The sequence below is a fragment of the Agelaius phoeniceus genome, chromosome 2 (assembly GCF_051311805.1).
Source record: "Agelaius phoeniceus isolate bAgePho1 chromosome 2, bAgePho1.hap1, whole genome shotgun sequence".
In the NCBI taxonomy this organism is placed as follows: Eukaryota; Metazoa; Chordata; class Aves; order Passeriformes; family Icteridae; genus Agelaius; species Agelaius phoeniceus.
Window position 1 is genome coordinate 82,147,835 of NC_135266.1, and position 124,119 is coordinate 82,271,953.

Genomic DNA, 124,119 nt, shown 5'->3' on the forward strand with positions numbered 1-124,119 from the left:
TTGCCTTGCCTTTCTGATTTCTTTTTTCCTGCTCCACTAACTTTGTAGTAAAAGTGCAAACACCAGTTTGGCAGAACTAATGCAGAATAACGTGCTAGCCTCTCAGATCTGCAGTCTTGATGCTTTTAAATTTATATTCTTCCAAGGAAAAATGTTTTTTCTAAGAGTTGGGGAAGTATGAGTGTTTACTCAATGTTGATACTTATGATGTTTGCATAAGCAAGTTTTTGGATGTTGTGTTGTAGACTTTAAGAGTTTCTGTAAACTATGGTCTGTAAACTATGAGAGTTGTAGTTTGTACTATAATTGTTTAAATTTTTTCCAGTTAACTGAGACTGATGTTTTCTTGTTGAGTGCCCTGGAAAACTTGGATACTGCAGATTATTTGGCATTGACTTTAGTATCCTGGCACTGAATGATCCCCTCTGACATAATGTTAGCATGCACTACGTCACCTCGGGATGTGAGCTATGAGAAATGTTTTATTTCTTGTCTGAAGTTACTGCTGCATGCTCTTAACCAATTCTCCCTTTCCACCTGAGTTGTCACTGTGTTGATATGAAGCCTTTCTTGATCAGTTTTTTTCTTAGTTCATGGATTGTTCAAAGACTATTAATGATTCCACAAAACCTGTGGTCTCTCTTTGAGGGATTATCACCTTTTTTATTAAATACTGAAAATGGATTGATATTCAGTGGTAGTGTGCTAACGAAATTGCTCAGTGACTTTTTTTTCCACACCAGCTCTGTTCAACAACTTTTATTCATGGTCTGGAAGCATTAATAATATTCAGTTCAGTGCTGTAGTTAAAATAGCTAACACAGTAACGTTGCCAGTCTTCACCAACAGGTGCTCCAGACACACCATTGAAATCAAGGAAGACAAAGGCAGAGACTGGGAGGATGCAGAACCACCTGACTGTAGGAGACGATCAAGTTTAAGATCACCTGAGGAATATAAAGATGCACAAGTCCATGGGACAGGGTGAGATGCATCCACAGATCCTGAGACAACTGGTGAATGAAGTGGCTAAGCCTCTTTCCATCCTATTTGAGAAGTTGTGGCAGGCCAGTGAAGTTCCCACTGACTGGAAGAGGGGACACATAACCCCCATTTTTATAAAGGGAAATTAGGAAGACACAGGGAATTATAGGCCAGTCAGCAGCATCTCTGTTCCCACCAAGATCATGGAGCAGATCCCTCTGCAAACCATGCGAAGGTACATGGAAAACAAGGAAGTGATTGCTGACAGCCCTTGACTAAGGGCAAATTTTGGCTGACAAATCTGTTTGCCTTCTATGACAGGGTTAGAGTGTTGGTGCATAAGGGAAGAGCAACTCATGTCATCTGCCTGGACTTGCACAAAGCATTTGACACTGCCTCACATAACATCCTTGTTTCTAAACTGGGGAGACATGGATTTGATGGATGGACCACTTGGTGGATAAGGAATGGGATGGATGGTCCCACTCCAAGAGTTGCAATTAACAACTTAGTGACTTTTTTCAAAGAAATTCCAAACAGAGTTGAGTGGCCAAATACAGGAATAATTGGCTGAAAACCTTTTGAATGCCATCTTGAGGGACTTCAATGGCCTCTAAAATAAATGCAATATGCATTTTAATCCCTGTAGTATTCTCAGACCTGGTTCCCACAAAAAAAAAAAAAAAAAAAAAAAAAAAAAAAAAAAAACAAAAAAACAAAAAACACCAAAAAGGAAATGGCCCATAAATTCAGTGTAAGGTAGACAGGACCTAAAGGCTTTTACAAGGAACAAGTGTGTTAATGATCCATAGATCTGTGGTTCAATTTTGAAATAAGTATTCAAGAAAATTTTGCAAATAGTTGGAAAAATAAACATAACTGACATTTCTCTCAAATTGTCATGGAATGCACTCCAGCTGTATTTATTATACACATTTTCCCCATGTGCCATGTGCTTGCATTCTTTTGTGATGAATGATGTTGCCGTGTGTTGGAGTCTTCGTGCTATCTTTCTTTCAGTCAGGAATGTGGAGGAGGTTATTTGAGAACAAAATACTGAAGGACCTCCTCTCATATTTTTGAATTTGTAGAATGGAGCTGAGCAGTGGCTGAATGGCTTGGTTTAGGAGAGTTCACCAGAAGTAGAACACAGCCTGCTAATGCTACCAAAGGATTCACACCTTGCTGCCCATTTTGCCATGTCTACAAGAAATGAGGATCAGAACTCCAACTGTTGTTGTTTGGTTTTTCATTGGAAGCCTTTGGACATAAATGTTACCTTTCTGATAAGGCAAATTGTGGGCCTGAGCCAGGCCTAATACTCCCAGACACTACGGTAGCAGTAAGTAATGCATTACCATGAATCACTTCAGCTTCATGGAAATTGATAAACTTGGCCACCACCCAAACCTGGAGAAGAATTTCACCTTAGGGAGGCCTCCAAATCCATCACAGAGCATACTAGAAAGCAAGCTGATCTTGTGGTATGCAGCAAATGTAAAGATCCAGTTTCAAAAAGGGAAAGAAACGATACAACATGTAATGCCATAAAAGCCATATGCCATTGCACAGGATATTACTCACATGGCACAGATCCTCACAGTGACATGTACTTTGATTGCTATTTTACCCTTATGTTGTGACTGAGTGCTAGAGTTAAAGGAAAAATGATAAAGGTAAACAGCAAGCAGCATAAGTTAAAAGAGAAAGTTTCCAAGAAACACAAGTTCATTTGTGGAAAAAGCTTTCTATTTCTGGATTCTCTTCTGATTTCAGTTTTCTCATAAACATGTTGAATTTTGAAACTGGTTCTGCATTTTTTCTTCCAATGGAAAAAATAAATGAACTGGCATCCCAAGTCTCCTCTTCCTAGATGATCTTCTCTCTTCCTTAGTGTGCTGTTACCACTTGGCCAGCATCACTTTCTGATTTTCTCTCTGACCTCCTTCGCTTGCCTTCCTGGCAGCACAGTGGCTCACTTGGGGATTGTTTCCTTCTCTGACCCCAGTGAAAAGCAGTGGTTGGAAAACTTTCCTAGGATGTGAATGCAATGGCTTCAGCTCTTTGAGAAAGATCCAGCTCTCCCACTACTGGGCAAACACTGTAATCACTCAGCTGTTATGCAGAAGCTGCACTTGGTTCCTGTTCTCTGTAATAAAGTCAGTGCCAACATTTTCTTCTCCTCCCATGTTCTCAGTGCTAAGGGTAAATATTCTGAGAAGGTGTAGGGGACAAATGCCCTTAGGGATGCATGTAGAATTTAGGGCCTGTCTACCTAAATCCAGACTGCAAAAGAGCAGAAGATGAGGTGCCTGGATCGCTCCCCAGACCAGAAGGACAGAGTGTTGTGCTCATAACAACACATGCCATCCCTGCAGGCACTTGCAGGATGGTCACAACATGCTGACATGACATGAGACATAAGACATGCTGACATGACAGATGGAGACACCTAGGAGCTTAGGTGATTTGACTCTGGATCACTCTCAGTTACACAAGCAGAATTCCAGCACAAGAAAACTTACAAGCCATGTCTGTAACATTGACTACAACATTCAGCGAAGTGTTTGTTGTAAAGTACCCAAATATACTTCAGGAGAGTAGATTTGAGTGTAGAGGATGTTGATGGGAAGTAGGCCTGGAAGTTGACTTTGCTGATGCAGTAGAAGAAACATCATCAGAGACACTGTATGTTCAGTCTCTAGGATGGTGCAGTGGGTTGTCCTTGGCTGGATCCCAGGCACCCACCAAAGCCTCTCTATCATTCCTCTCTGCAGCTGCACAGGGGAGAGAAAATAAAACAAAGGGTTCATGGGTAGAGATAAGGACTGGGAGAGATCACTCACCATATACTGACATAGGCAAAACAGACTGGAATACGGATTATTAAATGAATTTATTACTAACAAAATCAGAGCACGATAATGAAAAGTAAAACAAGATTTAAAAAATATCTTCCCCTCATCCCTCCCTCCTTCCCAGCTTTATCTCCAGCGGCGCAGGGAGATGGGGAAAGTAGATTATGGTCATTATGTTTCTGCTCAGGGAGAGGAGTCCTTCACATGCTCCAGCATGGGGTCCCTCCCATGGCAGACAGCTCTCCATGAACTTTTCCAATGAGAGGCAACCATTCCATGAGCTGTTCTCCACGAACTGCTACAATGTGGGTCACTCTTTCATGTCGTGCACTCCTTCAAGGACAGGCTGCTCCAGCATGGGTCCCCCATGAAGTCACCAGCCCTACCAGGAAACCTGCTCCAGAATGGGCACCTCTCTCCATGGGTATGCCTCTCTCCCTGCCAGGAGCCTGCTCCACCATGGCTCTTCCATGGGGTCACAGCCTCTTCTCTGGCATCCACCTGCTCCAGCATGGGTCTCCTCCATGGGCTGCAGGGGCACAGCTGCCTCACCATGACCTGCACCAGGGGCTGCAGGGTAATCCCAGCTCTGGCACCTGGAGCACCTCCTCCACTCCTTCTGCACTGACCTCAGGGGCTGCAGGGCTGCTCCACTCACATATTCTCACCCTGCTCTTCTCTGGCCCCAGTTACATCTGCACAATAACTTTTTTTTTTTTCTTCTTCCTCAATATGTTATCACAGAGTTGTTACATCCATTTCTGACTGGCCTAGCCTTGGCCAGTGGTACATCTGTCTTGTAGCCTCTTGGGACATGAAGAAAGCTTCCAGCAGCTTCTCAGAGAAGACACCCCTGTAGGTCTCCTCCCTACCAACACCTGGCCACACAAACCCAATACAGAGGGCTGCCTACCTTGGCACTGCTCTGTCCAGTTGGTAGGACAAAGCACAGAGACCATCATAATCAGAGGATGAATGCCCACAAACAGAGATGAGCTCAAATGGTTTGAGAATCATAGTATAACTTCTCTAATTATTTGGATTATAACTACTGTCTGTGGTCATTTCTGAGTGCTCTTAAATTTAAAATACACACTCATATACATCTGGGATGGCTTAAAACTGAAAATGAACTCAGCCTTTTCTGTGGAGGAAGAACTTACATGTATTAGTGTGGCACTGGTCTTTGCCAGACTCTTTTTGGTTCAAAGCCCTTGGCTGTTTCCAGGGAGAAGGAAAATAGGGGTGTTTTCTACAAAAACACATTCCTTGCTCTGTACCTAGATATGATGTAGGATCCAATGTGGACGAGCATGAGTCATGTGCTCCACATGCCTTATGGCACTTTGTAAGTAGGCAGTGAAATGCTGCCTCATGAGTCATCAGCTTCAAGTGAGTGGGCAGTCAGATCCTGCATAAGCTGATTTTTCAGAGCCATTTCTAATGTGCAAATATAGCATGGGCAAATTATTTTGGTTTTGTGTTTGTCTCCTTGGCTTCTGTTTCGGCCAAGACCCCATGTTATTAGGCCTGACATATCCTTCAAGTTTTATTTTGTGGCATCCCATCTTTGACATGCTTGTCCAGAGAAGATTCATCATCTGCTTCTCTGTAAGCAGTTTCCATTCTCCTTAGCATTACAACAGAAGCAAAAAAAGTGAATGGAATTAGCAAAAAAGATAAATAAACCGTACTATTTCTTCTGCTGTTAGGGCTGCTTTGGCATCAAACTATGGTTCTGTTGAGTCTTAAATTCAAAATATGTATTTTTCCTTTCACTAGTTCTCCTTTTAGTGTCATTAGATGATATAAAATGGATGCAATCCTGCTACTTCAGAACTTCACCCAAAACTTCATACAGCCACAGAAATCCTGCCACTTGTTGAGACAGAGCTCCTGCTGCAGCAAAAACACTCTCAACTGAGTTTCAAAGGTGCCATGCCTGACTTGTACTCTTTATTGCCAGGACCACACAGGGGTCAGACATGCCCTCCACCTTGATACAAACTGCAGAAAGATGGCACTTTGCCCCCTTCCATTCTTCTGGACCCTTGGTGTGCGGCTCATAAGGAACTCAAAAAATGGCAACTTGCCAGATAATAAGAGAAAGACAGCCAGCTCAAACTGGACTGGACAAGACTGTTCAGCACCGTTCCTCGGACTTGGCATCTCCCAGAACACCATCCTTACTCTGTTGTCAGCTGCCACTGCTACTGCTATCTCAAGGGGCAACCTGTGCACCATAGTGCCTGGTGGAACTGTTCCGCTGTCTCACAAGGCTGTCCTGTTTGAAAGCTGCTAGCAACAAGCATTGTTTTCAAAAGCTTTTTCTTAATATAAAAATCAGTATCCGGTGCAACTTTCCTTCAAACCTCACCCTCCCCGAACCCAAAGGCCACCAGTAAAAGCAGACTGCCGGCAAAGCACAGCAACCCAGACTCTGGACACTGGATGTGGAATTGCCCATAGCCCCTTTTTCATGGCTGTCGTTCGACTATACACCCGCTGTGCCGGCACACAGGAGGCGGCCTCTTCCAGTGTCCTCCAGGGACACCTGATGGAGCAGATCAGACTTCAAATCAATAACACAGCCTGTCCCTTCCCGGCTTTCGAGGGCCTCACGTGCTGCCCGAACAGTAGTTTCTTGGACAGCCTCTTTGTTTCACCCGAACTGCAGAGCAGTTGCATGCACGGCTGCTCCCCCGCTCCCTCCTGCTTTCTGGATCACATTTCAGCCCGGTCGGGGATGGGGGGGTCGGGCAAGCGGGATCCCCACGGACGGGATTCTCTGCGGGGAAACGCTCTTCCTAAGGTGGGGGACGTGAGGAAGCGGCCGCACGGCACCGCAGCGCGGCCGAGTAGAGTAGGGCAGGGCAGGGCAGGGCAGGGCAGGGCAGGCTGCCCTCCGGAGAGCCCCGGCTGCGCTGCGGCTCCCGGGGCGCTGGGCCGCGCACAAAGGGGCAGCGCCGGCGGCACGGAGCCGGGGGCCGGCCAGCGGCGCGACGGGGCCGGAGCGCTACGCCCCGGCGGCCGGAAGACAGGGCGGGGGGTGAGGGGTGGGGAGAGGGGAGGGCGGCTCGGCCCGGCTGAAAAGGAGGGCTCGCCCGGCGCCCCCCACCCTCCGTCCTGCCCCGCGGGCGTCCCGCACCATGGCGCTCTCCTGGAGGAGCTGGCTGGCCAACGAGGGGAGCAAGCACCTCTTCCTGGTAGGGGCGGCCCCGGGGCTGCCCTCAGAGGGGCTGACCCGCGGGGGAGGCTCAGGAGGGGCCGGTGGGTGCTGGCAGGCGGCGGGGGCCGCCCCGGGGCTGCCCCGAGGGTCGGGGAGCCGGGGCACCGCGTCCTGCCGTGCGGGGCAGGGCTCCCGGCGTGCGGGGCAGGGCGCCGTGCGGGTGCCGAGGCTCGGACGGGTGGGCGGGATGTGCTCCGAGCGCGTCCCGGTGCGCGGCTGGCAGGGATGGATGCAGGCGGGTGCCATGGCCCGGGACAGTGCCCGCCTCCGTGCCCTGCCCGGCTGGCACACGCTGTGCGTGTGCTTGCTCTTTGTTAGGCTCTGTTTGGGAAAGTTTGGGGGGGAAGATGCAGCTTCTTGGAGGTCAAGTTCTTTACCTTCCTTTGTCTCTTTGTTGTTGTTTTTTATTCTTTGAGTCTCTTAAATGCAACGTCCAGCTAAAGGTTTGGGATAGCGTCTTGCATCGGAGTGCTTTGCCAGCTCTCGGTTGTCGGAAGACACAAAAAGTTTTGTGAAGTTCAATGAAAGTGAAAATTTCCCACATAGGGGCACTTCATTTTAATACTTTAAAGCATAATATGTGCATGAAGTTTGCTTTTCCATTCCATTTACGTATAAACATATGAAGCTACAGACCTACCTATGAGTTTTATGAATGAAATGAAATGATCACTGAAAAGTTTGCACATGTAACTTTCACTTACAATCTCTTGTTTCTGTTTCATTTCAGTTTTTCTGGCTCTCCCTCAATGTATGGCTCTTCGGGAAAACCTTCCTGCTTTATAATCAAGGGCTACAGTATTATTATTTGCATCAGATGTTAGGGGTGAGTGACCTGGACATTACTTTTGCCCTGGAAATTGGGATGTTTGAGGATGGGATAAGGGGCAGAATGAATTTGCTAACCAAAAATGGCACAAACTACCTGTTAACTTTTCAAAGTAGGGAAAGATGAGGTAAGAATTTACTGGGATACTTCTGACAGTCGTTTAGGAGTAGAAAGTGAGCACTGTTAAGAAGAAAAAGAGCCAGTCAAGTGTGGGACAGCTATGCTTTTCTCTCTTCTCTACCCTCCCAGTGTTCCCAGCAGCAGACAAGCTCACAGAAACACAGACATGCTCAACAAATGACTGGAGCTCCACTTTTCGTCATCAGCACATTTAGCAAGCTATGGACTCTTGTTGGCAAATTCTTTCCAATCCAGTTATTGTAATATACATGCTTGCTGAAGGACTTTTAATAAGTCTTAGTTCTTTTCAGTCTTTGTCATTCTCATGGATCCTCTGTTCTGTCTAAATTCACTGTAATACATGTAACTTCACTTTTGATTTCTAATAGTAAGTTCTTTGATTCTGGGTGGTTTAATGAAGATTCAGATGTTTTGGTTTAGCAAGGTCAACACCCACCACCAGCAGATGAACACAAAAAGATACTTTGGAGATGTGAGATACCAGCCTGCCTTGGGAAATTACCCATTGTAGTAATTTAAAAAAAAAAAAACTTATGTCTAAAAAGGCATAAAGTAAGGGTTAACGTCTTTCTGGAAAATGCCCATGGGTTGCTCAGAATTTGACAGTCTGGGAAAAAGTGTCTGAATAACATGATGCTTTGTAACACTATGTCATACTCAGGAATGCATTTCAATAGAAAATTGACATGAGATTAAACATAGATGATGCACATCCTAATCTGCTGTAGAGCCTCTGGGGTTTCTTTTTGGTAAATCCAGGGTATATAGTTTCACATGGCTGATATTGTCATAACTAGTCAGTACCATAAAGTTTTGTGATCTTGCTTAGAAATAAGTTGAGTTTATACATTTTTCTCCTTTTTTTTCCTTCTTATGGTTGATTCAGATGTGTTCAAGAGTGAATCTTAGCAAAGATAGTGCAAAAAAGAAGGGAATGACAATAATTAAATCCTTCATAGTGGTGACCTTCTTGACAGAGAAAGCATGAAAACGTGTTTAATTTTACCTTGATTTCTAGTGGCTTTGCATCCCAGTGTATCCATTTGAAAACTGTGTTTGTTCCTGGTGGAGCAAATGGGTTGTTTGTAAAGCAAATGTTTTTGGATAACATGTTGGACCAGGTTTTCAGCTGGTATCAATCAGCAAGTTTCTCTCAATTCAGATTATTCATATGCCTCATACCAGGTCATCATCTGGTTGGGATTTTTTTTTGTTTTCTTATACTTTAAAGTGGAAGTCACTTGCAAAGTAACTTAATGTGTGTTCAGAACCCGTAAGATGACTCAGGCAACAGATTGGTCAGGAGATGAGGACTAGGAGGTCATCCTTTTAAGTTTGTATAATTGTGTCTGCCACTGTGGGAAAAAGTACTACAGAATTTAAGGACTCCTAAAATAAGGTTAAAAATGAAGAGCTAAGCCTAAAAGATACTTTTGGTCAAAGTTATAAAACTAATTTTAACATTTTTCAAAATACTAAAGACTGTAAAATGTACTTGCAATTCACTTTTTACAGCTCATCTAAATATCTTCAGTAGATCCCAAAGTTAAGGTTTGGACCCTAAAATTTGTGTTGGACTTGATGACCTTTAAGGTCTCTTCCAACCTAGTCATTCTGTGAATTAAGCTTTTTTCCTTCTTTTCATTATATCTGTGTATGTGTATTAATCATAGAGATTGTTTTGCAAGGGCTGGGAAAACTGAACCCAATTTAGTTTCTTCAGGAGATGGCATAAGCAATACTACAGCTTCACAGGGATTTTTGCCCCTCTTCTTTTTCTCTATTAGTTTTGTATAGTCACTGACCCATGGTCCATCTGTATAACCAGTCTACTCTCTGTTCTATGCCTGTGTAAGTGGTTTACAGGACCTCTGTGCCATTTCTCGGTGTCTGAAGATTTTGAGATTTCAATTAAATTCTTCATTTTTAATTCAACAGTTGATATTTTTTGTGTGAACAGATTGAACTCTTTAATGGATACTTCCATGACAACTGGTTCCTTTTTCCAGAGAGCTAACAAAGTTGCCCAAAAGGAGTGTCACTTTTTGAATTAAAAAAAGTTTCTGATTTTTTTCAGTGAGGTTTCCTAAAGACTTGGCTTCTTTTCTTTCTTAGTATGCTACAATAGGCTATAATCGCCTTAAGAACTTCTGCACTTGCAGCATGGAAAAATTTACCACAGGTAATTTGGTTGTTTACCAAGTAACAGGGAACAAGAAGAGTTGCTGGAGGAAATCAGAGTGTGATATGAAATAAGATCTTGGACTGAATATTCTGAGTATATTCAACTGTGCCATGTTTTTATGCCATCTCTGAGGTGAAGAAATAGAAAGAATGGTGTTGGTCTTTTGTTCAGTGGTCCCTGAAGTGATTTACTTCCCTTCAGCTGCCTACAGAGAATAATGCTCATGTTTATTCTCTTCCAATTGCCTTTTCTGTGATGTTGAACAAGATACTTTAGGACAGGATTTCAAAGTTTTTTAGGTACTTAACTCTCACTCAGTCTTTCAATAACAATCTTCCTGATCCTTAATTCTACACCTGTGAAAAGGCGCCAAGAGCATGGTGGTGTCCTGGAAGTGCCAAGAGAACAGATAGGTAAGATAAGAAGGCAGTAACATGGTAGGAGGAGGTTGATCAATCTTTATGTACCAGGAAACTTAGTGTTATTTTGTGTCAAACATCTCTGCTTTGCTCAGTTTGACTTCTGTTGATGAGACCATGAACTCTTCACTGTGCAGTCTCTATCCCCGGGAGTTTTCAAAATGTAATTGGGCAAAAAACCCTGAGCAAACTTAATCTGAGTTTGGTGTTGAACATGCTTAGAACAGGGGGTTTGAGCAGAGACATCCTGAGGTCCCTTCCAACCAGAATAATTCTGTGATTACATAATACTTGCAGTGAAAGTTCACCGGAACCTGGTGGATGTAAATTCCTTTCCAATACTTTTGCTTTGATGAACCATCCCTTTGGATACTGAATTGTTTGTAACACTGAAGGTTATAGTCTTACTGTATGAATGCATTCATTCACACTGGTTTGAAAACACCAGTTTTCAGATAAATTTCAGATAAAGAACCTCATTTTTTAATTATTTCATAGGTGTTAACTTGTGGTCTTACATTGCTTAACGAAGAGAAGCCTGTGAACAAATCCCCAACAGACATGAATTTCTTATAAAAGAGTTTGGCAGAGAGGAAGGGAATATTCTCATCTTTGTGTTCATGATAGGTGCTATAATGTGTAGTAGGAATGAGTTACAGAAGGGGAGAGTCTTAAATTACTTGACTCCAAAATCTTTGATGGAGATTTTGGTCCACTCAGTCAGTGAAATTGTCCAGACGGATTTCTTCACAGACTTCAGGATTTCTCTCTTTAGTCTAGCTTGGCTGTATTTTTGTCTAACAAGTTTGATTGTGCCTGGTAAAAAAAAAAAAATCAGCCATAAATTTGGTACTGGCCTTATAGAACTCAAGTCTTGCTTTAACAGTATTGAATGAAATGCTTGTTTCCTGTTGCTTGAGTTCCCTGTGAGCAGAAAGAGCTTTGAGCTCATTTCGTCATGGCATGAAGGGTCTCTCTTTCCCCATTCCCTCTCTTGTCCCTGCTCAAATAGCTGTAATGTAGTGAAATGTTAATGCAAGAGATAAGCTTCTGGGTTTCAGACCAAAGTGAAGAAAATGCATTGTCAGAAGGATCTCTTTGGGAAAAGACTGAATAACTGAAAATGGGGCTGAAAAGTGCTGCCTTGCTTTTTTATCTGTACAGTTGCTGCCTTTTTATTGTGCAGTATTGTGCATAACATTTGTCACCTTTATTCACTGCTTGGAATATGTTCCAGTAACTTTTATGTCTCTCCTTGCTAGTTTATCGTAACGACAGAGGTTTCACTAATTGAGACCAAATTCCACTTTCATTGGTTGTTATGCAACCACACTGGAATCTGCTTACCCCCCATATTTTAGCATTGGGGAGAGTTGTGTGTCTTGACCCTTTGCTTGGAGATTATCAGAGAAGTTGGAAGCTCTTACTCAAGATTAAGTTAGTTGTTTTCTTCATTTTGAATGTCTGATTTAAGCAGAAGAAGGAGTACATCCTACACAAAGGCACTGCTTATAAAATGGGAACATGACCTAAACTGTAGACAAGAGGAGATGGAAAACCTTCAAAGAATGCCTGTGTGATGAGTTACAAGTGAACAGGGAGAATACTGATTCACAGCAGTGCAGGGAAGATACTCCATACATATTAAAAAATATTGCACCACTTAAAATAATTTTTAAAGAGTTGCAGTACATGAGATTGAGATTTACAGACTCCTTCTTTGAAACCTTCTTCAGGAGCAAAACCAAGTCAAACTTTTGTAGACGATTTCACATGTTCTAGTAGGTTTCCCCTACACTCACATTTTCCTTCTTTTCAGCTGCTTCATGTTTTTATTGCTAGATCTCCAGCCAGATTTGACAGGCCTAAGAGGAATAATTGCTGTACATACAGTTCAGTTCTGTCCTTCATCTTAGGTTATCAGTGCTCTGTTACTCGAGAGAAGGAGTACTCTATGAAGAAAAGGAATCTGGGTCAAAAGGAGTCATGTTGTGTAGCGCAGTTTGTTCCACCTAGGAAAATAACCAACTTTATCTGCTCTAGTACTGATCTGGGGAGTTGGTCTGTCACCTGTGTCTACAGAGCAGAATGTGGCTTGTGAGTCTTGCCAGAACCTTTCAAGGTGCCCTGAACCAAAGAAGATTGAAAAATTTTAAAGAAAGGCTGTAAGAGACAGCATCAAGTGTGGTGTCTCTATTGCACCATGACCTGTTCAGGGTGGTTGCTTGTAGGTGGTGAAGTCTTGAGAAACATAATCACATCACTCTCAGCTGTGGAAGGGTTTGCATTATTCTAACATTTTTTTGATAAAAGATTGACTAAAAAGGTGAAATAGGACAGTATTTGTTGAAATCTTAATTTTACAACCATGTATAAAATATCAGATTTCTGTGCACAGCAGTCGCAGGTAACATTAATCTCTGTATTTATAAATTACGAACTTTGGGCAGTTCTGGGGTACACAGTAAGGTACTTCAGCCCTCCATCTAATACTGAAATCATTTGCCTAACAGAAAAGGTCCTTTTCCTAGCAAAGGAAGCTCAATTTCTCATTTTCAGTCTTGCTGGCAGCAAGATACAATGAGAACTGACTCTTCACTTCTCTGACGTACTTTGTATGTTGTATGAGCACAGCCAGGAGTCCATCTGGATTTCTGTGGACTGTACATCAGACAGGGATAACTAGAGAATTTACATTCTGGAGGTCTTTTATGCTGCTTTGGAGAAGGTGGCAATTCATTATGCTTGTCTGGAGGAAAAATCTAACCTAGCTTTTAGGATTTGAGTTTGTGGATGGTCCAGTTCCCTACTATTTTTGCCACAGATTTAGTCTGTAAATTGGAGTAATCCTTTAGTTTCTTTATGATTCTTTGCCTCTCCATGAAATCAGATACCAGTATACCAGAGATTTTGTGTGGGGTTTTTTTTTCCTTTTTGATCCTGCAGAAATTTCACATGCTACTAACATGCAATAACATTTTTTTAAGACAGTAAAAACTTCAGGAAGAAAATAAGATTATATTTTTCTCATTTCTTAACTACTTAATAAGGGTATATATTCCCTTCTAGACCCAGTGAGTTGCCTTGGAGCAAAAAATCATCCTTTATTCTACTATTGTTTAAAAATCTAACAATGTACTGTGTTAATTTGTTACTATGCCTCCCAGGCAATGCAAAGGAAGTTAAGAAAGAGATCTCTTGGAAACCATTTGGAAAGAATTAGTTTCATGGTCATATTTTTAGCTTTTGGCTAGATATCAAGAGCAAACTTAAACTCTTTTTCTTCTTGCCTGAATTTTGATTTTAAGAATTTCTAAATGTATTTCCCATTGTTTGCAAATCAGTCATGGGCTTGTTGCAGGAAATATTGCTGAACTTTATTTCTTCAGAGTAAAACCTTACATGAACCATTGGTAACAGTATTTTAATATTTGAATCATACTTCTTGAAAATGCTGTAAGTAGTTGTTTGCTGGTCTCTTTTCTTATTTTCTTTCCTTTTTTTTCTTGTATGTACAGGTGTTGATAGCATTGAATTATAATGAATATAGGACATTCTTCCATAGTAATTGCATTATGAATGAATATTTGCTCTTTATTAAATAGTGGAGAAAAACAAAGGAGGGTTAATAGGATAGTCTTTTCTGCCCATCATTTGTGATTCAAACTTGTTAAATTGTTTGGCATTTTACTTATAATCCCAGACTATGCTGAGCTGGAAGGGACCCATCAGTGCAACTCCTGGCCCTGAGCAGGACATCTGAAGAATCACACCATGTGCCTGACAGTGTTGTCCAAATGCTTCTTGAACTCTGACAGGAGTTATTTCATTTATTTAACACTATTCAGTGTAGAATTGATTCTCTTCTAGACCAAGCTATTGTTTTGTTAAAGCTTTGTAAGAAACATTGTTGTGCTTGGTAAAGGAAGTCTTGGATAATTGATGTCATGCCTGGTTTATATTTAAACTCAAAGACAACATAAATTCTTGAGAAAGTAGTGATGTATCATATAGGCCATACAAGAGAAGTTATTAAAATTTTCAAACTGCTCATTAATGGTATTGCAACTTTTTCAGATTTTGTGTATTAATCAACAGCTACAAAAATGATTCAGTTTGCTTCTGAAGTTTGCATTACATTATTTCTAACATAATTCTTGAGTTTTTCAAGTCATGCCCATTTAATCACTGCAATACTGTAGCACATCAGTAAGCCCCAATAAAAATTCTTATATGTTTTAATGACCATGTTTCTGAAGTTATTGCTTCAATGAGGTGTATGGCTCATTTTTAGCTTCACTTTAGAGGATTTAATGAAAATAGAGACAGTGTTGTATATGCAAACAGTGCATTATAGAGACATTTTTCTTTTCATTAAGTCCAGTCTGTTCAAGGGTTATTTCCAGTTGGGAGAGTCTAGAGTGGGGAGGAGAGGATGGCCTAAATTCTGAAGAACATGGCTTATGAGGAAGGAGTAGCAAGAAAAAATCTCGTTGTGCAAGTGATCAGAGAGTGAAGCAACAGACAAAATTGAAGCAAGGGAGGTTTTATGTAAGGAAAAAGAGGACTAACAGTACATTGGAAGAAATAGTGGAGGACATCTGGAGAGTGGGAAAGAACTAACTGACATGGCTCTTTTTAGTCTTATTTCTTATCATTCAGTAGGTTGGAGATGATCTGTTCCTGGGATTTTTTTTCTGGAAATCCCACATTTACGTGGTAGAGAACAAGGTAGAGCACATTTTGTGGGGTAATTGCTCCTACTTCTCATGGACAGCTTTTGAGAGAGGGTGCCCTTGTGACTGCTCTGTTCTCTGGGAGCTGGTAGGGTCTGGTGAGGAGGTCCCTAGCATTCAGGTCTAACTAAATAATGTAAAGTAGCTGGAAGAGAAAAAAGATTTAGGTGCAGAGCTTTGCTCTTCAGGTATATTGAACATCTTTACCTTCTCTTTGCTTCCTGGTGCTGTGCCCAGGTGTGCTGCAGAGCAGGTGAGGTACATGGATGTTGCTAACTGGGAGAGCAGGAAGTTGTAATGCTTTATAGTACTGGTGTTTAGAAACCCTTTCATGCTGTTGTGCTTCAGATCCTGCAAGATATTCTGAAATGCAGTTATTCTTTTTGTTTTTACTAGCTTATATATTCATCCATTTCTGTGACACAAACATAAGGCTGTAAATTTTGTTTCTTCTTGATAACAGAGATAAGAATATAATCAATGTTGCACAGATTAATTTTTTTGTCAGAGAAAGTAAAACATGCTCATTTTTTAACGTAGTTTAATTTTGAAAAAGGTATAAACCTTAAGTAATTTTTGTTAGATAATTTGTACCTGTTTACCTCATTCACATGCTCCTGCAGCATTTGAGTTATCGTTAATATTATATTTTTTTACTAAGTTATTCAGGAGTTGAAATACTTGGGGTTTTGAGAACAGTATAAGAAATATCCTTCCAGAAATCTGTTGACAGTCTAAAAGCATCTTTTATATAAGCTAGTAAAAAGGTAATTCAATCTAGTAACTAGGAGAACAATGGCATTTTGCTAACTTTTTAAAATCATAAATGAATGAGATAATATAATAAGATTAAAAATACAGGTTTATGACATGAATGTGTGCTTTGTTCATTTATTTGACAAGTGTTTTTGTTCTAATTATGTAAGTTCCAAATATATCAGTGAAAGCATTAGTGCAATTAGATTTCATTACAGTTCCCAGCTATTGAGCAGTTAAACTGAAGAAAACCTATTTTCTTAATGTCCAAATATGGCATTGCATAATGTGAATGGATGAGGAGTTTCGTGGCAATTCTACAACAGTCTTTGAAACATTATGACCATTTCAGTTTGATTGGATAAATATTTTTTTACGTCTTTTTGTGGCTTAACAGAAAAATCATTACACTCGAGTCGCTGTCTAGTGTCATCATAGTATTTATCACTCTTTTTGTTTAGTTATGTCTGTTGAAGCTTTCAGGTTGTTTCTCAGTGGACACTCTTGTGTCAAATGTTTTGTTCCATGTGACTTTGAGCACTGATGAGGATATTGGATCTTCCAGTAGAAAATTGTAATTTATTATTGACAAAGTTAATTTTTAATAACTTCTTGATGCAAAGATGAGAGCTGTTGCCTTCCCTGTGAGGACAGGATAGCATGCTGTGTGTGCCGTGGTTTCTCCAGCACATCATGAAACTTCACTATTTTGATGAGTCAGAGAGCAGGGGAACCATTTGGTTTCACAGCAGAGTAAAAGAGAGACAAGACTGACGCACATACCATTCCTTTTCTCCCCATAATCTAACTCTTACAATGTTTGTTCAGCTAGGATTGTGTATTAGCAGAGCTTCGGCATCTGTCCTCAATCTCAACTGCTGCCTGGTCCTGCTCCCCATGTGCCGTGTTCTCTTGGCCTTCCTGCGGGGATCCCAGAAGGTGAGTGCTGTCCTTGGAATGCAGAGCTTGAGAAGAGGGCCCTGGTCTCTGTTTGGTATAAAAACAACAGAAAAAGAATCTGTTACATCCCTGTTTGTTCTACGCTATGTGCTTGCACGGTGCAAGGATCAGACATCATGACTCCTTTGAAGACAGGCTTTGTCTGGTTTGATTTGACCTGTTTAGAGGCTGGTTTCTTCAGTGCATTTTTGAAGGATGGGGAGTTGCTGTGGAGCTGTAACCATATAAATTCCCCTCTGTCTTTCCAAACCCTTATATTAGAGATATATGTGTCCTCTCAAGTGCTTCCTGATAGAATTCAATGGAGTAAACCCAACTTTGTCTCTGCATGACCACAAGTGTCCTACTGGAGGTGATAGAATGTTCTACAAAAATACCCAACTTGATACATTTGTTATCATGGGAGAGACAATGTTTAGCTTCTTTGTGATTCGCTAATTGTTTTTACAGAAATACAAATAATGCTTTTGAGGAACATTTGTGTTTGCTAGATGGTTGCAAATTGAACCCGTCACTTCTGTTAACCATGTGACAATATCTATAAGATTTGATGCCTGTAGATGTATGTATGTATGCAAATAGACCATTCCTTTTGATCTTGCTTATAAAAGAGTCAGTGATGCCTTCACAAGTAATGCTAGAATTTCTAAATATTAAGGCCAGGAGGTACATTATGTACTCTTGATATCTGTGTGATTTCGTCATTAAGTCCTCAAAACTGTCTCCTTGGCATAATCCAGTAGTTTTTAAATTTAGGTACTAAGCTTGCAAAGTGTTAAAACTAATGAAGTTGCTATTATGTCACCACAGTTGCTGTTAGTATTTTTTTCTTTGCCTTGTTTTGGAAGAGAGTACTTGAATTCTTCTCTTACTAGGTTGCCAGCAAGAAAACCAGAAGGCTGCTAGATAAAAGCAAAACTTTCCATGTGACATGTGGTGTCACGATATGCATCTTTTCAGGTGAGATCTCACTGTGCTGAGCAGCAGCATCTTTTGGAAGCACGTTGATGCAGCACTTTGTGGTTTTTCTGCTGCAGTACATTTGGGGGTAGTCTTGCTCTGTGCTTGCTCGTCTTAAATTGTAAATGCTTTCTCGAATGTGTGTGGGTTTTGGTTCATTTTTTGCTTTAAACACATGGGCATACATTATAATGTCAAGCCTTTCCTTAAAATGCCAGTTTTTTAGAAGATAGGTATGTGAGACCAGGTCAAAATCTGCCCTTGCAAGTGAACCCTCATTGTACCTAAGGAATTTGAAAAAATCAGGGTACTACAGACTTACCTGCAGAGGAGGGAGCAGTGGAGGCAGCTACCCTATTTTCTCTTTGGTGAAGAAGAAATATTCTTGGCTGGACACCTTTGAATGCTGTGTCTCAGCTGAAGCATTGCAGTACAGAAATCACCACTATAGTATTAAAAAAAAAAAATCCTAAAACACGTACAACCTTCTGTCATTAATATTTATAAGCTGATTTACTCTTGAAGAATAATTAAGAATTCCTGAGTCCCCAGTATATCTCATGCAGATGATGTGATTATATCTTGGCATCTGGGTGGCCACAGGGAACACCCAGCACTTGTTTACAGATTTACTCAGTTTTTTGTTTTTTTTAGTCTTACATGTTGCTGCTCATCTGGTGAATGCTCTTAACTTCTCTGAGAATTACAATGAAGAATTTGTGACCCTAAATGCAGCAAACTATCGTGGTGAGGTGAGCCAGCTTTCCTTTCATATTTTGGTTTTAAGCATATAATTTAAATATATGAATATTTGCATGTTTAATGCCATTGTGTGATCTGTACAGTGCTCCTGTTTCATGCACTGAAAACTCACCCTTGTGTAGATTCCTGTGGATTTTATTTCTTTGTTTGGACAAAGCATGTATTAAAGCCAGCAAGGTTCTGTCCTGTTTGATTATTAGATGAAGAATGCAATCATCTAAATTTTCACCTTCCACCTTGTTCTCTTGCTGCTCTTTTGCTTCTCTCTGTTCCTTGGGTGGGCCTGGTTAAGACATTTCTGCTGCTTTTTGGGCAAATTTGTTCTGTATTTCCATTGGTTAGAATACAGTGAGATTTGAAATTGATTTTACATTTTTCAGCTGCAGTGAATGCATGTAAGAGTATATATGCTAAGCATGGAGTTAGTTATCTACATGAACTGATTTCTGCTTGCAAAATACTTGATTTGTGTGCCTTGTCTGACTGAGGTGCAGATGTCTAGCAGGAATATCAGATTTGTAGTCCCTTGGTCAGGTATATTGTATATGCTTGTGTATTTGGCAATGGAGAGATATTTGCTGATTTTAGAAGCAAGACCAGAGTCCAGCACCCTTTCTTCTTGGGCTACAGTCAAGTTCTCTCTTGTTTGTGTTCATTCTAGTCTCTGGTCTGCATTTCTTTTTATCCAGTTTCATTAGGAAATACTTAGAATGACCCTATCCCAGCTGCATCATTTCCTGGAAAAACAGAGCTTGACTCAATCCAGGCTCCTAAGGACCAGCAACCAAGGTCTTCCATTCCCTGGGTGAATGATCTAATCACCCAGCTATTCAATGGCAGACAGACATGCCAACACCAACTATTCTGCTGAGCTTCTGGGTTGACTGTGTGTCTGCTTGTGTTAGGAGTGGTCTGATAGACTTCCCTTCATCAGAAAGATCAGCAGGAGCTTACCTCAGGCAAGAAGATGCCAGGGTTCTAAGCCTCTACTAAGCAGCCCTAGGAATTTTGCAATAGAAAATGGAGACAATAGCAAGTTTTTTAGGAACTCTAGGATCAAAACTCCTGAATTCTAGGTACTTTAGTATCTCTTGCACCTTTGTATTTGAATCTCATTTATATCCCTTTTTAAACCATGGTGGACAGTCTAGATGCTGCTCTTGTCCTCTCTACCTTGGTATACACATCTGGATTCAGACCAGGTCAGAAAGAGGGTCACTTCATTTTTCCTGTCCTGTATGAAAACTTCTCATCTCCCCTCACTACATTTATCTGCAAGTTTAAATAAAAGTCTTCCAAGCAGTGAAGACAAAACCTCTTGAAGTAGAGGTTTTGTCTTCACTGCTTTTATCAGGGGAAGTGAGGCAGTTTCCCTGATGTTGAAATATTCCCTCTTCACATATGGTGAAGGACACAGGAACATCTGTCAGATCCTTTGTGTTCAGTCTTGCTTCACTAGGGTCCACTGCAAATGTCTTGGTGATGTAGCTGGCAATAAAATGCTTGCCTCTTGTCTTACATTTAGATTCAAAACATTTGCCTCTTCTGCTTCACTCTGTTCTCCCAAAGTTCTAAAAACAATTATCTGTAAAATTATCTGAATCCAGATTATAGATCTGAATTATCTTTGCTGGGGGAATGCAGAGGCTGAAGGTTTAGCTTTGTTGAATTGCAGTCAATTTAAACTGTTACCAAATCCATTCCTGCTTCCAGATTTAGGGACTGCATATATCTTAAAATGTGTGAGCTTTATAGGCTACTTATTATTGTAAAATTATTTGTATAATAGATATAAAATACCATACATTGATTTTATTTGGTTTTACTTGTCTGTTTTTCAGGACCCGAGGAAACTACTTTTTGCAACTGGTAAGTCCTGCAAAACTGAGTGAGAAAACTTTGTCACTCTGCAGACAACACTTCTTTTGGTCCGGTACTGGCATGCTCCATTTGTTGTATCTCAGCTGTATGGGGTTGTGTGGTTTGTGTTAGTATAACCTGGATTTGCTTATCCACTAGTCAGGAAGCAGGAGTTACATAAGCCCGGTAGTAGGATGAGCAGCATTTTCAAATCTGTTGTTGTACAGATGAGTCAGCAGAAATCCATTAGTTTCAAACAGAGATTCTCCCTAATATTGAAACCAAATTCCTAAATGATCCAATTTCTAGAAAAAGAAACATAATGGAAAACCAGTCTTTTATGCTTCAGCTGGTTTATTTAAGACCTGGTTGGGTTTCTGAGCAATCTGAACTGTTACATGGGAATCAGGCTTCAGCACTCATACAGAATAAATAGATGAAGACATTTTTGGTGCAGGAATTTAGAAGTGAGCAATGTTTGGGTATGGAGGGGCAGGCACCAGACTGAGCTGTAGCGCTTCATAAGCAGATAAAGTTCCTTCCTGATGCCGTTGCACTCTCTCCCTTATTTGGATCAAACACAAAATCCTGACTTGGTAGCATTTAGGGCATAGTCAAATCAAATCTATGAACAGACAGCAGTTGTTCTAGGTTTGTCAATCCCAATCGGTGTGCTGGAATTAGTGTCTGGTGTGCCAGTGCTTCCCAAAAACCCTAGGAAAGGTTTAGATCAGTCGAGAGAAGAGGAAGGGAGAATGTGAACTGACAGAAACTGAGGTCAGAGTTATCCTAAATTTAAAATTACTCTGTTCACTCCCTGTCCTAATGACTGCTAATGATCACGTACTATTTGTGCTGAAGGAGTGCTCAAGAATTTGCTGCACTGGGAGCTGTGCAAATAAGCAAAAAACCCTTGGTTTCTTCCCAGACAGTTCAGAACAGCAAACAGAAGGAATAAGGAATCAGAAGGATTTATACAGTGATGATGGCTTTTCAGATTAGCCCAGGAAAGAACCTCCTTGTATAAGGGTGTGAGGCAGACTGTGGGAGGAACAAGTATTAAAGATTATACTTAGTAGAGGAAAGGAGAGTCAGGGACAGGGCAGAAATGAAACACTAAAAATGAACTGATAAATTGGGGCAAGACTGAGTGATTTCAGTCTGATGGAGAAGATAATTGAAAAACTGGACATAAAAGGTGACCTCTGGCTCGTGTGACAGTGTAGGAAGCTAAATCAGTGCTGTACTGCAATTGCATTGGCGGTATTAGTTCAGAGTTGAGATTCATTGCACGCTACACATCAAATCAGATTGAGAAAAAAAATTAAGAAGGAGGCAGTGGACAGAATGCATATTTTTTTATTGCAGCTGCTTTTAACTGCAATCTTTCCATGAAGGAGGGAAATCAAGTTTTTTTCATGAAGTCCATGACAAAGCTTCCATTGAATGTAGGTCTGTAAAAACTGAGGAGTGAGTTGTGGTGTGTCAGATTTTGGGTATCAGACTTTTCAATGAATGAGTATTGAGAAGTTTATAAAAAGGTAAGATTTGAGATTATCCTCAGGTCTTTTTTAAGTAAAAGGAGAGATAAACTAGTTCTCATAGAAGTCTTCACTTGAGCAGATGAGTCAAATCATTAATATTTTTAACCTTTCTTTCCCAAGTTCTGGCTGCAGATGACTCTCACAGACCTTGCTCTATGGGCAACAATTTCAAGCATGATACAATGCCATGGAGAGTAATTTCAGGCTGTTCCCCATTCCAGAATGAAATGGCCTGGCAAAAAATTGTAGTGACAGCTTGCATAGAAATTGATTTGCTTGAAATTCTGTCCCTGAACAGGTTTTTAATTGTCATGATCAACAGAGTGTAGTGTTTGGAATAAAAAAGAGACAGAAGCTTGTACAGTCAGTCTTGCATGTAAACAGTGTTTGTTCTTAGTTACCTGCTTAGACACAGATGTCACAAGCAAAAGATGACAGGAGCAAAGACAAATAGGAAATTGTGATGCATGGTGAAAGGCAAGGAAAAGGGATATTTTTCTTTTGGAAGGTGGGAAATTAGACAAGAACTCTTCTTTCCTGTCTGGTTTGTACATGAGTTGTGCTCAAGAGATAAGTTTATTCAAGAGTTTGAATGAATCATGATTTGTATGTCTAATTCCACTTAAAAGGTCATTGTAGACAAGTATACCTCTTCACAGTTCAAATATAAGTTATGTCCCTTTTAGTTCCAGGTCTGACTGGAGTCATTATGGTGTTAGTATTATTCCTAATGTGTACAGCTTCCACATATGCCATCAGGTAAGATGTAATATAATTGTTATGCTAAAAAATGCCATTTCTGTAATCATATTCTCCTACTGACTAGAGTGTTAAAAATACCAGTTTTCTTGTCCATTTTTCCCTAGCTTGCAGTAAAATTAGCACAGTGAATTTTGTATGAAAACAATTACAAGACCTGATTGAATTGCCTTCTGAAAAAGTACTGTTTAATGAGTGTGCAGAGTTAAAAATGTGGACCTTTAAAAATTTAAATAGTTCTTTTATTCCTGGTTGTAGGGGAGGCAGTAAACTCAGCAAATTGGAAGTTCTGTGCAGTGCATAAATTAAGTCCAGTGGAAGAAAAATAAGATGTTATTGTTATCTTAATTATTTTCACCAATTAATTATAACAATAAATTGTAACAAAAAAAACCCCAAAAAAACCAAACCAAAATAAAAACCCCAAAATCCCAAACTATCAGCAATGAAATAAACTGACACAAAACTATGCTACTGAAGTTGAGCATTGCTTTTAAGAGCTCTGCTTCTGGTTGTCAGATATATTCTTTTTAATGTGAATTATAATATGCCAAGCAGCAATGCAGCATTGGCTCGGAGCAGCTGCTGGGTTTTCTAGTGGTCTGATCCTCTGGTGGGTTAACATTCTGTACAAATGTTAATGAGCACATATGATAGTACCTGTGAGTGACTGATACCTGGGGGGGCATCTAGCCCAATGTCGTAGTCATTTTAAGTATTGGATTCTGCAATTGAACGTGTAAAAATAACCCCTTCATTTTTACAGAGGTTGAATTCCCTATGTAAGTGCATCACCTCAATTCAGCAAACATGGAAGGATGTATTAATTATGTATCTTCAAACATTAATGGTGCTCCAGTGATGTGAGTTAGATATGTGGTTATGAACTTTGTTGAACTAATCTGTCTTTCCTGAGTAGCTGTGTTACCTGGCAGTGTTATCCTGTGATTTGAGAAAGTAGTTCAGCAAATATTTGTGCATTTTCAGTAGACAAGGCTTCTTCCAGGGCTGAGACTTTTGTGAGGCACTGCAGGCTACTGAGTGCAGGATTGGGCTGCACATTACATGGTCCACACAGATAGCTCTCTTACAAAAGAAAGACAGTTTTGGGAAGATGGAAAAATAAAACTATTACTTTATTCTGCAACATTGAGCCAGAACAAAGTCCTGGCTGTCTTCTTCAAAGCCAAATTAAATTAGAAAAACATCATGTATTAGTGATTGGGAAACTTAGAAAAATATATGTAGTTGTAAATATTCTTGGAAATAATTTTGGGGGTCATGCAGCATCTTCTGAAGTTACATGCTTTTTAGTTCCTTCCACAATTACTGTAAGTGCAAATATTTTCCCAGCTTTCTGCCATCTAGCCAGCAGAATCAAAGCCCCAAAAGAGATAATCTGTATCTCCTCTTGCCCTAGCAATAATTTTTACTTGGAAATTTTATCCTGGCTTCTCCCTCAGGCATAGAGCTCAAGCTTGTCTTTATTATGGTGTTTTCTCCTAAGGAAACAAGTTGCTGCATGCATTTCTATGTCCCTTTTCAATCTCTTTCCCTGTGGATTCTCATGTGCCTTATGATGGCTGAGCATACAGTACAGTTTTAGGAAAGCTAATTGTAAATGTTCACTGTCTATCAGAAACTGAGCGTTTTAAAAAGTATTTCAGAGGCTGTTATAGTCTTGGATTTCAGCCCTAATCTGCTCTTGCACACTGGTCTGCTTAGTGATTTCTTCCTTTGTATGTTCTTCCTGAAATTGTTCTGTGTATGAGTATGCCTCTATTTTCCTGCCTTTTCAGTAAACTGTGAAAATAAGTATTAGAAGGACTGAATTAGCTGCTAATATTTTAACAGAATAAAGTGATTATTAGTTGAAAAATTTTCTAATTTTTTTGCAATGTTATACCTGAGAATTAGAGCAACATTTTTTGTTCAGTAGTTGTTTTCAGTAGGGTTATGAAGTTATCAGAAAACACAATAAATCCTCTCAATAAATGTTGACATTCCTGACAACTTTAAAATTAATGATATTTACTATTTGGAAGTTCGGTATTTAAAATAACAATAAAAAAAAAGGTGCTGCAGTGCCATCTATTTTTGTAACCAAATATTCTAGTCTTCAATTTCATCTTCAAAACCACTGCATATATCTTCCTTTTCAAAACTGTCTGTAACAGGATTAAAAATATTTTTCTAGAACCGTGCTACTTAGTGTGTCCCTTTAAAGCATGATAAATTCCTAGTACATTTCTCAGTAAACTAACTCTTTCAGGTCTTCATCTGCAAAATTCTAAAGTAGGTTAACCAAAATTAAATATTCAGTTTACCTCAAATCTTCAGGACTTTGCATTCCTAAGAAATGCATCCGTTCTGTGAATAATGTCTATTTTAAGCCCTAGGAAGGTAAAAAAAGTAAATATTCTGAAGAGCTGTGAAAATTCATGTGTATCAATAGGAAGATTATTGACTATATTAGAATACTAATGTATGTATCTGTAGTTTAAGGATACAAGTAAGAAATACATAATTATTACAGTGTTGGAAAATACGCTTCATGGTAAGAGGTTCAAGGATTTACATACTCGTAAGGAGGTGAAGTTCAGAGGGCCTGCTCACATTAGGGCAACTTGATACATGTGTGGAAGCAGGATTTTATAGTAGAGATATCTGTAGGAGTGCTGAAAGAAGAATAAAATTATCAACAAGCTGGAAGCTGACATTTAGACATATTCAGGAAAGAAGTGTACAGTAATTTTAATCAATAGCAATAATTAACTGTTGAAAGCAACATGTCAGAAGCAGGCCGGGGATTGACTTTTCATCACTGAAATTTTGAAAAATTGGTACATTCTGAAAAAGATGCTGAAGAGCCAATAAAACATTCAATGTGCAGCTTTTGGCATTATAGCATGGAAACAAATTAAACCAGAGCTCCAAGGCCTGTCCTTGTCCCTTCTTATAGTGTGGGGGTTTAACCTAGACCATCTTTAAGGTCCCATTCTAGGATTCTATGACCTGTTTTGAGATAGAAGGTCTGTTTTACCATCTTTGTGCTTTCCAATTGTGCTTCCACTCTGCACACCATTCTTCTTTTTTTCCTCTTACTGATGATTACTCCCACAACTCCTCACAGATACTGATGAGTGACTGCATGAAAATACCTCCCAGGGTGTGGGGAGTTAGAAAAGGCTTGAGCTGCTTCAAGGAGGAAAAAAGTGTTAACACTGAGCTGACTGGGGGAAGAATGGCAGGGTGGAGGGGGGATTTCAGAGCCCCTTGCTGTTGCTGTATTCCTTCTTTTGCCTCCTTTTTTTCCCTCCTTTGCTTCCTTCCTTGTTATTTTGCTGGCTTGGATTTTATTTTGGTAGCTCTTGGACTGTCAAGGTTATTTTTCCTCTCTTGTGAAAGAAAACAAATAATTCCTGGAACAACAGAACTAATGCAGCATATGTTTCAGTTGTATTGAAGGAAGAGCAGTTAGCTGGTTGTGTAGAATACCATAGGAGGGAAAAAGCTCTGGAAAAAAAAGAAGTTAGCTGTGTCAGAGGAATAGCTTCTTAAACCATGTTCTCAGAGCTAAAAATATTTTTTATTTAATAATTGTTTCAGTTTATGAATGGGGGTAGGTTCTTTGGTTTTAGAAGGAACTCTCCTACCATGCTGTGTAGTATGAGAGGTGTGTTTGTGTGCTGTGAAGTAGTGTATTTTCTTAGTCATTTGATTGTTTTTTGTTGGTAACTATTTTACTCAAAAAACCACGCAAACAAGCTTAACAGAAAACAGTTCCAGATGGGTATTTGCTTTGGTCTGGATTCTTTTTATATTTCCTAACAAATTACTGATAAAAGGAAGTCACCTTCACCTCTCCTGATCTCACAACGTTCTTCTTGTTCCTCCCAAGACCAACAGTCCTGGTGCAGTAATGTATTGTGGCTTCCTGCCCTGAAAATTTTCCTATGTGCTCTTATTGTCTCCTTGCTCTAGGTCCTATTCTTCCTGTACCTTCCTCCACTCCATACCCTCACAAAGTTTTTACCTTTCCCACTGGCCCTTCTGCTGCTGTCCATGCTACCTGTTTGTGTGCTGCAGCCTTAGTGACATGTTAAACTGCACTGGGGCCCGGAGAATGTAAGGTGACTCTCGCTGTAAGGAGGTTGAGTTTTGAGACTGCAGCTGTAAGGATCTCATGGGGACTAACTAGGACCTGTGAAAGCAGTCAAGTCTCCCAGTTTCAGAAGAGTTCTCCATCTGGCTCTGTACTTCTACACCCTTACCTCTCCTTCTCAGCTTGTTACTTCTGTGCCAGTCACTTGTTCTTCTCAACACTTAATTGTGTGCAAGTACAGTGTGCCTATGGGAAAACATTCTGGGCTTTGACTATTTTGCATAACTGTGCAGTGTATAATGATGTCCTGTGTGCACAGGTCTGCTTTTAATTAGCAGTGATTCCATCTGAGTTGAAACAGCATTGAACTATGGTTTATTCTTTTCAGGGTTTCAAACTATGACATCTTCTGGTATACACACAACCTTTTCTTTGTCTTCTATATGCTGCTGATGCTGCATGTTTCTGGGTAAGTAAATACTCTTCCTTTTCCTGAAGCACAACCAGAAAGAGCAGTTTCCTTGATTACTGCCTTTCCTGAGCTTGCTTGAGCAGAGTGGGCCAACTTTGGTACAAGATGTTGTCCTCTGGTGTGTGTTTAAATAAAGATCAGGCTGTAGCTTGGAGATTTGTGTATGCTATAGCCAACTAGCACAAACTTTTTCACTTTCAAGATTATTCCTTTTCCATTCAGTGTCTACTGAGAAATCAAGAAAACATAGTTTCTTTTTCTGCCCTCTCTTACCTGTTTGCTGAGACAAGAATATAAAGGAAAGTTGCTCATTCCTTGCATTTTCCTTTCTGCCTTCCTTTTTGACTCCAAAGGAGAGGGAAGGAATGGCATCTCCCTAATTACCTCTTTCTCTTTGCTTACAAAATTTCCTAGTTTTTCTTTTTTTCACAAACATCAGACCAGTGTTTATGTGCCATGAAGCTGATGGTCAGGTCTGTATCAGGCACAAACAAACTGAGCTCTGTTGCAAGGTAAAACATCTTCCAGAAGTTACGACATATGTCTGCGTGGGTTCGGGGTTGGACTAAGTGACCTTTAAAGGTTCCTTCCAACTCAAACTATTCTATGATTCTGTGAAAATCTGTTCCATTAACATCTCTGAAGTTTTCTTTGTGGATGTAGATGCAGAGTGTAGAGAAGGGGAGGTGTATTTGAATGACATTTATTTCTTCATGTCATCAAATATCTACTGAAACACAGGGTGCTTGAGTGTGTGACAGTACCTCCCTTCTGCTCAAAGTAAACTTGGAGAGGCAATTGGCCTAGCAAGATCATTGTAGGAATAAGTTGTTGAATAAAATGTGCTGTTAAAGAAATCATGAGTTCAAAGCAATTGAAACTTCTCGACACAATTCCAGTTCTCTGAGTTTGTTGGGTTTTTTGAGTTATTGTTTGTTTTGGGGGGTTGTTTGGGTTTTTTGGTTTTGTTGGTTTTTTGTTGTTTTTTTTTTTTTTTCAAAGGCATAGAGCTTGTTTATGGCTAGGGAAAATGGATCTAACCTGTTCTCCCCATCTGAGGCCAGGATGAATTTTTTCAAAATTATTCTTGACAGGTGTTTGTCAAATTCTTTAAAACATCTGGTGACTGAGATCCTGTAACCTCCCTAGGCAGTCTGTTCCAGTGATTGCCTTAGGGGTATTTTTCTTGTCCAGTTTAATTAATTTCCTTCACAGTGTTATCATTTGCCCATTGTTTTCCTAACCATGTTCCATTTACCAAGTTTGCAAACCAAGGCTGCAGTAATACAGCAAGTATTGAACAGGCATATTTCTGGTACACAGCCTCCTTAGTACTAAATTACAAAGGTATTCAGTGCAAATCTGAAAGAACTGAGTGTCAGAAGTGGGAGAAGAATGAGTCATAGAGAGTGGGAGTCAGTTCAACTTTAAGATGCCTAAATGTAGGTCTCTACATGTTTTCTCAGTGTCTTTCCCATTATGGTCTAATGAGTTCTGATAAATACAGCCAATGGAGCCTGAAGGATGCTTCATGTAATTTGCTGTTTCAGAGATCTACATTCAGGTGAGCTGGACTGATTCCTGGCTCCATTAGTGATATTGATAAGATCAATAGGATGTGGCCAAAAGTTGCATGAGGAGTGATTTAGATTTTACATTAGGAAAAATTTCTTCACCAAAGGGTTGCCAGGCACTGGAACAAGCTGTCCAGGGAAGCAATAAAGTCACCATCCCTGGGGGTATTGAAGAGATGTGTAGATGTGGTGCTTAGGGGCATAGTTTAGTGGTGAACATGGTAGTGCTGGGTTAATGGTTGAACTTCAGGATCTTCGAGGTCTTTTCCAACCTAAACAATTCTGTAATCTCTTTTGAGAATAAAGGAAGCTTAGATATCCATGCTTAGGTTCCCAGCTTACTCCTGTGTGGGATGTCTTTGTGATTTGCAAATGCATAGCCATTACTGTACAGAGCAAGGCATATTCCATGGCTGAACTGCACAGGCAGGTTGATTGAGGTTTTGCCTCTTAGGAGTAAAGTATTTCCACAGTATTGCTGGATTCTTGTTTTGTTTCAAACTGTTGCAGGTATGTTCTTACAGTATCCTTCAGGCAGCCAACCACTTCTCAGCAATGTATAAAGTGATGTGATTCATCTGTCATGTTTGTTCAGTGCAGAACTCAACCTTTCTGGGCACTGATCTTGGGTGTGTAAGACTTACTTTTCCTTGGCAGCTTCAGAATTGTGAGTTATTGAGCTGCTGTTAACAGGCAGCTTTGTGATCCCTGTCTGCCTCTCAGTTAGCATGTTTATAATAGGTTAAATAAACTAGAGATCACTGGAGGGGATGCTCATGTTTGCAGCTACTCTCAAGGCAATCATCTTTGGGGGTGTGCTGAGAAGAGAGAAGCTGTGGGAGTTGCTGGCAGGTATGCACACAAGGTTCACTGGAAAAATACTGCACGGGCTTTCACTTCTAGCTAAATCCATGAAGCACCATAATATTTATGGAGCAGGGAACTAGCATAATGCTGGGGGTATCTGTCACTTTGCCAATATGTGGTGACCAGCAGTGATACCAGATGCGAGTGATAGGCATGATTGAGCAATAAATGCAGGCAGAAGCATGGGTGTAGGTGCAAGGACACTTCCCAAATGATTCTCCCAGGGTCAGATGGAATTTAAGAGTGAGCAGGCTTAACTTCCAAGCTGACATGATGCACTAGACCATGTAGGAAGCTTGTTACTAGCTGTCAGGGCTGCATTTTTGTAGGGAAGATTGCCAGTAGCCTGTCAGAGCCCATTTAGGTTGGGAATATTGCAGATGTCCTAGTTCTCTTTCTTCTGAGTTAAACTCTGTTGCTGCTGCTGCTGTGTGTATATTGAGGAGAGGAGGGGGGAGCACCTGTCCTTATGTTTGATTGTATGCTTGAGCTGAGCCTTCATAACAAGGCTTAGCACTCAGAGAGCATTGTCTCAGTATGCCTCATTTCCCACCCAGCACCATTCTCTACAGGTGTCATTTAGCTTTTTTTTTTTCAATATATTCTTCCTTGTGGTTTTACTGTAACCAAATCTAGATTTGGACACAAGTAGTACTTCTGAGGAATTTTATTACTATTATCTGTTCTTCCCTGTTTTCAGTGATTTGTTCATGTACTGGCAGAGTGTCTGAGGTTCCCAATTTTTTCTTCAAGGTTTTTAACTGCAACTTCAAAGTTCTCACTTCATTTTACTGTAAATTTAACTTAGCTTGAGAAAAACTAAAATAAGGATGGACCTCATTAAATAATTTGCAAGGAAGGTTCCTTGGCTACCATGCAGGACTTTCTTTTTTCCTTCTATTTGTATGTAAACATGATAAACACCAAGTAGTGGGAACATTCCTGCAGTTTATGATTTGGCAACTTGGGCTACTTCTGCTACAAGACTGCCTTAAAAGCAGGGCTTGCTGACTGCAGGGAGGATGAGTGAAAACAGCCTGTGTGTGATTGAATTGGAAATGCGATTATTTAATTTTTTTTTTCAAGGCCCCCACAATATTTTCTCCATTTCAAGTAGTATTAAGCTTGAGGCTGTTCAGTGGGGGAGTGCCAAGTGAGCTGAAAAAGTTAAACCTTGACTCAAGTGACAGAAGGCTCTATTGTTGTGAAGTTTAAATCCCATAGAAAGTCCTGAAGGCAAACAGAATAAAATTTCTAACAGAAGATGAGGCTTGTGACTGCTTTCTGAAGTCCTCTCTGAATGAAGATAAGTTGTTTGTTATTTTCTGTTACTTCAGAGTCTTTACTTTTTTTTATTTTCCTGTAGGGGAGTGCTCAAGTACCAGACCAACTTAGAGGAACACCCTCCTGGTTGCTTTAATCCTAACAAAACACTCCGACAGAATCTGACTGTGCCAAAGGCTTTTGAAGAGCTGTTTCCAGACTATACTACTGAGCCTTTCCCAGAGGACCCACCAGTACCAGAACCCTTTGTACAAAATAGCTTTATGAGAGTTTGTTCCGAGGAACCCAAGTTCCAGTCGCACTTCCCAGAGGTCTGTATGATCCGACATTTCAGGTATTAAAAGCCATGCCAAGCCTTTCAGTCAGCCATAACCACTAATTATTGCTTTTCCAGACCAGATGTTTTAATACTGGAAAATATTATTAAAACCTTTTGAGGCATTCAAAGATTTGGTGGGGAAAAAACAATCTGTATTTAACCCTGAAGTACATTACAATGTGGTGCATGGAACAGGGAGGGTGGAAAAATGTCAAGAGATTGGCTGTAATGTTCTTTTTTGAACAACACCATAACGGATGCATTGATCCTGCTAAAAATGTGATTTTACAGCATAGCATTTCAGAGCAAACATTTATATAACATTTTGTAAGGTCCTTTTGTAAGCATTGTGTGGCAGTAGTTAATTGAAATAATCAAGCTCCATTTGTTCTCTTTTTTACCATGCGGATGCAAGTCCTAATATGCATTTCTGGGTTGCAGTTGGTTGTGGTTTGGCTTTTATAGTCTGTTATTTGCAGACAGGCTTGTTTTATGTGTGGCATGGACAAATAAGTATGATGAGAGTGGAGACAGAAAAGCCTTTTCTTTTTTCAGTTTTCCATTTTCCTTTTGTTTCTTTATGTTTTGTGGCAGCTTTTTCTTTATAGAATTTTTTTCTTTTCTTTTGAGAAAAGATGAGCTGGGTTGTATTGGCAAGTAGCCTGAGGAAGCTTGCAAATATGGAGTTCATGAGTCCAAGGCCCACCATTCAAAATGGTCCCATAACAGACCCCACAGGAGTTTCTCTTTGTTATTATCATTGTTGTTTTCTGTTGAACATGTGTCCCCCTTACTAGCTACACTGGGAACTCATTTTTCTATGGAGTATGTAATCCTATTGAGAAGCAGTTAATTCTACATTGAATTCCTCCAACAAAGCTCTTTGGATTGGTATTTTGTTGTGGTAATATTCCTGAATTATAACCATCAGTGTATATCTGGCTCCATATGACCCACAGGGCAGCAAGGAGTCTTCTTAGGGGCTTAAGATGCTTGCTTTAGAGCCATTAATGGGAAAGGAGTCATGGAAAAAATGGCCACTCAATATTCTCCTGACAGCTTTGAAACACTATTTAGGACTTTTTTGAATTTGGAAATATTGTGATACCGAGTTGAAAAAAAACCCCAAAACTATGAACTACAGAAACTTGTAAGGCTTTTTATTGTTGAAAATAAATGCTCTGCTAGTTGCAAGAGATGTTGATGTGTAACGTCAGAAATTGGGAAGGGAGGGAAGATGGATGAGGCTTGAGGGGCACTTCAGTGCCACAGCTTGAATGACTGAGCAGATGTGGAATTAGTAGATAAGTCTGCCATAAGCTATTGGTAATTGACTCTTAGGATGGGGTTTAGTTGAGCAGCTGCAAATGTCTCCATCTGGAGCATTCACCCAGGACTCCCCATATAATCAGTGCAGAGAAATGGGTATTTCCAGGGCATTTTCTGTCTAGCATACACATCTTTCATGGGAGCAAATGGATTGTGATTCAGAAGTGCCCATTCTCTGTTGTCTATGATTTTGCACTAGTTTAATATCAACATGATTTCTATAGCACAAGAATGAAGTTTTCTTAGGTTTTTACTTGAATCTGAGATGGCTATAAGAAGGTAATAGTTCAATAACACTGGAAGTCAGACAGTGTTTTTCCAGAAATGTTAACCAATTGTATAGTACTCTGGTCTGTGTAGGTACTGTTTCTTTCTTTGCTGAAACCAGCTGCAATCTAACTACATCAAACCAGAATAGCAAACGAGGTCATTAGCATTTTTTTCCTGATGAGTTTTATGATTGAAATTGCTGGTGCTTGTGGGTGATGCTGCTGGTTAGACTGATTAAGGCTTTGGAACATTCTTGGGTTTCTGCATGTAGAGGGAGACATGGATGTTAGATGTGAAGTGAGATCTTGAAAGAGCTCATGTAGTTGTGAAAATCAAAGACAGAAAGTTAAAATTCTATGAGATAAGATATTTTTGTTCTGCCTTAGACCTGGTTCTGGATTTCCGGGCCACTGTGCCTGTACTGTGTGGAGCGGCTGTACCGCTACATCCGCAGCAACAAGCCAGTCACAATCACCTCCGTGATAAGCCACCCCTCCAACGTCCTTGAAGTCAGGATGGTGAAAGATGACTTTGAAGCAAGGCCTGGTCAGGTGAGCTAATGTGGCCCTAAAGAACCACTTTGCTTTCATGTAACATTATCTGTAGGGATGAGTATCACTTTATAAGTGCTAGCCCATCGCTGAATGTTTTGAATGTATCCTTTCTACCATTTTATTTCAGTATGTTATTCTCCACTGTCCGAGAGTGTCTGCCCTGGAAAGCCATCCGTTCACTCTTACAATGGTAAGAAATAGTGTTCTTTTCTGTACTTTCTCTTTTATTTGTATTTGGTAAGCAAATGGTCTTTGTTTCTCTCAAGGTGACAATTCTCTCCAGAATAGCTCATGTTTCATTTATGAGGGTACCAGTGAATATGAAATGGCATGATTATTATGTGTGACAGTATTCAATACATATTTAATTTTCTCCACTGTTGAGAAAAAGATAATGGGAACTTTTTTCAAAGTCTTCCGTAAGTGAAAACCAATAATAAATAAATCCATAAAAAATCCATAAATAAATCAATAAAATCCATGTGATTTTGGAAATTCTTTTATAAAAGAAGTTTCAGCCATATTTCTAGACCTTAATACAAAGGGGCACAAATTGTAATGAGCTTTTGCCACCTCTCTTTTTCAATGAGAACACATTTCTGTGACTGCCTTTTCAAAGGTAGAAAAAATCAAGTTAAAAAAAAAAGTTTCTAAAATTGTCTTGTGGTTTTGTTTTTTTTTTAATATTAGGAGATGTGTTGATGACTTGATGTGATATACCAGTGAGGTGGTACAATGTTAGGATTGCTACTTAAGTTGGTCTAGAATGGGAACTGAAATCTGTAGAGGCAGACTGGAATAACATACAGTTGGGTTCTCTGGGAGTACATAGTGCAGATTCTGCTAAAAATCACTGTACTGGCTGGCTATATTGTTACAAAAGCAGAATATGAGGTTGAATCTTGTTGCAGCCTTTTTCTTCCAATGGGAGTCAATGCTTTTGGATTGCCTGAATTGGACATTCTTCTTCAAGAAGACTGTGGAGATAAATGTTCATGTGTGATTGCTTTCTTTGGGCTGATAACTGATACTTTATTCCTTCTGAGTTAGAGTGAGTGCTGTGGAGCAATTGAGTTGTTTTTATGCCAGCTGATATTCTGAGGGCACAGTCAGGTCTAGTTCTTTAGGTTTGTGGGGTGTTTTATTTTGGTTTTTTAATTTATCTATGCTGAGCTAGGATTCACAGGGGAACCGACATTAAATTACTTCCAAAATCAATTTTGTGCTGTAAATCTAGGAATTAATCTCACTTAAAGGAAGCTACCTCTGTATAGCTTGGTGAAGCATTCATTGCACTTTTGCAAAGTTTTCATGGGCATTCACTTTACCAGTACAAACCAGAGAAATGTGTTATGTGTTATTTATAACACATTATTTATATATAATGTGTTAATGGAAGTAGTACTTTTAAGACTGTCCTCTATATAGTGCACAAAGATAACTTGATGTGGAATGCTGAAAAATTACATGCATATATGAATTTATGCAGAATGTTTTAGTCAGAACATATTTACATTTTCTTATGACATTAGTAATCAGACCATAAATTTCAAGAACTATTTTAAGTCTTGGGTAGCTCTTTCCACTCCTTTTGCCCTAGTATAGCTATAAAGCTGGTCTGTACCAGTGGGCATATCTTATTTAAACATTAATCTTAAAACATCATGTTCCTAATTTCTCACTGCACATCTCAGTCAAAATTAATATGATGGTAATAATTTGATCATTATTAGTAAATGCACAGTTTGGAAACTGGAACTCTTATTCTAAAGATTTAGTCTTCTTGTGTTAGGACACTGCTAAAACAATGAATTTTGTGGTTTTAATTTTTAGAAATAATGTCATCAAAAAATATTTGGCCTGGTTCAGATGAGAGTTTTTGTCAGAGAAGAGACTGCTGACACAGACCTACTGGGTGAGGTCATAAGATGAAGTTGAATTGGATGTCAGATTTCTTGCATGAATTGAGAATTTCATCCAGTATTTAAAATGGCATATTATGACAATACATGTTATGTAAAATTATTTTTGCAGATGAACTTCTAGAGCCAGGAACTATGGAAAATCTCTTGTTGTGAATTTGAGTTTTCTTAGTGAACATAAATAAGTGATAATATGCAGTATATTTTCAATATGTAATTGTAGTTGATAAATTACAGTTTGTGTAAGTTTTACAGCCACGTATTAAATATCTAACATTAAAATTAGCAATTTCCACTCATGCAGAGTGCATAGTATTTTAGATAAGTAATACTAGACCAGGAAATTCCTGTTCATGCTCAATGTTTTCTACTTTTAAGTATGGTGATATCCTTCAGCACAACAGCTTATCCTTCAAGGTTACATATATATTTTATTACAAGATATGAAGTTATCACTGAGTTGATACACAAGGGTATTTTGCTACAACATTAACTCTACTGGAGAAGGGCTGTCATCGGGTAAATGACTTTTACAGAATAACGAGGGTTCTAAGTGTCTAGATCTATGACAATCTTTTTACCCAGCCTAAGCCAGGGGCACATTTCCACATGTCCTTCTAGGTCAGAGAATATGGTGTGGGCTGATGTCCTGCCTAGAAAGCTTTTTTGTTGTTTAATATGATGCTAGCCATAGGACAATGCTTGTAGAATGTGCATGCAAAAGCTTAACTCAGTCGTTTTAGACAATTACTCTAAATTGCCTAAATCAGTCGTTTTTCCACTCCCATCTGACTTACTCGTCCAAGCAAGCTGGAATGCTACTGCTGCTTCTTTTGTGGAATGATCATAATCTTTCCACAAAAGTTATTTTTCTAGGTTGGTGATGGGGCGAATGGCTTAGATCCACAGTAAGAAATTCATGAGAGGTTTGTGTGGCTTCAGGTACTGGAAGTGCACTGCCACAATGACTTCAGCAATGACTGCAGCAGAGCTGTGGGGGGAGACTGCAGTCTTCTTCCTGGCACTGTTGTCCTGCTTATAGTCGTAGAATACTTTGGTTGGAAGGGACCTCTAAAGGCCACCTAGTTCAACCTCCCTCTGCAGTAGGCAGAGACATTTCCAACTAGATCAGATCCCCATCCAGCTCAGGGAATGTTTCCTGGAATAGGGCATCTGCCAGCTCTCTGGGCAACTTGTTCCAGTGTGTCACCATCCTCATTGTAAAACATTTCTTCTTTATCTCTAGACGAAATCTACTCTCTTTCAGTTTAAAACTATTACCCTATGTCCTATTTCAACAGGTATACTAAAAAGTCTTGTCTCCAGGCCCTATGTGATGTTCTGTTCACACTGGTGAAATATCTCGCTGTGCCTAGAACATGCTTAAAAGACAAGAAATTACCATTGCAGACATTGTACTCCTAAATGTGGGTAATAACCTTAAGTGGAAAGGAAGGGGTGAGTCAGCATGAAGGAGTCGTGGACATATTTTACTAGTCCCTTCCCATTTTGAGGTTGTGTAATATTTACAGTTTAGCTCAGTTTCTTACATAACACCAGGGTGGAGGAACACACAGGGTGGCTGTGTAAAGACACTGAACTCCCATTCCACTCTGGCAAATCTCCCATGTGTTTTGCTCAGAGCCAGAGGGAGCTCTGAACTGTAACCAAGTGAGCATAAAGAGGCTTTATTCTTCTTGCACCCTGCCTTTGGGTGCTTTGTATTGATAAGGTCCCCTCCAGAAGTGAGAGCTGAACAGTCACAGCTCTCTCAAACTTTCTTTGTGGGAGATATGTTCTAGTCCCATCATTATCTTCATGGCCTTTGTCTGGACTCTCTGCAGTATGTTCTTGTCTTTCTTGTAGTGAAGAACCCAGCACTGGACACAGGTCTCAAAGTGTGGCTGAATAAAGGAGGATCACCTACCTCAACCCTCTGGTAGTGTCACTTGTACATTCTGAAATTTGAACACTTAAAAACACCAGTTTTCTCTCATGAGCAGCGTGATTTCCATTTCTGAAGTGTATTTCTACTGCTTTTTGTTCACTAGTGACTTTGTACTCTCTAGCGCGACTCCTTGTCTTTGGGAAATCTGGGAAAGGTAATGAAGAGCTGGCCCAACATTTGGGATTCCTGCAAGTGACCTGCTGGACAGTTCTAGGTAGTGCTTAGTAGGCCATTCACTTCATAGTGTCTTCATTGCTCCATTTTTCTGATTTCCACAAAAAAGCTTTCTTTTTATCATGTTTTATGATGCTTTTTTCACTGATTTTTACACAACTGTACGTATCTGTTACTGTGATGTGTAAGACAGTGTGAGTCACATTCTCAGTCCTATACACCCTCATGTCCAATTTAATTATTTTAGGTAGGATATTATTGCATCTTAGAATTGAATTTGAGCAGAACACAGTCAGTTCCAAGATATTTTCATCTGTAGTGACTAGAATTACATTCTGTTTATAATTACTTTGAGTGTTTGTAAAATGGACAAATTATTTTTGTGTGTTTTCCCCTTGATGAATTCTTTTAAAGAGATTTGTCTTTCAGATCAAGTGCAAGATATGGTCTGGAGATCAGACCATCCAGAGAAACCATGCTCTGCTTCCTGAGACTGCAATTTCTTTACCCTTTTTGGAGGAAAGTGTGGAACTTGTCTGCTGTGGAATGCAATTTAAATGTAATTGTCTAAATCAATCTTTAGAGACCTTGAAGTCTTTTTTTTTTGTCTTTTCTTTACGTTTTGGAGAGTGTTCATTTCCTTCAATAGCGTTCTGGTTGCTCTTTGTTTTAACCTGTAGGAAGAAAAAGAGACTAAGGCTTGCAGTTTACATTGTTTTTTTTTCCATCTTTATCACACATTTCCCCCTTGCCGTTGAGTTCCCTCAATTTGCAGCACCATGAATACATGACTGCATGCTTCCTTTATTATTTTTTTTTTTAACTAATGAATGGCATTGGAAGCAGATTCCTATTTAGACTATATAAGTTAGTGTCCTAAGTCGATTTTTCTACTGTGTTTCTGGAATTTCTTGCATTAGCAAGCAGTAAGTTTCATGGAAACAGCCTTATGTTTTGCAGATTTTAAGTGCTTCAGAAGATGTCCTAAGTTCTCTCATGAGGTCTCTGTTGAATCCACTACAGCACTACAGAGTCAAAGCACAAACTCTCATAAGCTCTGGTTTAGACCACTTGGCTATCAAAAGACCAGTGTCTACTCCCAGCAGCTCATAAAGCTTGGTGACCTTGTTATTTCAGTAGTGTTGATTTTCTTGTCCCAAAGGAAGGTAGGAAACAACTACATCACTTCATTTAGAATTTAGACTGTAACAGACCTTGAAATAAGGACAAGAATAAGACATGAATCCTTCTAAATTTGGAGATGGCTCAGATCTGAGGTTTCGTTTGGGAAAATTCTGTTTTGCAACAAACATCCATAATTGCAGCATCAAATAATCTGTTATTCCAAAGTTTTGATATTTTTGGCTGTCACTGGCAGTTGTCATGCCCCTGCTTCTTCCTTGGAGCTAAAGTCTGAATATCCTGAAACTTCCTTTGTTGCCTTTTCTTTTCTTCAGTTGACATATACATGTATCTTTATATTTAAGCATAGGTAGCTTGCATAAACACTTGCTGAGCTTTCCCTGTGTCTGTATAAGACATTCTCTGCATATCCACTGATTAGTAGCTTTATGAGATAGAGTTAAAAGAGACAGGTGGCTCAGAAATGGCACATAAAAAGCAAAAAATCAAAACAAGCCAAACCAAAGTTCCTAGCCTTGAGACTCCAGGGCTTTACAAAATATGTACTTTATTAATAAGGTAGGAGATTGCTTCTTCAGACCCTCTAAAGAGTTTTGGCTCCTCCTTCAGTGTCTAGATCCTAGTTCTGGTAACAGCTAAGCAGCGATCAACTACTGGCAACAAGAGGTTTGAAACATTCTTTGAAACTAGAAATTTTGTACCGTGTCAGAGTGTGCTCTGACCTCCCCTAATTTAGTGCTGCATTTAATCTGCTTTTAAATCCCATTGAAATAACTGAAAACTGGAAGAGTCTGGTAATAAAAGCTCCAAGAAGTTCTGCCCTTTTTCTGGTTCTCCATACTTTTGAGCAGATGGTTAATTTGAAATAGATCACATCAGGAGGATTTGTAGTGCAACATCTTCCTTTCTTTCCTTCCACATACATACAGGTCTGTATAAGTAAGAAAACTCCAGAGGGAGGATGGGATGTGTGCATTTTTAACAAGTCAAAACTGAGTTTTTAGGAGAGGATAAGTTTGCATATGCAGATACTCAGATCCAAATGTATATTATTGAAGAAGAATACTTGATTAATATCCAAATAGTAGAGTAATATTATCACAGACAGAGAAAATTTTAAATCCATTAACCATCTCAAGGTAAATAGAAGAATTACCTGGGAGGTTTCTGAATGTACATGACAAGTTATATACTGTACCTAAAATCTCAGAGCTATTACTTAATCATAGATTCTGTACCTTTAAGGGTTTTGTTTTGGTTTGATTTGTAAATTTCTTTTGGTAGATTGAGTTTTCCTTGTTACTTCTGCATCTCTGTTAAAGTCCATTTGGTATCTGGATTTAGATATGATGGGATTACAAGGTGGTGGTCCTGATCTGTACATTTTCTGGTTTTGGGCCTGATTCCTTGTCAGAAAAATCTTAGCAAATATTACACTCAGTATAAACAGCATCAAAAGTAGCACATTTGCTTTTGTAAAATAAAACCAGTGTTTTGTAAACCCGGAGTTGTCTTTATCCTTGGATAATCCAAGGTTCATTTAAAATTAGTGAAGTTCTTAAAAGTCTAGCAGTGGAGTTTTAGCTCTAAGCTTCTTTAAGCCAGAAATTGTGTACTGCATAAGGAGATGATGGAGAAACATGTGCCCTGCACTGTAAACTTAAGAAATAAACTATCCACAACAGGAAAAGCCTAGGGGCCAAATTCTGAAATACTTCATAAAAAAAATGGAAAAATTGTTGGAACGTTGCCTGAGTAAAAAGTACGTAAGGACATCAAGAGCTAAGTTCATACTGTCAGATAAATACAATAAAAACAAAATCTAACATGATGACATTCTAATAAGATTTGTTAAATATCTTGTGCAAATAGTTATGAAACTTGTCTTTATGAGATGATTTGCAGAGTGTTTAGGGAAATTGTGAAGTATCTTGCTGGCAAGCTAAAGAAATCCCTAGAGCTTGTCTGCACTTCATAGAAGTAGAATATCTAGCAGCTGTTTGATGAAGAATTTAAGTAAAACAAAAATAGAATAGATAATTATTGCAGATGTCTTTAGTACTTCCTTAGACTTGTTTGTTTGGTTTGGGGATTAATAGTTGTGAGGTCTGTATAAAAACCCTATGTAAACCCTGACTTTTATTTAAAGTTTCAAATCTGACTCTTTCAGTGAGAAGGGAACACAGAAATTGTTACACTCAAGTTCACTAAAGCCCAAGTTGTCCTTCAGCAGATACTTTAAAGAGAAGGTGGCAGATCCCTCTAATCAGCAGGGTTTGGGTTTTTTTGATTCAGTGAAAGTAAACTTACAATACATAATAAGCATGTACTGACTTCAACAGAGAAATGTGTTTTCTCCCATCAGAGATAGTGCTTTTAGTTTGACTGCTAAGTCAGGTGAGAGCAAGGTCTAGGAAGTGCAGGAGAATATCAAAATAAAACAAACAAAGAAGACCAATGACCTTCCCCCCCAACAAACAAACAAGAAAAACAAAACCTGAGCGCAAGCTTTAAGCATGAATACAGTTAACATGTGGACAAAATATTAGAGGAAATTAAGTGCCTTGTCTCTTGCTGTCCTAAAATTAAGACCATCTGGCTGGTGGGGCTCTCTGCTTTAGCCTGGCAAAATACAGTGTGTGCTGGTAGGGGGGTTCAGAGGGACACAGCAGTTCCTCAAGGTGGTGGTGATCTGACTGGAAAACCTGTTGATCGTTTGGTTGTTCTTTCCATGAGTGTCTCACACCACTGAAAGCCAGTTATAATGAGCTTGGAGGTGGCCCATTGTTTTGCTTGGGGATGATTGGACCTTCTTGTGCTGTTGAGTTTCCTTGTCCTGTGTTTGTTAGCTCCGTGCATTGTTACTTGGCAATGTGTCCGTGTACCCTTGGAGGACTTGGAGAAGCAGCCATGGGCAGAAGCATTGTTCTTCTGCTTTTTGTTCCTTCAGGGACAAAGGCTTGTATCCTGAGCATCTTGAAATGTTGTGATTTGGTTTCTTTTCCCCCGAGCGAGCAACTTGAGAGGCATAAATTATATAGGCTGAATACTGCTAGGGTTGAAACACTTTTATTTTCTCTCTTATAGAGAGTTGGACTTGATGATCCCTATGGGTTCCTTCCAGCTTGAGCATTCTATGAGTCTGTGATGTGTAGCGTGTCTGCAGGGATGAAAGGGTAGTCAGCAAGTTTTTTGCATTGGTTGAGCTGCAGAGGCAAAGAAATGCTGATTAGTGTCTAAAAGTGTACCTTTGTAGTGAGTGCATCCATAGCAGCAATAGAGTAGCAGTTGCACTGTTACAGACCTGCAAGAAAACAAATGAAGAAATTTCATATTATATATTCAAAATTTTATTTTATGCCATTTTGTGAGTATTTTACAAGTATTGGTCTATTTACCATCCTAAGACAACACTACATTAAAAATTTGCATATTCTTGTAGTGCAAGAGTAAAATCCAGGAACAAGTAGATTTTATAGATAGGAATCTCATAGACTGAGACCTAAAGAAAACAAAGATAATTTCTAACACTGAGAGTAATTTAACAACTGAGATTGCACGGAGTGAATTAGCAAATGCTGAGCTACAGACTCACGGGAATTAGTGGGTGTGGGTTTGTGGTTTGTGTTACAGAGGAATCTAGACCCCAGATGACCAGAATGATCCTTCTTGGAGCTGCAGCTGCCCAGTGATGCATCCTGCAGTTTGTTATGGTGTGTTTTTTCCACTAGCTTAACTGCAGGTGTCTGAGGTTGTGCAGCAAGGAGTATATGGCAATGGAAAGTGAAAAATATTTGGGATATGTTGCTGCAGCTGCTTGCTGGGCTGCTTGCTGGGAGTTGGTTCTACCATGGCAGGGCTCTGGCTGAAGCCATGGTGTTTGAGGCATGGTGGTCTTGCCTTGGTCATCCTGGCACTGCTGATACTTAAATCACGCTCCATGGTTAGGATTTCCTCACATTCAAGATGTTATGATGTCTGCCAGTTCAGTTAGGGTAGCTGTAAGGCCAAGTCTCTAAAAGGAAAAGCTTTTAACCAAAATCCAATCTGTGAAATAACATGATGGAAAAATAAATAGAGACATTTTAAAAAATCTCCAAGTGTTTGAGGAAGAGATGTGTTTAAAAGAATACCTCCACGTAGTAACTTTTTTTTCCTCTGAAATTTGCTTCTCACAGGATTAATTAGTTAAAGGAGGGGTAGCCCAGTGTTACAGAGTTCACCTCTTATGAGTCAGACTGAAGTCTAGCTACTATTTCTTGGCTACCTTTATATAGCATGCCTGTGTTTGTCATCACTCCTCTCCATTTTCTAATGTCAGAATGAATCATTTTAGGAATGTTTGTATCAGTTATGTATGAAACCAGACAAGCTGCAGCTTACTGAGCTTCCAAGGTTCATATTTTCTTGTCAGTTGGCAAAGTTGAAAACTTTTTATTTATTTTTTTTCTCTTTTTTATTTTTTCCCTTTTACAGAAGGAAAAATACATTGGTCGTGTTTGGTTCTTCTTTTTTTCTCCTCATTTCTGCCTCTTTTCAAAACCTGTCAAGTCTCTAATGTGTTTCTCTTGGTCTGGGTAAGGGTTCATGGAGTCTGCAGCAAGGATGTACTGATGCATCAGGGTTTGCAGTGCAGCTGGCTCACCCTGGCAGGCAGGAGCATGGAAACAGGGTCTCTGCACTGTTTGCAGTCCCTGCCAGGATATCTGCAAATCCATATTAGGATCATATAATGGGTTTTTACTCAAAGTGAAAGACTTCTTTGAAGGAGTTTCCTTTTATGTAAACAAATCCCACAACAAGCTTTTTGATTCCCCCAATCAGACACTTTGTTCTTCCAGCTGTAGCACAGATCTTCTTTGTAATTTTGGTCACTGTTCAGGCCACCTACTGCAGTGCCAAATGCAGAGATGGTGTTTACTTGTGGTGCAGTTTACTTGAGAGCAGTATCTCCACTGAACTTGTAAGGAGCTTTATTTGCAGTGCCACTGGGGGTGTGTAACTTGGGCATCCCTTTCATCTCCTTTCTTCTGATAACAGATATTCCTTGGTGTTATCCTGGTGCATGCATTAGCATTTCTGTGATAGTCAGTAATTAGAACTTAGCACCTCTCTAAAGAGACTTCACAGTTCTTATGGTAGAGGTGCACAGAAGAACTGGAAACATTCAGGAATTAACTTTCTATTTTCTTGCTAGTTTGCTGCTGTCTCACCCCATTCCCTGCACCCTAACACCTAAAAAGACTGTTTTAAAATACTGAATAGCATTTAGTAACATTAAAATAACTACAGTAAGATTTGTCTCATTTCTTGTTCTGGGCAGTAGATAAGCTGTGGTGTTAAATATTCAGGGTTCTCTGAGCTAGAAGCACAGATGTTCATAACACAGTTTTCAGTTGCTTTTGCTGGGCTCTCATGCACAGATTTCTCCAGTGCTCATCGCCATGAGCAGGTTTTTGTACTGGTCTAGAATCACAGAGTCACACAGGTTGGAAAAGATCATTAACCCAGCCTGCCATGTCCACCCCTAACCCATGTCCCTAAGCACCACATCTGCATGTCCTTTGAGCATTTCCAGGGATGATGACTCTGTCACTTCCTCAGACAGCCTGTTCCCATGCTCGACCACTGTTTGGGAAAGAAATTTTCCTAATACCCCATCTAAATCTCTCCTGGGGCAACCTGGAGTTGTTATACAGTGGGTGTAAAGTAGAACTGCTATGATCTAACAGTAATTAGTTTGCTCACTTTACATTAATATAAAAGCAAGGTAGAGGACAACAGAGAACTGTGATCACAATATAAAATTGTTAAATAAAATGTATTTCAAATATGTGATAATCTAGTAGTGTATTATAAATTAGTTAAATTATCCAGTTTATCTTGGCATGGAGATAGATAGTAGAGCTTAGGTTACTGGTGAATGTAATTAATTTAGTGGTTTATAAGAATAAAGTTCTCCAGGGATTGTTGTACAATCCCTGTGTGATAACTGGCATTTGTGTTCCAAGTTAGCTTGAAGAAAAAAAGGAAAAAAATATATGGAAAGTTGTTTTTTTTATCAAGATGTAGAACAACCTGTATTCTCTAAATTTTGTTTACATGTAAGATTCCTGTAATTTTGTTGAATGTGAAAATATATACAAAAATAGGCATTGTAAACTGAGGGAAGTATTCCATCTTAATGCTAAGAACATAGTTTGGTTTCTCTGAGGGTGTAAATCTTCACATCTGTATTAAATTTACTAGAATTTCTTTGGCTTCCAGTTGGTTTTCTAGAAGGGCCAAATGCTGGAAGATAACCTGATGAATGTAGACATTCATACCTGTAAAATCTTAGACTTTTTAAAGGTATAGATCACCTGAGGTTAGAATAAGATGAACATTACTTCATGTTATTACAGTATCTGCAAGAGTTAATTTGTGTATCATAGCATTTTAATCAAATGAGTGCAGCAAACAAGTTCAAAAAGTGGAAAGGATTACTGAAAAGCTTTAAGTTTAATATTGTCTACTCTCCCTTCTCATTGCAGGCTATTCAAGTTAGTGATTTCCCTTTTTGGAAAACTAGGTTGATTTAAGGAAAAGGACCTAAGATAAAGTATTTTTTTTTTTTTTTATTTTAAGATTGACTAATCTTTATAATTTTCCACTGGACAGTGTACTGGGTGATAAAGGAAGAGTAGGGAGCTTCAACATAGTACAGTGTTTCTTAGGGTTCCCAGGTTAAAAGCAGCAGGGGGAAATCGAAATGTTATTTGCCAAAACACAGTTTCAAAATAATTTTAATTGGTTTTGTTCACAGCTTCAGAGAGGGCATGATGCATTTCTGAGGCTGCTTTGGCACACCTTCATTTACCCAAGGCAATAACCCCAGGTACTAGTACGTGATGGGAATTGTCTGGCTGGAAAGGACTCAGCACAGAGTGGCTATGGGGTCATGGTGAACACCAAGTTGACCCTGAACCCACAATGTGCCCTTGCAGCAGAGAAAGCCAAGAGCTTCCTGAGATGTATTAGGCAGGGTTGCCAGCAGATGGAGAGAGGTGACCCTTCTCCCATCAGCCATATATCTAGAGCTCTGTGCCCAGTTCTGGACTTCCCAGCACAAGAGAGACATGGATGTATTGAAGCACAAAGAGTCGTGAGGATGAGTAAGGGACTGGAGGATCTCTGGGTATGAGGAGACCTGAGAAAGCTGAACTGAGTGACAAGAGAAGAAAATAGAATTAGTCTCCTCAGAGGCACCCAGTCACAGGACAGCTCAAACTGGTAAACAGGAGGTTTCATCTGGACCTAAGAGAAACCCCTCTTTGTCTCTGAGGGTGGCACAGGTTGCCTGGACTGTGGAGTCTCCATCATTAGAGACCTTCAAAGCACAATGGGACGCTCTCCTGGGCCACCTGCTCTTGCAGACCCTGCTCTCACAAGGGGATCGAAGTAGCCAATCTGCACAGGTGCATTTCAGTCTCAGCTATTGTACAATTCTGTGATTTCATGAAGGTTAAATATATAAGAGAATATTTTCATTGCACTTCAGTGCGCATTCCCAGTGGTCTGTTAATAAATAACATGGGAAAATCTGCCCATTTTCATGATCAAATTTCTGAAAAACTGTCTTTGAATATTTTTTAGCTGCTGGAATGTATTCTCCAACAGTCTGGAAAAAGTCACTGTTTAGCCATTGTGAAAAAAAGCCATTGTGAAAAAGCCATTGTGTTTACAGAGATGAAATGGATAAAATAAATGTTCTGTGCAGTAAAAATATGTAAATACAAATTTCAGAGTTAAAATTAGAGGCATGTAGGAAAGTCTAAAAGTCAGAAGAGGCCTGTGGAGATCATATGGTTTGACCTTCTGGTGCAAGGACTGTGGATGATATTATTTAGTGTTGTGTGAATTAGCTGAATTAGCAGGAGAAATTGTACCATTTCCCTGGCTGCCTGTTCCATGATGCAGAACATTTTTCTTATACCCAAATGAAATTTTCTCTGAAACAACTTGTACTCCTGGTCTGGTGTCTTGTTGCCATGCATGGTTCTGAAGAGAGTGAGCACCTTCATCTTCTCTTTAGCTGGTTTCTTAGTTATTCGTAGACAGACATCTCCCCAAGGCTTTTCTTCTATGGGTTACCCAAGCACATTCCCTTACTGACCCCTCTTTGAATGTCAGGTTATCCAGTCCTTTCATTGCTTTGGTGGTCCTTTGCTGGATCACCTACATTCTTTCTCTCTTTTAAATTGGAGGAAATTCACTCCATGTAGCCCAGATAGGCATGTTTCTTCTGGTAAGATTTAGCAGCACAAGGAGATTTTTCCAGAACTCTATGAGGATGTCTCATAGCTAGTTATAAGTATCAAAATAGGTTTCCTAAAGTCTAAAGAGAAATAAATCTCACTTTTATTGGATAATTTTTCAGGGTAGTGCAGAAAAGAGTTAGTCATAAGAGTGATGTAAAGTATAACAGATTTGAACCTATTCTGGCAGGAGACAAGGGGTATTCTGCCATTAACTTTGTGGAAGCAGGGAATAACAATTTTGTAAAAGATGTGCTGAACTGGGACTGTGGATAGTTGGACCAAGAAATTCAGTCCACCTCCTGTGAAACAGAGAGCCCTGGGGTAGCCCACAGTGCAAAACCCTACAGAAGCCTCCAGAACACTTTTTTGCTGCCAGTATACACCTTCCCACCTAAGAGACTGCTTGCTTGCTTTTATATGGAGAACTAGTCTTGATATTTTTGTTGAAAGATGCTGCAATGAGACATAGCAAACACTGGCCTCATTGTGTGTTTGTCTGCATCCCTCCCTTGATGCTGTTTTTCTTTGGAGACTAAGACTTGCTAAAATAATTGGGACTCTGGGTTTCTGTACCTCATTTTTGTAGGAAAACTTGGAATATAATAAGGAGTTACATAAAAGTGTATCTAGTAATCATTCGTTGTAAAAGGAGTGCTCTTCCCCCTCAGGAAAAAGGAGTGATGAGCTGGGACTTTGTATTCCCTGTTTAGTTTTTCCAAGATATGTAGATAATACTAACCTTTTGCCTGTGTCTGCTGCTAAATACAGAGCTGACAGGAACTGATTGTCAGCTCTGGGGTCAGTGGCTTCACAGTACACAAAAAATATTATCTTGGGAACACTGATGGCAAAGGTCCAGAACAGAGCCAGGAAATATCTTCATAAGCATGGTGCATGAGTATTTGGTGCATGGATTCTCTTCCTGCCCCTTCTTATTTATAATATGGATGTGTTCTTTGCATTTAAGCCCCCTCTCAAAACTGCTGTTTGTTCTTAGTAGTGGAAAAAAAAAACAAAAACAAAAGGGACAGAACATCATCTGTTGGGTATTGGTTTTGTGATAGAGCTTGGAATGATCATTAACAGGTTCTAAGAAAGTCATCAAAACTCAGGAATATCTCTTATCAAAAAGAAACCGATGGTATTGGTTTATAGAAGGAAAGTGAAGTTTTCTTGATGTTGCTTGTCCTGTTTATGTGTGCATCATTTGAGTTACCTGCAAAAGCTGTCCAAACAGTGCATTTGAAATGTCCCTCTAGCAAGGAATGGAAAGTCAGGGGGGTTCCTTAGCCCTTGACTGGAGGTTTTCAAATAACATGGTGCAGATAAGATTTTAAGTGTTAACATTCCTGTGCTGATAGTCACAATCAATAGCCTTGAAGTGAGGGCACATGTGTGGAGTGAGACAATGGTGGCTGCAATGTGATTTTTATGACATGCTATGGAATGTGGTGCTTTTCCTTTGCAAACTGTAAGGTCTTGTGAATTGCTTACAGTTTCCATTTAGAAGAAAGCATCAGTTGTATGAGAATGGTCAGCTTGAAAACATGGGCCTTGACATTGAAGAATCAGAAGTCCCTTAAATGCCTTAAGAATGGTGGGGCAGTTCCTGATTCTGAATGATGTGTCAATAGTAGAGGAATACTTCCATTCTGTTTTTGGTATCCTTGCTGAGTACTGCTTAGTGAAGTGTCTGTTCCAAATCACATCAGGAAGCAAGCATCCAGACTCCTCTGTGACCAGAAGAAAGGGTTAAGTCTGAAGGGATACTCAGCATTCTTGGCTTCCCCAGCTGTGTTGATGATACTTCTTTAAGGGTACAGCTGCTGGTGTGGCTGTTTAGGAACAACCTATTAACACTAGGTTCTGTCTTAACAACTGTACTTTGAATGCATTTTTTTTTTTTCTGTTTCTCAGAAGTGGTGCTTAATATATTTAATATTTTTAGTGCCCTACAGATACCAAAGCAACGTTTGGGGTCCACCTAAAAGTAGTAGGAGACTGGACAGGTATGTAGAAAACCAATTCCTTTTCAGAGACAAATGCCTTTACTTGAACTGTTATCCATTTCTGGCTTCTGCACAATTGTTCCTTGACTGTGGTGCATTCTCACTAGAGATTGTTCATACTTGTTTTCCCAAAGTTGTTTTTATTACATTCTTGATGCAATCCCTGCTTTATTCAGATGTACTATTTCTTCAAATAACATGTTTTTTCCACTACTAACTGATCTTCTGATTGCCCTGTAATAATTTTCAGCATTCCTCCATTTCTGCCTCTTTTTTTTGTTTTTGGGTAGCCTGCTACCCCTGTGCAGTGCAGTGCCTCTGTACATAGTGGTGTCTGCAGAAATGCTGAAATGTGCAACTCCCAGATAAGCGGATTTTGGTTCCAGCAGTTTGGATGGCAGCCAGGTTAATTAATGCCTGTGGTACACTGAGATTACAGGTTTGCTTTCATGTTCTTCCATGCTCTTCCATTGCTCTTTGAATGTCCTCCATACCAGGGGTGTAAGCCAGGATTCCCTGCAGAGGGGTAGGGCAATTTGGTGCTCTCTGTGACAGTTGTATACTCAAGTGATAGTTGTCCTTATTCCGTAGTGTCTGACTTTGTTCTTGCTCAGCATAGCATTTCCTTGTAAGGAAGACAGATACACAGCAGGGTCTGGTTCATTTCTTATGAAGAAATGTTCTCCATGTTAATTTGTATCAGCTTGTGTGTTTGTGGAATTGAGTCAAATGAGCTTGTCACCCTAAAAGGGATTAGACCAATGCAGAGATAATAAGTCTGTGCATATTTGTTGAACTTTCTAGTCTGGCTACATACTTGCCTCTGCAAGACTTCAACAGGCAAAGGCTGGGAGGGCAATGCCATATGCACATGTATTCCATAGACCCCCTGATTTTCTCACCTTGCTTGAAGTGTTGGCCAGACAGGGGCAGATTAGCCTCTGGTCTGCCTTAGAATGATGGCTCTTTTCTTGGTAAGTATAATTCCTACATGGGAGGTGACAGTAGGCTGTTTGGAAAAGTGGGATGGAGAAGTACTAGCTAAATGATTTTTCCAAAATTAGTGGCATCTTTACAGTTTTCTGATTACCTCTGTGGTGTGAATTGCTCTCTTTAAGCATTTATGTATTATTCTCCCAAGTCAGCATCTATAGTCTCCACTGAAAGGAAGATCTGTCTAGGTTGGACTGTGTGATATTCAGGAACTGTCACATTACAGAGACCATTTCTTGTAGCAGTTTTGCTAAACAGAGATATCTCTCCCAGTGTCAGATGTGCTGTCAAGAAGCAGACAGTTTACCCAGCCCTTGGTGCTGCATCAGTACCATGGAGCCCTGTTCTCACTCATTCCCTTAAGCCCTGTGACAATTAATAGTCTCTAATCTGCTGACTGTTTGAGGAAGGATTATTATATTTGCCACGTTCCTTATTATCTTTCTTAAGCATGCTCTAAAGGCTGCTACTGCAGACAGGATATTAGACTGGAGGAGTTTTTATGAGACATACTGTCATTTGAGCTCTTTTCATGACCTATTCTCTCAGACTTTATCCTATTTATTAAAATTTTCTTTTGTATCACCATCTCCCATCCCTGACAGTTTATACCTGACACCAAAGAGTCTTGACAGTTTATTTCAGAGAACTCAATTACAAGCCTAAATTAAAAGAATGCAAGAGAGGTGCAGATATGCCATGAAATGCAGAGAAGAACTGATTAGTTGAGGTATTTCTCCTCTGGATAACTTTAGCTTCTTTAGCTGCCTGCACCTGGGAGATGTGGTGAAGGAACACTTCCTGCCACTAGCTGTAAGGACAGGAGAGGGAGTACAGATTACTGGCAAACCAATTCTGCAAGTTGTTTCGGGTCAAGTCTCTTAACAATGTCCCTGACTGATACCTTGAAAATGTAATAGAATACCTTGTGCTGTAGGTTGGGAAAGCAACTCTATGTCAAGAGAAAAGGGGCAATAGTATTTGCAATTCTGGATGAGAAGTTGCTGTTGATATTTCCCATATCCCAGTGTGTATATTTTAGATTTCAAATAAAATAAGCTGAAAGAAGCAGCTTTAGGAAAAGCCAGTCATTCCAGAAACAATGCTTTGCATAAGAGCCAAGAGTTAGTAGATTTTCAGGTAGTACTGTTATTTGCTTTTTGAAATCAATTATTTAAACAGTGGAAAGTGTAGGACAGAAAAAGTAGGTAAGAGAGGAAGAAGCTACAAAACCAGTAGCTCTGAGACCTTTGCAAACCAACTGGTAATCTACACCCCCTGTTTCATGCTCCATTCAAACAGTGGTGCTGTCGGAGCTTAGAACAGCTGAGAATCTGCCCCCCTCAGAAGCTGATTTGGATAAAACCATAAATTTCTTTTCCATTATATAAGCACCTATATCCTTTTCCAGTACAAATCTGAGATCTCCTATTTCTCACTCATGTTGTGGTGGTATTAATAACTGTATAGTGCTTAACTTTCATGTTCATCACAGAAAACAAACACACGATCACTGGTATTGCTGTAATGTGCCCTCAGATGCCTTTGGAGCACATATTTTCACCTGAAATGATTCCCCTAGCTCCCTTTGTAGACCTCTGACCTGTTTATGTGTCTAGTTTAGGATAAGACAAGCCAGGCTCCAAGCATGCCTTTTTCTATTCCTTCATTGTAAAGAGTATGTCTATATATCTACATCTATCTCACTGCTGCAGAGGTAGGTAGTTTGGTTCATTGGCATTTAGTTCAATGGTTGTGATTTTTCCCATGTAAACATTTCTAATTTGATTTATCATTCCATATTTTACCATGGCTATTGTGAACAGGGGAACAGCTATCATAGACCTTCCTAAAAATGGGTTTGTGATTATGCAATTGCTGTCCTTGTGCTGACTTGCGAGCTGCTTAAGTCACCACCTGATGTATTAACAGAATGGCACTGTGAAACCTGTGGCTGTGGAACATGGCTTAGTTGGACAGTCAGGACTTGGGTGCCCAAGTTAGGATGTGTTTACAGTGGCTGATCTGTGGTGATTGCACACATGCAGGTTGGTTTAACCTGTCTTCCTCTGTGGCTTCCTCAAGCTGAGCTGGTTGGGTGTTTATACCCTGCAGTAACGTTGAAGGTCCTGCAGTGTCTCGTTCATGGGTCAGAGCTGTGAGATGCATGGATGAGCCAAAAACCTGATCTTGTTACTGGCTATCCCCTCTAAATACCTATTTTGTTCTGTTTCTCTTGGTACCTGTGGCCATCTATTTTTCCTTTAGCTTTGAAGTAATCGTTGGCTTAGTATTTACAACACAATTTTTTTCAAGGTTTTTCTTGTCCCACTTATTGTCTAGTTTGTCCTCAGCATTGTCATCTATCAGCCTTATGTCTCTTCTGTCCTTGCTGCTGCCTCAAGTACTACTGCTTGTTTAGTTTTAAAAGTTGACATTTCATCTGGCAACTCTGGAGGGAAAAAGAGAGGCCATGGGCCATGCCTTGCATCCAACAATTTGACAGCAGTGAAAAAAGACATGGCAGTGTATCAAGACAATGTGTCTCATTCACTAGACAAACCTGAGGGTGTGAGACAGAAAGTGATATTGATGATGCAGGAATAACAGGCTTCAGAAGCCATGCAGCGTGTTTTTGTGGAAAACAAATACACAGCACTCAGAGGTGTTGAGGTGAGCTGCATGCCTTAAGGCAGTGAAATATTGCTGTTATGTTGCAGTGTGTTTCTGGAACAAATTGATGTGGCACCATGTTTAGAGCAATGATGCTGTTCTGTGCTCCACAGTAATTTGTATAATTTTTACCTAGTAGTGACACCATCCTGCTGTGCAGTTGTGTATGTTCCTGGAGACATTTTCAAGGCTTGTTCTGAGCACTGTGATATTTATTGTGGGTATGCCATAAGAACACTTGAGTACCACCCATTAAATCTGAGAGTTCTGTCCCATAGGCTACTACATGTTGTGGCAGCAGGAGGTGGTGATGTGTGCAGGAACTGTCCAGATAGAGCCAGAACAAACAGATTATGGAGTACTGATGTGCTTCACCCTCATAAACTCCAGATCTCATCTGAAAATATTTATCTTTGCTTCATTTTTTTTTGTTACAGATGAGGTTATGCCTGGTAACTGGCTCATTCAGGTACAGGTGACCTTATTTTACAGGGGACATGGCATAATGGGAATTTTTGTCACGTATTGTCACAGTCCTTTTTCTGGAAGGTCCAGCTTTGGAGCAGGCAGTTTCATGAGGGAAGAACAAACAAACCATTTTTCAGTTAAAAACAACAATTTTTCAGAGCATGGCAAGTGTATGAAAGCATCTTGTTTAATTCCCTGTGAATTAAAAAAAGAATCTTGTTTAATTCCCTATGGAGTAACACCTGAGACAGCAAACAGTACACACCCCAAATTACTTGTTTTTAAGCAGAAAAACAAACAAAAAAGTAGGACAGTTCTTTGGGATTTTGGAGTCTGATTAAGGATTTTTCTCACATTGACCAGAAGAAGAAAATGACATACCTTTTAAGTGTCTCTGAAGGAAGAATGATCTGAACATTCTGGTCTGGGAGAGTTTGTCAGGAGTATCTGCATGACCATGTTAGGCTCTTGCAGCTCCTGATTTATGGGATGCCTGAAGCATCCCAAGGCTATGCATTCCTGTGCTTACCTGGAACATCTCATCAAATGTAGGATCTAGCAAAGAGGCAATATTTTAGGTTCAGTAACCCTGAGAACAGTTTGAGATGTATTGAAGCAGTGGCTCACTCAGCATCTCCTGCATTGTTAGTGGATCTTGATTCTGACTGAAGTCATGTGTGGAACAGAAGATGACAAGAAGGAATAATCAGACTATAAAGTCTGTCCACAGGAAATGACAAGGTTGTGCCAGGTTCACTGCTACTGAGTTTCCTTAAAAAATATCTACTCACTGGTAATGAACATTTGGTCAACTCTTTTGCTATTACCTCAAGCTCTGTTTGATTTGGGCCTTTTCCACTCCATAGTAACATTTTTTTGTGTTTAGTTATTCCATCAGATTCCTGGCAGGCTGTAAAGGTGTTAATGATGTGGTGCTGTCAGCTGTTCCAGCAAAATCTGTGTGTGGTTTTGGAAGAACAGGACAGAGATGAGATAGGTGCTATTTTCCACTGATAGATTTTTATGACTAACAATTTTTGTATTGTCAAGGAATCTTACACTTCCAAGGAGGATAGCAGAATTGAGTGATAAAAAGGTTTAATTGTGTTTCCTTTTAATATAATTTGACATTAGTAATAAAATAATACAGCTACATTATTAGGAAGTTAATATGCCTTAACAATATGATTAGCCGTAGTGTACTGTAAGGAATACTAATGTTATTGTTCATTGCCAATAATGTTCATTATTTATTTTATTTATTCCTTTAAAAAGCTTAATAAAAGGCAGAATTAAGAGACTGAAGAAAAAGGAGAACAGATTTGGTTTACTGACTAAAGGGGTTGAAAGCCCTTTTCCTCTGATTAAACAACTAATGCTGAAGGTGAACACATCTGAATTTTTGGCTCCAGACCTGGATTGTTTTACATTAGTTGAACTCCAGCTGACTTAGTACCAAAAACAGTGTAACTTGAGTCAAATCCAATTTGAACAGTTAATGAGTTTTTTGTCTAGAGGGGGAAAAAGATATTTGGGTGAGAAAGTTACATTGAAGGAAATTTTCTCCTACACAGAAGTCTTTTCTTGGTGCATCCTGTTATTTGTAAACTTCCACCCTTTTGCATATCCCAGGCACTTTTTAATCATGTAATGAGTTTCGAAAATGACATGACTCAATGATGTACATTTCTTTTTATCCTTGGATACATTATGCACTGGATGTGTGGATGTTGCTGTAGTTAATAACTGATTTAAGAACACAACATTGCAGGATTTCTTGTCATACCTCAGACATTTTCAGCACTGTTAGGAGCTAGAGGAGTGAAGCCTGTGGAGCACATTAGCATGTACCAGCTGATAGAATCAGAATGAATGTAGGGGGAAAAAAGCAAAAAGCTCTCTACTTTGAAAATAGCATTATTAGAGTGAAAAGCTGTAGGACATGTATTTGAGTGGAGTGCCAGGCATATTTCTGGTTTTGTAATCACTGTGTGCTGTGTTTGCCTACTTAAGGAGACAAAGTTGCTGTTCTGGAGTTGCCTTTGTTTCACCATTTTTCTGTTAATGTCAGCTTAGGGAAGACTCATTCTTATATAGTTTCTGTGCAGAGGTACACAGTTGCTTCAAGCACTGAATATACGAAGTTTTGCTGGATTTTCAGGGTCCTTTGTGTAAGCATGGTTTCTAGAGAAATACAAGAGTTCACATCAAAATACCAGCTCTTCATGCATATCTGCACTTCCCTGGGGCAATAGATTCTCTTAGATGCCATCCAAATTCTGCTGAAGAACCCCTGCCAAATGTCTAGCTTTGTTCCCAGTTTATTGTTACTTCTCCCTTGGGGACAGAAGAAAAAAATAGACACTTTTCAGATTTGGAATTTTGAGTTACTACATTTTAACTAAAAATTGTTGGTTAAAATACTTAAAAGTAGACTTGAAATGGTCCTTTTTGGGATCCTTTTCTAACAGATTGTAAAAATTGCCATAGTTAATGAGGAAAAATCTATTTCAGCTTTAGAACATTATAAAAATGGAAAAACTTGTGTAGGAACTGTAGATATTTATAAATTTTATGATCAGAATGAACATTTATCTTTACATGCTCCCAACTCCTGCATGATGCTTGATAATTTCTCTGAATAATTTCTATACAGAAGTTATATTACAATCTTGGGGTGTAATATTCTGCAGAGTTTTCAGCTTCAACCTTTCATGGGCTCTTTTTGTACTCTTTGTGAAAATGAAGCTCAACTTTGTGATGATTACATAAGTTAGTAGGTTTTGTCCCATATTTTTAATTTTTTCCTTTTCTCTGTTTTGCTTTTTTCCTCATTTCAGCCACTGCTAGGAAATGCGTGTTCATTTTTGTTGTTGCCCGTTTTTGTGCAAATATGTACAGAAAATGAACATGGCACCTTTGAAACTTCTATTTGGCTGCCGGTTGTATTAAATCTGAGTTTTGAGACCTTGTATTTGTCTGGTTCTTTGCTTCCTGCACCCTTTCCACTTCTGGCATTCCCTTGAGATACAGAAGCGGGGTTGCTTTTCAATGGCAGTCTTGTTGGTTTGGGCTCTGGTGTGATTTCAAGTGTAGCTCTCTTTTGCATGAAGACCACCAGTAATGGTAATAGTTGAATTGTCACTGTATTGCACTTTATTGCTTGGTCTCTTCTACCTGTCTGCTTATCTCTACTGGTGCTTGGATTGGAGGGGAGAGAAGGGCCATCACTCGCTCAGAATTTGTGCTGTGTTCAACACTTAATTCTGTGGGAGTTGATTAAAACTCCCACAACCTTGCAAATGTCATTGTGATCAAATAACATGGTCAAATGAGGTTTCCTATTTTCACAACAAACATTATATAACTGCTTGTTGGCATAATATTAGCTTTGAAGTTCTATTTAGGATATCCCATCTCCTTTATTGCAGTATTTTTTTCTTTAAGTATATTTACTCCACTTTTTGCCAGCTGCATGTCCTTACCCTGAATTTCAGTCATCCTTGAAACAGCAGTTAGGTGTTCCAAAATGCCTTTCCATTCCAAAATGCATTAAAATCAATGTTGGTCTTGTATGTGGGAGGCAAATACTACACCCCAAGTTTTATCATCTGTTCCCTACAGTCCCTTGCAACTCAGCTTTTCATGTGCCACCCCATCCTGTTGCTCAATCCTGTCCTTTTGTATATGCATAATTTCTCAGATGCATCAAATACAAGCTGAAAAATTTGTGTTTCACCATAAGGAAATAGTTTGTGATCCAAGAATTTTTAAGGGCATCTTGAAACCACAGCTCTCTTTTGTCCCAGTCCTCCCCTGGAAAATGATCCCTTTAAATCATAAATATTAATAATAAAAATCTGCCACCAACCACTTGTATCAAGTGCAAAAATAGGATTCAGGTGTATGTGGTGGCCTCAAAAAAGTTGACTTCCTTAAAAGAAAGAAGTCAACCCAAACCTCAGAACTTGCACTGAAAGCATCGTGTCATGAGAACTGGCAAGCAGCAAGTTTCCACAGCTTCTCCTATCAGATATTTTGGTATGTGCTGTGAACAGAAGAGCTTGGTTTAAAATATTTATGGCTACTCGATTTATATAAACCACACACAAAAATACATGCTAATTCCAGCTCTAAACTCAACTTTGAACCTCGTGGTCTTATGTCTCAAAGTTTGGATACTCCAGTGCAGAACACAGAGGTGGAGGCAAGTTCCTAGTGGGAATGGAGTCAGACTGCCAGTGCAGTCCATGTTTTAATATAAAGGCATCTTTTATGAGTGTCAATCCACTAAATTAATTTGTAATTAATTTAGTGGATTGACACTCATAAAAGATGCCTTTTTATTAATTAAAACCCAATTTTTTTCCTTTCATCAGGTCCTTAAATTGCAAAAGGCAGTGAGGCAGAAATGTTTTAAATATAATATACTATAAAGTTTAAGATAGGGCCAAGCAAATTAATTACTAGTGCATCCCAGTTTTGAGGGAGACTTGAAATGGTGGCTGCTACATGCTGAATGTGGCATTTCTTTGAGACAAAGGACTCAATTATCTCAGTATTAACTAAAGTGCTGTGAGGAGAAACTGTAGGGGGGAATTTATAGCCTGGAAATCACTTTCCAAAATGCAAAGGAGATTGCATAGTGGTACAGGGAGTAGACTCTGCTGTGACAGCAATAAATAGCCCTTTGGCATGTAGTGCAGCAGCTGATGGGCAGGGTGCACTGTGTATTTTGTTTCACTGATATTATAACCCACATTTCTGCAGCCCTGGCATGTTCCTGTTCTTCCTCTTTCTCCTTCTTTAAAGCTTTTTTTCCTCAAAGTGGGGACAAAGTGTCAGAGCTTGTTTCAAAAAGGATACCGTGACCCCGGTTAATATAGTTTGTAACATTTGTAGCAGATAAAACCAAAGTAGGTTACAATGATATAATCTTTCATGAGAGGGAGGTATTCTAGGAAGAAGTAAAATCTTTCATTAGATCAGCTGAAACAGCTGGAAAAAACCAGATTGTCTTCCAGGCATGCAGAGCCTTCAGCAGGTTTGACAAGGAAGCAGGGAAGTCAAAGCAAAGAGAAGAAATAACATTCCTGGCTACTTTTTAAATCAAGCTTTCCCTTCAGAAATGTGAACAATAAAATTGCTTAGTAAATGAATAAAATATAAAATGTAACACCTATTTTTTTTAATAAAAATAACTTTTTAATAGAAAAATACTAATTGATTTTCAAAGAATTCATATGGTCAAGAATACTGTCCAAAAGCCAAAAATATCACTTGTAAATGCTCTCCCAACCTCTTCTTAGGATTTGTATGAATCCAGCTTTCTTTATCTACTCTTGGCTGTGTTCCCAGCTTAGGGTATATTTGCTGTAACATGCCATGGTCTCACTCTGTCCTGTGGAGACAAACACTCACATCTTAGAAGAGTGCAGTTTCTGGCAGGGAAACTGGGAAAAGAGTTGGGCATGTGAGAAAAATTAACTATGACTTGCCTGAAGTATTGCATTTGATTTATATATACATGCCCACACATATCCCTAAACTTTCAGCATTTGGGTGTGGTTTTTAAATTTTTAATTTTGAATTTTTTCTCTTATAATCTCATTATCCTTGATAAACCACAGTTTGATTGGAAATGTTTGACCATCTACAGAGAGTAAAATTTGGACAATGGTTTACATCACTGTGTTCTTAGTAATTTGAAGGTAAATTCTTCTATTCTGCATATAGAAGCTGATAATGAGTGGATGACTGCTTAGCATTGTGACTTACCTGGGATCAGAATTTTTTAAAGAAAAAATATTAATAAAACCTAAAATTCTGTAGTGAACACCATGATCATGAATAAGAGAAAATGCTTCTCTGCTGGGAAGAGAGCCTGGAAAGTCTGTGGATCCAAATAAAAATATTAGTGTTTTTATATGCATTGGAGAAATAGGCACTCGATGGAGGTGACAACAACTTCTTTCAGTGTTGAAGGAGGATTTGGGGGAGAGGAGGAATTTCAGAGCTTAGTCGATATTTTGGGTATTGCTCAAGTGTCTTCTGTGAGGATTTTACTGTACTGTCAGTTATAACAAGTACACCTACATCCTCCAGAAAGCCTCCTCATGTTATATGAAATTAAAATAAATCAGTGGGCAGTTTGTGCTCTTCACTGCAACAAGCAGCTTTAAGGACTATCTCCTGTCATAAATTTAACATATTCCCTTATTCATTAAACACGCTGTAAGTGCCATTTCCTCAAAGAAAATGCCACAGACACCCATGCACATTTCAGAGTCAAAGCTGTGGTGCTTTGCTGTGCTTTGCCAAGTGACTGGTGCCAGCCTGACAGCACAGGGCTTTCCCTCAAGGATTTCACTTACACTGTGTCAGCTGAGTGTCTCCTCAGCTTAGCTGTGACTGGTTTGAAAAAAGCAAAATATTTAATTAAAGACATTTTTATAATTTCTGTTATTTGATGTTTTCCTTTTTTAATGGGTTGAGGTGATTATGCTAATTGTGCCCTGTTATTAACAAGCATGGCAAATGAAACTTTCTCAGTGCAATTTCCAAAAAAAACAGCAATTCCTTAATCCAAAAATTTGTTAAGAAAGAGTATTTCTTTAAAAGTGTCCCATACTTCCCAGCACATATGCACCAGCATGTGCCATGTCTGCTTGAAGAGGATTCTATCATTTCTGTGCTGTTATGTACTGCTGAGTTTGTGATGGTGCATTGATGTGCTGTTATATGCCAGGTTGTGACTGGTAACTGATATCTAGTGATAGTTTTTACTTACAGGAATTGGCAAAATCACTTTTTCAAATAAAGATGTGCCAAGTCATTTCCTTACGGTGATGTGACGAACTGTTTGATCCAAATCATGTTAAACCACTTGTTCTCTGTTCTAGGGAATAGTTATCAGTTTTAGTATTGCATAGTAAAATTTTTCAGCTTTACTCTCCTGTTCAAGGCTGGGAATACTTCTTCTGTTGACTTGAGTAATAACAGACTTTCTGTCATGTAAAAACATTTCTATTTAATATTTCATTATCTTCATAACATTATTACTGGAAAGATGGTGGTTACAACCTTGTAGAAAATCCCACAACATATTTTAACAAAAGTCAACACAAGAGCTAGTGCTAAGTCAATAAATATAGGTATTTGTAAGAAATTATGAATTAAGAATAAATGAAAACTACCCAGACTAGGTTGTATGTAATAATTTATATTCAGGCAGCTGTCTGGCTTAAGTTCTCAACAAGGACTTGTCTAATTCAAATGTAAGAAGAAATAGCAGAATTGCTCACATCAGGGTGAAATGAAACCATGTTTTGGATACATTTTCTGATACACTTGTGTGCATTACATTTTATCACCTATCAAAAAAAAAAATGAGATAAACAGTATCTAATGGCTCATTTAATTTGTCAGTCATTCAAATGATTTCCTGCTAAGATTTTGATATTGCCCTTTGAGAGATGTTATAAGAAATGGAGCCTCAGATGTGATTAGATCTTCAGAAAAAATGTACATTTTTTCCCAGTGGTTCATCCCCAGCTGACTAGCAAAATTTATATAGGAAATAAGATCCAGCTGAGCTCTGCTCACGTTATCCTATGTAATGCTTCAGTGTAACTGGTGCTTTCAGAGAAGAATTTGTGTGTGTTCTCTGAAAGAGACAGGCAGCTGAAAACACAGGGGAAATGATTTTTAGATATCAATGGAGTCCCTTAGCACCCTGTTTCTGCTTTTGTTTCTTACTTGCAGCCCCACTGTTATTTCTAGCTGTTCAGTTCAGCTAAGTGTTTGGCTGGACAGACACTTCCCACACAGGGTGCCTGTCAGTGCTGCTCACTCCCAATGCTGTATCCAGCACAGTGCAGCTTCTCCTCTGGGAACACCTTAGCACCTTCCATGCAGGTATTCACACAGCCTGGCTGTGAGCAAGGCCAGGTTAGGCCTGATGATCCCTCTAAGGTCAGCTAAGCCTTGGTGATTAGCAGCATCACAGGGCTCAAGGCTGCTCTTGGAGGGAGGAGGGTTGGGCCATCTCTACTTCATATTCCAAGGCTATGAGTGAGGGTGAATTAGCAAGGAATCTCCCATTCTCTTTCGCCAACTCCTTTTTTCTTTGGCATTCCCCTTCTCCTCTCATCCCTGCCCCAGCTAAGAGAAGCCAGTATTTAACCTGCCCAGCCAGTCTGAAGCTTATTGCAGGGCAGTGTCTTGCCCCTCATGTCTATCAGCTGTGCAGGCAGTTGGCTCCTAACCGGCTGTGTCCCTCTTGTCAAACTGACATGGGTTTGCAGTTTTGTCCAAAGGTGGCAATGAATGGGAACAGCACAAAATATTGCTGTTTATATTTTTTTCACAAGCAGACCTCCTGATTATATCCTAGAGTCATGGAATGGTTTGGGCTGGAAGGGATCTTAAAGATGATCCAGTTCCAGCCTTGGAGACGCATAAAACCCAACTGAACATGGCTATGAGCCGCCTGCTCTTTCTAGCCATGCTTAGACCAGGATTAGATTATCTCCTGAGATTTCTTCTGCCCTCAACAATTCTGATCCTCTACAGCTATTACACAGTAATTTATTTGCATATTTGAGAGTAATGATGAAGTTGTGTCTGTATTAGTCAGAGGGTTAAATGATCCCATGCTTAAGTTTAAATTGTCACCAAATAGGAATAGGCAAAAGCCCAAGAATGTGTTCACAGCGACTGGTAGTGGTTTTGTTATGGTACAAAATTTCGATCTTGGATAGAAATTAGTTCCATTATTTTTTGACTGCCATATTAATCTGTCTATTGAAAAGTTCTTGTCACTTGTTCAAATGTGTAAAATATATGACACTTGCAAACATATTTTTAGACCTGGCTAAAAATACCGGTGGATGTATGTATGTGGGTATGTGCTGGTGTTTAATATATTTGGTGACAAGCTAATACACATGGCTGGCAATGATGAGACCATGGCAGCCCAAGAATAACACTTTGGAGTCACAATAACTATTTCCATGAAGACATCAGCTTAGTGCTCAGCAGCAATAAAGAGAAAAATTATTAGGAGCCAAGTAGAGAATAAAGCCAAGGAGAGGCCTGTGCAGCTGGTGGGTACTTCTGTGGTGCTACCAGGACTTCAATCCTGTGTGCAGGTCTGGTCTTCATCACTCAGACATGACACTGGCCAGGGCGCAGGAAGGAATGGCAAAGATGACCAAAAGCATGGAGAGGCTTCCAAACATGGGATAACTGACTATGCAGGGACTCTTTAGACTGAAAAAGATCTAATTCAGGGGAATATAGCTATAGTCTGCAAAATCATGCATAATGCTGAAAGAGTGAGTGGGTGGAGCCTGACTGTTCACAGTTTCTGCCAGTATCAGAGTTTTTGGACATCAAATACAGTCAGTAAGATTTCAGAGCAAACATAACGTGATGAATCTTCATGTAATAGGTGAGAAACACCTGGAACTCCTTGTCAAACAGTGTGGAATGCACATGGGGACTAGGCAAGTACATTAAAAAGGAATCTAAGAATTGCTTATTAGACAAACCACGTTAGACTCAGGAGACACACTGTCACAGAAAAGCTCGAAAGCAGAGGGGTCTTACCCTGTGATCATTCTTCCATAGATGTGTCCACAAATGAATCCAGATATTAGAGTAGGGGGGCCTTGGTGTGAATCAGTACAGCCTGATTAATTGTGCCTTTGCTCGGCCTTTTAGAGGCAAACCCTCTGGAGATGTGCAGAGCTGGATAGTATTGCAATAATTGCACATCTGGATAGTAGCTCCATTTCAGTGTTAAAAAGTTCCATGTAGCTTTTGGAAGGTTTGGCTTTCTCCAGTTTCTGTATCAGATTACAAGTTACAAAGAGAGAACCAATTAAATCCTCCTGCTTTGTGTAGTTTGAGTGTATTTTTTTTCCTTTTTCTATGAAATAAGGACTTTTTAGAACAAGTGTCACTACATTATCTTAAAGTCCAAAAGGCTATACTGGTGCCTAATCATTTCATCTGGCTTGTTGTGAAAGAGAAAACTACAGCACTAGTGAAGGAAATAGTAGTTGATCCTCCCTGCATTTGCTCATGGGGAATTAAAAAAGCAAAGTATAGCCCTTCATGGCTACAGGCAGCAACTGTAGAATGCAGTGCTATAAAAAAATCTGCATAAATAAGTTTTCCTTCAGAGCATATATTTATAAAGTATTTTTTAAAGTTGAGATTCTGTGTTGTTTAGAAACTGTGTTTTACTGTGGTACTTTGTAAGAGCTTAGCTGTGGAATGAGCTTTACTGTCATGACAGAAATAGTCTTCAAATACGGTAAGTATCTATCTCTAAGGCCAAAAATGTTCCTTGACTAAAGTTTCTTGATTATTTTGAACTCCAGCACTCAGCTATTTACCACCTCCACTAGGGAGTTGCTGTGTAACCTTCAGAAGGATTTCTAACTCAGTAGTGAGCATCAAAACTGCTTGACTTTGGTGTTGTGTTCTCTTCTTTTCCTTGGCTGTCTGGGAAACCCAGGTCTTGCAGTGCAGCTAACAGGCAGTCTGGGTCACTCAGTGATGTCTTGTCAGGTCAGTTGTACAAAATGCAGTCTAAATATGGTCCTCCACATCTCTCCTCCCTGTTTTGAAACAAAACAAGTGATGCTTTTTCCTTGCCATCATTCATCTTCTAACCTTTTAAGGTTCCTGGGACAAGAACTGCCTTTTGCTCTTTTTCTTCATTGGCTGATACATGGCCATATATACCTAAATCATGCAAGATGTGTGATTATAGTGTAAATGAGGGAGATCTAGTTAGAAATAAATCCATCCAAGCAAATTTTGATGTAGCAGTTGTGACAAATTTAAGGACATAAAAAACCACCTAGAATTCCATCAGGGAAAGGATTTGCCAATTCTGGAATCAGGGAGGGAGAATGATTTTGAACTGGTAGGCACACAGCTAGAGAAAAGAGAAGGAGCTTTTTAGGGTGCAAAGGCAGGTTAGGAGGGAAAGCAGGGCATACAGAGACTTTCTGTAGAGAAAGGAGGACTATTCCACAGGTCCAGAGAGACTGGGAGTTCACTGCAGATCTATGTAATGATTAGTTAAATTCATATTTCCCCCTCCCACTCTGCTTATAAACTAAAGTCCTGTAAAAGAAAATGTTGAAAGGAAGGATGATCACTTTAGTCATCTACCTTAGAAAATGAAGAGACCACTTACCTTTCTGTAAAGGCTTCTCTGTTTCCCTTAAATAAATAAAAGAGCAAAGTGTTTAAACATAGTTTTCAACTTCTTGAGTTTTCACTAGTTTTCAGGGTTTTTCAGTAACTCTGTAAATAATGACGCTAATTAGTCTTTCAGACAACTGATCAGGAAGGAAGGAAATGGTGATGAAAAATAGGAGAATTAAACTCTTTGAGGCTTAATGGACTGAGAATCATGGAAGTTCAATCTGGTCAAAAAGCCTGTCTCTATCAGCAAAATATGTATGTTTCAGGGAAATTCCGAGGTTGATGATGTAATCATTTTGGAACCTTTTGATCATCAGCATTAACTCATCATCTTTTTTTTCCTCACCTTTTAATCTGATGGAAGATATTTGTAGCACTGACTCTTCAAGAGGAGAGAAGTGATAACTCCTTAACTTGAGGAACTTCAGCCATTAATAAGCCACAGGTCAAACTAAAATATCTTGTTGCTCATCATTGTTTTATAGCCCCTAACTGGAAAAGACTTCTTCCTAATTGCCTTTTATTTTTACAAGGCACTGTAGAACTACTTATGACAGCTTTTCCAAATTTACGGAACTTGAAAACAAGTCATATTAGTGGATTTCAAATCCTATTAGTTATCATCAGCAGTTTTAAGAAAGCTGACTTCTTTTTAAATTTATTTTGTTTTAATTACTGCAAGTTGGTATTTGTGACATCGAAGTTGTTCAAGCCACTGTAAACTTTGCATTAAACTAGGCAGTTTTTTTAGTTTGAAATTGCAGGACTTACAAGTGTCCTTGTGGTGAAAGGTGGAACTGATATTTGTTGCTCAGAATGCAGAAGAGGTAATTACAGAAACATGACTACAAAATATCCAAATGTAGAAGAGTGTCACTATAGATAGACCATTTGGTGGTCTGATGAAGCTGTTCTGTTCTCCCACTCTCTGGTTGCTTTCTCATCACATTTCTTTTTATCCTTATTAACTTCATTTAAAAAAATCCATAAAACTGGTATTAATGAAATCCTTATCCTGTTAAGCCAATTGCCATTGGTGTTACAGTGTTCTTAACTGAGTTGATTGTATGAAATTTGACCTTTTTTTATTAGTGGTTCAGAAAATGGTCCAAAGGTGTTGGGTAAAGGTAGTTGGGATAAACATACCAGTAATGTCTCAGACTTCAGGTATATAGTGCAGTGACCTCATAGCTTCGTACCCATCAAACTCTGAAGGAGCAGGGATTTGATTTTTCAAGACCCTTGGAATTCAGCAGAGTGAAATTACAGTGAAAGTGATTTTGCTGTTATTTTCCGTAAGATATTTTGTAAAAAGAAGGAGTGAGAAAAGACAACCGCAAGACCTGACTTTTAAAGTCAAACCTTACACAACTGCAGTGCGTGACTTTTGGCATAATTTTTGAAGTGCTAAAGCAATAAGACCTTCAGGGACGTGACAGCTCTGAAAAACAAGGCCAGTGCTCATTGTGCCACTGTGTGTTTCTGTCTACAGAATGTGAATAATAATGTGTTTTAACTCACAGGGACCTTCTATAGAAATTATTTTTCTCCACTGTGAGAAGCCCCAAATATTAAAATACTGCAGAAATTTCCTTTGTTTCTCTTTCCACTTCTGTAATAGTGTATCCTGGCAGGACGAAACTTGACTGTGTAACCAGTTTGAGTGACCTTCAGACCATATGCCCATTCTTGCTCTTATTTTTCTGACATTACTGTCAACTCACCATACTGAGCACAACCCCATTCTGTTTGAGAACAAATATGGCATTAATCTAAATATTTTAAAGGGAAAATTTCTCTTGAAATGCATCCTTCTGTCCTTGTAGATTAACTGGCTTGGCGTTAATATGTATTACCATAAAGATGGTAAGGGTATTTATAACTGAGGTTCCAGTAGCTGACTTGTGAATATGTTATGCTGGGAGGGAGAGGAGGAGCAAAAGGTAGAACAGAGAGAAGAAAACTTAGATAAAAGACAGGGAAGAAATAAATATATAGGATAGGTTAAATCCATAAAGATTTCAATGGCAAACTTTCTTTTCTTTAAAGTCTGCAGTCTTCCTGATTTAGGAGGACAGGGCATAAGACTGTGTTATTGCAACCAGTCTGCAGTCATCACAGGTAACTAATTATACTATATGTTTAGCTAGACATGTATAGTCTCAATGAGACTGCCTAAATTTAACTGAGGACTTCTCAGTGATGAAGAATTTGGAAAGAACTGTACACTCAAAATAAAAGCCAGGAGGAAGTTGAGGCACTCATCATATTGAAAACATAACATAAATTTGAGCATAAGATGTGACTGTGCAACCTTTCTTGATGTCTTTGAGAACTTTGTCCTATAGGCAGACTTATGGGAGCATCAGTGAGACAGGCTGCAGTGTCACACACAGCAGATCAACAAAACAGTCAGTGGTATAGCTCATCTCAGAACAATGTGAACAATACTGTCACTAGTACAGACTTTAACTCATGCAAATTGCATGAATAGAATGAGGAACAGAAAAGGTAATTGCCAGTTTTCAGAAGTAAGCAACCTTGGCTAAGTAAATGTTATTCTTTTTTATTTTAATGAATCAGACCAACACCTAGACAAAAGCATCACAGGAAAAAGGACTCAATTATGGAAGATACCGCTCTAAAATTATCCAAGTAATGAAAAGACTGTGACTTGTTTTAGTTCTATTGGTCAACTACTGATTGCAACTCAAAATAATGTAAAAATGTTCTAATTATTGGTTTCATTAGTTCTCAAGTCTTTCATTTGTTGTTGCAGTATGAATTAGAACAATGTCTTAGGTTTCTTTAAAAATTCTTCCCCCTTTGGGAAGCTATTGTTGTGGCTTTTTTTCTTGTGAATTGAAATGCCTTCTCTTGTAAAGCATCAGTCTTCAGATATTTCCTTTTGTAAGAGCACCAAAAGTACCTGTGCTGTCAGTAGCTACCATGTCACCTCCCTCATCACCTTGTTGGATGGTCTTAAAGGCAATAGTGTCATTTGTCTAGAGTGACTTTGGTACTAGGCACATATTGGTGTAATAGGAGCATGTCATAGAGCTGAAAAGTGACATGTGTACACAATGGTCCCATGGGACAATTCAGTCCTAAAGACTCCTGCATGCACAGGACATGGAGGTTAATGTGCTGGGAGAAGCTGTATAATAGATTTGAGATGAGGTGCAACATTACCATGTAGTGTAAGTGTTTCTGTGGTGTTCTGGTTTCAGCTTGAACAGAGTAAATTTTCATACTAATAGTTAGTACAGTGCTGTGTTTTGGATTTAGGATGAGAATAATGTTGATCACACATTGGTATTTTAGTTGTTGCCAAGCAGTCTTTATGCTAAGACAGGGACTTTTCATCTTTACATGCCCTGCCAGTGAGAAAGTTGGAAGGCATAAGGAGTTGGGAGGGACACAGCCAGATCAGCTGACCCCAGCTGATCATAGGGATATTCTGTAAAATATGGCATCGTGTTCAGTGCATAAACTGTGAGGAAAGCTGGCCAAGAGCCACTGCTCAGGAACTGGCTGGGCATTGGTTGGCAAGTGTGAGCCAATTGCATTGTACATCACTTGTTTTGTATATTCTAATTATTTTTATTATTATCACCATGATTATAATTTCTTCCCTTGTCTGTCCTAATAAACTGTCTTTGTCTCAACCTATGAGTTTTCTTCCTTTTACTCCTCTCATTCTCTCCCCCATCCCACCATGGTGGGGAGTGAGCAAGCAGCTGTGTGAGGCTTGGTTGCTGTCTGAGGTTAAACCACGCCACATGGAAAAATGAGTAAAGTCATATGGTGAAAAGAAAATACATCTGCCTGGGAAATTTGCCATAGCGTGGGGGGAATAAAAAAGTTGACTTTAGCTAAAACAAGATCTAGTAGGAATACTGTTCAGGCCAATTTCAGATGCCGTAACTTGGCTGCTTTTGCTCCAGTACTGGCCAGCCCTGTCACATTACTATTCAAAATATTTTCAAGATCGCTGCTTGCTGAATTGAGTCCTGGAGTGCAGCCAGGTGGCCTTGATCAATGTGAAAGGGCAGCAGCACAAGAATAAGTCACAGAGTAGGAGATAGAGATGTAATATGGCACAGAGTAGGAGATACAGATGGAATATGGCACTCTGCCTGGATGATATCCATCTCAGACAGAACAATGGGTGCGACACATCTGCACACTCACTGAGATGTGTTTTGTCTCTCACTGAGAGTCACAGATCCTTACCAAGATCTGTCAAATCAGCTTCACTCACCTACCTGTAATGTGGTGTTGTGCAGCATTGAACTGAGTAAGAGCATGTCTCTCTGTGTTTGACATTGCTGTCACACCTGGTTACAGGCCCTCAGAAGTAAATCAGCCATGCCACCGCAAAGACAGATCCTTAATCGTGGTGTCTCGCACCGCATTCTAGAGATCAAAATCCTCAAGTCATGGAAAGAAGTGCTGTCACTCAGTGTTTGCCATGGTAAACTTCCTCCCATTCCTCCATCAGGCACACACAAAGGCTGTTGTTTGAATGGAGGCTTTTGTAAAGGACACCTGGAAATGCATCGGTAGCTTGGGTTGTGTGGGGAGATTACTGAAGCAGGGGTGGAAGTTAATGTGCTGGCTCTGAAATATGAGGGGATATTTTGCATTGGTGAAAACTTTCTGTAGCCTTTCAGTTCTTGTCCATTGGCTTTTGAAGATGGTAATGTATCATCTTTAAGGATGATAGGGCATGTGTGTGTACATCCTATTGCCATGTACCAGAAGACTGAAAGAAAAGCAAATTTCTCCATCTTCCTAAAATTTCAAGCAGAGGTCAAGAAGTAGTGTAGTGGCAAGCTTTTCCTCAATACAGTGAGCAGTCTGTTTCCTGAAAGGTACTCATTGGAGTTAACTTTCATCTTTTCAGTATTGCATTTATTGAATTTGTTTTGTTGGCCACATCTGCTCTTTGTTCCAGTTAGGTACAGGAAGTCTAATTTACATTTTGAAGATTTGAGAAGAATTTTGGAGGTAGGAGTGCTTATTTCTTTCAGAATTGAATATGAAGAGGTGTACAAATAAAGGAACAAAGATAAGCCCTTCTTTCTTCACTGGCAGATCCTGGTATCTTATCCAAAATGTTTGCAATACATCTTAGCCAGCTGAGAAAAGACTCAGGTGTGAGATAGCTGACCTTTAAAACTGAGGCCTTAGCAAGAGAGTTTTCCTTCTGAATTAACTGTGCTTTTTTCAAGGTATTACAACTTTATGAAGTATGGTTCGGATGGGTTTTTTTCCACTTTAGAGGCTACATAGCAGAATTGTATCCAAATTAATGGAGCTTACTTTTGATGCAGAATATTGCATACAACTAAATGGTTTTTTGTCTTGTAACTTTCTTATTCATAAACTTGGTGTTAGAGAATATTTTAAGATACATAGGAATCTGAGAGGAGGAGGAGGACTACACTTACCTCAGGTTCAGTTTCCAGAATGAAAACTTTCATGGAAGAGAGTTAGTTTGGAGAAATCCATGGTACAGCTGCCACACACACCAAAGGCTACAAACTGTGGTTTAGCAAAGGAAGCATAATACCTGTAGCTGAAGACCTTCAGCCACAGTTATAGAGTATTGAAGGAAGGGTAGGAGGTGGAAAGGGCATCAGTTCTGTGCCACTGTAGGACAGATTAAACTTGCAGGTGATGGAAGGAAAGAAGGAAACAGAGCACATCCCATGCTATGGAGAGCTACTAAAGGAATTTGATCTGGGTGGGAAATCCCATTCTATCCCTGAATCTTAATATCATGTGAATTTTAAGGAGGTTTCTATCTTTCATGACTGAGAAATCTGGACTGATAGAAGGTCCTTCAGATCCCACTTGACTTACTGTGTCTAACCACCTCGAGAGAAAAGCATAAGAGAAAGGCTAACTACAACCACCCCTTCATTTGGTGGTCAGTGAAATTAAGTTACAAAAGCTTTAGCTCCTGCAGAAAACCCAATCATGCAGTTTTTGAAATAGATAATTATGACAAAAAAGAAATCCAGTCTTCCAACCATCCTTAAAACATTGAGCCTGTTACCGAAGGATTTGTACTGCAGTTTAATTTATATGAATTAATTAATCTGTGTCTTGACTACTGTGTTCCTTGAGTGTGAATTCTTAGGGGCTCCTCCTTTCTGTTTAGACTAGGCTCTTCAAGGCAGGGACTTTTTATGGCTGGCTGTGCGTGATACTCAGAAGACCTCTGTGCAGACCTTAGAAGCTTATAGGCACTACTAGAATTCAGTATTGAATGAAAAAAAAAAGGCATTTTAAAATATTAGGTTTTACAGGAAAACAGTGGTTTTTAGTCCCTCCATGCTTAGTTTTGTCCTCTGCTAAATATTTCTGGAGAAGAGAATTCACTGATATTACTGCTTGCTTACTTGTGGCCTGAACATATAATGCAGAGTCACAGTCTGGGTTTGTTTTTTTTTCTTTTCTTCTTTTTGTTTTCTTTGTCCTGACAGAAAGATTTCGGGATTTACTGCTTCTGCATTCAAATCAAGATACAGAGATTCTGCCCATCTTTCAGCAGAGACGCTATCCCAAGTAAGTAAGATTGTCTTCTTGGGAGAAATAAAATCTTTATCTATTTTCAGCGAGGGAGAGTAAAGCATTTATAGCACTGTACATGCTTTTGGTGCAGAATCCTTAGACAGAGCTGTCAGGGAGCCACACTAGCACTGATCTCTGCAGTCTTTTGACTGGTGTTGAGGAGAAGCAGACACGCATTGCAAGCACGCTCAGCTGTCAGTGGTGGAGGTGGTGATGGTGGTGGTGGTGGTGGTGGTGGAGCACAGATGTTGAGTTGCCTGGATCAGTGTCTGATGGAGCTTGTTTCTCTGTTGACACAGGTAGATGTTTTATCAGGCTAATCCCCATTCTTGTCTTCTGGGATTCCATCATTAATGGTGACAGAATCCCTTGAATTTCAACAGGCTTTCCTCTGAAAGGCTGCAAACACTAGGAAACATTTTTTTCTGCCTTTTTTAACGGTATATGTTTGCCTATATCCCTAAAGGGATTTAAAGAGTAGTGTTGAGTGTAAAAGAGGTCTTGAATGTATTGTGTATCCTGGACAATACCTCTTCTTTTTCCAAGTGACATACCTGAGTGAAGCAATAAAAGCTCTTTGCTGTTTTATCTACTAGAAGAAACAGTCACTTTCAGCTTGAACTGAGGCAGTGAAGGGGAAAGAAGAAGAAATAGTGCTCACATTAACCCTGACCAGAATGAGCAATGAAAGAATGCTAGTGAAGAATGCTAGTGCAGGGTGGACAGAGGGTGGATATGGAAGAAAGAATGTATTTAGACAGTCCTTCAATGGTGAAAACAAGCACAGTTATTTATTTTAGTTATTATTGTTAGGAGGTTTCTGAAATAGACAAGAAGTCAGTGAAGCTAGGTGTCAAATCTCTTTAAATCTGATAAGATTTTTAAGAACAGACAATTAAGGAGGCTGAGTGCTGAAAGCCAGTCACCTCCTCGCTGTGAGTACTTGAAAATAAACCACTCAAGGATGAAATCCTGATTCTGAAAATGACAAAGTTTTGCTTTGACTTCAAGGGAGACACAGTTTTATCACCCTAAATTTCTTGTTTGCATTGTCCATTGTCACTATATTACTGGATACTGTGGAGGTACTATATATGAAATAGTGGAAGGCACCATATGTGTACGGATTGATTTGCTTGTTTTGCTTGTTTTGTTAGGACTTCCATGAATTATTACTTTTCTCCTTATCCTTTGGAACCCTGGCAGTATTATGCTTTGCTTGGCTTAGATTATTTCATTTTTGATATGGACACTGTCAGACTGGTCTGAGAAACCAGTTTGTTGTCCTTCCTCAAAGAACAGACTTATCTTTATATAAATCATTCCTAAGATGTTTGACTTTCCATTTCATTACATTCAATTTATTGCTAGCATTCTTGGCAAAAAGTCTACTAACAATATTACACACTGTCAGATTCATGGGCAAATGAGTTGTCTGTTGTCTTCTGACAGAAGATGTGTTCAACTCTTCAAAGATCACGGAGCAAATATCTTGTATGGAGCTCTGCTGCTCTTTGAAATTACAGTGGCCTTGCATCTCAAAAAGGACACATGTTTTCAGCCATGTTACTTGGGAAGATTGAGTGCTTGCTCTAACATGCAAAAGTTGGCCAAATTTTGGCACCTAAGCAAAAAGAAGTTTGCATACGTTCTTCAAAACACTAGATTCTTGTTTATAGCATCATTGATTGGTGCAAATTTGCTCACTTGTTACAGAAATTTATCATATATTACAACCTGTTTAGAAACTGGTTGAACACTATTGACTTATCCAAATTTCCCCAGGGATTGTCTTTTGAGCAAGGTACTTGAGTTTAGCGAAGTAGAAAACCTGTTTATCTTCATAATATATTTTGTCTTATTCCCATATGATTTTTTCACCTTTCCTATTCTCATTTTCTCCAAAGGGTTGGTTAACAGAAATTAAGGTAATGAAGAGACAAATCTCCTAAATCAGTGTCCCTTCATGACTTCAACTGAGCAGTGGCTGGTTGTACTACATTAGGATCTGAGTAGAAAAACCACTTTAATGAGATGTTGTCACAAGGCACAAACTCAAGCTTGTAATGATTAAAGAAATCTGAAGAATATTGAAGGTTAAAAATAGAAGAGAATTTTTAGTAGTGACTTAGCTGAATAGCTTGACTAAGCAGGGCTTAGTAGGTAGAAAGGATAAAAGTTTTCACATATTAAAGAGACAAATGTCGAAAGGAAGGAGATTGGATAGGAGGATGTTCAGCAGCACTCAGGATATTCAGAATCATTGCAATAAATATTAAAGGCTAAATGTGCAAACTATAATCCATCAACTTTTGGAAGAAATAGAAACCTTGGTGTTCTTACTTGAATTATGTTCTTGTTCATTTACTACATTAGGACCTGAACTCCTTCCCAGGTAACAGCCAGATAATTTTGGGTGCATCTTGTTCTCAGAGATGTCCATGCACTGGAATGTCTGGAAGAAGTTTTCTAGAATATGCTGAATTTTCTGTAGTAGATGTGTCAAAGAAACTTGCTTTTCCCTCCTAGTTGATGGAGAAATGTGTGATATTTTTATTGTCCTTGTGTTTTCCTGAGTTTATTTGGACAGCTTTGGCTTAGCGAAGGAGCCAATACCTGCTCTGGCAAGCAGCAGATCTTACAAAGATCAAGTCTTATAAAGTTACACAGCACATCAGCTTGACTTCTTGATGTACCACTGTGTGCCCACATGGCATCATGAGCACCTGTTCTCACCGTGGCCTCTGGGCTGGGACACAGCGCTCTGCCAGTTTGTGGGACAGCACCCACCCAGCCAGCCCGGCCTGCAGTATTTGTCCTCTCACTTTTCTTCACGGGGTTGCAGAGCAGAAGGGGCTTGGCTCTATCTTATGCTTCACTCCCATGCCTAGAGTTTTTAAGAGTTTTTAATGAAAACACACTGCACTGCATGTAGTTACATGTAACAGGACTAGCAAGAACAATCTAATCCGGGCAAGTCATTTTGATACCTCAAGTGACTAACGTGGTTCAGGAATCAGTTGTGACCACATACCCTTATCCACTTAATCTGGAAACTGACCTGTCCACAAAGAGAACTATTTTGAGGGGAAAACCTGTCTCCTTGCTGACACGAAGCCATTACCATGTCCACAAGGTTTCACATTCCTGAAACTAAGAATAAACCTGCAGCTGTGGGCAACCAAATGGATTGGGGTGCACAGCTGCCTGAGAAAACCCTCCACATGCAAAACAAATGACAGACATATCTGCAGCTCTGTCCTGCTCTCCCTCACTCCACAAGCCTGCTGAAGTCACTGAGGGGAGTTAGGCCAACACAATCAGGTCTGTCAGCAAACCAAACTTTTTCCAACAAATCTTATCCCGACTCCTTACTTTTCAAATGAGCATTACGGCCCCTGTATCTCATAAAAAACCATTGAGGGTTTCACATTTAGCACATTTCTGCAGGAGCTTTTCTCATGTTGGTATCTGCTTCATGCTTTCCTTGCTTGTCCACTTTGCTGATTTTATTCCTACATGTTTTTTCCACAGTTTCACTCATAAAATGCAGGAACTGCTAGAGTGCAGCAAAGACTGCACAGGATTGCTCCTGAAGAAGGCACTCTGCTCATTAATTTGGCTGCAGGGTCCAGCATGTGATAGGGTGCTTGGTGGTAGCAGGGGCTTAGGTTGCTCCATCCCTGCTGACTCCACTCTGCTCCTGACTGCCTGTGCTTTGTGCACAGGGAAAGGATATGCAATTGCCTTGAAGTGCCAGGGAGAAGTGCCACTTGTAGCTGGGCCTGATAGTGTCAAAAGAAAAAAGCAAACCCTAAAGAACAGAATGATAAGGAAAGTGATAAAAGAAGTGCAAGAGTGAGAAATTAGGTTGATGGGTGAATAAGGCAGGAGAGAGGCTGACATGGCACAAAGCAGCACTTAAAGAGGGATGTGCCAGAAATGCTACTGGCATTACAGGTTTTTAGCAGTTTTTTTTTCTGTCTAGAAGTAACTTGACAGTTCAGCCATACTTTATATTTTCAAGTTAGTGCTGAAATCCTCATATAAATATGTGGGGTTTTTTAGAGGGATTATTTGCTTCTTTTTTTTCCCCCTTCAGAAATATTTGCAGTCTTCACTCTTATCTTCTGTGGGTTTGATAAAAAAGTTTTTGGGTGATTCACAGATTTTAAGAACAGAAGGAGTGGTTATGTTCCAGCTAATTTGAGTCCCTTCTTAACATAAGCCATAGAGAATTACTGATAATCCCTGCAGCAAGTTTTTCACTCAGCCAGAGCAGGAATTTAGAATCAAATTGAGATGTTAAAATCTGGAAAACTCACAAGCCTTTAGATCAGCTTGTTTCACTTGTCAGTTTCTTCACCTGTGATAAATTTTTTAACTTCAGTTTCCAGTTTCTGCCATCTCACTGTACCATTTTCTCCTGAAGAAGAAAGTCCTGTACCATCTGAAATGTCACCTCCATACGAAAGGGTGGAGATCAGTTTAAAACTTGCCCTTATCTTGAACAAAATAAATAATAACTTCTTGCAGGGTAAGGCTTGCTAAAGAGGTCTCTCTCCCAAAATCTTAAAACCTTTCAAAAGTTTTCCCACTTACTTTTAAAATAAAGTGAAATAAACAAAAACAAAAACAAAAGGAAAAAAAAAAGGCAGAAATGAAGAAAAACAACATTTTGGTGACTGTTTCCATAATGTGTACCAAGAGAAGTAACAGCACTTCTTCATAGAATAGGGAGACAATCTAAACTCGTAAATTTGGCTGTATAAGAAATAAATCTTTATTATTTAAATGGAATGGCAAAGTCTTGAATTTTGGAGAAAAAAATGAACTTAAACCTATCAGGTATGATGAAATAATATTCCAAATGCATTTACTTTTATTCAGTCATAAAGTTACAAACCATTCTTTTGCATATGTTCACAGTAAATTAAAGTAGTCTTCTTGTGTATGCACAAAAATGCTGGTAATTTTCACATCATGAAAAATCCCAGAAAATACAGCTTCTTGATATATATGTATGTATCTTCAAATACATATTTCTGAAGGTCATCTTTGAAAAGCTGTGGTGAAATTTCAGCTCAAAAAAGCTAAATGATGTTATTCAATTCTCATCATGGAGAAGTCTAGACAAATAGACGGCAGAAAGTTAGTGCCCTCCCTAAACCATTGTGTCTTCTGGTTCCCAATTATTTATTTTAATGATAATGGATCTGTGGCAATTTCCTACAGCTTGAGATCTGAGCCAAGAAACAGATAAAATTTCATAAATAATACCCCAGGAATATATCTTATGTCTTATTTGCAGCTGTCTTGAGAACATTTTTCTTTTTAGAGGAAAATAATTTGTGTCTAACACAAGAAAGTAGTGAGATATGGCTGCTGGAAGTGATGCTTCTCAGGCAGTGCATCCACTGAGATTCCTTTGAATCACAGATTGAAATGAGCATGAGAGCAGCTAGCAGAGCATGGCCTAGAAACCCAGTTCAGTTTGCATTAGAAACAAAGGCAACAACTTCCCTGATGTTCTTCAAGGGGGAAAATTGTGACCTATGTGTTCATCACTGAGTCTTCATTGCAAAGGCAAAGAGATTTTTAATTTTAAAAAGAGGTGGAGAACTTTCAAGGAGTGGTTTTCTATTAAAGGCTCCCTGTGAAGTGCTTTACAAAAGATGTCTTATTATAGAGGAAAAACTGAGGCATGGAACTCTGATGTGAGGTACCAGCATCATCCAGGAACAATTCTCCTTGGGATGAGACCAGAAATAGAAATCAGGTCTTCCACAGTCCTCTCAGTTGTGTGCAGTTGGCTCTCTCATCTGAAATAACATCTATCCTCTTTTCCACTGCAAAAACATGTGGCCTGCCCATATTGCTGAAATCAGATGGGAAGGTGCCAAATGAAGGAGCCTTTCAGAAGTGCCCACACAAGCACTTTAAATGCTTTGTGTGGCATTGTACATGAAGCATGAAAATTACTGGTTTTGAAATGCTCCAAGATTTATTTCAAAATGCAGGCTAGAAGCAAACTATCTCATCATCAGTCTGTGTCCTCAGAAACCTGACTTTCAGAGAATTTTGATGACTTGATTAAAAAAGAGACCTGCTTAAGGAGGAATGACCTTTAAAAGAAATTCAAGCTGTTTGAGAACAATACTTTTATGAGGTTAGGGTTTTGTCTCTTTTTTTTTTTTTTTATTTTTTTAGTGTGGCTTTTTGCAGCGTTAACACCTTATTCTGTAGAGTTTACAAACCAGTGCAAGGCTGAGCTCCATGATAATAAAATCTTCATTCTAATTAAAGTCCATTTTCCTGTCATTAGAGGTTTCTACAAAATGGAAAGAACAATATCAATGGGGTAGCTGGTAGCTATTCATTAAAAAGAGCAATCGTATTACAGGAGTAAAAATGCAACTATTGGATCTAAATTTTTTTGAAACTGAAATGAAAACAGAAAGAAAGAGGACAGTAATTCATACTGTACATTACATATTTGAGCTCAGATTCTGCAAAGAGCACATGTGGACCCATCCAGATAATATCAAATGGGACCAAATCAGTATCTTGAAATATTAGGACTACACATTAAACTAAGAAATGGCTCATAAATTTCTCAAGACATAGGCTATATTTGTTTAGAGTACCAGTACAGTACTGCAGTAACTTGCAAAATAAAGACACTTTTGTTCTGTTTCCAGTAGCCTCAAGTTCATGTAACAACAGCACAGAGTGAACCAGTTCCCTTGATGTCAAGAGGAATTTTGCTGCTAATTTCAATAGGGCTCAGACCTGAAATCTAAAGCACAAGTATAAATCTTTCTAGGTAGAAAGATGTGGGGAAAAAAAAAGAGATTTGTGCAGCAACATACATGCAAAACTGAAGCTCCATGTGCATATGTATTCTCTTTTAGATGCTGCTTGAACTTACCTGTTTATCATAGCATAGTTGTGGCTCATTATGGCTCATAGCAGGCATGAACTGTTCCATACAAAACATTGTGGTGATCCTAGTTGAAAATGGGAAATGGCTGACTGAGAATAAAAGATGATTAAACCTCTCACAACTTTTGGGAGATGAAATCATTGCTTTGTTCAAAGTGAAGGGGGTAAGACAAATCATTAGAGATGGTTTTCATTTGGCTGTCTGGGAGTATGAGCATGGTTTTTGATAAAGCTTGCCAATTAATTGATACATACATGTCTACTACTCAACAGCATCATGAGACTGTGAGGGGTTATCTGCCACCAAATATCTTGAGGGATGTTTTCTTTAAAACAACTCAAACACAAGTTATAGTAGTTTGATGCTGAAAGTATTAGTGAGGTTCTTTGATTCATTATGTAAGAGAGTTAAAATGATCTCTTCTGCCCTTATATCCAATTTTATCATAGTTTTAAAAATAATGACTTATATTAGTTTAAAAAAAGTAGTTTCACAATTACCATAGTTACAGCACTCCAAGCACCAGGCTCTGGAAAAGAAGAGAAACAAGTGCTAAGGAGTTTTAGTTGTTGACAGTATTAATTTCCTCCTGGAGTCAGCAGTCCTGTGCAACCTACTCCATGCAGGGGTTGAACTTGATCACCTCCAGAGGTCCCTTCCAACTCCAACCACTTTTTGGTTCCATGTGACTCTGGGTAAAAGGGGACAGCATCATTCATTCTGTCCTATACGCCTACCTGCACATTAGCATTTTTATTTTTGGCCCCATTCTTTCAGTGAGGGACCCCAAGGCTGTTAAAGGAGGCAACATCTTTGATTGGTGTTTTGTTAGTAAGTCTTGGTGGAAAAAGGAGAAAAGAAAGATTCCAGCTATAATAAGGGGCAAAATGGACTATGTTATGCCCCTAAACATTTGGAGGAAAAAGAAGAATCTGCCTGCCATGTTGTCCTTTGTGTTTCATGTTAGACATGAGCCATAAATGTACTTCCTGGTCTTTAACAATGGTAGTAATTTATCAACACTCTTTGCAGTTCTGGCCATTTGCCAAATAGGTTTGAAGGTGCAGGTAAAGTGTGAGATAAGCATTTCATGTGTATCACAAGTGTCTCTTCATGCTTTAATACTGCAGAGGAGAGGAAAGCACAAACATCCAAGACAAAGGAGACTGTTAGTATTCTAGTTTTGCATAAAATGAGCAAAGATGGTTTGTTCTTTTCGGGACATGAGCCTGGGTTTAAGTTTTGCAGCCTTTTGGTGCGTGGTACTGGTGGAGTGGTTTAATTCTGAGTGCCAGGCTCTTTAAGGTATATGTAAGGGAGACACTCACATTTCTTTTTCATGAAACTTGTTGGCCTATAAACTCTTGGTGACAATCAGAGGCAGCAACAGGCCCATGTTGATCTAACAGCCATTTCCCGTCTCTTCAGAGAAATATATAGGAGACCTGCGCTGTGGGATGCCAAGAGGACCACCCTGAATTGAGCATCCCCAAATATACACGTCAGCCCCATTCCATGGAGGAAGTTGTCTCAACATCTGGGCTAGAGCTTAGCTCAGAACTATGAAGTTGTAAAAATTGGCAGTGGTGGAAAAGCTGTCTCATCCTATAGTATGTTATTGTAGATGTTAATTATCCTCACTCATGAGGATAGGAGTTGGCTGCTGGTTGATAGTGCCCAGTGGGCCAAGCCTAGCCCCAAGGAAACTTCTTCTGTGACCTTGTCAAGTGGTTTGAAAGAATTACAAGTGCTTTTGAATGGCCAGACAGCTAGCAGCTGGAAAACATTGCTAGCAGCTGCAGGACTGCAACAGTCATGATATTAGCTGCCAAATCCTTTCTGATTGTTGCCTAATCGGCTGGCTGAGGCTGCTCACAAACAGAGTTGGAGACTAAAGTAGATAAGTCCAAACACAAAAGCTGTTTGAATAGAGGATATGTACTGATTTGTTGGATGTTGAAGATAAATTTGGTGTTATTCAGAGTTTCTGGCTGTTGTTTTTTAATAGAAGAATCTTGTGGGTTACACATTTGCAGAAAATTATTAGTCTAAGCATCTGCTCCTAACGTGAGGCATCAGGTGTGTCAAGTGAGGTGATTAATGATGCGTTTCTGTTGTATCAAGAATGTGGTGACATTTTTTCTTCCATTAAAGCAGTGAGAGAAGGTGTATTGTAGGCACCAACCAGAAAGAAAAGATATGAAAATAATTTGCTTTGAAGCCTAATAACTTTGATATAATACTTTGCTTTATGTCTTAATTATCCATTGCTGTCAAGGTATCTTTATAAAACAAGGTTTTAATTAAATTTTTGTGGGGTTGAAAGTCATGTAGAATCAAACTCTCATTTAAAATCAAACATTTAAAACTTTTTCATTTCTCTGGGAGCTTCTATAAAGCAAAATTGCTGCCTACTCCAAAAACCCCCACAGCATCAGGGTCAGTCCTCTTACCTCAGGTCTGCTTCACCAGTATGGAAGTGATAACCTATATTACAAATGTTCTCTGTATTCTCTCTAGTTTCAAAAAATACTCAAAAGTGTCTTATGAAAGCAAAATGCCTGAGAGTTTCCAAGGTCTTGTTCTCCCTCTGCATGGTGCATCATGATGTTACATAAGGATATTATAACTTTGTATTTCCACTCAGTGTATACTGTGTCTTCAAGATTAAAATAGGTTTTCTAGGTACATTAGTGTTGGTGATTTCTAATATTCTTCACGTCTAATTAGTTCCTCTTTTAGACAAATCACCTAAACAGATTGAATATTTTTATTATATTGAACCAGTTCTGAAACTCTTACAATATATTAAATTTTTCTTTTACTTGCATGGATAGCTGAGGTTTCCTAAATAATATTTGAAATGCAGACATGCATTTACAGTGGTTTCTTCAAAATGAAGGTATTTGCATCCCTTCTCAAAAGACTTTTGAAAACTATTTTTACTTTTTTTTTTTTTTCTGGTGCCTTATTTCCTAATGTTGTTGGGGAAAATACAGCAATGGAAGTGGCTGTTAGCAATTTTCTATCATGTGGTGCTCTTTTACCACAACAAGCAAAGAAATGGTGGCAGAACTGAGCCATCTATTTTCCTGTGCTTCAACTTGGACAAGGCAAATCATGTAGGTGTAATGTTATCTTGTGAAGGAGTCACAAACCTGATGTTCTGGCTGTGTGGGCATCATGAAGATGAAACTCTTTGATCTTAATAATACACCAAGAGTATCTCCTGCCACTGCAGTTTTCAAGGGAACCATCCCTAGGATTTCAGCACGTCACTCCATGAGTAAGAGTTTGAAGTGCGTTGGAGAGATCCCACTCACTTTCCTCAAATCTAGGAAACTGGCACTTCATTCAAGCTGGTATAAGGTAAACTCTGGAGTTGTGAACTGAACCCAGGCTTTCCATAATTTTTTTTAGTATAAGCTGAAAGAACGACTAGAAAGTATCAAAATATATTTATTAAGCTGATGCAGTGAGCAATTCAGAGTCAGAAGTTCAGTGCCAGTGTTTCTGAGTGCTGCTGTCCTGAAGGATCACTGCTGGTCTGTAAACAGCAGTGTAATAGTCATTGGTTACATATTTAAGTTATGCCAGAGTGAAACGCTGTGCTGCTTTCCCTCCAGAAAGAGCAGACTTTATGTGAAGGGCAGTTGTTACATGCCAGCCCCTCTGTCACCCCTGTTTTGTTGCAAGGAGACAACATGAAATTCTCCATCAATTCACATATGTCAGACATGGCTGCTGAACTGAAGCAAAAGGAAAAAAACTGTACTATAATTTGTTTTCTGAATAGTGGGAAGGGAAGGGAAGGGAAGGGAAGGGAAGGGAAGGGAAGGGAAGATGTAACTTTCTATTTTGTGCACAGCCCATACATTACATGGAGAAAGATTCCTTAGTTCAAAAGAGTACCCTGTTGATCAGCAGAGCAAAATGTAATGAGCTTGTTCAGTGACACAGGCTGTAATGAGAGTCTCTGGGTACTGCTCTTCTGTGACAGGCAAGCCATGTTGGTATTGATGGACAGCCTCATCTCCCTCTGCTTTGTCCTAGGAAGGAGGGTTGAAGGAATGTCTTGTTCATTTATTTGTGAATTGCTGTGTCCTGATGTGAGAACAGGCTAAGTTTAGCATCTGCAAATCTTCTTTCACACATGGTTCCATTTGAACATCTTAATTCCAAGGTCTAAGTGCAGCAGAATGGCTGTCCCTGGAGCTCAGCCCCTGCTTCCCTCTTTTCAGAGTCAGCAGAAGCTGAGATGGGGAACTTTCCTAGCTTTTACTGCTCCATCTGTAGCCGTGCCTTGCTCTCTGAGAGCATAGTTAGTGTGCATCTGTATACATTTTGTCTGTCTGTTGTTAGATGGCAGTAACTGGATATGTAATAGTTGATGGTTAACTTTTTTAATTGGTGCATATTTGCACAACAGTGAAGGAATCCACTTTAAAGAAGCCATGCAAAGAGGAGCTATCAAAATTTGATCTGTCTCTCTCAAGTAATTTGATAACAAAATAGAGCAGGTTGGTTGCAGGCAGCTCTTAAGAGTATCACTTGATTTAGGAAATCCATTTATGTCTGCATTTGCTATTCCAGCTATTTGTGGTCAGAGGCACCCCCCTCACCAATTTAACTTTGTTTTTAGTTATTTGGCCCTGCACTCAGATTCTGGCACCAGTGAATAGCGTGTGCACCATGTAGAAATGTTTTGGCAATTATGATCCAGTTAGGTTTAGCTTGTTCCCTTGTTCGATCCTTCTTATGATATCCAGTAAGAAGACTCATGACTGAGATATTAGGCATCTATTAATAAACCAAAAATATCTCAATTTTGCAGAGTCTGGGGTCTGTTTGTCTCTGTACTGAAGGTTCCTAGAAGAATGAAATTTCAAGGGAAATTATCATTAAAACTCCTTCACAGAAAAATATATATTAAAAATAATTCTAAGTCATGTATGGTTTTATTGTCATTGGGCCACTTGTGTTAAAAACCCCGCTGGGCACTCAGGTATTTGAACACTGTCATCTAAGGTTAGCTAAACTGATGAAATAGGATTAACAAGGAGATAACAAGGATGGTGGCTTTATCCACAGTCATCTTTGCCCTTTCTTTAATTTGTTTGCCTTGGCAAGGCTTCTCCAGTGAGACATGAAGCTATTGCTTACCCTTTTTTAAACTGTCAGGTCACATCTAAAGATAAAAGCCATCAGTTGGGCAGATGGAAACCATAAAACAAATATCTAGAAACACTCCTTTGTGTAATGTTGTACTCCTTTCCTTTTACTTGCTCATTAAAGATTGTGATCCATTTATTGATGATATTTATGACCACCATTACAGGGTATTTATGGGCCTCACAAACTTTTAATGAAGTAATTTTTGCAATGCTTGTCTCTGTCTGAGAAATACAACTAACAGGTACTACTAACTAATACTATCTAACAGGTAGATACTGTCACAGTGTCAAGCTGACTTGCCCAGGTTCTCCTAAGAAAGGTATGACAGAGACTGGGTCGATCCCAGCACAGCACCTAAGCTGCTGCATTCCTCCTTTCTCTTTTTGCTCTTTGTAAAGTTCCTACACCAAGGGGGAAGTTGATTAGAGATCTTTAGGCACTTTCACAGCAGTTGAAGTGATGTTAGAAACATTCAGTTGTGGTTTAGTGAATGGTTGATATATGCAGCCATTAGGAAAAACAGTAATGTAATTTTCAGAATCTCAGAGAGGATTCAGAACCAGACAACCAGACAGTAGATTCTGGACAACCAGAAAGTATTCACTCGTCTGTCCAATTTTACCTTTACAATTTGTTTAAAATACAGGTTTTAAGGGAATCCTTAAACAGAAGCAAACTAAGTGATATGTGGAACACCTAAATCACTGATCACAGCTGATGGATAAAGAGTGAGGTCTTACAAAGATGAAGTTTAGTAGATACACAGAACCTAAAGGGCTGGAATTTCATCCAGTCTGTACTACCCGGGTCCTATGGCAAAAAAGCTCTTCCACTAAAGCTAATCTACTTTTATAGTGTATTTCTGCCTGATAATACACCTTATACTCCTGCAGAGCTAAATTCTGATATCATGTAGTTCAGTGGCATTTTTGACATTTGTTTTGTACTGGAATCAGATTTTTTTTCTATAGAGAATTCAGCAAAGTATTATCTAGATAAGGATATAGCACAGTGTATTAAATGAAGAAAAAGTCAATGTTGACAGGTGGGAAGCAGCAAATAGTTCTTAAGCAGAGAGCTTTAAAATGAGTAAGGTATCAAATAGGGAGCAATTAATCTTGGGATGTGTTCTTTTAATATATCAAATAATGAATGATAAGGAGGGAGATGTAAACACCAAGTTAATTAAATCCTTGGATGATATTGAACCAGGGAGGATAGTGTATATCAGAGCAGATGGAATGAAATTTCTGGATCATCTGGCAAATTTTAGGTGAGGGATGGAAGAAAAGGAAGATGAGTTCCAATAGGCAGGAATGTCAGACAGTTCATCAAAAGAGAAATTGTTGAATAAGAAAGACTGACATGAGGTGGGGAAACTGTTAGGCTCATACTTTATAACAGCCTTTGTCTGTGTGTATTAAAGTGTGAAATGTTAGAATCATAGAATCATTAAGGCTGGAACAAAACCTCCAAGATTATCGAGTCCAACCTATGACCAAACATCACTAAGTCAACTAAACCATTCCACTAATGTAGTGCCTTGTACATTCATTTTTTGAACACTTCCAGCAATGGTGACTGGATGTCACCAAAGTTTAACCATCCTTTCAGTGAAAAAATTCTTCCTCGTGTGCAACCTGAACCTCCCCTGGCAGAGCTTGAGTCTATGTCCTTTTGTTCTGTCGCTGGTTGCCTGGGAGCAGACTCTGGCTACAGCCTCCTTTCAGGCAGTTGTAGAGAGTGATAAGGTCCTTCCTGTGCTTCCTTTTTTCCAGGCTAAACAACGCCAGCTCCCTCAGTCACTCCTCATAGGACTTAATCCAGACCCTTCATCAGCTTCATTGCCCTTGTCAGTCTGGACTCATTCCAGCAGCTCAATGTCTTGCAATGAGGGACCCAAAACTGAACACAGAATTTGAGGTGCAGCCTCAAGTAAAGTTAAGCATTAAGCTAACTAAACTTAAACTAAACCCTATCTCATGGAGAAGAGTTCTGAGAATGTGTTGCTTTCTGGTTTCACCAAAACAAAGAGCATTAACTGAAGATGTAAGTGACATTCTGGAAATTACAGTGGATAAGCATGAGAGAGATGGGATTAAAAGTGTGAACTTCTCCTCTCTAACTGGTCAACACTGTCATTTGAGATTAAACCTGAGACACAGTCTTGGGATGTGCATCTCACAATGATGACAAACATGGTGGGGATCACTGTGGAGGTGCAAGACACTGATTTTGTGCAAGAAGTCTCACGTGTCACAAGTTGTTGTGTATAATGACAAGACCAGTCACACCCAGTGGTGTTTCTCTGTATATATGCACAGCAGCTTCAGGAATCCTGGTCGATAGGAGATGATATTGAACCTGCAGGAGAGGCTCCTTTGGCTTAGACCCTGACTCTGTGCCAGAGGTGTTAATTCTGCTGTGACGGCCAGCCTCTGTTCTGTTCAGTCACCTTGTCCTGCAGCAGTGTCTCACACCCAGTGGGTTGTAGATCTCAGGATATTTATGAAAAGTGAGGGTGGGAAGGGTTAGGAAAAGCATGATGTATTTGCAGTAATTAAATACTAGTCCTGTATCTCTCTGTCTCTTACCAAATCACTCACCTGTTTTGTTTGGGATCACCTGTTCTCTGTAAGCTTCTTAAATGTAACTCAAAGAGAAATGCTAAAAAGTTAGGCTCTGTTAATATGAGCACATAGAAAGGTAAGAGCTTGAAGGAATTAAAAAATTCAAGGGATAAAAATTTCTTTATTTTGAATAACCTAAGGCAGCTGCACAGAGGCATCTTTGTATGGCTAGAAAGGTAATAGCAATGACACTGCCACCTATGAATAATAATGTCATTATATAGGGACTTGGCAGGACTGAAACTGGAACACTGCAGACAATAATAGGCCATTCACTCTGAAAAACAGAACTGGAAATAAGAAGCTGGAGCATAGTCAGAGAAAAACAAAGAGGAGGTCAAGATAGCCAGGACTGCATTGAGCTCATCTATGATGTAATGCAGTATATTTTCTGGTGGATGATAAGCTTCTGCCAATGAATCTATGTGCAGACTCATCTGTAGGCTTCTGTTGACTTCAGAAATTCCTGCTCCAAGTTGGGTGATCTCATCTTTAGTCTGCCATTTTATTCCAAATGTATATGGTTCAGTCTACTGCTGGGCAGGTGTTCTTTCTTTACATTTTGGCCTTGCCAGTTGTCCGTATCCCCTTCCAGATAAGAGACTCTCTGCCTAAGGAAATGAGCTGGTCTGACCATCACTGAACATCTGGAAGCCATCTGAAGTTGCATTATCACTATCTTGCAGACCTCTCTCTTCAACTGTCAGAGGCATATTTAGAGAATTTCTTTCTAGGCTTTCTGGCAGCTAAATTCAAGCAAAGATACTTTACAGACCCCAAGCCAATAACGACTTGCTTTATGAAACTGCCCCAAAGGTAACCTAGTTCTATAGGCATAATCACTGGCCTGTAGAGGATGTGAAGATCATGGAGAACATCAACATCTTTCCTTAAAAGAAGTGTAGCCAAGAGAGACATTGTTTGAAAAAGAGAGTTTTCCAGATAAAAGATGGGCTTGTGACTGGACAAAGGCACTTTGTTTACCCAATGAAAGCCCTAAGACAGGAAGGAGTTTGCAGTGAGACACGGCAGATTTTTCTAGGGATTGTATTACATTTTAGATAGAATATTTGTGTTTAGGTTTAATATGTATTGAGGATTCCATTTTATTGCAGGAGTAACTGCTTCATTCCAACTGCAGAATTTGTTGTGAGATTTGCCTTTCTGTGTTTTTTCTTTATATTGTCTTAATTTTGAATTCTTTGTCTCTACTTAATCCAGTCCAGAGAGCCTGAGTGGGCTGACTTTAGAGAGAGCTATGATATGACCGTCCTTGTCTTCATATTGATCTGCTGGCAGCTGTATCTGCCAGCACTTCAGTCAGCTGCTTCTCTCCTCCCCTTTTGTTTCTGCAAATACCTAGCTAGGATTTTAAATCTTCTGCTTTGTCATCCTGTGATTTGTCAGCAGAAGCCAGCTTTTCTTTCCCCATCCCTTAGGTGTACTGGAGCTTGACTGGGAAAGCCTACGGCAGGTGACGATGGTCAACTAGAGTGGTCTTTTTTCCCCAGCCTAAGAAAAAAAATTCCCTATCCAAAGAAGTATTTTGCCCTTTGGTATAATATGTCTCCTGAGTATATTTGTAAATGGAAAGGACCTGCCAGGGGTGTAAAACTCATGTATGTGCTGTCTGGCTTTCCTGAGTCCTGAACTCCCATGTAGTTCTCCCATTTTTACTTCAATGGAAAATACCCAAACCCTGGCTTGAGGACTTAAGTCTGCATTAGGCTTCCAGTACTGGTTAATATATAATAATTAGAGATGTGAAAAACTTGAAACAGCATCTGAAATCTGCAATGGGGTTGCATCAATATGCATCAGTATGGAAAGGGGTCAGAGGTCTTTGGTGGTCTTGATCCCCTCCTACATTCCAATCCTGCTTTTTGACCTCAATCCTGCTTTTTCACCTCCTGCACTTGTGCTGTGCTCTGTTGTGCTCTTCTCCAGGAGGCAGAACAAGGATATTTGTCCCAGGAGAGTGCTGCCCTACATCTGTATGGCCCCTTCTCCAGCCACATCCTGTTCTTTCTCACAGTGTATTAATGCAAACAATGCTTGGCTGTTGCTACCAACAATCTTTGTTTGGCTCCACAGCTGTCCATCCAGCTGTTGCAGTTTGCACCATGAACATTAGCCACCTTGCCTTCCAGGCTTCTACAGAAACTGATGCTGCAGGTATTTCCACTGGTGTGGAGACAAGGGATCTCCTGTCTCAGTGAGTAGCATTTACCAAGCAAGGAAAAGGACCAATATTGGCACTACTTCCATGCCATCTGTCACGTCTCTGAGATGACCACAAAAGGCAGCAGTATAGGCAACAGAAAGCTTCTTATAAATATTGAAACAGACCAAAGATAAGTATGGAAGTGGATTGCTCTAAAGCAGAAATACAGTTTGCAGTGAGATAAGCAGATAACTACTCTGTCAGTGAATGGGTTGTGGAGAAATATGGCCAGCACAATCTACCTAGTTTTGGTTGCTGGTCTACAGCATTTTATCACTTAATGATGTAAAAAATAAATTTTCAAAAAGCAGGATGCAATAGGTGGTGCAGTCTTTACAAATGCTCTTTTAATTTTTCTTGATTCTTCAGGCAAAATTGGTAGGACACAAGTTTATAGAGAGGAAAGGCACCTTACAAAATAGAAATTGAAATTGGTAAAAAATAAGGTGTACAACGGGATTTCTTGTTATAATAAAATTGTGTGTTCTTTAATCAAAGGAATACATTTTGAGAACATTTTGTAAAAATGACCTTAAAAAGGTTGAAGAATGGAGAAGAATTGTTGCAACATTAATTAAGAATATTGACCCAAAAATTTGGTACAGAAAGTACATGTACTTTCAGAGAACAAAGTTGCCTCAGTTTATAATTATAGTTGAATGTAGCTCTCATAGTGATTTTACAGACCTTTTTAATGGAGTAAGTGAATGGTGTAAACTGTTGCTTCTCTCCTGTAAGAGTCAGCAATGAGTAGTCAGAAATGTGGGTTCTCCATAAATACTTCAGGCAATATTTAGATAATTATATTCAGTTTTGAGGGAAACTAACTTGGCCTGAGAGGTTGCTTTCAGATTGCTGTGAGAGTCATGAACAAGGAGGAACCATATTTATAAGGGTGTCCATTAGAGGTGCAAGTCTGTTCTCTGTTGCCACCAGTGGTACTTCAATCTCCATGTTTCTTTGAACTTCTTGTACATAGTTAGGAGATTTTTCTTCTTCTCTCCTCCTCCTCACTCCTCTGTTACAAGTCCAGCTCCCAAAAGGTAATTGTACAACTTTTGCTGCTTTAGTGTTCCAGCCCACTCCAGCGGAATCTTCTCGAACCTGCACTGTGTGTCATAGAAATGCACAAATCTCGGTTTGTGATTTACAGAAGGAACATTATCCATATCGGTGCCTGCTCAGCTGTTCCATTTTCTTACCCTTATCATCATGCCTTCAAAATACTTCCTCTTGCTAAGGATGTTGTAGAGCTGAAAATGCTTCTTTAGTTACCTCTGGGCTCTTGAGAGTATAAAAAGCTGAAAAAAGTTGATTTTGTTTTGTTTTGCCCAGTCAGAGAGAATTAAATGGAACTGAGATGTAATGAAACTGATGGTTCTTATAGGATTCTAAAAATAATAATGATTTAGCAGGTTTCTATTTGGAGAAAATTTGGTGCTAATTGATTCTATAGTTTTTTGAGCCATCCATGTTGTTACAATCAGATATTTCACTAGCTGATCAAGGACTCAGCTTCTGTAGAAAAGAGAAGGAAACCTCTGCAAGCTCTAGTACATACTGTAAGAATATGTTTGAAGTTGTAAGGAAAAAACAAAGTGAAAAAACAACCAGAAAATAAACTCAAGCAGTTTAAAAAAATCAGGAGAGCATGGCTAATGAAACCTGAATTAGAATCATAACCCTTTGCAATCTTGCACAAAACAGTATATAAATTTAATTGGACCCACTGGGTTTTGCAAGCTTACTTGTCTAAGGGGCTGCTCATTGCTTTAGTGGGAACATCATCCTTCACAGTGTCAGGAGTACACATGGGAATCTCTGATCACGCATGCCAGATGTCACATTTTGTGACACTTTTAAACCTAGAAAAGTTGTCGTAGTTTTGGAAATCCGTAAAAGCCAAGGATGGCATGCTTTGTTCACTAGTGGTTCTTTTGTAAAAGGCTATTGTAAAAGTACTGAAATGCTGTCAATAATCACAACCCCTCTGGTAAAATGGTGTCAAAGTGTACACATATAAATTAAGGTTTAAATAATGTTGTGAAGTATAGTATGTTGACTTCATAAAATGAAGTGGCTGTCTTGATTTTTGCTACAGAAAATATTTTAAAATCTTTGATAGTAGTAAATGCAGCTTCTTTGAAAAATCACATCATTTGTTGTAGCTAGGCTTTTACTGGAAAATGAGAATTGAGCCTTGGACTCCAAAATGTTCTAGAACAGTGCAGTAGTTCATTTTGCTTTCTGCAGACTATGAAAGATGGTCTCTGATACAAATTTCAGATTTGGATGACTTCCAGCAGTCCTTCTCTGATCTCTGTTCTACTGGTGCCCTGAAGAAGGAGTCATGCATCAGGAAGCCACTGTGATAGACAGAGCCACACAGCAGAGAGACAAACCAGCTTAAACTGGAGAAACAGCAGACAACCGATGGATACAATCAGACAGCAAGATTCAGGGAAACAGTGGGACAGTACAGATCCAGAATATGACTGAGATACAGGGAGCACATCAGGAGCCTGGTTTTTTAGATATCAGAGAAAAGAGGAGTCTTAAGAAGGAATTTGAAGGGAGATAATGAGATAGCTCTGCAGATGTTTACTGTGATTCCCTCCTAGGCATGAAGGAAAGTGTGGGAGGAACATGGAGGCACTTGTTTGAATATTTGTCATGTGGGGGTGGAAGCTGATAGTGTGGGTTATCAGAGAGAGATTATTGCATCTCTCTGGTGCAGCAGAGCTAGAGCAGCAGAAGAACATAAGGAAACTGCTTCAGCCATCAGACAGTTGGTTCCTTGGAGTTCTCAGGCTGAATCCATCAGTACTGAGATGTGGTTTTGGTAGGACAAGTAAAAGAGAATAACAAGCATGTGAGAAGAGTTGTTTAGTTGATTTTGGAGAATGTCAGTGATGTTTTCCTAAGGAATCAGGAATTCAGCTCCATTAGCTTTATTGACTGTGTCTTATGACTGTATCCAGAACTTAGTGTGCTCACACAAATATACCTGAGTAAGAACTGAATATCAAGGACATAAAATCTCATGCTGCTGCTTTAAATCCTTCTTCAGCTGACATTGGTAAGAGCTTTGCCTGAAACCTCAGTCAGATTAGGATTTCACTTTTTGTGCTCTATGCAGTACTTTGTATCCAAGCATTTTGTTCAGCTTGCAAATGATGATTCTGCTTTAATTAAAATTTCCTATGAGCTCTTTTTTTAACTCCCCTATCCATCTGTTATTGCACTAATATCCCAGATAATGTCTTACAGTAACTCCCAGAGAGCCTAGTAAAAAAAAGTGATAACATCATTTACTGTTGGGTTGTGAAATACAATCAAAGCATTATCTTTTCTAAGGGCTCCTACAACTTGAAGTAAAGCATGGCTCTGAGAACCAAGTCCAAGAGGTGTGAGCAGGTATCTCCACACATTCACTTATGGAAAATAATGACTTGGACCTCAAAAGCAGTACAGCTGCCTGTGTCCCTGAGACAGTTTAAGGGCAGCCCCATGTTAGTGCAGTAGCATTGCCCAGCACTAAACCAAGCTGGTTTAGTGCTTATTGGGCTATTTTTGTACCACTGCACTGTAGAATGAAACTGTGCTTTAAATAGGAAATATCTGTTAGATGCTTTTTAATAATGTGCTCTGCTATTTTTTCTGATGTATTCTATTTTGAAAAGCTTTTTTTTCTTTATCTGAGCTAAAAAAATTGTGCCAGTAATAAGCAAGAGCACTCCTAAGACTGGAAGTAAATATATGTGAAAAGAACAACTTGTTATTTGAATAAGTTTGCCTGAAGGGGCAATTTCTAAACTTCTAGTAAAGTTCCATTCCCTTCCTTCATGTTAATTAAATAAAAGCTGGGAGGATATGAGAGCGTAGCATGGTAGTGTGATATATCTGGGCCACAGCTCAAGAAGTAAAAAGTCATCTTACCCCCCTTGTCTTTTTATTGAGCACTGTGATATTTTATTTTCAATAATGAACTGCATTTATGCAAAAGTTTTCTGTCCTACCAAATGAAAGGAGGAACATGTTGACAGGAAACAAAAATTGCATAATCTCTGCAGAAATCTATGACTGAATCACTGCTCTGTTCAACCCTGTGCCATTTGATAGGGGATGAGGAAGTTTCTTGCTTTCACTGGCCTGAATAAGAAAAAGATAAATGACCACTGCCATTAAGGCATCAGGGCCACATTTGTCTCAGTTATAAATTATCCCCGTAGTAAAATGGGATTAAATAGTGCATGTTTATGACCTCCAACAAAATCTTCTAGGGGGATCATGTTATGCTTGGAATCAGTCTTTTCAGGCACTCTGAGTGGTGGAGTGGGTTAACACAGTAGCAATATTTCTCCAGGTTTTCCCCCATTTCTCTTTTTCGCACTTGGAAGCAGTGACTTCTGGCTGCTGTGTGCTGGACCACATGCAGACACAGCAGGAGGCCCTTGGCTTCTCTGACTGCATCTGCTGTCCAAGCAACTGCTCCTCACTCCCTCAGAGGAAGACACAGTGGGCAAATAGAAATATTTTGCAGGCCAGATGGGGCTAATGGACCACAAACTGGAGCATTCTGACCAAAATGCATATTTAATTGCAGGTTGTTTCTTGAATTTCTGGCAGGCACTGTACTTGACTGGTTTCTGGTGACCAGATCTAGTTTTGCATTTTTCCACTTCTGATCATGTCAGTATTATTCAGAGGCACTCAGACTTTCCAGGAATTTCTTAATCCCTCTGAGATCAGACATACATACATACATACATCCATGTAGTCCCCAGGTAGTGCAGTTATGTTAAGTGGCACTCCTACAATAAATAACTGTTGTCACATCCACTGGGGTAATCTCTGGAAAAATGTTCTCTGATTGTTTTTGTTTCATTAGGTTGTGTTTTTAATTCAAAATGTTGGCTTTAGGTTTGTGTATCCAAAGGAAAGTTAATGCTGCTTGTCCAGAATGTAAGGAATTTCCCTCAGGCCTGTGCTTATGCCCTTCATACCTTTAGGAGCAATTCTCTAGATTTCACCAGCTAGGTGGGGCTGATTAGGGTAACATGTATATGAAGTAGGCCAGGAATGACAGGGTTGCTGGTGATTGTTATCCAGTTATTTTGGGGTTTTTGTTTGTTTGTTTGTTTGTTTGTTTGTTTGTTTTTGACATACTCCAACATCCCAAAATTAGATCTCTGTTACATCTGTTACATATACATCTGAGATCCGTAACATTTGTGGACTTCTTTCAGAATATCCCTTGGACTAGATTATTTCAGTGTTACAACCTGCTTCTCAGCATTTCCCCTGTTGCTTATTTAAATAAGAGCTGCTCCTTTACCTCCTCCATCAAACAGTGCAGCTTTTAGATCTCTTAAAACAGCTGCTGCTGCACTCTGCACAAGCAGTGGTATCATTTCATTAGTGGAAAATAAAGCCTGGTTAAGTAATGTGGTATAAAGTGTTATGTAAGAGGAAACATTTAATGAGCAGATACTTAAAGTTCTGTTTACTTTGTATGCTCATGACCAGTTAAGTTTTTCTTGGCTGTATTGTATAAAACAATATGTCTGTCCTAAGTAAGGAGTGAATTTGTTTTTCTAATATTCCCATCATGCTGGAACTAATATATCTGACATTGCAAAACTTTGAGATTCTCCAAGAGAACGTAGAATACTATAGAGATTATAAATGCAGAAATAAGAGTAAGCATGTTTAGGTTGAAGATGGTTTAGGTTTAAAATTTGATTGCTTAAAAATATTTCCAATGCCTTCTGATGTCTTTGGCTGGGTCAGTCCAGTGTCTTCTCCCTTTCTCTCCAGGTAGGACACCAAGTATGGAGTTTGTGAGACAGGACACAGTTAAAAATCAGCCTTCAGATCCATCAGAAAGTTTGTAGTTATCTGTGTTCAATTAAGGCGTCCAGAAGAAGGAGCCTAACATATGAGGCATATCAAGCAACAATAGCAAAGGGCTGGAAAAAAATTCCTAAAAAGGACCATATTGGCCAAAGACACCCAGACAAGATAGTGTCTTGACTGGTAAGATGATGCCAAGGGTCATACCACAAACCTAAAAGAAATTAAATCAGACTGAGAACTTAAGTTATGGCTAAAATCCAGCCCTCCAAAGGAATTAATCAGATGAGGTTTAGAAGGCTTTTTCTGGGAAAGGAGATGTCTTCTCTGCCTTTAATTCCCTGGCTGTTGTTATAAAGGAGACTCTTAGGCCCTTTCATTAGACGTGGAGTATGTGCAGCTTGGTTGTGCAATAAGTACCAGTGTGTGTGCATGAAACTGATGTGTGTTGGAGCTCCTTAGTGGACTCGGGCCAAAGCTTGCTCTTGGTCAGCAGACCTGTGGGCAAGTACTGTTCCCTGAGCTGCTGCACACAGAGCTGGTCCCACCACACTTGGCTGTGTTCAGCAGTTACCTCAATAAAATGTGCTGATCCAGTGAATCAGTCATACATAGAACAGGCCTTGAGTAAATGTCCTGTTCGAGTTCTCTTTGCAGCAGTTTCTAAAGATGAATCTGTTACTGAGGTAAGATATGCAGTTGGTTTTCCATAGAAAATGAATAGAGCGGTAGCATAGAGTGTATGAAATCTTACAGCCCATAAATTTTGAGCTGTCTATGGGTGACCTTGCTCAGATTGTCAGCACTGTAGGAAAGATCTTGTAGGAGGTCAAACTTTTGAAAATACCTAAAGTTGACCTTTAAATTATAGTCAATGTACTATCCAGTACTCTCTGAAGTGTTAAAAATGGGTTGGGAATGGGACACAATCTCCTAAATAATCTTTTAAATCAAGTGGACGGAATGGTTATAATAATGATAGGCATGAGTCAAATGGGAAAAACTCAGCAGTTTTTCTCCCCCTTCAGAAAATGTGTATAAGATGAACCTCCTAGGCAGGCCTAGTCAAACCACTTTATTTCTTACATATGACCCTCCAAGTCATTGTTTCTAGTGCCATTTCTTTGCCCTCTAATACTAGACAAAATAGGAAGCCATAATTTAGTCACCTCCACTTCTTCAATTAAAAAATAGCTTGTCTAATCATGGAACATGCCAAAAGATTTTAGGTAACAGTTTTTCTTACCACCTGTACATTCATTTCTTCCCACATAAAGTTTTCCAGGAAAACGACTTTTACACTCTGCATCTGAAAACTAATAAAAATTTTTTAAAAAATTCTTTGCAGGGTTTTAATTCCAGCTTGTTTTTCTTTACCTTTGTCTGGTCTTAACAGCTTCCTCTAAAAGTGTGCTTTTTCTCTTTATGCAGACTGTATGTGGATGGACCTTTTGGAAGTCCCTTTGAGGAATCCCTGAACTACGAGGTCAGCCTCTGTGTGGCTGGAGGTATTGGGGTTACACCATTTGCATCTGTGCTCAACACACTGCTGTAAGTGAGCTTAAGCCTTTAAAGCCATTTTGCCCCAGTTTACAGCAACAATGAATGTCAGAAAGGCTTTGAGTGTCTTAAAAAACTTCCACTGGCATAAGTGAATGATTCCTTGAAAAGATGTAGAGGACTGAGATGTCCCTAAATGGCATCAATCCTCTCATACCAGCTCTGTAACCCAAAATGTTGTGGCAGGGATGCACCTGAATTGGGACAATGTCACCAGCCTCTGTATCCTGCCACCAATCAAGCTTGTGATTAATCTAGTCACAGCCTTTCAGCAGGACTTGTTCCCCCAGGCCCAGCTTAGATGAGGCTGTACTGTAACAGTCTTTGGGAGTCAGAAAATTGTGACAATCCTTCTGCTGGAAATGCAGGACCAACTCTCCTGGTTTGACTTTTTAAATGTCTAAGCTTGAGGTTTTAATATAAGGGGATCAATCTGAATTCAGGTAGTATGCAGATGTTTAACTCCATTTGAAAAGTTTAAATTTTAGGCATGCATTTTTCTATTTTTCCTTTCCTGTTCCTGTCTCTATTTTTAAATTTCATTTTAATGTAAAGCCTTTGATATTCTATGCAGATTAAACCTTCCACCTCTTGTTTTTCTGTCACATTGACAACATGGTTCCCACTAAATCTTATGCTATGTGAAATAGGCTTCCTTTTATGATTGCTATTGATTTTATTTATATTTGCTAGATTTATTGGTTAAGGGCTCCAGTCACAGGTTAAGTGAGTGTATCAAATGCCCAGTATAAACAGCCAGCCAAAGCAGCAAACCTTCCCTGAGATGCCATCAGGCTTTGGGAGGGCTTTACAATGCACAGTTAAAGCATTTCTTGCAAGATGAACACACCATGGTTGGCTATAACTCCAAAGGGAAGCTGAAGTGTGGAATTTAGGTGCTGTACACATTCTTCTGTCCTTAGCCTGGGCTGGACCGACAGTGCCAAGTGCTACTGAAAGTTATTAGCCTTGTGTGTCTCATGGTGCTGCAGCCCCCAAAGACCATCTTGGGCTCCCTTATTTTCTTTTATTGAGAGCATACAGAACACCTTCTCAAAACCAGGGTGCATTTTTGCTGAAAGCTTGGGGCTCAGGTGGATAAAATGACTATTTTCCTTGTGATGGATTATCCCTGATACTGTTTAGCAAAAATGTCATGGAACACAAAGATGGGCCAGCAGCAGGTAATTAGATGTTTGCCTCTAATGTGTGTTATCTGAGGCTGTAGGAATTCTCACAGACACTCCAAGAAAATGGTAGTGTCCAAAGGATTTTGCAACATCCATTTATCTGCATAAAGCCATAAACTGACTTCCAAGGAGCTAATTCCATAACCTGCCTTTTTAGCTGCTCTTCCCTTGTGCACTGTACAATATACAAGGGAATCATTCTGGGGAAAAGTAACAGTCTTAGTCTGTTTCCCTCCTCAGTATTTAAGCATCAACAAGACACTGGTTTAGTGGCTGATCTGTGTGTGTTTTTGCCCTGGCTTGGAAGCAGATATTGGCAGGTATGAAGATGCAAAATGCCTGATGGTGCCAGCTTTGTAGAGCAGCCAGGCCAGTCCTGTTGCGTCAAGGACACACAGGTCTAGGAGAGACCCAAAGTCTGTCCTTGAAATCTTGTTTCCTGCTCCATTGTTTTCCTGTTGTATGTACATAATTTGATTCATGCCCCTGCCCTTCCCTCCACTTAGCTGTTGAACCCTGTGCCCTATTTTAAGTTATAATGTACTTTATTGAAAGCTAGAGGCTTTTATGCACGAGTCTGTAAATAATGGCTGTTATGGGCAGTGTAACACAGAAACACAAGAAATGGGGGTTGTAATGGGGGATTGCACCTCTCCTGCACAATATATCCTGCTGGAGGTAGACCCAGGCATATGTGTCTGGAGTGCTATTTTAAATCTATGCTGGACTTGTTTGATGAATTCTTGCAGTCCAGCCTCTTTGTCTGGATGCAGTGTTTCATCACCTAGAGTGGTGTTTTGTTACTGAACTGGGGCATTTCAATACAAAATGCCTTTCATTTTTCTCTTTTATCCCTTTTTTAGTGAAAAGCACTTTTTTTCCTTGCTACTGCTTACAGTTCTCTTGTCATATCTGACCAGATTGTGACCCTTCCTAAGTGCTTGTCTTAGTCTAGGCAGTCAGAAAGAGATGGAGGAAATAGTGTTTGGAAAGTCAGCAGTTAACAAATAAAAAATTGGAAATCAGGACTTGAAAGACACTGTACTCCCCGGTCTGAATGCACTTTTTTTACTCTCTCTGAGGAGTTTACATGAAAGGTGAGTTCTCAGTTCTATGTGCTGCTGAGGTGCTCATCCTTGCTCCTCAGGGCAGAGGTATGGGGAGGCAGGATACTGGTTGGAGCCATCACTTATATAGACCTGTATCTATATCCTGGCTGGATATGCCAGCAACTCTACAGTTTGGAATAAAGGACAGTGGGTATGGTGAGATGTATCATGAAACTTTTTGACCAGGCCTGGCTCCTAGGATTGGCATTTCAATTTTAAGTGAACAGGCTATGGCATTCTCTATCTGAAAATCATTCTAGGAGGAAAAGGAGGAAACTGTGCACTGACCATTTCAGTGATTAGAACAACAAAAACCACTGTTGGCTAACTAAGAAAATGTTTCCCGAATACTTGTGCTTTATTTGAACTCATTCTTCATCAGGATATTTTTATTTCTATTTTCTTTCCTAGTTATTTCAAACCCTTCCCTTGTACTTATTTGTGTTTTAATTGAATTAGAAATCTGCACGAGAGTTCTGTTTTTCTAAATGCAATGCCAGAATCTGCCCACGGCTGCACTTTATCCACCAGCATTTTCTGAGGTCTGTAATGTATCACATAGTTCCCTAACACAATGGAGCTCTGATTTCATTTGGTCTTTGTGATTTTGCTACAGTATTAATTATAATCAACCAAAGCCTTTCACATAGAAAGGCAGAATTAAGACCTGACATGATTACATTTGTCAATATTTTCCACTTATGGCCTCTTTATAAACCTAATAAAGCGTTGACATAATACACTTGAACTTAGAATGTCTCCTTTGCTTTAAAATAAAAGTTTGATGATGATATATGAATCCATATTTGCTACTCAAATCATCTGTATAACTGACAATTTCCTAGTGTGGAAGCAGTGTCTGTGATGGCTGCTAGCTCTGTGCTAGATATTTAATATTCTCAGGATAATCTGAATAGGCTGTGTTGGTCAATTCAGCGTCTGATGTGTCACAGCTTGAAGAGCAACTTAGCAGTTAGCTTCTAAAGGAAATTCATGTTTCCATTAATAAATATTAAGCATCCTCATTAATGTTTCCTTTTTAAATTATAATTTTTAACTACCCACACATTTTATTTTCAAGTGATGGCTGGAAATGCTACAAGCTCAGAAGACTCTACTTCATTTGGGTGTGCCGGGACATTGAGTCTTTCCGCTGGTTTGCAGATCTGCTCTGTATGTTGCATAACAAGGTAATGGGTGTTGCTTGGAGGGGTCCTGACAACTTAAATGCAAGGTATGCCCACACCACACACCTGGCATTCTGTAGAGGATGGCAGCCTTGCTCAAAACGAGTGAGCTCCAGCAGTAGCTTGGGCTGCCTGATCCAGGCTTCATTTGTTCTTGGATCAAAACCAGTTTGAGTATCCATCACCAATGTTTCATTGCAGTGTTGCCATGTTCCAGTAGCCTGGACACTTACCTGTGTCCAGACTACTTCATGAGAAGGAAGAAGAAGCACATGCAGTCTGGGAAGCCTTGAGTGGCCTTTAGTCATTCTGCTAGTAGGCAGATTGAAAAGGGAGTGGGAATTATAATTTCAAGTATATTTTAAGAGCCATGTGGCTTCCTAAAATAATATTTTTTACACAGCATGATGTGCTATACAGCACATCCTCTTCAGTGAAAAGCTTACTTCATTGATGCTGAAACCCATGTACCTCAGCATAGTAGGCACAAGTGACTTCACGCTTGCATTAAGAAAAAGAATATTATTTCACTAGCTTTTTTATCATCCTCCAGCTTTGGCAGGAGAATCGGCCAGACTATATAAATATCCAGCTGTACCTCAGTCAAACAGATGGAATACAGGTATGTGGCCAAATGTTGTTTGTAAACTAAACTAGACCTTGGAGTAATAGGCAATGCAAACTGTCAGTCAAAGGCAGAAGGGGATTACTGCAGATGGTAAAAACAGGAGATGAGGCCATAAAGTCGGGTGACTGATTGATTAATAGAGCAAGACAGCCAGTTCATCCCCACAGCATTAAGAGAGTCTAGTGCAGTACCCTTAACTTGATTAGGTGCAGGCAGAAATCCATATCTCCCTTTTCTAGGAACAAGGTCCTTCCAGGCCAGGCCACAGACCAGACAGTTGGCCGTGTTCGATGGGAAATCTGCATCGTTTCTGGGCTAAGAACCAAACCAGAATAGTTCTAGGAACTTGCAAGCTCAAATCTTCTTTTCCCATATATGTTTTGAAAGAATCTAGCTATTTTTAAAAACTTTTTATTTCATTATCTCATATATAGATGAAAGGTAGAAATTTCTTGATGTGTAAGACTGGAAATTATATGGAACTGTCAGCTGACATGTATTGCCAATGCTAACGCCAGGCTAATTACCCAACTCTTGGCGTCTCCTGTATCTATTTATGCTTGCAATCTTCATTTTACATTATGTAGCACATAAGCCTAGGTACAAGTCTTAACTGTGCTGCATCAGGAATCTTTCCATTGACTACAGGGGGCCCAGAGCCAAGCCTAACAATTACTGGAAAACATGAAATGCATTGAAAAACCATGCCCAAAGGATTTTGATCTGCCTGCTATCAGGTGGAGATAGCATAACATTTACTGCTCTGGGAGGAACACAATCTTGTAGTTTAAATTATGTGGTAGCTACATTAGTTATGACTATGACAAATGCAATGCCTGGACAGCATATGTTGATGGAAATGGAATGCTTGAAAATGCCTAATTGATGAACCTGCTATGTAATTTTTAGGTTAAAATTAAAACCTGAAGCTGGACTGCAATGCAATGTGATAGGGAAAGTGAAATAATAGTCAATTCAAAGGAAGTTTTCTGATACTATGTAGTATACAAATACTTCATAGTGATGCTAATTAAGCAGATGCTGAATTTATTTTAAGTCAGCTTTTTGATTGAAGTCCTACTTTACAGTCACTTTTTTGTGGCCGTTGAACAAAACTGCTATGAAGCATAGTGCTGCTCGTAATTGCTCAAGGGGAAGTCTCCATGGCCATACAGGTTGTGTGTTCACTGATGTTAGTCCAAAGTGCTGACTGCTGCCAAAATTCAGGCAGTTACACTTCTTGCTCCCTTTGTGAGAAGCCCTTGTGCCTGTGTGGTAAGAGCTCACCCTGCAGCAAGTGCCTCTTGTCTACAAAAGCCCAAAGGAAGCTGAGTTGGCCAGGACTGTGTTTGCATTGGTGTGAGCAGTGTTTTGGGTTGTTCAGCAAGGCAGGGAACGTGGGAGCCTAGATAATGTGTAGCTCTCTGCCTCTTGCTGCTGTGTTAGGACAGCAAACCCAGGGTTGTGCCCTGCAGTGGGAGGGCATTTCACCTTATCAAAATGCTGGTGAGTTAGCATTCTGGAATGGAGTGGGTTCCATCTGGGGAGCAGTTTTGGCTGCTTTCTGCTGCTGCAGCAGCTCAAAACAGTTGGCAAACTACTCTCAGGGAGAAAAGTAAGATTTCCCTTGTTACTTTTTCAGACCTAGTCATTTTAATAGTTACTTGTACAAAGTTTAAAAAAGACTTCAGACAAAAATATGATTTTTGCATCAGCAGTATTTCTTCCAGTTTAGCATTAAAAGCCAGTGTGGGAATGAGTAACAGGAGCATGGTTATTGTTTTATGGATTAAATAAATTGGTTTAAAAGTAATGTAGGAATTAATGAGCAGCTGCACGAGGGACAATGTATGTAACTAACACCAAGGAGAGCCATTGAAAAGATACTAAGCAGAGGTATTGGTGCATAAAATGGCTGCAGCTCCCATCACAGCTGTTTGATACTTGTGCTCAGGTTTTACACCTCAGCACTCTGGCAAGTCAGCCAATAGCAGAAATGGGAGCCCTGGGTGATATGAGGCAATTTGCAAATCAGGCAGAATGGAATTTTTTGTTTCTTGCAGAAAATAATTGGTGAAAAATATCAAGCTTTAAACTCCAGGCTTTTGATTGGACGACCCCGGTGGAAGCTCCTGTTTGATGACATAGCAAAGTGCAATAGGAGGTAGGTGCTCGTCCACGTGAAGGGTGCCACAGTTGGATGGCTGGGCATATCTGTTTCTAGCTATGTTTGTATGAAAATATTTCTGGGATTTATCTTGCTGAGAGATAGCCTATACAAACTGAAACACTGTGTTTTTTTTTTTATGTTCAGAGCAGTTCAGTGGCTCAGAAAATATAAGCAGCAGATTTCCATCTCACTGCACAGAGATTACATGTGTTCTTGTCCGTGGCAATGTCTTGCTTTCAACATACACTGGTTCTTTATATAAAGTTACATTTCTTAAAATTGTTGATTTGTGATTTGTAATGCTAGTATACAAACAGAATTCACAAGGAAGAATTTGAATTACCTGTTTTGTTTTTATTCAGAAGATTTATTGTCTTTGGGTATTTCTGGCTATTTTTTATTCTCTGTTAAAACCTGGCAATGCCTTTTTATTGTGCTGGGAAAGAATATTATGGTCTGAAAGACAAGTGTAAACCAGAGAAGGCATGCATATAGAATGTTTTTGTCCAGATCCAACTTTGGTGGTTGAATATTTTTCCTGCTGCTGGCAGTTCATTGCCTCAAAAGCTGATCTGGAAGAAGGGACTGTGTGAATCTTCCCTAATCCACTTCTGGCAAAGTCAATGGTGTATGAGAAAACCCCCCTGAGTAGCTATTGACAGTAATCTGGATGCATTGGGTTGGAGAGGTGCTCTGCAGAACTTTCCCTCAAGAAATTTTTGTCCTCTCCTGCACTTGCAAAGTGAAATCTACCCATGTCTTGTTGACTCTTCTCTTCCGAGGCTAGATATGACTAGGGGACACTGAGCCCTGGCTCTTGAGAAATACTGAGTGCCAAATGTATCACTGTGGGCAGTGTGAGCTGCTGACAATACTTGTGTTGGATTCAGGTCATAGAGGATATTGTGAGCAGGACACCCCATAGGCTGCTACATCTCTAGTAAAATTTTCACACTTAGAGAAGGGGTTTAGAGCAAAGAACTGTGGGAAAGAAAAGGAAATAGAGAGTTCAGAGGGACAAGCTGACTGGGCCAAAAGATCTCTGCATAGATAAAAGGCTGTAGACCTTTTATGCTCCATTCTAATGTCTTTGTTAAACTATGTGAGTACAGTTTTAAAAGGTGAAAATTATGAGGTTCCTGCCACTTCCCTCTGAGGATGTAAGAGCACATAATATTGATGAAGCCATTAGTAGTAGTAATAATCATACTTGATTTTTCTTTTTTGCTTTCCATTGCATTACTCCTAATTAGACTTCAAGTACCATTTCCTCTGCATTTTCACATCAGGTCTTTAAATTGGGCTGCCATTTTCAAGCAAGGTATCTTTAATACAAAAATAATGTTATCTTTTGATTATCTTGCTAAGATGTAGGCTTTGTCCCTCTTTGTCATCTCTTTATCAAGGTTTGTATAGGTCTGTACCTATAGATGTAGTTACTGGTAATGGTGCACAGTAGCGAAGCCTTTGACAACCTCAACTGTCTGGCAGAAATTTACCTTTTGTAGCTAATTATTCTCTGTATTTCCTTGAATGAGATGGGAACTTTAGTTTTTCCCTCTAGTCCAATTTCCAGGTCTGCTACTACCTTTATTTCAATTCTTATTTCTCTGTAACTTTCCACCTAAATGTCCCTGCTGCTATACAGAGACCAAAAAAACCAAACTGAAGCAAAACAGGTCAGTCAAGTTGTTTGCAACATCTGGTGCCAGTGTTCAGACTTTCACATTTGCAATCATCCCCTTGGGCTTGTTTATGGGCAGCCAAGATATTTTCCAGTTTTTATCTTATGATTTTAGGAAAAGCTGCATATAAATAAACAGGCAGCTGGCAAAGCTTTCTGTCTCTCTGTGTAGCCGTTCTGATTGCCGTGTGCTTTGTGAATTGTTGCTGTTGTTGCTGTATGGGTCCCAAATAAGCAAAGTGCATTTGTAAGTGTCTGAGCTTTGCCAGACCTTCAGAGCATGACATGGGACAGCCCAGCATCAGGTTCCTGCTCCTTTTTGATTTTCGGGAAAAGAGGAGCGGATGTATGCCATCTACTGTTCGTATTTCATATGACACCTGCAGACCCAGCGATCTGAACTGGAACAGTTACATAATAAATTACTAGTCTTGTTTTTTCGTGCTTTTTGAGGGGGAATGGAACAACAGCCTTGTTCCTGTTCAGTTGTGTCCTGGATGAAAAGCTTGCACCATGCTCAGTTTGCTTAGGTCAAAAGGGCATGTGCTTTTTTCCAGGTAGAGAATGACCTAGAAAAAGACATGAATACCTGTAGGAGAAAAAAGCATGGAGCATCATGATACATTTCTCGTCTGTTCTAAAGGAGAAACCTCTCTCTAGGAAAAAATGTGAGATTTAAAAGAGGAACATTTCAAGTCCTGACTCTATCTTCTCAATGTAGCAAAATATTTAATCTCTCTCTCAACTCCTGCTGTTCATAAAATGGATGTAAGAATATGTGCTGACCTAGACCTACTCATCCCATAGGAACACTGAGGAATTACTTGCTTAGTGCTCTGAAGGAGTAAATTCTATGTTGAAGTTTATAATCATTACAAAGAATGGCTTCTAACATAGTTTACTTAACTGTAAACATGTTAATGACATTAATGAAGATTTTCAGACATAGGACTATACAGTTGCCTGTGTTCATCTAAGACACAAAGTGAGCCTTTGTCCCAAACAAATGATAGATAAACAGTCAGGGTAGTAATATGCTGTTCTATGTGGTAGCTTTCCTCAGCCACCTTTCTGTTTGTGTTCCAGCAGCCAGGCAGGATCTGGGGGAGGAGGGGCAGAGGCATCTGCAGGCAGGGATGGACACAGGGGAGGAAGGTGAATGGTGTGTGAAGGGGTGTCCAGACTGGATGCTGGTGGTGGGTATCCCAGGAAGGCAATCTGAGAGCCTGTGGCTCACTGCACAGAACAGTGACTCAGCTGGGTTTCAGGAGACCTTAGACATGGGTCTCTTGTGTGACTTCAGGCAAATAATTTAACCTTCCTGTGATTCTAATCACTAGCGAAAAAATCTGTATACCTTGGAAGAATGTTACTGGGATGAGAATACATTGGCACTATGTATTCACTTTGTTGGCTGTTTATACCTAATGAAAAGGAGAGGGGCACCTGAACTCTTTGGGGTTTATTTTATCAGTTCACTGTACTAATTCACCTAAAGAAAAAGAAAAACAAGCAAACAAAAAATCCCAAACCCAACAACATTCATTCTTTCAATTAAATACACAGTAGAAGCCAGAGTCTTGCTGGCAGCTCATGAATCCTTTTTCTCCAGTGTGCACAGATTAGAGAGATTTCAGAATCTGCAAGTGCTGAGGATTCTTATTTGAGAGCAACAAGCAGCAGCCTTCTCATTATTGCAGCAAATTCAGCCACCAGCACAGCACCCATTGCCATTAAAAGGAGTACTGCCAGAACAGGAAAGCTTAATAGATAAACATAAGGGTGAGAAAAGTCTGAATTATGACTTTGCCTGATTGATATGAGAGATGAAGTCATTGAAGGCAATTGCAATCTGTGTTACAAGGTGCCTGCACAAGGACACCACTGCAGTTACCTGCATAAATTTTGGGTCATTTTTGATGTTTGAGTGCTCAGCTGTACCATACCAGTGTTGCTGTGCATTGATGCAACATGCACTGCCATGCTACTCTGGCAGCTGCCTGCCACCTGACATGTACACATAGCAGTATGCACCAAAGATTTATTCTTAAATCAGTTCCCTCCTCTCATCAAACACATGCACAGGGAGCTTTAAACTGAATTTGATTATTTAGCATATGCTAAAATATTGTATATTAAATAGTTATTGCATAAAATATCGAAACAGTGCTGGAGGCAGAACACAGAACCCAAATCTCCATCCTCTTGGTGAGTGCTGTAGATCACAATAGTTAGAGCCATGTTCCCTCTTGTATGCTTTTTCTTCATCCTAGTAAATCTTTTAGATCTTTTTCTGTAGTGGCACAATTTCAGCAGGAAGAAGATGATTTTTTTTTGTGATACAGAAAATGCAGCACTGTATTGTATTTCCCTGCTTTCTTTTCCTCTCCTCATCTTAAAAAAAAAGGGAGATAGTGAATATTGTGAATGGCTCAGTCCTGCTGTGTTTTGTTCTGATGTTGGCTAAAGTTCTGAGCCCTGAAATGTTGTATGACTGTAAGTCTGACTTGCAGGCTATTTTTAAGGTGACCAGAGAGCAAAGAGCTGTTGTCAGTAGAACGGCGTGAAAAAGTCAGGTTGACTAAAGGGCCAAGATCTATGGGTGATGAGCAAGGATCATACTCTGTGTTTGACTTCTTGTAAGATTTCCAATATAAATGCTGAAGGAAAAACTACATGCTAATGTGAAAGTAAAGCAGTAAAATTATTCTGTTGCTGCCAGAAATAATCATGGGTTAGTAGTGCTCTGTTTTCATTAGTGTAACAAATCACTGTTAGTGATTAGATATGCTTGTGTAATTCATGAGTTACACTAAGGAAGTCTTTACAGTGAGACATATTTTTAACAAAAAAAGTGATTAATCATGGGGAAAAAATAGAGTGAAAAATAGTAATATTTTATCATTTGGTATCTTGAGACTAAGATGAAGCACTTCTTCCTTAGAGTTGTCTTAGTCAGATAAATAATAAGGTTTGTTGTAGGGATACTTAGGAGAGATGTGGTGGCTTCAGTAAAATTAACTGCATCATCTAGTGAACTCTTCTCCCCTTAAAATCTGTATGTAGGTGGCTTATATATAACACCATGAGGCCAGGATCCACTTCTGTCTCTTATTGGAAATTACTGGTTATTCACAATGTCATAACTTTCCCTCCCCTCTTTTTTTTTTTTTAACAGGAAGACCATTGGAGTTTTCTGCTGTGGACCAAACAAAATCTCTAAGATACTTCATAAACTGAGCAACAGCAGCAACTCTTATGGGACAAGGTTTGAGTACAATAAAGAATCCTTCAGCTGAAAATCTCTTGGAGCAAGACTCTCTAGAAGATAAAAGTGCAATTTTTTGTTTGTACAACATAAAAGTTCAGCTGTGGTTTAAACAGACAGAAATGTACCAAAGAATAGCACAAATGTTTTTATTTATGATTATTTAAGACTGATGGATGCAGCAGTATACCAACAAATAATCATTGCTTTTACTCAAATACGCTCACACAATATTTGTGGTGGGAGGGATTCTTTGGATTTGTTTATGTTAATTAAAAAGTACAGAAGCTGGGGAAAGACACAATTACATTATAAGCTGATGGAAGAAGAATCTGTGGAATGTTTGAACTTCTTCCACTTCAGTCCTCTGAAGCTGGATCAGTAAAAGATACCCCAGGTTAATCCAAATGGCAAAACATAGTGTATTACAAAGACTCTTGCTTTTGTTGGTATACAAATCTTAAGGCTTTGGGGTGAAAATACTCCATGTTAAAGATTTTATTATACATTGCAGAACTGGGATTCTGTATTTAAAATATAGAGTGTTACTCTTGCTAGTCTACTTCTGTAATGAAGTTAACCTAAGAAAAAGTGAGCACAATTGTGTAGCACCAGTGGGCAGCCTCTGCTGTGATGTTAGTCACAGCCTTTTGGCAAGCATGCATCTGTACGTGGAGAACTCTGTATCTTGCATCAGTTCAGTATTCAGTGAGTTTGCAAAATAATTATGATTTATGCAGTCATAAAGATGGAGCAAGAAAAGCAATGAACAGGAGCAGACAGGACCTGAAGTTTTATTATACCACACACTCAACATGGAAGTTGCACTCACTGTGCACTCACATGCCCTGAATGTTAAACACTTGAAGCTTTCAGATGCTCTGACTGATTATTTTACAGCAGGTTGAAATCCAGTTTTAGGGGTTCCAGTATGTTTGGTTGACTCTGATCCGTTAAGTGTCATCCCTGGAGCCCCATTTGTTTGCCCTGGTGCCACTGAAAGCAGGATGAGACCAGATCCACAGCAGAGTGAGAATGAACCCTTCAGCTCTGTGGCTCCTTGGCTGATGTGTGCAGATAAAAACCTTGCAGGAGCTGCAGTATGCTTTCAGTTTGTTCCATAGAGGAAGATCTCAAAACATCCCAATTTTAAGCTCTCTTTCCCTTCTCCTCCCCTCAGCTATCTTTAGCCCATAATCGCCATGGGAGAGCTAAAGGCTGAAACTGGTACTTCATAAATTTTTGGTTCTGAGGAACACCTTTTTTTTGTCCATCCAAATAGCCAATGCAATTCCCCTTATTTCTTATTTTCTCCCTTTTCCTTACTTTGCTGAGATGAGGGCATTTAAACAGGGATCAGACACTTAGCTGGCATAAATAGGCACCACTCCAGTGTCTCTTAATAGATCATCATCACTTTAACATGGTGAAAACCTTCCCCTTGATCTCCAGCAGAAGCTTGGGAGCAGTACAGTGTAGTGTTTGCAGCATACACAGGCAGAGGCTGGCTTGAGAACTCATGCCTGTGGTTCACCTGTATTTAGGGCAGTGCATTTGCTTTCATTTACATCTATTCAATGAATACCCTTTTTATGTTAGTGGGAAAAGCACTAAATTTCTGCTTGGGACACAGACTCTGTACCAGAGTCTGCAAGTATCAGTGTGAGTGTTCAGAGGGAAGCATTTTTCTGGTAGGTGGTGTATAGGCATCCTGCATGTGTAACTAGTGAGAATAAGTTTGGTCTTTGCCTTGGCAGCTTCTGCTCAGGAGTTGCACTCAGTGAGCAACAGGGAGGAGGTGCATCAGTGAAGCCACGTGACTTGGCACTGAAGTCTTTACCTCTGGCTCTACCCAATTTGAAATCCAGGCAGGAAGCAAAGAACCAGAGATAGACAAATTCCTACTGGCGAAAATTCTCGAAGTAGCCCAGATGAGAGAAGCCAAAATAGAAATGCAGTGTGAGATGGGAGCCTACATTGCTGCTACTGCTTTTAATTTTTTTCTCTTTGAGGCAGAAAGGACCATTATTTTTCTACTGGATCTCATTCATCCATCACTGTAAAGCTGGAGGTGTGCAGCAAAGGATTAGATTCTTTTTAATCAGTAAGATTTATTTCTAATACTGCCTGCATAGATTTTATAATAAACATAAAACTGTTGGCAAGATGCATAGATACTGGATATTGTAGGTCCTGCATACTTTTTTGTTTTCTGGCTGTCAGTTTAAAGCATGATTGAAATCATGCCTGCATCTTTTACCCACAACTAGAAAGTGATCTTTTCTTCTAGTTTTGGGATTTAGTATCACATGCTTTTAAAATACAGTTTAGAGTCATCTAATCACTATGTTGTTTGTGGTTTTACATCTCCTCTGACAGATATCGGCTCCATTACCATATAATGAGCAGCTAGTTTTGCAGTTAGCTCTGTGCTAAAGCAGATTATATTTTCTGGCTCAGCTTCTGCATAGGTACCACTTTATAATTAAAATAGTTATACTAGTACTGTGCTGTTATTCTGCATTGTTGCAGGAGTTGATGCTGTTTGTAGGCATGTTAAACACATGTTGTTACATTAAGCAGTGCTGTCACAGCAAGATCAAAGCAGATCCAGGCTGTCCTCTTTTCTGTCTTTGTGCTGTATCTGACTCAGCTGACCCATTTGTAAAACAAGCTCTGGACTGTCTGCCTTTCTGGAGTGTTTTGAGCCTTAATTAATGTTTTGGGATCACTTTGGTGCACAAGCAGTAGAAAGAGCTATCTAATTGCTATGCAAATGTGCTTATGTTTTATTTTGGGAAAACCTTTTTTTTGCTGATTTGAGAAATCGCTAGGCCAGGTGAGGAAGAGTTTGGGGAAAGTCTAAAAGCTTCAGTTGCTTTTTTCCTTTTCCTTGAGCTATTCTTCTGTAAGAGAGGCAAAAAGTTTAAGGGTTGTTGAGTGACTGTGACTTGACTTCAGAAGTGGCAGATATTATGATAAACACAATCTTTCTACAGGCTGTGTTGTCATTGCTCTGAGTGTGTCTCCAGCTTGCAAAACAGAGTCAAGCCCTCTTTTAAACTCCATTGCTTTTATATCTGTAAGCCAAATATATGTAAAAATATAACTCAGTGCCAGACAAGTAAGTGAAGGCTGACAGCACTCAATTCCACATTTGCAGATCAACTGGATTTACGTAATTGAGCATTACTTAGCACTTTAAACTGTGCCTTGTGAGTCTGTCATAAGTGTCCTGCTGGCAGGGGAAGGATCCCGCCCTGTATTCTCCCAGTTTTCACTCAGTCTTTCACAAGGCTGCAGACTTCTCAGTGTTTGATTAGCAGGGTCTTTGTGTTTTATTAATCAGAATTGTTTCAGGACTCTTTTTTTAGACCAGGAATGTTTCCATGCTGATGAAAACCAAGCCTTTTCCAAGCAACAAGAATCCAGCCCTTGTGCAGCAGCGTGGGACTCAGGGCTTTACACAGCTAACAGCAGGATTAATCAGATGTACCCAAGACCTATTCCGACATCACTGAAGTTACTTGTGTGAGTAAATGTCCACTGCCACAACAAACAACAGCAGAGGTGAGCCCTGATGTTGTGTGGGAAGGCCTAGTGGGGTCTGACCTTCACCACCAAAGTCTGCAGAACAGTCTGTCCCTCCACAGTGATTATTCCAGCCCATTGTTTGGAGCAACACTTCCCTGTTTTAGTATGTGGTATTACTGCTGGCATGTGAGTTCTTCCTTGTCTTTTTCTCCTCTTCTAGCCTCTAGCACATAGGTGGCAAAGAGATTTGAAGCTGGCTGAGGGAGGGCAGATAATGCATTAAGTGGAAGAACAGCCATGTTGGGAACAGTAATTCAGCTGTAACAGCCTAACAGAGCAGAGAAGTAATGATTTAGTAGGACTTGGAGAACAGCAGCCCTAAGAGCTGTTCTAAGCCCTAAGCCCTAAACCTCTACTCAACGTTTAATACACCAGGTTATAGTTTCAAACCACAAGACATGGCTAAGGGAAAGCAGACACGAGGCTAAAGAGTCCCTGCCTATAGCAGTTCAAGGACCATAAGTCAGAGAAGAGGTAAAGTTATTAAAATGCAATGTTTACTCTTTTGAAAAATAAAAGTACTTCTAGGGAGATTAATTTTCACTTCAGCCTGGCAATCATTTCATAAACTCACCAGTTTGATCTAATGCAAGGTGGATCTCCTTCTCTGGATTATGCATCCAATTTTTCTGCCTATTTTCCATGCCTCACAATTTCAACCAGTTTTTATTGTTTTAGCCAAGAGGATTTAACAAGAAGGTTTAATCAAAATGCCACTGGTGCCTGTGCTGAGCTGAGATTTTCTGCTATGAATATACATTTTTCAGGGATATATATATGTATGTAATATAGCTGATGACTCAACTGTGAACAGTGATTTGGGATTTGCATTGTTTCTGCTGCTGGTGTGTTTCATTAAGGCCACTATGGTGATGCACTGGCAAAATGTATGGAGCTGAAATGAGACTCTTCATTCCCATAAAGAGCCTGGTATTTTAGTGCCTGTACTAAGCATAGTAAATCCTAGAAACTGAAATTTCCTTTGTAGTCACAGTAGATTAATTAGCATCTTTTAAGGTTAAAAACCCTGAGTCCTCTGCTGGTCTGACATGCATAATGAATGCTCTGACACAAAGGTTTTGAGCAACAAATGCTTCTCCTTAAAGGGCTGGATGAGGATATCTAAAGGTTATTATCTGAAGGTTATTATCTGAAAGTTTAGTATCCTGCTAATTGTATCACCCATGTTGTAAGAGGGATGAGATCCATTTTGGTACCAAGGAATGCTGTGTACTTCCTCTGTTATGAATATCTCTAAACTTGCAGTGTATCCTCACGGTTTACCATGCCTGAAGTATTATATTCTCTAGAGGGATCCTATTTATAAGAGACAAGTGCTGGATCTGTACTAAGAGCAGTGGATCTGTCCCATTATTACATGGACACAGAGAGAAAGCTGGGAAAAGCCACACATCCCAGTTGCAGATTGCTTCTTAGCAGAGCCCTTGGATGAGAGGGAAGGCTGTTCCTGGAGCTCCAGGTAAACTGCTGTCAACTGAAGAGCACCCCGAGGAGGGCAGGAGAGGATGATAAATGCCAGCAATAAACAGGGTGAAATATTTTGTACCTGGGAGCCACGGGGAGGGAGGAGACATTCTTCTTAGCTTCACAGTGTTAGAAATTAAAACCAAACCCCATTTTCTAGATGTGCATACCGAGTCTCCCTGAGGGTTGAGAGCTAATGTATGCAAATGCGTTGCATTTCTGTGCACAACTCAGTGCTAAAGCCCAGAAGAAAGCTAGTATATTATAGCAAACACCCTGGAAATAAAAAATTCCTTTGACATAAAACCTTTACTCTTTCAAGTTAACTTACTTCTGAAAAACATCTACTTCTGAAAAACATCTACTTCTATTCTGCAGCTGTGGAATTGGGAAAAAGCTTTACCTGTTAACTCCTTTTCACCAAAATACCGGAGTGTAGAGTTCTCTGTGTCAGCTGTAAGTAGGTTTGACAGTTTGATAAATAAATTTTGTGTTTGTTGCTGCTGACCCTAGGAAAGGACAGCCTTGAGGATGAGAAGCAGTGTTACATAAATGTCTAGTGTACATAGCAACAGTGAGCAGGGAGACGCTGCTGCATCGCTTTTGGTGCACCAGTCACTCATTAAAATTCTGTCATTGCAAGGTCACGTTGCTCATCTCATACTCTGCAACCCTGGGGAAGAAATTTGGATGAGAGATGGGGGAGGAAAAGCGAAAACTTCCTCCTTGTGCTGTAACCAAGAATACATTCATCGACAGCAGGGCACTTGTTTTGATTTCAAAAGAGCATGCCATTTCTTTTTCAGGGCTAACAGGTTCCCTCCTGTGTCGTGGTGTTTGCATGTTAGAAGTGTAACAAAGTGATAACAGGTTCCTTCCAAATTGCATATATAAAGCCTCAAGCTTTTACTTCTCCCTTAAATAGTTTGAGAGAAATGCAAAATACCAGAGAGCACATAGTGGACTGTGTCCCAAACTGCACTTGGCACAGCCTGGAATGCTGCACAGCACAGCAGCTCTGCAAGCTGCTGGGAAGAGACAAGGCTGAGGTTGTGGGTTTGGTCCCCTGGTAGATCATTCACTTAAATGATGATTCTTGTGGGTCCTTTCCAGCTCACATTATTCTGTGATTCTGTGTAAATGGTTTAAGGAGAACATATCAGAGATACCTGATCTGTGGTCAGAAGCAGGCCAGGTCACCACACTGGCTGTCACATCTCTGAGCAATGATGAGCCTGAGCCAGTCCTAGGTGTGCTTTGGCAATGGTGGAGTCATTGGGGCTCTTGGACTGTGTCTGCAGGGTGAGATGAACAGTGTTTTAGACAGAGCTGGATGAGGCTCCTGTGTGCACTTTCAAGCCTGGAGCTCAGAGCTGTCATACTTGAGGGTGAATTGTGTAGGCAATGAGGTGGTCTGACCTTTGGGTACAGTCACAGTTCCATGGTTAGCCAAAGGTATGGACATACCCTGTGGATTTCTCTAGCTTTGTAGAGGCATGTTGTTCAGGGCCAGGGAAGCAGGTTATGTTATTGTGCCTCATTAGGTGTTAGATGCTTGAAAGCATGTACTGTTTAGAACGGAGGAGGATGGTGAATGCCAGCTTCCACCCACAACTGAACACACCCTGCCCATTTTTCCAGTAGTGTTCTTGAGGAATAAATGGCAAAATCTCTGCAGAGAAGACACAAGTGCTGCATTTTTCTTATATTGTATCAGAGCAACATAATTAACTATTAAAAATATTTGCTATGAATGTGAAGATTCACTTATGACATTATTCTTTCTGACTGTTTAAGCCCTAGTAACAGTTTGATACACACTTTTTGAACAAAACATAATGCCCCAAAGCTTTAAAATACAGCTTAGATGGAACTTGGCAGGGGATCTCCACCTGATAGTGAAATATCATTGTCTGTTGGAGCTGGATGCATTTGTGCTTCATTCATCTTGGTCTGCTCCATCGCTATGGAAGATTAGAGGGAGCTGGGCTTTCAGATCCTTCTCTTCCTTTCTGCATATAACCTCAACCTTCATCTAGAAGTTTGAACCTTTGGGTCACTGAATACGTCATCACCCATGTCCTTCACATAGTCCCATCACATAGTCCTTCTTTTGTGCTCTTCCTCCCTCTATAGCACAAATTGTATTAGGAGGTTTTTTCCACTCCTTGTTTCCCATGACTCAGGAAAATACCATTCTGGGAAATGCAGAGGGCCTAAATTTTATTTGCAGCATGCACCAACCTGTGTAATGCTCCTGGTGTGCACAATCCAATGGGGCTCTTGTAGTCTCTTTGATTAGCTTCAGGAAAATGAGGGGTGCAGCATCCCAATGCTGGACATGCTTGTGGCAGTCAGAGGAGGGGCAGTGCTACAAGGACAGATATGTAAAAAATGGGAAAACTCATAAGAGCAAAGATCACATCATCTTCTGAATGAGAACTGGGGATTTGGTTTTGAAAAAGTCAGGTCACCCACTTGTGGCTACCATTGAAATTAAGTTGTGCTTCTGCTTTCACACGTAGGCATTTCAGGACACTGGGCAGTGATGGAAAGGGTTTCTTCTTTCAATTACATTTGGTATTTCCACACAGCCCCTACTTTATCAGCTGCATATAATTTCATTCTTTCACTGATTAAATATTTTCTCGCCTGGTTTCTTTGCTTCTGGGAGCTTGAGAGCTCATTGTTTATAAAGGGAAAGAAGAAGTATTGTGCTGTTAAGCAGGCAACTCCCAACACATATGTTCAGCTCTGCATCTTTGACAGCGAGGTCCTGATGCTGCTGTGAGTGCAGAAGGGCAGATCTTTCACTGAGATTCAGGTGTGACCTGGACCCTCTTCCAGGCTTCATATATTGATGAAGCTCAGAGCTTATTAATTAGCTTTTTCTGAAATAGTTACCCTTAGTCCAAATGTGCCAGGTTGTGAAACCCTTACTCACACTGAGTTTTCCTCTCTCTATGTTCCTTCTGATTATTTGCAGGAGCAAATTTGATGAAACATGTTTGGGCAAGAAATGGTTCTCTTGGTCTGTGGTAGTTGAGAAGAAGAGTCATAATTATGTTATCTCCCCTCAAACTGATGTCAAAAAAGTATTTTGAAGGGCCCAGCTATATTAGTTCCATAATGTGTATATGGGCAGTTTCTTTAAAGATCTATGATTTTACATTTTTTTATGTAAATCTAATTTCATTTTCAGAACCAACCAAAAAAAAAAATCCAAAGGATCTTTTTTACATTGAAAATGCTCATATGACCAAAACATGTCTATTTTAAAAGAATTCTTCCAAGATGCTTAGAAGAAGAGTGGAAACCAGCTTGTAAAAATTCTTCTTTTCTAATAGCAAAGCATTCTTTGGTTTTGATTTTTTTTTCCTTTCCAACTTTCATTAGTGAAAAAGTACAGTTCAAACTAAGCAATAGTACCACAGTCTGAGCTTCAGCAATTCAATGTCTTCCTTTTGAAGCAAGGCATCTCTCTAGGATCATGTCTACACTGCCATCTGAACCTTCCAGGCAATGTCTGTAGCAGGTCTAGACTTGGGTTTCTGTGAGCAAGAAGACATGATCAATTTTTGTCTTACTTTGGGTATGTATTTGGGACTCAAAGGCCATGTGAGAGTTTGATGTGGTAAACAAGCAGGAAGGAACTGGAGCCCCTGCTACAAGTGTGAGTATGCTGAAAAGACCTTAGGCTTTTATTCCACTAGTCAAATTAATTAAAATCCAATCTCAGGAAGGAAGATGTGGGCCACAAAGGAAATTCTTGCCATCCCTAAAATTTGGAAAAAGCATTAAACTAAGGTTGGCTTTCCAATTTTTCTGTTAAGAAATGAGCCATGAAAGTAGTTATTTACAGTTAGCATGTATAATGAGACTGAAAAATTAATGTCTTGTCTTTTCTGTAGCTGCGGGTCTTAACTTTCTCATTTCTGACTGCATTCTTCTCTCATTCTTTCCTGTCCCAAAAGGAAGAGACCAGAAAATTCTTTCTGAATTTCCAGTTCTGTAATTATATATCTTTGCCACTAGAGGTGAAATAAAAATAATTTATTAAAAAGGAAAGCGACATTTACTTTTTATATCTCTTTACAATGTGCAAGATAACTCTTTTAGAAAGTATTCACATAAATGTCCACAATTTTGAGTACTCAATGTTCTTTTCAGTGGTGCCTGTTTATATTAATGTAATTTCAATCTGTTCTTATGTTTTTATAGATCAGGATGTGGTACAGTTCTTTGAAGAGAAATGTCTGCTTAGTTTCCAAGTAGAACAGAAAGCAAAATTTGGCCGTGAGTTTTATTTGTGTAAGTTTTTCACCCAAGCTTGACTTTAAAAAAAAGAATACTGGGATCATGTCTATAACAAGTCATACTCTTGCTGTGTGAAACAGCCCATTTTGTAGCTTCAGCTTGCTGCCCTCCAACACAGCAGAGGAACTGTGTTTCATGACTGGAAATACTTAAATACGTCATTGTTGTACCTGCATGCCTCATAAACCTTCAAGGAGTAAGCAATAAGCTTTCTGAATCTGTTAGTTCCACTAAGACAAAGGAAAATTTTTACCAGTTATCTATATAATGAGGCAGAACTAGAAAACTGATCATTAAAAAAGCCTTGGGTTTTTATTTTCCTATTTTTCGGGGTTTATTTATTCTTCTCTTTTTTATGAGTCAGGATCAGAACTCTTTTCCTCAGTGTGCCTTCCTTAGTTACACAGTTTGTGAGGGTAGATTGGCTAAAAAAAGGATTCAGACAGGGCTCCTGAGCTTTATCCCATGTTGTTACAGAGTTCCCCTACAAACCAGTCACTCTGTGCAGGATTTTCAGAGTAACAAGAAGAATTCAAATCCACTGAGATTTTTATACTCAACTGCATCAGGTTTCTTTCTAAAATCCTGTCTTCTTTTTGCCTACCAGTAAAATGGGGAAAGCCACTCTGGAAAAGAGTTTTGATTTGCCTGGCAAATAGTCCTTCATTTGAAATTTGTTTGGTTAAAATACAAAATCCTGGTTGCAGTATGCAAAAGGAGGCTTCTTGCCCAAAATACTCATCTGAATTAGCCATTTTATCTTAATGGCAGACCTGACAACTAAACTATTTGGCTGCTGAGTTCTTTTGCTGTTCAGATGTTACTTTTACATTCTGTTATATTAGCAGATCATCTTAATGTGATTTTATGTCTTTTATTGTATTTGACAAAGCACCGTATGTTTATACATCATGTAATTATGGCACTGTACTATAAAAGTATTTACTTTACAGGAAGCTTCATGACTTTGGAATAAACAACCATTCCAAGACTGAGCAAAACATGGTTGAGTTACTGTTTGTGACCTGATTTCAATTAATGGCATACTGCCTCAATCATGGAAGCATTGTGTATGTGCATGTGTGCATGTGTATTACTGCTGGAAGGGGAGGCTGGGATTTCACTCCTTAGCAGAGGCTCTGATACTCTTTGTGGTGCCCTAAATTTGCTGAAACATCCACACAGGGTTCACAGACATGCTGCAGGAGACCCAGGATCCTCTGGCATAACAGAAGTTGGGTTGGATACCCAAAGTACCAGAATTGTACTAGGCACCCTTGTTTCGTCACCCAGAGTAATTTTCTGCCTTAGAACATGAGGCACGTGCTTATTCCATATATATCTGTGGCTGTGAGACAACCTTAGAAGCAGAATATATTATCTCATCCTCATCATCACACACACTGGAATTCAGCAGAATATCACTCCACTCCACCCTGTCGTTGTTTAGAGCACAGTGGAAGGAGAAAGAAGCATCTGCCTCATTCTGACCCATCAAAATCAGTTATGAGAAAAGTTCCTTCCCATATCAGAAGCGTGTAGAAATCCTCTCCACCTGTGCCAAACACTTGAGTGCCTGACACTGGAACATGCTCTGGGCATTTGCTTTATTCTGCTTGCTCTGGTGAAATATTTCACAGTGTTCTCAGACCACGCTGCTTTTGATAGATATTAATCTGAGAGCTGCTATTTTATTATGATCTCCAAGACACTGCAGATGCTACAGAAAATCTGCAACAACTGGTTTGAAGCTCATAATTCACTTTCCAGTGATGTGTTTAGGAGTCTGTTGGGTGCACTGCAGGCTAAAGCACCCACTTCCTGCAAGATGTTGAATGTTCTGGGAGCTGTCTTCGTAATCATTCCTGCATTTGGCAAGGTTGTGGGTTTTTATAGGAAATCTGCACATCAAACAAAGATTAATACAAGTATGCAGAGTTCTCTGAGATTTTTCAGAATTGTTAAAAGTTCTGGGTAATTTATTTTTTAGTAGTAAGGATATGTAGTTAAACTGCATGTATTGATCTCAGAGTTGTGTTTTTTACTTTCTCATTACAGAGCAGTGGTGATACAATGATGGAAAAATGTACCATCCCTCCAGAATAAGGAGTTTAACAGCAGCAATATTAAAAAAAATCCCAACAAATATCCCTGTATATTCCATCTAATTTATTTTTAGTCATTAAATTAAAAATTTACAGGGAAAGCTAACAGCTGCAATTTAGAGAAGTTCCTGATCTGTGCAACTACAAAAGGTGTTTACTTATACTAAATGCGGGGTCAGTGGCAGGCAGAGCAGAGTTATCAGAGGAAAAAATTTATATTTTCAAAAATTATGATGGTGTTTTTCATTAAGAGAAATGTCCTTTCCCACTCACCTTCCCCATGCCAAGTAATGAGGTTTGGCAAAATGTGTTTTGGCTCTTGAGCTTTGATATTCTGTCTGATATTTGGAGAGTTTTTATGGGAAAATATATATTTCACAAATGCATTGGGTCAAAAGAGAAATCTCAATGTTCATGCAAGAAGTTTATGGAGAAGGGAACACAATTTTTATTTTTTTTTTAGCAAAACCTGGCTGAAAATGCTGATGCAAATAATAAACTCTCCTTACAGCGGACAACTAAGTAAGTATTGCAGTCTGCTGTTTTCCAGATGGAAGAGAAAAACTTCTTCCTTCTCCCCACTTCAGCACTATATGGGCATCATGGACCATGACAAATTCTTGATATGAAGGCAAGCAGAATAGTAGGCAAAGACTGTTCCCAGTAACCTGTGAGCTTTTCTAGAGAGAAAAAAACAAGCAGGTGTGGGCTCAGCAGCTTCTGTCTGCCTGACCTGAGCACCAAACTCACATAAATCTAAGTTATTTAATGGACCAAATCTCCTCAGGTAAATGAACACCTTCTCCCATTGTCAGGGGGCAGATATGAAAACTTTTGAAGACCCCCCATGGCGATCTGATACACCTGACTTAGATTTTTTCCTTTCAGGTTACAAAGTCATTTCAAAAGTGATTTTTTGTCCTGTCCATTGATGTTACAGGGAACAAATTCATTTATTTGGAGAATACAGCATGGGTACTGGTTAGAAATGACCTGGTTCCTCTGTCCTAAATTATCTCAGCTGAAGAGCCATTTGAAAATACTATTTGAACATTTGGAAAATTGAAACCATCTGAGGAGTACACACAGGTGATTCCTCACCTGTTCCTGATTCTAATAATAAAATCTAATAAAAAGAATAATACCCTCTTGCTGGTCCCACCAGCCTCTGAAATCTGGGGAGCAGCTATGCAATCCAGCCACAGCCTTGTTCACTGCAGGGAACCTGATGCTTTGCCTTAAATGTGCCCAAAAGTGCATTGCAGGCATGTGGATGTTACAGGAGGGCTGAAGAGTGGCACACAGGGATAATTTATAATCAATGCAACAACTTAGATTGTTTCTCCCGAAAACCAATCAACATTTTTTGTAAGTAAGGTGACTTCAAATAATCTGCATTTCTCATCCATCTTCTGACTCCTCCCAAATTCCTATTAATTTAATGGCTCCATAATTTATCATTTTCCTTTCTGGTTTCTAGTTAGGATACGCATAAGCATTAGACTGACCTTAATAACACTGTGCTTTCTAATCTGAAATTGTGAATTGCTGACTGATGGTCTGAGTAACCAGCAGCTTGTCTTCGTCCCCAAAACTGTTTTCTGATTTACCTGAAACTTAATTTTGTTGGACCACAGTTTCTGATCTCTCTACAGAATAATTTTGCAAACAAGCTTTCCTGTAACTTTTTACAATAGTATGTCTTCTTGTAGGAGAATGTCACCTTAATTAGGATGGCTGCAGAGTTTTCACAATCTGTCTGTGCCCAGACTGCTGAACACAATTTCTGAAGTGACAGCCTCCCTGCAGACATCCCTGCTTGGTGCTTTAGAGTGCCATGGCGCCTAGGATGAGACAAAAGGCCACCACTTTTAAGACCCAGTGTCTAGACTTTTAGACTTAAGCATATTTGTTTCACTAAAAGGGAAGAGTCTTTCTGATTAGAAGTGAACTGATTTTCTGAAGTAGCTGTGAGGAAGACAGAAAAGCCTGGTTTTCATTTTTGCTCTCAAATGAGAGTTGGATTCTCAGTTGATTCTTCCTGAATATTAATAAGAGGTTGATGCTTTGAAAGTCAGCCCACAGGGTTAAATAATTGAGACCACAGACTATAGAATTAAAATACTAAAATTAATTTTAAAGTAGCATCTCAAGTCCATGATGGTGTGAAAGAAGACATGGACCCTAAATTCTCTAGTGGTCTGTATCTTCAGTGGTCACTGGTATTAACTGGTAAGATGAAATGTAAAACAAAATGCCTCTGTTCTGACTTGAGAAATCTTACATTCCCTTGATTTTGTTATAAATGACTGTAACATCATTCAGATGAAAGGGGAGCTGGAAAAAGTCTTCAAAGTGCCTGTCTACAAACATGTTGCACTACTCTTACGGTTATAGTAAGTGTACAGTTATTTCAGTATTCGGATTTTTGCTATGAGTATATGTATTTTGCTATCTGCTAATGAATGTGGTAGCTCTTTTACTCTGGGATGTGTGTGGTGCTTCAGTTTTTTAAAAAATCACATTTTCTTGTAATTGCACCATTAAGTATTTCTGTGTACAAATACTGTCATTTTAATAATTTGGTATTTTTCAAGCTGTTTAACCATGTGTTTATTTCATACAGGTCATCTGACAGTGTAGTCAGCATAAGTAAATTTAGCAGAGCACCACCTTGCCAATCTGCCATAAATTTATGAGAAAATGGTCCAGCCTTCAAGCTTTTAATACACGTTCCTGATACGTTCATCTCTGTGACAAAATAGACAGCTTTTTTTTTTTTTTAATGTTATTGCCTTTGCATGAAGGGGTCATATGCAAAGAACTTAAGCTTTAGCACTTCTTCCAAAAATATGGATTTTTTTTTTTTTGTGGTGTGTATAGACTATTTATTTGTAATAGGTTACACAAAGGAATGAAGGTGAGTGAAGACATTAATGTTGTAGAAAACTTCCTATGATTAGTCACTGGTGGGGAAAAACAGAACCTGATCACAAGGAAAGTTGTACTTGCATGCAAGGCAAAGAAAAGCCTTATTCATGGCCCTGCCATAAGAGGCTCTGCAGACTCTTTATATTTATGGCATTGCTGCCAAAAGTGCATGGGAAGATGTACATCAGTTTGAAAATGTAGCACATTGAAATGGTTGTGCTCAAGTTTTCCAAGAAACCAGAAGCAAATTCAAGTCAGAAACATTTTAACATTGTTTTGATTATGTGGAAAATGTGTGAAAATTTGTTGACAATATGTAATTGACCTGAAAATTCCTTTTTTCCTTATTATTGCCTGAAAATGTTTCTTTTCCTAGAAAACAGTGAAGAAAAGCAGCAGGTTGCTTTTATATACCCAAGTTCCTTTAAAATCTGTGTGTACATTACTGTACATACACCACCATGTCTGTATCATCACCACTACTACACCAGCCTCAAAACTGTGGGACAGTCCCACCACTGAGCCCCCAGGGATCCCTTTTCTGGTCAGATAAAACAGTGCAGTCTGGGAGGAAAGGAGAGGGAATCAAGTTTCCTGAAGGGACATTATTGGAAGTGCTCAGCCACAGCGAGGGTCCAGAATTAATGTCTGCTGCCAAATTCTTGGTTCAAAGAGGATATTTTATCCTGTATATGGGGAAAGTCCTTGTTTTTCTACAAATTTTATTAATCTATCAGATTTCTAGAACTTTTTGGCATCATGTGAATACTGCATAACTGATGCTCTCAAGAGAGGAAGATAATGGACAGAACTCGGGGGAAATGTCCATTTATGAAATGGGATATCAGAAAGCCCTAATGGGTGGAGGATGAATATGCAGAAATAAGTTGATTTTATAGTTATAAGAGTTACTTCATATCTAATTCAAAGCTTATTGCAAAAATTACAGTTAGAGGCCGTTTTTAATGACAAGGTCTCATTGCTGCCAATTTTCAGCTCACTATGGAGACTGATTCAAAATTTACATCCATACACATGTGGGTACACAGATGGTGAATTACAGATTTAACTCAATGGAGAGGCCAGGTGCTAAAAATACAAATTTGGGTAAAATGTGGAAGGGAGAACAGAATCAAAAAAGCTGACAGCTGTTTATTGTCTTGCCTTGACTAAATGTAACTTTTAACAGTCTGAGAAAGTAAGAGACCAGGCTAGAAAATTAAAAACTTGACAGAGGTAACAGTCTCTTGCAAAGGGCAGAGACATGCAAAGCTGAGTACCTTAAAATGAAGCTATCAGGTATGCTCTAGGTTTCTTAATTTTTTTAGTGTGAAACATGTTGATGGTGCTGCAAATACATCCCTGGACATTTAAACTGGTGGACTCCTCATTTAACAAGTACTTTTGTACAAGCCTGACCTCAGTGCCCACTGGGCGAAGGTTTATGTGGTTGCCTGGTATACATACACAGGATCTAGATTTTCAAGCACCAAGTACTGTAATGCCCTGGTTTTGGCATTGATCCTGTCAGGATAAACTCCCCAAGCCTGATCCATCTGCCTAATGGCAATGGGAAGTATCTTGTTCCAAGATACCTTGGCCAGACAGAGGAAAAGGTAAAAGCAGGGTTTTGTTTAAACTCTGATCATTCCGATTCAGTGAGATCACATTGCAAGCACAGACTTGTGACATTACCTCATTCCCAATTTAAAAATAAAATGCAGCTCCAGCTTCTCAGGGAAGCATTTATGAAGAAAAGAGGTCCTTCAGCATTTAATTCAACATGTATCTCGGCACAGAAGTAAACACAGCCCTAAGCATGACCCTGAGAAGAATGTGCCATTGCATTTGTAGCTTGCAGACAAGAAAGCACAATGTCTCTTGGCAGTGCTGGTGGCCAAGAAAACATTTAGTGCCATGGTGATAAATGAGGCCTTTCCTTCTTTCTGACCCGTCCAAAAATGTAGGTGGCTGGTCCAAGCTAAGATGCAGGGTCCCCAAAATGCCAAAGGGAGGGCATGTCTAGAGGACAATTTCTCCTGTCTCAGAACAGTTTCTTTAAGGCTGGTGCTGTCAGTCCACACCTGGCACAGCAGTGTTTGCTTCCCATGCCAAAGAAACCCAAACAGCTTTGCTCAGAGAAGAGAAGCAGCTGGGGTTCCATGTGCTCAGAGTCAGATACCTCTCTGAAGGGGTTTGACTCCCAGCTGGCATCAGGCCACTGGTCTGAGCAGAAACACCACAACGATGGAGAGAACCAGCAGGTGTTGCTTGTGTAAATTCTGTCCTAGTTACTAAGATGAATATACACTGTGCTGTCTATTCCTGGCCACAGACCACGTTGACTGTTGGAAGCAGGCCTGTGTTCTTTGTTCCCTCTCAAAGCAGATGTGGTCTCCAGGTCATATGGTGAGTGGGAAAATTGCTCGGGGGTATGCCTACAAATATGAAAGGGATAAAAATTCCCTTTCAGCAGCTAGAGCTAGTTTGAATTCTCTGTGATGAAACTTCCATGGGAAGAAAACAGGCTGTTAGATCCTTCACTGAAGACAAGGGAAAGGAAGAAGCCTGCCTGGGAATTGGTAAATGATCTGGGCAGAGCATAAACAGACTTTCACTAATAGGTCATGAGTTTGGTCACAAGTACAAATTATGCATTCCATGGCTTTGAGGAAGAAGAGCTGCCAAAAGTAGGATTTAGAAAACCTGATGAGCCAAAGCTTCACTTTGATCCTTTCACACATGGTGATTTGCCATGGCTAGAGGAGGGAGGCCCAGGGAACACTCATGATCTGTGGAGAAGACATGAAGAGCTGAAGACTTGAATCAGAAATGACTTGTTGGCCATGTCTTTTGCAAG

General features: G+C 39.5%; 1 protein-coding gene across 1 annotated transcript; it reads left to right on the forward strand.

The window, feature by feature from the left end:
• The first annotated feature begins 6,991 nt into the window (after positions 1-6,991).
• NOX4 (NADPH oxidase 4) lies at positions 6,992-117,209 on the forward strand. The gene is made up of 18 exons (XM_054627976.2): positions 6,992-7,048; positions 7,802-7,897; positions 16,966-17,076; positions 17,973-18,057; positions 18,712-18,809; positions 20,661-20,688; positions 22,910-22,982; positions 27,476-27,556; positions 31,367-31,595; positions 33,589-33,753; positions 33,884-33,946; positions 49,192-49,252; positions 71,113-71,194; positions 95,463-95,582; positions 98,972-99,080; positions 99,631-99,699; positions 101,769-101,869; positions 106,738-117,209. The coding sequence occupies exons 1-18, from the start codon at positions 6,992-6,994 to the stop codon at positions 106,856-106,858; spliced, it is 1,749 nt and encodes a 582-aa protein (XP_054483951.2). The 3' UTR covers positions 106,859-117,209.
• Positions 117,210-124,119: the final 6,910 nt, after the last annotated feature.

Excerpts from the sequence above, each read along its gene's own strand:
- NOX4 (XM_054627976.2), top strand. The coding sequence starts at position 6,992 with ATGGCGCTCTCCTGGAGGAGCTGGCTGGCCAACGAGGGGAGCAAGCAC. Across the intron at positions 27,557-31,366 it reads CTGATGCTGCATGTTTCTGG|GGGAGTGCTCAAGTACCAGA; the intron begins GTAAGTAAATAC and ends ATTTTCCTGTAG. Across the intron at positions 95,583-98,971 it reads TCTGTGCTCAACACACTGCT|TGATGGCTGGAAATGCTACA; the intron begins GTAAGTGAGCTT and ends TTTATTTTCAAG.